The sequence below is a fragment of the Maylandia zebra genome, linkage group LG10 (genome assembly GCF_041146795.1).
Source record: "Maylandia zebra isolate NMK-2024a linkage group LG10, Mzebra_GT3a, whole genome shotgun sequence".
Classification (NCBI taxonomy): domain Eukaryota; kingdom Metazoa; phylum Chordata; class Actinopteri; order Cichliformes; family Cichlidae; genus Maylandia; species Maylandia zebra.
The window spans coordinates 32165744-32285249 of record NC_135176.1 but is presented as its reverse complement, the minus strand read 5'-3'; the positions used below and the strand labels follow the sequence as shown (position 1 = coordinate 32285249).

At 42.5% G+C, this 119506-nt stretch overlaps 7 protein-coding genes and 2 long non-coding RNA genes across 22 annotated transcripts; 3 read left to right on the top strand and 6 right to left on the bottom strand.

The window, feature by feature from the left end:
- Positions 1-4926: 4926 nt before the first annotated feature.
- On the bottom strand, positions 4927-11037 carry LOC101469307 (complement C1q-like protein 4). Its single transcript, XM_014413618.4, has 4 exons — positions 10719-11037; positions 7353-7415; positions 5952-6083; positions 4927-5848 (listed from the first exon to the last, which is right to left on the bottom strand). The coding sequence occupies exons 1-4, from the start codon at positions 10927-10929 to the stop codon at positions 5571-5573; spliced, it is 684 nt and encodes a 227-aa protein (XP_014269104.3). The 5' UTR covers positions 10930-11037; the 3' UTR covers positions 4927-5570.
- Positions 11038-25396: 14359 nt separating this feature from the next.
- Positions 25397-60166, bottom strand: LOC101466642 (uncharacterized). Of its 2 annotated transcripts, none has more exons than XM_076889446.1 (11): positions 59934-60166; positions 54910-55591; positions 53531-53736; positions 51750-51867; positions 45735-45915; positions 44358-45643; positions 34834-34918; positions 29097-29159; positions 27784-27837; positions 26482-26613; positions 25397-26380 (listed from the first exon to the last, which is right to left on the bottom strand). In XM_076889446.1, the coding sequence occupies exons 2-5, from the start codon at positions 55399-55401 to the stop codon at positions 45736-45738; spliced, it is 996 nt and encodes a 331-aa protein (XP_076745561.1). In that variant the 5' UTR covers positions 55402-55591; positions 59934-60166; the 3' UTR covers positions 25397-26380; positions 26482-26613; positions 27784-27837; positions 29097-29159; positions 34834-34918; positions 44358-45643; position 45735. The 2 variants fall into 2 exon arrangements, with proteins under 2 accessions (XP_076745561.1, XP_004556911.3); XM_004556854.4 differs by having other exon boundaries at positions 44382-45643.
- LOC112435398 (uncharacterized) lies at positions 37011-40338 on the top strand. Its single transcript, XM_076889447.1, has 5 exons — positions 37011-37420; positions 38310-38560; positions 38728-38895; positions 39016-39111; positions 39562-40338. Exons 2-5 carry the CDS (start codon positions 38417-38419, stop codon positions 39877-39879), a joined length of 726 nt encoding a protein of 241 aa, XP_076745562.1. The 5' UTR covers positions 37011-37420; positions 38310-38416; the 3' UTR covers positions 39880-40338.
- A 1531-nt stretch (positions 60167-61697) lies between the features above and the next one.
- Positions 61698-72776, top strand: LOC112435368 (uncharacterized). Its single transcript, XR_003024578.2, has 3 exons — positions 61698-61943; positions 70837-70972; positions 72252-72776. It is a non-coding gene; the product is annotated as an uncharacterized LOC112435368 (long non-coding RNA).
- LOC112430693 (uncharacterized) lies at positions 62494-70109 on the bottom strand. Its single transcript, XR_003022136.2, has 2 exons — positions 69712-70109; positions 62494-69584 (listed from the first exon to the last, which is right to left on the bottom strand). It is a non-coding gene; the product is annotated as an uncharacterized LOC112430693 (long non-coding RNA).
- A 1350-nt stretch (positions 72777-74126) lies between the features above and the next one.
- Positions 74127-78583, bottom strand: LOC112435381 (GTPase IMAP family member 9-like). 2 transcript variants are annotated; one of them, XM_076888806.1, is made up of 2 exons: positions 78311-78583; positions 74127-75702 (listed from the first exon to the last, which is right to left on the bottom strand). In XM_076888806.1, exons 1-2 carry the CDS (start codon positions 78333-78335, stop codon positions 74873-74875), a joined length of 855 nt encoding a protein of 284 aa, XP_076744921.1. In that variant the 5' UTR covers positions 78336-78583; the 3' UTR covers positions 74127-74872. The 2 variants fall into 2 exon arrangements, with proteins under 2 accessions (XP_076744921.1, XP_024659625.2); XM_024803857.2 differs by having other exon boundaries at positions 74127-75699.
- A 2253-nt stretch (positions 78584-80836) lies between these two features.
- On the bottom strand, positions 80837-98665 carry LOC101468413 (uncharacterized). 5 transcript variants are annotated; one of them, XM_014413636.4, is made up of 7 exons: positions 98513-98665; positions 83208-83304; positions 82461-83070; positions 81987-82192; positions 81752-81869; positions 81311-81479; positions 80837-81203 (listed from the first exon to the last, which is right to left on the bottom strand). In XM_014413636.4, the coding sequence occupies exons 3-7, from the start codon at positions 82950-82952 to the stop codon at positions 81190-81192; spliced, it is 999 nt and encodes a 332-aa protein (XP_014269122.1). In that variant the 5' UTR covers positions 82953-83070; positions 83208-83304; positions 98513-98665; the 3' UTR covers positions 80837-81189. The 5 variants fall into 5 exon arrangements, with proteins under 5 accessions (XP_014269122.1, XP_014269121.1, XP_076745560.1 ...); XM_014413635.4 differs by having other exon boundaries at positions 83212-83304; XM_076889445.1 differs by lacking the exon at positions 98513-98665 and adding an exon at positions 84005-84108.
- Positions 98666-100241: 1576 nt separating this feature from the next.
- On the bottom strand, positions 100242-104368 carry LOC101465870 (uncharacterized). 2 transcript variants are annotated; one of them, XM_004556852.4, is made up of 5 exons: positions 103829-104368; positions 102678-102892; positions 101852-101969; positions 101608-101767; positions 100242-101365 (listed from the first exon to the last, which is right to left on the bottom strand). In XM_004556852.4, exons 1-5 carry the CDS (start codon positions 104357-104359, stop codon positions 101352-101354), a joined length of 1038 nt encoding a protein of 345 aa, XP_004556909.2. In that variant the 5' UTR covers positions 104360-104368; the 3' UTR covers positions 100242-101351. The 2 variants fall into 2 exon arrangements, with proteins under 2 accessions (XP_004556909.2, XP_076745557.1); XM_076889442.1 differs by having other exon boundaries at positions 100242-100790.
- Positions 104106-119267, top strand: uimc1 (ubiquitin interaction motif containing 1). 7 transcript variants are annotated; one of them, XR_001342382.3, is made up of 25 exons: positions 104106-104233; positions 104596-104733; positions 105009-105096; positions 106479-106588; positions 106722-106800; positions 106920-107041; positions 107375-107531; positions 107607-107761; positions 107841-108446; positions 108658-108700; positions 108790-108887; positions 109025-109143; positions 109631-109829; positions 110481-110585; positions 110659-110714; positions 110826-110995; positions 111219-111280; positions 112003-112093; positions 112170-112463; positions 113398-113473; positions 113560-113662; positions 116854-116897; positions 117030-117078; positions 118750-118783; positions 118909-118962. XR_001342382.3 is itself a non-coding variant. In XM_012920705.3 (24 exons), exons 4-24 carry the CDS (start codon positions 106499-106501, stop codon positions 119075-119077), a joined length of 2877 nt encoding a protein of 958 aa, XP_012776159.3. In that variant the 5' UTR covers positions 104106-104233; positions 104596-104716; positions 105009-105087; positions 106479-106498; the 3' UTR covers positions 119078-119267. The 7 variants fall into 7 exon arrangements, 5 of the variants coding, with proteins under 5 accessions (XP_012776159.3, XP_004556907.3, XP_023011028.3 ...); XR_001342381.3 differs by having other exon boundaries at positions 116851-116897; XM_012920705.3 differs by lacking the exon at positions 116854-116897 and having other exon boundaries at positions 104596-104716; positions 105009-105087; positions 118909-119267.
- The last annotated feature ends 239 nt before the right edge of the window (positions 119268-119506 follow it).

Genomic DNA, 119506 nt, shown 5'->3' with positions numbered 1-119506 from the left:
TTTGTGTATTCAGTAACAGTGCACGCTTTGAGCTACAAACGCTTGATGCAGAAGCAGAGTTCTGATTGGTCTGATCAGCTGATTTGAATCGTAAAAATTGAGCATGGCTCGAAAAAATTAATCCACTGAAATCATTGGCTCTGTGTTTTCGAAGAGCAGGTGAGTCTGGCAGTTTCCACCAAAACAGTTAGTTAGTGTGGCTGAGCCTAAACGTACACCGCTGCTTACACTGGTGTAAAACTGTGTTTCACATAAAGTACACGTATTGTTGCTGTTTGCAGACAAACACCCTCCAATTAAACAACCAGCAAACTGGCAACAAACTGAAAAACTGACATTTATGTCTTCCATAAAAAACGGTTCTTGCTGATGGTACTACCGCAAATCAGAATTGATTCAGAATTATGTGAGGCTTTAGGTTTTTTAGCTAATCTTGAAAATATAAAGTGCAGGTATAGCTAAGGTAGAAGATTACAAATATTACTTTCATATAGTTTACACACAAGCAGTTTCTACCTTATTAACAAGCAGCTAACACTACTAGCATAAAAGACAAGGGGTTGGTAGCGCTGTGTCTTTCTAGAATTATCAAAAATGTTAATTAGTTTATATATAAGGTGAGCATTCTCACTTCAGGACATTTAAGGGCATTTCATTTAATTTGCAGTTCAATATAACATTTTAAAAAGTCACTAAATGTCCAAAACGTCTTCGAGTCTTTAAGCTAATTTAAGCAATTTTAATGCAATATTGAGTATTTTATTTAACAAATTGCATTATAAGAGTTTTATGATCCATATAATGCTCCTTGTGTCATTTGCACTAATTATTGCCTGCTGGTTTGTATTTATGCTGGATTTTGTGCAGAAAATGTTTGGCTTAAATGATTTTAACTTAAGTATGTAAACCGAGTTTTTCTCACTAGCTTTAAGGCTACTGGAGAGTCTGCTGAGTGGTCATTTAGCTTAGTTATCTTACCTATGAACTGATGGCAATTTCTTCTTTACTTTTCTTTACTGTAACATCTGTATGAATGCTCCATTCTCAGTGTTATCACAGTAAAGATCAGCCTCAGATTTTGACTTAATCTCTTAATACAGATGAATGTTTAAAACCAGTTTTCCCTAAACTAGTGTTGTAACAACGAGAAAATATCAACAAAATAAATCTCTGAAAAAATAGAGAAAATATCCGCATGGCACTAACGCAGCTCCTTATTTTCAATGCTAACTACAGTTCACTGTACAACGTGTTATTCGCTAGCTTCATATTTTCGTTCTTTGATTCTCGCTACAGTAGCTATGCATGGTTCACAATCTTTATGCAGACCCCCTCCCCCCAACAGCCTACTCTTGTCTGATTGGTCAGGTGGGGTGCAGGTATTCAAACAAATAAATATATATCACATAAAATACAGAAAAGCTAATAGATCCCCTTGAAATATACGACTAGCTGGGCTAGTTAGCATTTATCAGGATGAGGTTAACCGATGGTGATTTTTCCTCTGTTATAATCAGATGTAGCTCAAATTTTATGTAGTATTTCATATACTACGATGTTATATTGTATATGTGAATACATGAAACATGCAAAAGTGGGGAAATCAGCTGTAGCAAACTTAATCGCACCAGCTAGCTTTAATTAGCCACGATGCAGACACATTTTTAGATGCTGTTATTTTATTTTTCACATAAAACACACTTCTCTGCTGTAACAAGTACAAGTTTAGTAACGTGTAATAAGTGCTTTTTAACTATGATACATGCTAACACAGCTAATTTAATCCTGAAGCAGAACGACTCGGAGCTCGAGCAAAGTCGTCAAGAACAAAAATGACTCTGCTGTTGTGTTCTGGTCACTTCCGTTTCATGCTTACCAAGACTTCATTGTTTAGTCATGAGTCACACACTTGAATAATTGATGTCATTGCATTTCAGAGCAAAGCTATGAGAACATTTCCTCCCTATGCAGTCTTGTCTCTGTGTACATTCATGTGAAGCCTTTTGATATTCTGTTATTTCAGCTTACAGATGCACTTTTTCCTCTGCTTTGCCTTCATCCTCTTCTGTTTCTGGGAGGATTGGTTAAATGTTGTGAACTTAGATTTAATTTCTTTATTTTTTTCTTTGCCGTCTTGTAACTTAATATCAGACTAAAAATGTGCAGAGTTCTAGAAGCATGCAGCTGATCTGTCTTTGAGATGATTTGATTTGTTTGATCCTTTTCTGTGATATTTTCTAATGCTCAGCTCTACCTTCTGTTCCTGTTTGAAATATTTTTTTTAATTAATTGTAAAAAAATAAATATGATAAACTGTAAATTCCAAATGTATTTATTAATTGTTCCTAAAAGATGCACAAGTCTAATTGTTGGCTGACATTTTGTCGACTTGTGAGTGAAATCTGGCTTTGACTCCAGTTCCACAGAGATTTGTACTCGAGCTGCTTTCCACAGTCCAAAGAAGTGCAGGTGAGTGTGATGGGTCAACTGTCTCTCTGTTAGCTCTGCATGTTCAGGTTTACCCCACCTTGAGAGCACATTCTCACTGGTAGAGTTCAGTACGTAATCTACGTTCAGTATAATAATTAATAAGTGCAGTTATTTTCATATCAAAGAAAAAAGTGAACATGTAGATGTTGGGTGCCAGCTCACAAAAGTATATCAAATTTAACCTCGGGTCAGTGGCCCCAGGGCAGCTGTGGCTACAATGTAGCTGCCATCACCAGTGTGTGTGAATGTGTGAATGACTGAATGTAGTGTAAAGTGCTTTGGGGTCCATAGGGACTAAGTAAAGCGCTATACAAATGCAGGCCATTCACCATTTTAACACTTACAGCGGCCTTTTTTTATGTTTGTTTTGCTTTGGTTAATTATAATGTTATAACAACACCGATGTGCTTCAAGTCTTTCAATGTAATACCCCCTCTAGCCACAGTGTGTCGCTGTCTGGTGGCAAATGTGGTTTGTTTATGAAGTGCAATGAATCCAAATGATCAAACAGTGACAGTGTTGCATATGGTCTGGTGTTGTGGTTAATCTCAGTATTGCAGTAGTATGTCATTTTAATGCCTTAGAAATTCAGTAAGAATTTACTTTTCTAATATAAGCCTCTTTCATAAAAGATAATTGTTTTACTGACAAATGAACAGGAGCAGCATGTCAGACAGGAGTTGGGCTTTTTTTAAAAGTTCAATTGGGTTTTAATGAAAAGAACCAGTTATGAAAAAGCAGAAAATATATGATTCTGTTTTTCTAACACTTTCCCAGCTTAGAGTGGATACCTGAAACTATCACATAGGATTCAGGTACACACAGGGTGACACAGACACACCAATTAAATTTAACATGCATGGAAGAAGCCGGAGCAAAACACATTTTGAACTAGGGCTCTTGTATGGGCAGAACTTTGTGCCATCCGAAACTGAATTTGAATAAGTTAAATTTGAATTTGAATTGCTCAGATTGAATCTGAATTGTAACTTGAATAAATGCTTTTTAAAACTGAATTTGAATTAGCCTAATTTGAAATTCAATGTATCGGTTTGTAAATGTTCGTCACTAAATTGAAATTGAATTTTATATTTTGAAAATGAATTCATTTGCTTTGAAACTGTATTTTATCCTTTAAAAATGTAGCTCTCAAATAATTTGTTTCACTTTTCACCATTCAGTTTCAGTCTACTCTGCGCGCCTTAGCATATGTTACCCCGGTGGAGTCAACCAAATGGATGAATCAAGCGGCGATTTACATTTCTCAAGATGTCTTAGGCATTTACCGAATATACAGTGGGATGCAAAAGTTTGGGCAACCTTGTTAATAGTCATAATTTTCCTGTATAAATCGTTGGTTGTGACAATAAAAAATGTCAGTTAAATATATCATGTAGGAGACACACAGTGATGTTTGAGGAGTGAAATGAAGTTTATTGGATTCACAGAAAGTGAAATAATTGTTTAAACAAAATCAGGCAGGTGCATAAATTTGGGCTCCACAAAAAAAGAAATGAAATCAATATTTAGCAGATCCAACTTTTGCAGAAATTCCAGCCTCTAAACGCTTCCAGTAGGTTCCAATGGGAACCTACTGGTTGAAGGTATTTTGGACCATTCCTCTTTACAAAACATCTCTAGGTCATTCAGGTTTGATGGCTTCCGAGCACGGACAGCTCTCTCACACCACAGATCTTCAGTAATATTCAGGTCTGGACTGAGATGAATGTTGCAGAACGTTGTACTTGTTCCTCTGCATGAAAGCCTTAGTGGATTTTGAGCAGTGTTTCGGGTTGTTGTCTTGTTGAAAGATCCAGCCCTGACGCAGCTTCCGCTTTGTCACTGATTCCTGGACATTGGTCTCCAGAATCTGCAGATACTGAGTGGAATCCATGTGTCCCTCAACTTTGATAAGATTCCCAGTCCCTGCACTGGCCACACAGCCCACAGCATGATGGAACCACCACCACATTTTACTGTAGGTAGCAGGTGTGTTTCTTGGAATGCTGTGTTCTTTTTCCTCCATGCACAGTAACACACGCCGTTCACACAAGCAGTATATTTCTTTGGTTTTGATGTTAGCGTACTGTCTCTGTCCTGCTGAGAATCTGTATTTCTCATGCAGACCAGGAAATCCCAATCGATCACGTCAGCCTCTGAATGTTCTCTCCATCCAATATTTCCAAAGAAACACTAGAAGCTTCCACAAGATTTTAAGCCAAAGCTCAGAACATAATCAGCTCATGACCAGTTATGTGTTCAGCAGACATTACCGTAGTAATTTAGCCAGTTTCAGCTCGGCGTAGCTCGCTAAACCACTAATCTCACTTCATAGGTCACCCCTCAGGTGTCACTTTACCTGTGATAGTAACTCCCAGCATGTGTAGGTTTGATCTCTGCTCCATGTATGAAACACACATAAAGAAATCCACAGCGTGAGTTCAAAGATGCTTTTATTTTGAAAGTAAAGAATTGAAAGAAATGAACCCGAGTAAGTTTACAGTCAGTTATCTGTCTGCATTTGGATTAACTAAATCAGCTGTTTACATTTTTATCATGATAGTCAGATTAGGTTTAACATCTGTTAAGAGTTTAAGAAAAACACCTGCATGATTATCAAAGAAGAGAAAAAGAGGAACTGTTGGATTTTGCTCAACTTAACAGGAAAGACTCCAGTTAAAAGCAAACATGTGGGCCAGCAGTCACCAAAATAACAGACTGACCAACACAGGACAGTGGAGCCAATAAAAAACGATGCCGTTTACCAACTTATAGAAAATAGTCAGGACCTAATGGAGGAGCAGCACTTTATGAAGAGCTGACTCAAAGAAAGGACAAAGAGAAGAGAATCACTGAGCATTTAACTGGATGTATTTGAATCAAAGATAACAAGAAGAAGTAAATTATCTGAGTCAGTAGAAACAAATAAACACAAAACTAGAACCCAACCAGAAAGAGAGAGAGAGAGAGCAAGAAACTGATTCCAGCAGGTGATTTACTTCCTGTTTTACTTCTAAAAATGGCTAAGCTCCGCCCACACAGGACAGGCCAAACAGGAAGTGTTGGAGCTGTCACACCTCTCACATGGTGAAGATCAGATGACCACTGAACGTGTTATGATGACTTTGACTGTCAAATATCCTTGCACTAGCCAATAGACGTACAAACACCTGATCTCCAACCTCTAGAAGCAGTGAGACTCCATTAGAGGCGCTCACTGTACCAGATGTTGGATTTTCATATGTAATAGAAATTTGCTCCCCATTCCTCAACAAGAAAGCACCTGCAACAATGTTTCCATGACCAACTATGGTCAAGTCAAAGTGGTAGGCTCCTCTCACTGGTGCAGTGAAAATACCTGTGGGACATTTGTTTTTGTTAAATGGAAAATCAGCTGTTAGAACATCTGGAACATCAGCCTGACATCAACATAGCTGAGAAGTGACATTCAGTGTTATTACCTGTGTTTTTGTTGTAGGCATTTCCAATGTTCGTGATAACATGTTTGAAGATCAGAGTAGTGTGGTCATCAAAGGGTCCAGTATCTCCTTCACCTTGATCCAGCAGAGAGGCTGAGAAAGCCACCTGTTTGACTGAGAGAGAGAGAAAATTCATTTTACACTTCCTGTTTTAGAGTTAGACTCTTCCCATAAAAGTGACCATGACAAAAACTTTAATCTCCAATGAAAGAAATGTTTGACAGCTGAAAGCGTTTCACTGCCACAGAAGAAATCAAACTCTGGATAATCCACATACTGTGTCAGCAGGTGATTAGTTTGAAGCTTTGCCCTCAGATATCATGTGGAAGAAATAAAAAATATTGTTGGTACTAAAGATTTTCAAACACAGTAGCACCACCTTGTGAACAGATTTATAGCACTGATATATGTTGATCCTCCAGAGTTTGTTGGCTTCTGTCTGAAGGTGGCGCTACAGCACAAATACAGCTTCAGATGTTCACAGAAATTGATTTGAGCAGCAGAGATGGATTACATCCTGTAAGCACGCTGTGTTACTGCGTTACTAAAACCGTGACTTTTTGCGAGAATGTCTCATGGCAGTGACGTAAGCGAGTGCGACGTTCGTGACAACAGCTGTCTGCAGATCAACAATGGATCACATATCGAGTGCGGGAGAGAGTATGAGCGTGCAGCGTTTAAAGCGTGGAAGTACTGACCTTACTTTAAGTTTGATTCCATAAAAAGTGACAAAAACATTAGTGTCCATCGTGCGTGGGAAGAAAACTTCTTTTTACAGCGAAAAAATCCCCTAAACTTCCGAGCAAGCACCTATTTGAAAGACTGAGTGTAAACACACAAAACGTTTTATTTTATGTGCTGGAATGTGCAGAAAATATGTTTAAATGGTAAACAGATTTCTTCCAGTCAGAGAATGTTGCATATACTTTAACGTTTGCTTGATGCATAAAGTTAAAAGATTAAAACTAATAAAACAAGTTTTAAAAAGATCTATCGCTTTATCACCTATTCAGGTTGTAAATCGTGTTTTTAAAAAGTAACTAAGTAATTAATTACTCTTGAAAATAAGTAATCAGTAAAGTAACGGGATTACTTTTTGGGGAAGTAATCAGTAATTAGTTACTGATTACTTTTTTCAAGTAACTTGACCAACACTGTTGAGCAGCGTTGTGTCTTTAACTGTAACACATTCCAGTCACCTTGTGATGTTGAGCTGATCAGAGCAGGTTTTAGTTTCAGTGTCTAACATTACAACATTCAAACATAAATACTAATCTGGTCAATTTAATATCAGATTTAAGATATAACATTAATTCTAAAATGTAAGAATGTATCAATTATAGAAATCTTGCAACATTTCTCTTTCAGATTCCCACACAGTACCTTGTAACTGCTGCTTCAGCTGGTCGATCTCAGTCTTCTGACTCTCCACCTTTGTTGCTAGTTCTGATAAAATATAATAGAAATAAAAAGAAAAATCTTACTGACAGCACACAGTTATTCACAGGTTTTTATTTGTAAGTAAGAAAGTAACTAAGTAAGAAAGTTGTGGTGATCCTTGGGTGGAGAATGGTTGAAGAAGCAGACTTGTTTGACTGGATCTCTGAACAAACTGATTCTCAACTCTGTGCTGTTAAACTCTGTCATCTTTATCCACACTAGGAGAGTTTCTAGGTTCTACCTTGCAAGGGATCAATAACAATTTAAAATTTATAATTTACAGTTTTTTTACACACAACCTGTCAAAAGGGGAGGGGCCGGCTGCTTCCATAGAGCACATTTCATTCATAACGTTGTAAATCCAAGACCATCATGTATTCATGATTTGTGCGAAATCCCAGAAATAAACCTTAGACAAAGCGAATCTGTGAACTAAGGTGTAGGTCTGTTAGGTTTTGTTGTGGTGATCCTCGGGTTGGGGGATGGGTGTTCATACTGGAGTGCAAAATGAAAACCAGTGGAAGATGGACAAGAAAAGGTCAAAGCCGTCAGGTGCTCAGTTTAGAAAAAAGAGAAAAGAGGAGGAGAAACGAGCAAAAGACACAGTGAAGCAGATGTGTCATTGGATAATGGCAGGCAGTGATGGGAATAACGGCGTTACTTTTTTCAGTAACGAGTAATCTAATTACTATTCCTATCGTTACAAAGCCGTTACTGTTACCAACAAGAAATTGCGCTCCGTTACTATTTTTCAACAAACAGACGGTTGAAGCTGTGTTCAGCTTACAGCATCTTATATCAGTTGCACGGAAGTAGCTGTAAGTAATCTGGACGCTACGGCTTTAAGCAGCTGCGCTCCCGCGGTAATCATGATCACTGTCTGGCACAACACCTGGATCTCAGGGGGCAAAACAATCACATGAGTGCTGCTGTTTGACTGAGGAAGAATAAAGTAGTCGTGGTAAGACAATCACATGACCACTTAAAGACAAAGCAACAAGGTGACATATACCAGTTTATAAACTGTGTTGATCGGCCACGTAAAACCAGAGTCATGATAAACAAGATATACGCAGCATTTTTTCCTCAATAGTTTCATGTTTACTGTCTAAGGACAGCGCAGCGAGCACGCTCTGCTTATGAGCAAGAAATAAAAAAACAAAACATAAAACAGCCCGTTTGTGTTGGTGGAAAAATGCACCATGTCGACCAATCAAAAAATGATTTGGCAACATGACGTTTGGTTGTTTAGGAAGAGAGAGAGCGAGACAGCAGAAAGAGAGAGAGCGAGTTTTGAGATGTGAGAGATTTGTGACGTTTAGCGTGTTTGCAGTGTGTAGTTAGTGTGTTGTGGATAGTTTTGTGTTGTGTGTCAGAACAATGATGCGACTGCTGTCTCCAGGTAGAAACAGGAGTGACACACCTGCTGCTGTCAGACCTGCAGGTATCAGGCTGTGATGTTTCCTTTATAGTGGACAGAAATGTTTGGAGTGGCACAAATAATTTGTGGCATCTTATTGAAGAACAGCTGATTGTTCTGTAAATGGTTATTTAAAAAATCAAGGTAAAAGATAAATGATACAAATAACTTTGCTGTTTGCAAAACTTGTGCATATGATTTTAAAATTGACAATTTATATTTGCATTTAAAGTTATGAAATATGATCATTAAACATGTTTGTGGTTGTTACAGTAAAACATAACTTTTTCTACTCGGATTTTGTGTTTTTTGTCTGATTTTAGATCAATTGTGTTTATACAGTAGTCAAAATGAAAACATAACTGTAAATTCAGACACGTGAGGCTGTGCTGAAAAGAACGAGACCAAACAAGGCAAATAAATCTTTTTAAAGGTGAAATGTGGAGGGAAAATCAAAAGTAGTTAAAAATGGCCAATTATACCCTGGACCCCAGAGGGTTAAACGTTTTTTTTAAACACAATTAATTACTTTTAGAATCTTGTAACTCAGTTACTAACTCAGTTACTTTTTTGAAGAAGTAACTAGTAACTATAATTTATTACTTTTTCAAAGTAACTTGCCCAACACTGATGGCAGGTCATGTATTATGAAACACTCAGAATCAGAATACTTTATTAATGCCTAAGGAAATGATTTGGGTTACATATTCTCCAAGAAGAAATTCTAAAATAGTAACAGTAACAGACTAAACTCCAGACAATACATAATGTTAGCATAAAAGTAGCACTAATATATACAGATCACTCAATTATAAATATCAAGGATTAACAGACGTGATTATAAATAAATACCAAGAAAACTGACAAGGATATCACAGCGTAGAAAGAAGCACGTGTAAAACGGGAGTAACTATTGCAAAGACCCCACACACACCCGACATGTTCACTCTTCTGCCCTCGGAGGCTCAGAAGTATGAAATCCAGAACATCCCGACTCAACAACTCCTCCTTCACTGCTATCCGACTCTTGAACAGCTGAAATATTTTGAACAGTAATAGTAATTTTTGCACATCAGGTCATCTCACATATCAAACCAGCATATTAAGCTCATAGCTCTTTTGCACATAAATCTATTTAACGCATCAATTTTTTTTGGTCTCCACTTATTTATTCCTGCTATTTGTATTTTATCTATTTGTACATATTAACCGGCATCTGTGTGTGGACAGCAGAGAAAAAATTTCATTGCGCAAAGAAATGATTTGCTTTGTACACATGACAATAAACACTTTCAATCCTTAAATCTTTGAATCAGTTAGTGAGCTTCCACTTCCAGGGGGCGCTACATCACAAACACGGACTTTAAATGATGATTAGAACGTTTGCATCAACACAGAAACTGGTGTTTAAGTAAATGTTGAAGTATTTGGTTTGAAGAGTTTGCCATGAAGAGGAGCCGTGAGCTGTTTCATTATAAACACATTCCAGTCAGTTCCTGATGCTGAGATGAAAAGAGATGTTTTTGGTTCTGTTATAAAATCTTAAGATGTTTTAAAGTTTTATACTTTTACAATCAAACATGTAAAAAAAACATTTTAATATCACACATCATTCAGAGGATATATTTACAGCTCCATGATGGTTTCACTACAATCTCTTTGGACTGCAGCTTCAGCTGATCAGTCTCAGTTTTCTGTCTCTTTAAGCTTCTTTACCGGCTCTTTAAAGCATTTTGTTTCATTGCATCATTAATCTCTGAAGACTGCTCCAATATTCCTGTGATAAAAATATTGAGTCTCATAAGAAAACACATAACCATGAATGTTGGTCATTCCTGTTTCTGATGTTCTGGATATTTCTGAAGTCACATTGATGTATGAAACTGTACCTTGATTCTCTCTCTGTAGGACAGTGATCCGCTCATTCTGCACAGCCAATGAGGCGGTCAGCTCTCTCAGCACAGCGTGGATGTCCTGTGGACAGGACTGTTGGACTGCAGTCTCAGTCTGATCTGCTGAAACAGAGCAGACCAGAAGCAAAAGTGGGAGAAACATGATGATCTTCATTCTGTCAACAGAAACCTGCTGTATAACTGTCATCTGTTAATCTGAGAGTTTTATAACGAGGGGAAAAGAGGCGTGAATGAGGAGGTTTCTGCCCCACATGTCCCCTCATCCTCCACCTCACACACTGCAGAGCTGCAGGACCAGAATCAGACTTTGACTGCAGGACTGAACATGTAAACAGAGCAGGGATGTAGAGATGTTCTCCTTTGAACTCTCTGCAGTTAACTGTGTACACAGAGTTCATGCATATATACATGCGGAGCTGGGACTTATCAGCTAACACCAGCGTTAGCGTCCATGACCCACTCTGATGTTTAACAGCATTCTGAGTTTCCTGGTGCAAAAACCAGGCTTAAAAATATTTACTGGAAGGCTGAAAGGTTGATGCCGTAGATCTTTTAGAAGAACTCACTGACTCAAGGCCTTTTCACACAGGAAGCATAAATTTATTTTAAAACAGTCATAAAAAGATGGAACTATTTTTGAATGCTGGTTTGATCGTGTCAGCTCCACAAACAGAGCAAACGTTTGTTTGTCGAGCTTGTTGAAAGAACCAAAGTACAATTAAACAATACGAAGAACTGCAACACACTGACCTCAGCACCTCTGTGGTTACAGGAAATCAGCTGCATGACTTTCTGACACAAACACACACAGAGAGGGGGGGGGTTTGTGACTCGCAGCTTCACTGTTGCAGCTATTTAAGAATATCTGGAAAGCTCAGTTACTAATGACATCTCCTGATCCTTTGGCCTTCACTATGACTCAAATGTTATTCTCTGTCACAAACACAAATCACTCAATAAAAAAAATCAGAAAAACTGAAATCTTTTTTTTTATGTTGGCTTGAACATTTTAGCTGTGAATTCATAAAGAGAGCAAACATTTGTTTGTCAAGCTCATTAATGTGATAAAAGTCGAGTTTGAAAACACTTCAAGAATAAAAGCCAGAGTACGAGCTAACTTCCTCCCCTCACCCCCAACCAGTTAGAATCAGAATCAGAATGGGTTTTATTGCCAAATGTTGAGCAGGTTTACAACATTAGGAAATTGCTGCGGTGCTTCAGTGCAAACATACTGTCATAAATTACGTTTAAATAGACATGAAAATAAAAATAAGAATAAGAATTAAAAGTGCTAAGTAGATAGATATATACATGATATATACATAAGTGCAGGTGGTGATCAGTGCCAAACATGGAATGATGCAGTGACACAGCGTAGGGTCATGTGTTAGTGGTGGGAACAGTCATACGGTTATTGTTCATGTGTCCGACAGCAGAGGGGAAGAAACTGTTCTTATGGCGAGAGGTTCTGGTGCGAATGGACCGGAGCCTCCTGCCTGAGGGGAGCAGGTCAAACAGACTGTGTCCAGGGTGAGAAGGGTCAGCTGAGATCCGAGCTGCACGCCGCAATGTCCTGGAGGTGTACAGGTCCTGCAGAGATGGGAGTCTGCAGCCAATCACCTTCTCAGCAGAGCGCACAACACGCTGCAGTCTCTGTTTGTCCCTGATAGTGGCTCCAGCGTACCACACGGTGATGGAGGAGGTGAGGATGGACTCGATGATTGCGGTGTAGAACTGCATCATCGTCCGTGTTGGCAGGTTGAATTTCTTCAGCTGCCTCAGGAAGTACATCCTCTGCTGGGCTTTCTTAATGACGGAGGTGATGGTGGGCTCCCACTTCAGGTCCTGGGTGATGGTGGTACCCAGGAAGCGGAATGAGTCCACAGAGGTGATGGGGGTGTCAGTCAGGATGATGGGGGGGAGTGGGGCTGTGTGCTTCCTGAAGTCCACAATAATCTCCACTGTCTTCTGGGCATTCAGCACCAGGTTGTTGTGGCTGCACCAGGACACCAGACGTTCAACCTCCCTCCTGTAGGCAGACTCATCCCCGTCCGCGATGAGTCCAATAACGGTGGTGTCACCTGCAAACTTGATTAGCTTGACAGACTGGTGGGTGGAGGTGCAGCAGTTGGTGTACAGGGAGAAGAGCAGGGGAGAAAGAACACAGCCCTGAGGGGAGCCGGTGCTGATGGTCCGGGAGTCTGAGACATTCAGATACTGCAGATAGATGCTCCTCACCAGTGTTGGGTAAGTTACTTTAAAAAAGTAATTAATTACTAATTACTTAATCAATATTGTATTTAAAATACTTATCTAATTACTGTGTCAGAAAAGTAACTTAATTACTAAATAAGTAATTTAACTAAATACTTCTTAAAATCCCAATAAAACCTTGAGTGGGCAAACAATAGAAATTAAACTCTTTAAATAATAAATCTTTTTTTTTAAAGACAGGGACTCTACAGCAGCGGTAGCATCTCTTCCACAGTGTCGCCTGCAGTTATTTTTAAGCTCACCTTTTTAAGCACCTTCTGTGCTGCTGAAGTAAAATCAGGTTTTGCTGCTCAGCAGGAGTTGCCGCTGTGTTATCCATGGATGATGGACAAGGATCACTCAGAAGTGTTCGTCTGTGCTCTGTGTCAGGCGCTTCAGCAGATTACTCCTGCTATTAACAGCCGCTGATAGTTTTTACATATTACTGTAATGTTCTTGTCTGCTTGTTTCAGAAAAGTGAAGAGACGGGAATATGTCCATGTCATAAAACTCGCTTCAGCGAGTCCAGCAGCTTCTGCTTTAGAATACGACTGTGCAGCAAACTGGCGCGAAATGACGAGCATCTGCACTACAGCGATGTTAAAGCGGCAGAGTTTACCTCTACGTTTAGAAGACAAATTATTGAAATTTAATAATGATATGCACATTGTAAGTCACTGTAATTAAAATACCTAAAAATGAACAGTAATCAGTTACTTTACTTTTTCAGTGGAAAAGTAATTTAATTACAGTAACGCGTTACACCCAACACTGCTCCTCACAGAGGTCTCTTATTATTAGAAGGAGTTTTTCCTTTGTCATATGACCTGGGATAGAAAGAGATTAATGACATTATCTGTTACAATGAATGTTCATGTGAAAATGTGCAAAAACAAATCTAACTGAAGTAGAATTATATAAAACTGAATGAAACATGAAGTTAATTATTTCCATATGTGATGTGAAAGTGATTTTTTTATGTTAGAATAACAAAGATAACGTGATAAAGATTTTAAAGTTTAAACTTTGTATTAAATCGAGTAAAGCAGACAGAGAAAGATAAGCGTGGGTGGACATCAGATGATGGGATGTCCAGTAGGATGGGGGAGGAAAGGGTGAGCAGGTATAAAAGTGAGGTGAAGAGGAGATGGAAAGAGTCCAGCCTGTGAACTGGTTTTGTCATTTTGGCTTTTCGCCTGTTGCCGTGTTAGATGGTTCATTCAGAAGGATTTTGACTGACATCATACATCCACTGGATGCTGCTGTCTTGTTGGGTGATGATCATCAACACAGGACTCGGGCATAACAGCATCTTTACACCTGGCTGTGCTCATCCTTCCTCCAACCTCTCCTCACCAAAGATAAGAGCAAACTCAGCTCACAGTAGGTTAGTTAGAAAGTAGAGTTCAGGTGATTTGATTATTGTTCTTTGATTTTTACTATTTAATTTTGCTTTGCTCTGCTAAATTGCTTTAAACAAATTTCCTGCAATTCCTGCAAAGTCTTTATTTATTCATCTTTATTAGTGCAAATAGCTCTCACAGCTTACCCTATCCGCAGTAATAAAATAATGTTTAATTGGAGCCTGCTGTCCAGGCTACTAAAACCATCCCAGAAATAACAAATGCCACAGTCAACAGGAAAGCTACTGTTAACATGTTGGACTGATAGGATTCGACCTGCAGGGTTACTCAGGTTTCTTCTTATCGGGGTTTGCAGGGAAGACACCTGGATGATTTCAAAGCACTGGACTGGGCGAGTCCAGAAATCTACATTATCTACTGCGTAAAACTCATAGAACAAAGTCAACTTCCTGTACAGGAGTTTCTGTCGCCCTTGATAGAGCTCAACGCCTTCCCACAGAGACCAAGTGTTTGCTTATTGGGTGGTTATATGTAGGACTGGGCGATATATCGAGTTTTTAAATATATCGATATATTTTTATATGAGATATGACAATATTGTTTATATCGATATAGTCTATGTTACATCATAATTTTACTTGTGGAGACGCTAGTTTGCCTCTCTCTTGTCCACTTTTGTCTTTTGTCAAAAAATGTTTTAGTACGACTTTGGTAAGCTACGAAGCCGCACCGCTTGATGGATTCTTGGAGCATTACGGCTACCGCAGTCTGGAGCCTCACGGAGTGATACGTACTGTGCTTCAACGTAATATTACCGTATTGTGTGTGTATAAGGACCATAAATGGCACCTGTAAGAGTCGTGGTTACGAAGAGGATTTCAAACTCCAGGCTGTCAGTCACACAGTAGAAGTTGGGAACAGAGCAGCTGTGAAACCTTTGTTATTATGCTCAGCGTCTGTTAGCTTACAGTTTGACTGCACAGTTGTGAGCTCTTTGTTATGCACAAAAACAACATTGTTTTCTTTTATTTAGGGATCATTATTATTTAATAAATGCTGATAATTTATTTTTGAGTAATTTTTCATGTGCATCTGCGCTGTATGTGAATAAAAGTGCCTGTGTGACATCTGGGACACCGCTGTGACTAAACTCTCTGTTTGTTCTTACTTTATGGCTTTAGAAAAATATCGAGATATATATCGTATATCGCCATCCAGCTAAAGAATATCGAGATATGAATTTTGGGTCATATCAACCAGTCCTAGTTATATGTTTGTTAAGGGTTTCTCTGTATTGTTGTAGGATCTTTACCTTACAGTATAAAGCACATTGAGACCCCTTAATTAAGCACAAGTTTGTTTGAAGTCTTGAACAAATGAAACAGGAATCCAGAAAAGGGGACAGAAGGTGACCCCGAGGAGGGCGGGACCGACAGGAAGTAAAGACAAGACTCATTAATAAACAAAGTAAAACAGGAAGTAACCAACAAACAACGAAGTAAAACCTGAGGAAATGAAAACATGTAACTAAGAAGATAATGAGGGAAGAGATAAGGGAGGGGAAATAAACTGAAAACATAATGTGGAGGAAATAAAACCAACAGAATGCCAAGACTATCATATTTCAGAGTTTATGAAACAACGTAATTCGCCATTAAAAGCGATTAATATAAATGAGTCATGATCTTTGTATTGCAGACATTCTGCTTTGTTGTGTTGAGAGTTGTGTCAGTCACAATTTTAAGTGAGTTTAAATGAAACCTGACAGATTAAATCTGGTGTCTTTCATAAACATGCACACAAACAATATCACAGACATTAATAACTATGTCAAAGAAACCAGCAAAGCTCTCCTCTGCAGCGCTCTGTGCTTCATACTCTATACTGTAGCATAGCAACTTTGCATTTAGGTCTTCTAACGAAAATAAGAAAATGGGAACATAAATAGTGCATCATTGCCAGACCTGCAGACACTCAGCCATGACACCAGTCAGTGAGAAGTGCCAGCTTGATGCCGGATTTCTATGAGCCTGGGCTACATAAACCAAACCATAATCGGGCATGTCATCACATAAACAGTGCCATCTACGCCAGGCCTGGCCCATATCTGGATGACATACCACCTACCATGGCAGAAGGCAGCCAGCAGTTCTGGCTTGACACCAGATCCAGGCCAGACCTTTCTTCTATGTGGGACAGGGATGGAAACTAACATCGCAGCAGAGGACTGGATACCAGCTTGTGCTGTACCTTAGATGGTGAATACAGATACTAATAACCCAGAATATTGACACAATTCTACATTCTTGCCAAGAGTGTTTACAAACAAACACAAGGTGGCACTAAGTATGTGTCAAGTTTTTATAAACTTTGGAATAAGTGTCTGTATATTTTGTGAGTTTTGTCTTTGTTGTTTATTTTTAATGATATAATGACTCATTTTGTCTGAAATCAAATCAAATATGATATAACCACACCTGGACTGGCCACCGGGCCATTTTTTGTTTTTATGGGCCCATGGTTGTTTCTTTTTGTTTTTGTTTTTTGTTTCTTTGTAACGGTATAAACAATGAAAGGTGGTGGAGTGGCCATTCGGCCACGATCGATTCTGGGCTGGACCAATTGCAGCAGAGGAGGTTGAACTTCAGTATAAAGTTTGGTATTGAGGTGAAAAGGAAAGCGATTTGTCCCCTACTTCATCTAGATTGAGAAAAAGACTCATCCTCCCCCTCCCTCTCCTGTTGCTACTTCAATCATGAAACTGATCAATGATCAGCTGATCGGCTTTTCTCTCTTGTTTATTTATCGCCCACTTTGCGCCAGAAAGAGGAAACCAGCGGATATCGCACTAAACAACAGCAGCACGTTTAAGCTTGATCAGCTGTTGTTAGAATTTATTTAATATTAATTTCTAGTATCAGCTGATGTTTGCTGGAGCCACAGCTGTAAAGCTGCTGGTCATGATATGGTTTGGTTATGTGGTGAGAGGGAAACATGAAGATGAAACCAGGAGATGTCCTTACTGGATCATCAGAGCTGTGATGGAGAAACAGGTTTACCTTTTGGGTGACATGAATGAGTTGAGGGGAAGTTATGAACTGTTTCTGAGAGACAAATAACACCAGGATCCTTTTTTAGGTAGCTGACAGCTGGTAACTGTGCAGGGGCGGGTCTAGCAAAGTGTTGCCAGGGGTCCATGTAGGGCATTAACAGGGAGAGGGGGACACAAAGAAATACTTTTCTTTCTTATTCTCATTTAAAATGTCTAGCTTTTAAAAAATAATTATCTGAGTCTTACAACAAATGATTGATAGATTGGTGCATATATACCATCAGAACAGTGAACATCACTGTCACAACAGTGTTTATTTTCATTCAAAGGCTTTATGATTTTTCCTATAATGGCGGCCGGTCTCTAGTCAAAATGCCCGGGACGATTTTCTGTCCCAGTCCAGCCCTGTATGCAGCTCATCTGCAGTCTGGTGTTACCTACATCTTCCTATTCAGAAGGCAGAATTTCAGAGTTCTGAGTACAATCGAAAGCACCACGACTGCAGTTTTTGTGTTGGATGTAAAAGGCGCACATGACACTGTGACGTAGGCTAGAATCATGGCAGCAGTCAATGACGGTCCAGGCGTGGGATTTCTCTCGTGGAAATATGCACATTATTTTTTCCTTTCTATTGGTAGGTGGCACAGTGCACTTGTGGCAAGTAAGCAAAGAAGACTGGCAAAGTTATGGAAGCAACACATTAACAAGAGAATTCTGAGTAAAACCAAAGTTACTTTCCCTAGTAACTAGTTACTCTGAAAGTAACGAGTAACTTCAAGTAACTCAGTTACTTTTGATAGAAGTAACTAGTAATGTAACTAAGTTACTAATTTAAAGTAACTTACCCAACACTGGTATTTAAGTCCTCGGACTTCCTGTGTTCAGCGTCGCGTCGTCTGTTATCGCTCAGTCATAGGTTTTTGTTTTCACTGTGTTTCATAGTCTTTTAGTTACACAGTGCTCACAGTCTTCTTTGTTTCCTTAGTTTCATGTTTTGCCACCTGCAATCAGCCAAATAAAGGCTCGCCTTTTGTTGGAATTCAAGCTCTCTTCTCCTGTGTCTGCGTTTGGGTTCACATCTGAAACGCACCGGCTGCTCAGCCGTGACACCAGCAAAACCTTTAGCCAAATACACACACCTGTACATATACACACACACACTTGCAGGGAATAGAACTACAACTGAAGCTCAATTTGACGCCTGTGACCGGAAGTGATGCGTCCGAGTACGCCAAGTTTCCGTAGTGTAGTGGTTATTACGTCCCCGGTTTGAAAACCGGGCGGAAACGTTAATTTCAATCTTTTTTTCTTTTAAGTGAATTCTGAAACAACAACGACAGCACACACCTACACCTGTAGGAGTTTCATGTTTCCTGAAACAACATTGTTTCCCTTGTTTCTGGCGTTGCTCAGTGTTCACTATCTTGATCAAAAACGACAGAACTCAGCTTTCTTCTGCAGCTCAGCTGACCACGGCTTTCCGTGTTAGTATAGTGGTTAGTATCCACGCCTGCACGCTCAATAAGTTTCAACAACTCTGTGTGATGTTTACTGATTAAACTATTCACGGCACGTCACACGAAGGTTTCCAGGGGGATTTGTCTCCTCCCAGTAAGAACTTTCTGCTTTAACAGTCTAACACACATCCCGAGTCTGTGCTGCTCACTGAAGTCCAAACACTTACTTTTATTATACTTTCTTCCCAACAGGCCTTTTATTCCTTGTGATCTTGTTGCTCGTCGTCAAAGTAATGGATGTAATTTAATTACTCGCCAGAAAGTCATTTGTTTCTCTATCATTAGGTGAAACTCGCTGTTACATAATTACCGGTTAACAGTACAAACCTGAGGCCACACACACCAAGACGAATCCTGAGGACACAAACAAAGTTTTCCTTTATTATCATCAGTGTTTGCTCACCTACGAACACAACAGCTGAACGCAGCTCTGCTCCTTCCATGCGGTAAAAACCAAAGTAACGTCCGTGTCTCCTCTCCTCAACATCTGTAAACAGCTCCACCATTTTCCTCCGCCTCCTCCAAACTGAAATCAGCTGACTGTCGCCCACAGCCAGAGAGAAACACGAGTGTCTGTTTTTCTTTCCGTCCGCAGATTATTATCTATCTATTATCTATAATTCATGAGTTTACTTTTCTTTTATTTACTCCAAAGTCTGTGAAAAAAAGATTCTTATTTAAACTAAATTTTAAGGATGAAAAAACCTCTACTACAGTTAAATGAACATTTCAGTAAAAGTGAAAAAGTAATGAATCTGAAATGTACTCAGAGTAAGAAAGTAGAAAGTAGAAAGTAGTTCCTTGAAAAACGATTCTACCACCTATTTCTATGCACAGGTAACTTCTGCTGTGTAAAAAAATAATATTAGCACACCAGAATACAAAAGTTATTCACTTCTAAGTTCTGATGAACGCTCTCAGCTTGAATCTGTTATTTAGGACACTGAGCACCAGCCCAACACAAGCTGACCTGTTTATCCTGAGCTTAACTATCAGCGTTTTCATGGGACTGAATCACACAAAGTTAGTTTGCTTAGTTTGTTTTGCAGATTTCACTAAATGAAAATACCTAATTTATCCAAACACATCATATACAGATCTAAGCTTTAAACTTTAAGTTTGCCAAGCGTCACCGAGCAGTCATTAAATCTAAGCTCTCTTCTTCCTCTCCTGTCCCCTCTTTCTTATCTTTCTCCAGTTTAAGTTTTAAGTTAGCTCTTTCTTTTCTCTCCCTGTGAAACACAGCAGCTGGACCTTTAGCTGCAACACACTGTGAGACAAACTGCACACAAACAGTTTGTGTGTTTGCTGATGTTTGTTGAGCTGATAGAAACGTTTCTCTCTTTATGTTCGATCCTCTTCTGCAGCACTTGCTAGAAGCAGATACCTCATACAGACACTGGCACTGCTCCCAGTGCCAATAAAATGGGATTTCCTTTGTTATCGGCAATGGAGGCTTTCTTCACACTGACAGCTTTACTTTGTCTCCTTGACAGGATGTGATGAGTAGCAATGAATCCCTCAGAAACTGGACCTGATATGTGTAGATGTGTCTCACAGAGAGAAAGAGGAAAAGATAACTTAGAATAGTTTAGCTTCATTATGTTTCCATTATTTTGAACCGTTAAAGCAAACATACTCAGAACATTTGTCTTCACGCATGCTCGATCAGCCTGGTAAGAAAATCCTAAAAAATGGATTTGTTAAAAATGTCACTTTGAAGATGAAAGGTTTCTCACACTGATAACACTACGTTCAAATAAACAGAATGTATTTTGGGGGATATTCAGAAAATCTGTGATCATTTTATTTTAAAGAACACAACACAACCTCAACAGTCTGTAATATATATGACTGTAGCATGTTCAGACACAAGACAAGTGGAACTTTTTGTACTGAAGGTTTTGGTGGCATTTCCTGTTTTCATTGTTCGACTTGTGCTTGAGTTTGTTCTTCAGCAGCTCGTTGTGCCCAAAAGATGTGAAAGGATTTCCTCGCCTGTTGTGGCTTTGGATGAACATATGTAGAAAACAGCAGCGGTCCTCAACCCCTGGACCACGGACCAGTACTGGTCTATGAGTGGTTTGATACCGGGCCGCGAGAGTTGAGGCTCAGCTGTGAAATTTATGGTTTTCAGGGTTTTTATCAGTTTTTAATGTTATTTTTTAACCATTTTTATCGTTAACTCAGTTTCCCTGGGTCTTTTCACGTGTCATGAATAAATCTTTTTGATACCTGTACTGGTTTTATTTTTACTTTAAGGCTGGTCCGTGAAAATATTATCAGACATAAACCAGTCTGTTGCACAAAAAAGGTTGGGGACCGCTGACCTACAGCACACACCAACTTCTACACCACACGAATTACAATTACAGGACTTTAAGTGGCTTATTGGTTGTAAGTGTGGGTGTGTTTGAAGGTGAACTTGTAGTTTATGGTAATCAGTCAGTGGGTGAGAGCTGTATAAATATCCAGGCTGTCACTCCGCTCCTCTGACACTCCAGAGTGAAGCTTTCATTTGCCAGTCTACACTCTCCTTGGTCTCATCATGGAGATTCATATAAACAGAAGAGGAAAAGAAGAACATTATAAAAATATATAAATTTAAAGCTTGATGGTTTGAAAGAGGAAGCTCGAGCTTCTGGGTTGGGGAACAGGTACCTTTACAAATATTCCTGAATACCCCAAACCAGAATTTCATGTGTGTCGTCTGAAACACGATACAGGCCGAGAAGCTTTGTATCAAATAAGCAAGGATGGAGGCTTCAAGGATCCTTTAAGTGGCTCAGAGGATCCAGACAGACTGTCCCTGGTGTGGTGGAGTCTGGCTGTGGCACCAGAGGAGATCCAATCAGCTGAGAGGAGGCTCCTGGAGGAGGCCTTCCCAAACCGGACCGAGGAGCAGGCCCGGAGGCAGCAGAGCTTCCTGGTGGACTTTGCCTCGTCTCCAGCCTTCAGTGAGAAGTCCAGGTATGGATCGTACCGCTTCACCTTCCCAGTGCAGGAGGTGCTGGAACTCACTGACTGATTAGAAAATACAAAAAACAACTGAATAGAAAACCAGTAAATTTTGTTCAAATAAGAAACTAAAACAGAAAAAGACGGTCAAGAAGCAGAGAGGACACCGAATACAATAACTAGGTGTGTTTGTTTATGTCAGCTCCTCAGGTTACTGATTTATAGATTTCTTCTAACAACACTTCTCTTTTTCTGCGCGTCATGCAGGTCTTCAAGACTTCCCTGTACAAACAGGAAGTGATGTATGCTGTGCTGATCCACAGCCAGGATGATGACGAGAACTTCAAACATTATCCCAGACTGCCCGATGATCCGAACAACGTCTGTGCTTACAGAGATGGACGCTTCATCTGGAGACCAGAGGCCATGTGTGAGACACACCGGTAGGAAAAATGATTTCCACCTGTGAGCTTTACCTGCAGCTTCAGTCTCACGTTTCTCTCTCTGAGCTGTGTCAGTGAGGTGTTTTGAAACAGTTTGAAAATCACTGAACTCAATTCTAAATTTTTGCTCTCCTCTCAGGTATGATTGAAGACGAGGAGAACGACCTGGCAGTCGTTGTTCCTGTCACGTTCGTGTCCCTGTTCATGTCGCCCTCACCCTCCATGTGAAGAGCGGAGAGGTACCTTCACTGCTCCTCCTGCAGGAACGTTATTTCATATTTAATCATCTTAAAGCTGCAGCTGTTAGTGGCCCTCAGATAACGGCTGGTTTAACTGGTGAAGAGTCCTCAGGTGCTCAGGATCAGTACAAATTCCACACATTTGAACTGGATGTAAAAGGAATCATTAAACACATTTTATTGTAAATAAACATTTTAACTCACTTTTATACTCTAAATTGTAACAAAACACATTTTCTGACCTCTTTGCAGGTTCCTGTGTTAAACTGTCGTTCACCTTTTTCTCTCTGTTCACTTTCTTGTTCAGGTGCTGAAGTTTGATCCTGATGATCTGATAAAGAACCTCTCGTTCTGTGAGCGTGATCAAAGTGTACCCCATCTGCACCTGGCTTTGATAGTTATGAGGACACTCAAAAACTGGTTACTTCTTTGAGCCACTGAAGAGGTTCCCTTTGCTCGAGCAGAGTTTTAGAAGTTCTGAATCATTTTATTGAGATTAGCTGAGAAAAAGATAGAAAAAATATCAGCAAATTTAAAATTAGCACAAATGCTAATTATTAATTAGTTTCACACTTTAAGACCATTTAAACAGGTGAGTTGTAAAAAACAAATCAACCCCTCCACACTTTTTATTCAGGAGAAAATGATCAGCAGCCAGGTGGGAAACACGTTTTTTCTCATATAAAGTCAGACATGGGACTAGGGCTGGGTTTTTATAATCGATTCATCGATTAAAATCGATTCTGGCTTGGATAAAATCGATTCATTAAAATCCTGAATCGATTTTTTAATATAAATTTATTTTGCCCGAAATGCCAGAATCTCTGGTGACATCTCACAAAATTTCAAGAACCACCAAACAGTAAATGAGAGCAGGTACAGGGATTCTGCACATAGACTTAAACACACAGTGCGACCCGCGGATCAGAATCAGTGAGATGTCGCCTTTCTCACGGTCGGGGCTGAAAGCCGACAGCTCGCTGATTCTGATCTGTCGGCGGGTCCGCGCTTTGTGTTCACGCCCTTTATGAGCCGATTCTAAAGCTGTTACTTTGATGTCTCTCCAAACAATATTGACCGAACCAGCAGCAAAAGAAGATCCAAACTACGCTTCACATAAACATCGTCATGAATTCACTCTGACTTTTGCTGTTTTGCTTCCACTGCCATGCACAGCTCTCTCTCTCTCTCTCTCTCTGTACTTCAAGAACAGTTTCCCTTTCTTCATTATTCGCTTGCTTGTTACGCACCAGTCTACCGTTGCTTACAGGCTGTCGGCCGCTGTTTTTTTCCCTTTTACATTCTTCCGAAAAGAAAACCTCATTTCTGCTGTTCAATACTGAACAAATTTAAACTTTTTAAAATTATTCAAAATGCAAAACGCTGTCTGTAATAAAACCGCTGTAACTTCAGAGGTGATGTTCATATGTTGATTAATGGTTTTCTTTCGTTTTTGATGTACTGCAGAATATTTTTATAAATCCCAGAACAGGAAAACCTTCATGTTTTTCTGTGTTTTATCTTCAGCTACTTTGACACAAAGGCATCTGCTGTGATGCTCACACCTGTGATAAAGTCTTGCGTGTGTCAGCTTCCTTTTTATAGATACAAAAATATGTAAATGTGCTGATCTGAAGTATAATATTTCTGACTGTCAAAATTTCCCAGATTCAAATCGAACCGAATCGAATTAAATCGAATCGTGGATCGAATCGATTCGGGACCTTGTGAATCGGAATTGAATCGATTCTAGAAATCAGTGACGATACCCAGCCCTACATGGGACTCACTGCTGGAGCCTCTAGTGGACATTAGAGGAACTGCAGCTTTGGTGCTTGAGCTTCATCTTTCAGTTCCTGCTCGCTGTAAACATGCCCTCATTTTTTGAAGCCAGGACAGGTGAAGCTAACAGTTTCTCCTCTGTCTTTTCCTCCTCTTCAGAACTCTAAAGTGGAGGAAAAAAGACCCTGACATGATTAAATGGAGTCTGAAGCGAGACAGCAGCTTCAGTTTGAACTCTCTGGGTTCTGCAAACTTTTCTTGTTCCTTATTTTTAAGAGACCAAACATAAAACTTCATGTTGGTGTGTTGAAAGCACTGAAAGCGTGTGAATTTCATGTTTTATATTGTAATCTTTAGTCATGCTGAGGCTGTCTGTGGGGCGATCGTACTTTTATTCTCCTTTTTCTGAGTGAGAGGAGCATCAACATGCTGCCAACAGGTGGAGGTTGTAAACAAGGATCAGTCAGGAGGAAGGAACTCAAACTGTTTGACATGATTTTAATAGTTGATTAAAGGTTAATTTAATAAACTTAATAAAGAGAGAATGACTGTCCTCCAATGCAGAGGTCAAACTTTTACCAAAATTTCCTCTGTGTGTCTGTGAGCTCGAACTCCTCCCAAACCCATCAATAGAGAGGCAGAGGCAGACTCTCGCTTCGGCCACTGAGACACAGGAGGATGGTTTTGATCCGCCCAATGAGACGAATTTACAGCCTTCTGATGAGTGAAAAGTTTGAAATCGACCAAGACAGCTTTGCAGACTTTCCAGAAATACACAAGTACTTACCAGCTGCCCTGCAACTCAGTGTTTCTGGTGCCCTCACCACATTCAGGTGTTTTCCCACTTAAAACATCACTCTTTCAGATATTTTTGATGAGCCCAAAAGCCATTCATTCCCCCCCAAAACTCAACGTAGCTCGCTAAACCACTAATCTCACTTCATAGGTCACCCCTCAGGTGTCACTTTACCTGTGATAGTAACTCCCAGCATGTGTAGGTTTGATCTCTGCTCCATGTATGAAACACACATAAAGAAATCCACAGCGTGAGTTCAATGATGCTTTTATTGTGAAACTAAAGAATAGAAAGAAATGAACCCGAGTAAGTTTACAGTCAGTTATCTGTGTCTGAATCTGGATTCAGATTCAGATGAAAAATAAGGAAACATTCCTCCACAGCACTGACACACATTTTATATCAAACTAAATCAGCTGTTTACATTTTTATCATGATAGTCAGATTAGGTTTAACATCTGTTAAGAGTTTAAGAAAAACACCTGCATGATTATCAAAGAAGAGAAAAAAAACTGTTGGATTTTGCTCAACTTAACAGGAAAGACTCCAGTTAAAAGCAAACATGTGGGCCAGCAGTCACCAAAATAACAGACTGACCAACACAGGACAGTGGAGCCAATAAAAAACGATGCCGTTTACCAACTTATAGAAAATAGTCAGGACCTAATGGAGGAGCAGCACTTTATGAAGAGCTGACTCGAAGAAAGGACAAAGAGAAGAGAATCACTGAGCATTTAACTGGATGTATTTGAATCAAAGATAACAAGAAGAAGTAAATTATCTGAGTCAGTAGAAACAAATAAACACAAAACTAGAACCCAACCAGAAAGAGAGAGAGAGAGAGAGCAAGAAACTGATTCCAGCAGGTGATTTACTTCCTGTTTTACTTCTAAAAATGGCTAAGCTCCGCCCACAGTGGACAGTCTAAACAGGAAGCGTTGGAGCTGTCACACCTCTCACATGGTGAAGATCAGATGACCACTGAAGGTGGTGTGATGATTTTGATTGTCATGTACCCTTGAATTAGCCCAGAGACGCACAAACACCTGATCTCCAACCTCTAGAAGCAGTGAGGCTCCATTAGAGGCGCTCACAGAACCAGATGTTGGTCTTTCATATGCTATAAATATGTGTTCTCCATTCCTGAATAACACACCACTTGTCTCAACGTTTCCAGATCCATATACTTTCCAGTCAAAGTGGTAGACTCCTCTCACTGGTGCAGTGAAAATACCTGTGGGACATTTGTTTTTGTTCTGTTAAATCATCTGTTAGAACATCTGGAACATCAGCCTGACATCAACATAGCTGAGAAGTGACATTCAGTGTTATTACCTGTGTGTGGGTTGTAGGCATTTCCAATGTTCGTGACAACATGTTTGAAGATCAGAGTACTCTGAGTGTTAAAGGGTCCAGTATCTGCAGCACCTTGATCCAGCAGAGAGGCTGAGAAAGCCACCTGTTTGACTGAGAGAGAGAGAAATGTCATTATTTTTAACTTTCTGTTAAAAAGTGACCATGACAAAAACTTTAATCTACAATGAAATAAATTTTTGACAGCTGAAAGCGTTTCATTGTCACAGAAGAAATCAAACTCTTTATGTTAGAATAAAATTGTTAAATGTTGCCAGGCTGTATGATCAAAGACGTTCTCCTGTTTTTAACACTCTCCCCAGCCTGTTGAATGGGTAATTAGCTATAATGTTTAACTACAGGCACATCCTATGTGAAGGTTCTGTTTCTGTCCTTATTTAGTGAGGATGTTTACTTCCTGCCATTTATGACCTCTCCTGTGTCTGTGTGTGGTGAGACCATTACAGGAATTAAGCCATATACTGGGTGAGGGAAGATGACCCTTTTGTGATCAGCAGGAAGTCACACAGAAACACCCACATTCACACATACTCACTCACGTGCACATACATACACAAACACATGCTCACACATACATACACATCCACTCAATGCCTTAAGTTTATGACGCACCATAGGGGGGTTTACAGTGGGTGCTTGTGTAAACTGTGTGTCACAGAATAAAAGGCTGCAGGGGAAGCTGGGAGGGCAGAGATCCTGTCGTCCGGCTCCCCTCGCTAGCATGTGAAAATCGATCGATCGCTGCTCTGTCTTGCATTCTTCACGGGAATAAGTCTGAACCAGTAGGCCTGCTGAAGTGCAGACCCAACACTTTATAATCCACATACTGTGTCACCAGGTGGTCAGTTAGTTTGAACTTTTACCCTCAGATGTCATGTGGAAGAAATAAAAACATTGTTGGTACTAAAGTTGCCCCTGTGAATGAACTAAAGACATTCAAACACAGTAGCGCCACCTTGTGGACAGATTTATAGCACTAACGTATGTTAAGCCACCAGAGTTGCTGACTTCTGTCTGCAGGTGGCGCTACAGCACAAAAGCAGCTTCAATTGTTCACAGAAATGAGAGTTTGAGCAGTGTTGTGTCTTCAAACACTTTGTCTTTAACTGTATCAGAGCAGGTTTTAGTTTCAGTGTCTAACATTAAGACATTCAAACATAAATACTAATCTAGTAAATGTACAATTTAAGATCAAACATTATTAATAAAAATATGTCATATATTTCAAAGTATTATTGAAATGATCAGATTCCCACACAGTACCTTGTAGTTCCTGCTTTACTTTGTTGATCTCGGTCTCCAGCTTTGCTACTTGTTCTGATAAAAATGCAAAAAATAAAGGAAATCTCACTGACAGCACACAGTGATTCACATGTTCTATCCATAAGTAAGAAAGTAACAGTGATTCTCATGCTGTTCATGCTATACTGAGCGATTGTCTCCTCCTCGTCCCCTCATCCTCCACCTCACACACTGCAGAGCTGCAGGACCACACCTCCTACAGGTGCTGTGTGCCCATAGACTGTATGTAAATGATGGATGTAACCACGCCACTGTCTGTTCACTTCCTTAAGGTGATAAACTGTATGGACTCGTACTCATGTAGCACCTTTTTACTGAGTTAAGCAACCAAAGGATGGCTGATGGCTATAACTATGCAGCTGTAGCTCTGTTGGTTGATCTGGTGACCCCTGAGCCAAATGGCTACAGGGGCGTGTGTTTGATTCCTGATTATGTAGCATAGTTCATACACACATAATTACCCAGCAGTTGAGTAGAGGTTGCTGGCTTCTGTCTTCAAATACAGATTCAAATGTTCACAGAAATCAGGCCCAGATTTGCTAAAACAGCCTGTGAGTGTAATGGTGAGACAGTTCTAATAGGTTTGGTTAGTTTTAGCTGTGTTTTCTGAACACTGGTGCAGTCAGTTCATTACCTCCACAAAGGAGGTTATATTGTTGGATGTGCTTGTGTGCATGTCATTCTTTGTGTCTGTAAACACGACAGCTCGAGAAGTTTAGATTCTGATAAAACTTTGTACTGGTGTAGAGTGGAGTCATTCACTTTAACTCAGTGTTATTTGTGTAGCGCCAAATCATTAAAAAAAGTTTCCTCAAGGTGTTTTTTTCTTGTAAATTAAAGTCACTACACTAAATGTTAAGTTTACATTAAAAGATGGTTTTAGATTTGGATATGTGTATAAGTACAGATCATCCACTCTTAGCTGGAGGTCCTAGTTGACCGATGAATACGTTTAATGGTGATCTCCAAAATCTGAACATTGAGTCTGGCTGTCAGAGAGCTGTTTGGGAGTCTGTTTTAGAAAGGGTGAATGCAGACAGTGTGAAAGAGTGCTCCACTGAAGAAATTTTAAAAAGGTGACATGATCTCAGACACACAAAGTTAATGAGACTGTTTGAGGTCCTGTGGATTAAAGACCTGTAACTGAGCAGTCGTTTGTACCTGAACAGGTAACTGTGGTCGAGGTTATTGATTCCCTGGATAAATTTGAACATGTGCCAAAAATATACACATTTTAACATTTCTATAGAGATGATCAGATTTGCACACAATACCTTCTGACTGCAGCTTCAGCTGGTCGATCTCAGTCTTCTGTCTCTCCAGCTTTGCTTCTTGTTCTGAGAAAAACACAAAACAAAGAAAATCTCACTGACAGCACACAGTGATTCACATGTTTTTATCTCTAGTGCTGCTTTGTGATTATTTGACTCTGCTAAAGGTGACTGTGTTCATCCTTCCTCCCATGGATCATGACACTGACCACACCACCAATTAAATCCTGATCATCTGGAACACCAGCAAGACACTCTGGACTTACCTAAAAGTATTTTATTCCAGAAAACATGAACTGACCCTGGGTGGTTCCCCGTAACCTTGGTTATAAAGTTTGTGGATTTGCAGATTACTGAGTTTCTGAGCTTCCTGTTACAGAAAACATGCTCCGTTTCACATGGAGGGTTTAAAAATACAGGGCTTCATCAGTTGCTTCATCAGTTGCTTCATCAGTTGCTCCCAGGATGTTTATGAATCCTGGTGTAATTCTTTATTAAAGATGCTGCTTTACTTAAACAGCACCCTTCAGCAAACAGAGACTGTTAAAAGTCCGCTTGTTTACTGTACCTGTTTAGACTACGTTACCCATGATGCACCTCGGTATTGTACTTACTTGCATTCCTGTGTGTGTGCTTACCACGTGGTTATTGTAAGATAAGAGTGATGCTTGTTTAGCTTTATCTGTGTTATTTGCTAAGTAAGAAGCTAGTCCAGTTGCTATCGCTAAGATGCGGGTTTTGGGCTACTACAGGCAGCCTTGGTTTCAGCCCATATTTCCTTTAATATATGACTTCCTGTTATATATTAAAGGAAAGCTAGTTGTAGGTGGCTTTAAGTACTTGCTATGGTTATTATCTGAACTTGAAGAGTTAACAGCAGGCAAAAGACTGTGCAAATGACCTATAACACTGAAGGGTCAAGCAGCAGCATGTATGAATACCACTGATGGAACATGAGCTTTGAATTACAAGCTGGGAACTTAACCAGTGACATGATTGTTTGAAGGCACTGGATGTGATATTTGCCATGCTGGGAGTTAACCTAAAAGAAAAGACTGAAAAGATCAACAGAGAAGAAACAGAGAAGAAGAAACAGCTGAGTGGGGCCTGTGTTTGCTGGAGATTTGAAGGCCAAACAGGAAACTGTGAGAGGAGGGACAGGGACCAGTGAGAGGTCAAGCCGGACGAGGTCGAGTGAGAGCATACAGGATATAATTGGATTGAAAATGGAGGCTGAACTGGTGGAGGGTTAGAAATGTCCAGAGCATCATAACAGAAAGGTAAAAAAAAGAGAGAGAGAGAGATAATAACTACATGAATGAATAGAAAACACACATACACAAATTGTTACATGTGAAATTATTTTTGGAGAGAATCAGAAGTGAGATAGTTTGAATCCACAGCTCCACTGCACAGACATTGATTAAACCTGGCTAATAACACACACACATGCAATGAAAATCAGCTTGCCATCTTTTATTAGTGTTAAAATAGGGTGAATTTAACACACTCAAACCCAGAAGTTGAGGAATAACTCAGGGAAGTTCCACGACAATAGAGTGATTTTTGTGAAAAGGAAAAAGTGATTAAAGCTTAAAGTAGTTTTTAGAATAGTGAATTAGAAGTGCTCTTGGACAGATTGATCAAAACAAGTGATTACTGTAGAAAGAAATAAAAATAATTCAATAATGTGGTAATGTTTAAATATGCATTTCTCTTGTCAGGGTAACTTCCTGAGATATGACTCAGTATGCAAAGTAGCTGAAATGAGTGGTGACGAAGAAGCTTGCTGTCTGGCTGTGTGTCTGAGGCTTCTTATCCGAAGTTTAGAATTTAGTGATGATAGATTGTCATAACATATTTAGAAAGGGCTTAATGAGAATACCAATGGTGTGCAAAACTCTGTGGCTTTTAAGAAGATTTTCTGTGTATTTAGAAGGTGAAATGATGTCAGTTGACTTTAGAGTGTAAGGACGCTGAAGAACCTGAGGCAAAACTTTTCTGTGTTTAAGATTTTGAGGTTGTTGTTTTAGTGATGGGTTGATTCGGTTGGTTAGGTTTGGGTAGTTTTCTTATTTTAATAGAGGGAGTTTTATTAATCATGGACATGGTTAGAACTGGGCCCTTTAAAATTGTAACAGTGCACTTAGAGAAAACCTGTCAGGTGATTATGTTTTGTGTTTTGATGAGCTACTAATCAGCTCTCTTTTTCTCATTTTTGTCCTAAGCAGGCCTGCAAGATTGAATTAACGGCGCTAAAAAATTTCCGGCAGAACAAATAGAAGGTGACCTTTTCCAGATTACAATGGGCTGAGGAGAAGGCTACCTGTGGGGACCTGATCAGGTTGTAAGTCTCTGTCTAAAAGGATTGCAGTCAATCAGTCCAAGAGCATAAAGAACCCTTTTCCTAAAAAACAAAAAACAAAATAAAACAAATGAATGAGCTCATGTTGCTGAGGGTGGAGAATCTGATTATTTGCACGGGAGTCTCCACTATCAGCAATATCTGGTGTGAATGTGTGTGAGTGAATGTGTGTGACTGGACTGTGACTGGACTGACGATGTGGACTAAAGGTTTGACTGACTTGACACTGAGACAAAGACTGGACCAAGGTTAGGATGAATAAATGTGAACAAACAATTTACCATGCCGGCAAGAGAAAGGGGATGCTTTGCTGTGCTTTGCTTTGCTTTGCTTTGCTTTTGGCCGGAGCAGGAGGAGGAGAGAGAACGGAGGGGAGACTGAAGGTTCACATAAGAGTGTGGCGCTGAAAACGTAATCTTTTGGCTGCTAATTTCGGGTTGCTGATGTTTGCTTTAAAGAAAAAAAAGAAAGAAAAAATTCTGTTTTATTGACTGGGTTTAGATTATGGTATCATATTATATTGTTGGGGAAATGCCAAATGCTAAAGGGGAGGAAATGTTTGATATAACTCAGGTTACTATTAACAAAAGCAGGCCACTGTAGAAGTCAATTAAATTTTATAGAAGGAAAACAGGTAGAACCAAAGCAAAATTTAGGAATTATATAGGGGATTGGTAGACTTGTTACATTAAAATGTAAGTTATGGAATAACAAAGACTGGTACCAGTGACCGAGGTTTTTCCATTTAAAATAGTAAATTATTAAATGAATTAAAAGGAAAACAACTGGTAAGGGTCTGTGATACTAGCTGCCACTGGACAGAAACAGGAGCAAAGTAAGGAAAGCAAACTCATTTTGGTCAGCTCTGATAAATTCAAATTAAAAGTACCATGACACTCAGAGGATCAATGTGAAGTTGAAATACGGGAAATTTTCCATGAAGCACATGACTGATAACTGTTCTGATTTAAGTTTTCTTTCTTATAACACAGATTGGATCATAAGGGGGGGAAACTGAGTATGAAATGTGAAATTCAGGTTAACACACAGGTTTTGTTTCTTGGAAGTTCCAAGGATGCAGGCTCTTGATGGAGCCAGGAGTTCAAAAGATTTGACATGGTGATTAAATTGATTTTATTCCTTAACACAGGTTTGCAGGCCCAGAGCAGATATACCTGAGAGGAGGATCGCTGAGGTGTTTTGAGAAATAATATGACTAACCTTTTTCTTTTAATTTCCTAAGCTCTGGTGAAGCATTTTCAGTTTGTGACACACAAGAGGTGTCAAAAGGGGGAATTTTAGGTTTAATTTGAGATAAGGGGCTTCATGACCATTTTATGACATTTTGGGTGTTTGATACTTTGGGTATGGTAAAACTCACGCATAAGTAATTGCTCATATGCTTAAGCTTAACTGATTGAAAATCTCTGACTTGGGTTGGATGTATTTTAGTAGAATAAGCGTTTGTAACCATTTTCTTATACATATTGCATGTTGTGCTCATTAAAAGAGTTGATGCTCAGTCTATTCAAGGTCTTAAGCTTCGTTTGGCGCGATGTCCCGACGATCTATTGTGTAAGTGACTTGGAGCAATAGAAGGTTAAACCGCACACACGCTTACAAACACAAATGATTTAAACATAGGCCAGGCCGAGGGCCTGGAATTCATTTAGCTTCTAACTGCATTTGAGCTTGCCTAGTAACAAGTGACAGAAGAAGAGTCAAGAAATTGTAAGTCCCCAGGAATCATAAGGAAGGTGAAACAAATTGCCATGTATGGAAGAATGTGATAGAAAGAGGAACGTCGCTGTCTGTTTTTATGCTGATATGCTGATGGTGTGTATCTTACCCTGGGTGTGTTTAATAAAATTAAAAGTGTTGCTCACACACATAAAGAACATTAAGATTAAGTAAAGGTTAAGTAAAGCTAATATAAAGGAGTCTTGGTCGTTGTGTCCTTGGGCAAGACACTTCACCTACTGGTGTTGGCCAGAGGGGCCGATGGCGCGATATGGCAGCCTCGCTTCTGTCAGTCTGCCCCAGGGCAGCTGTGGCTACACCTGTAGCTGCCTCCACGAGTGAATGAATAGTGGTATTGTAAAGCGCTTTGGGTGCCTTGAAAAGCGCTATATAAATCCATTATTATTATTATTATTATTATTATTATTATGGCAGCCTCGCTTCTGCCCCAGGGCTGCTGTGGCTGTGGCTGTAGCTTGCCTCCACCAGTGTGTGAATGAATAGTGGAGTTGTAAAGCGCTTTCAGGGTCTTGAAAAGCATTACATAAATGCATTCAAGTACACACCTACACAGCATGTAAACAAACCGTGAACAAAATCCACAGGATATAAAAAATAAATGATTGCTGGTAAGGGTCTCTATATATTAGTATTTACCAAGGGTATGTTGTGACGTACCTTCAAAATTACAGTGATCCGTCGCTATAACGCGGTTCACCTTTTGCGGCCGCATTGTTTCGCAGATTTTTTTTAGAGCAATTTTGCTATTTTGCTTTTTTACAGTGCATTGTGTTGTGCATCCTGATCGGCTGTAGACCGTTGTCGATCCTCCGTGCAATGTTTTGCACCGTCAAAGGCACCCAAAAGGCAGAGGAAGATAACCATCACACAACAAGTGGATTGCTGATTCACTGATGTCGAATTCTCTGGCATCTGCTGTATTCCCATGTTCTGGATCTAAAAACAGGGTTTGATCTTTGGTTTCTTTCTGTAATACTGGACCTATTTTTCTACAAAGGTTTGAACTTTGAGAGTTTAAACAAGAGAGAAAAGTGTAAAAAGTGTGTAGTGAGGGGTTTAGAGCCTTAAAACATCTATAATAATTGTAAAAAATAAAGTTGACTACTTCGCGGATTTCATCTATCGCGGGTTATTTTTAGAACGTAACGCCCGCGATAAACGAGAGACCGCTGTATACAAATACTGGGAAATATAAAATTTGAATCCTTTCTCTCTTTTGCTCTGAGGCGCGGGTGAAAAAATATCGACAAGTCGATGAAGATCATCTACAGATATATTCGGTAAATGCCCAAGACAGTTTGAGAAATGTAAATCACCGCTTGATTCATTCATTTGGTTGACTTGTTTTGGAAAACTGGACCGTAAACAATATCACACCGGAAACGAGCGCTCTACAGGAGTTTCCCCACCGGACATAACGCGCACATAGTCTATTATCCTCAAATAGTAATTATAATAATAATAATAACTTTCTAAAGCACATTTCAAGAAAACCAAGTACACTTTACAAAAGAGTTTAAATGAATGTTTGTCATTCTGAATATCGATGAAGTGACATTGATGTGTCTGTACCACAACAGTGGATCTTATTCACTACCTGACATGATACTGTACCTTGAGTCTGTTTTTCCAGGAATGCCGTCCTCACTTTCTGTTCAGCCAGTGAGGCGGTCAGCTCTCTCAGCACAGCGTGGATGTCCTGTGGACAGGGTTGTTGGTTTGAAATCTGCTGGTCAACAATTTCATTATCTGCCTCTGTCTGATTTGTGGAAACAGAGCAGACCAGAAGCAACAGCGAGAAAAACACCATGATCTCCATTCTGTCAGTGAAAACTCACCCGTATCTGTGTCATCTGCAAACCTGACTGACTTTTATATTACACAGTACAAAGGGGAGGTCACGGTATCATTCGATTCAGTAACCCTATGATAACTGAGGGCATAAAATAATTCTAGTAAATCAGCAACTAATGTAATCTTTATGACTTCAAGACAGACTACAAGGAAAATGTAACTGTCAATGATTGTTAACACTAGATTTACTGAACCTGCGCAAATATGCATAATTTCCCTGAACCTAACACCTCCTAGCACCCCGATGAGATTTTCACAGGCCTTCAGCTCCATTGATCTCCTGCTTTTGTTGTGCAAATACACCCTCCACCAACCCCAAACCAGGAGAGATTCAGAAGGTCTTTCCTTCCAATCGTTGTCACACTCTACAACCAATGTTCCCTCTAAGCTGCGCGCGTGCGCAATTGCGCACTGCTGGCACGGTCTCTGCGCACACAAAAAAGATCTAACCTGAATTGAAATTAAAATAAATACGTTAACAATTCTGTTTTGCAGTGTTAGTCAGTGACTGGCTGCTCCCATATGGGATTAGAACGATGCCACCTTATCCCACAGTCCAGCCAATGATGCGATTCACATTCGTATATACGCAGCTAATCAACGTCGCTGACAGGCTACACAGCGTCCTTATGTGCCGACGCCGGTGTTTTAGCCAGCAAAGCGGCTGATGTGGAGTGAAGCCACGTTAATGACAACGTGTACAACCATCGGAGATGTGAGCAGGACAGACGGAACAACTGACGTAAAAAGTGTGGACTTTATACCAGTTTTTAAATTGTGTTGATCGGCCACGTAAAACCAGAGTTATGATAAAAATATCTGCAATGTTTGTTTCTTCTTGAATACTGTCGTTGTTTATATTTACGTTTCTTATATTTAAGAAACGGTAAAAATGGTGTTTTATAGGGAAAACGCTCGAAAGCCTGTGAGCGAAAACAGCACCCCCCCCCCCCCCCCCCCCCCCCCCCCCCACACACACACACACACACACGCACACTTACCCCACCCTTTAAAATGTACCATGTGGACCAATCAAAACATGATATGGCAACATGGCATTTAGTTGTTTAGGAAGGGGGAAGTTTTAGGAGTGACGGCGTGTTTGAGATGTGAGAGATTTGTGACGTTTAGCGCAAATCTTGTGTAGTTAGTGTGTAGTTAGTGTGTAGTTAGTGTGTAGTTAGTGTGTAGTGTAGTCAATAGTTTTGTTGTGTGTCAGAACAATGAGGCGCCTGCTGAGTGTTACAGGTGTTATAGCAGTGACACATCTGCTGTTGTCAGGCCTGCAGGTATCAGGCTGTTGTTCTCCTTCATCTCATAGTGGACAGAAATTGTTTTTTGGAGTGTGTTACGGATTCAAATATTGGGGATGGAGACAAGAGGAAAAACCACAATAACAACACTGGTCCGGCCGGGTTGAGTCAAACGATGATTTTAATGGTCACACGCGTGGGAGATGGACACTGTACACAGACAGCATCAGATCTCAAAATGGTGGAGCATTGATCAAACTCTAATAGCCTCTAGTGGCCCCCACCTAATCATAAAAGCCTAAACATTCACATGCTTTCTCTCACACGGCGCCTAAGCTACGACCTTGGCTCCCTGTTTATCTGCTCCTGCTGAGATGGGGCAGAAAACTCCAGCATGTTCTGTTCTCTTCTAATCAGACAAATAAGGCGATGACTTTCTGCGAACAGTATTTCTTATAACTCAGCAGTATAATGCATCATAAAACAATATCATTCATTCACAATAAATCAGCAGTCTAATATAATGCAAATCAGTTTAACTAATGCAATAGTTATCACCTTCTTCTAATTCAGGAGAATACTGCAAACTAAAACTACACTGTAAGACCGAATAGTAATAGTTTGATAAATGAAATGAGTTCCAACTACTTAAAAACCTGTTATAAGTTCATACACCTTTATTTTTTTGAGTAGTTTGAACAATTTTGTTTTTTCAAGTTATCAGTACTTGAATATATTGATTAGTTTCTAGCATTGCGCTCAAATAATTTGAGTTTTAACACTGACGTCACTTACGTGCCTACGTACGTACCTACGTGCGCCACCTGTTTCTTTATGAAGTGCTGGCAACCATCTTGGATTCCTCGCTTCGAGTGCGAATGCCCGCTCATTACCCCGAAAGAAACTTGTGGAACGTTAATATCCGAACAGAAATAAAAACATTTGTCAACGGGTTTTTTGCGGCATTGCCTTTGACGCTGGATAAAGGAGGGCATGCTATGGTATGTTACGGACTTTTGAACTGGAACAGCTAACCCTCTGCACTTGGCTAGCTGCATTTACCGCCTTCGCGGCATCTTCAGGAGCGCTTTGTGGTAAGTTTTATTTTTTCTGAAACTATAGTTCTCCGTTGTAATATGGGTTTTTATCGTCATAAATGTACAACTCTAGCAGGCATTTAAGAATTACATGCATGCGTCGTTTTATCCATGTCGGCTTGGCCCCAAAGTGTTTGCATGAATTATGCTAATACGCTCATATTTAGTATAACACATTATTAGTCCCTGGGACTAATAATGTGTTAATAACTTTTCTAATCTCTTACTATTTTAAAAGAAGTCTTTAGAAGGCATTTCTGGATTTGCAGATTATAAACTGCCTTGTGGTTAAATTGTTGAATCAATATGCACTGCTGCGCTGCTTCACACTTAGCGCATACGTGGATATTGATATTGGCTAGCCCATTTGCTAACTAGTGGAACTTAAAACTTACGTTTAGTTCTCTGGAGTTGTACATATTAAAACTGGGGCAGCAAAATTGTAGGCACAGGACATACTTACAAAAGCAGTGAATAATCATTACATAATTACGCGGTAGAACTTGGTTTACATTGCAAATAGTTATGTATACCAAGTTGAAATGTAGAATCTTCTGAACTGTAAAATTGTTGTGCCTGGTCTATTTTAGGTTAGTTTAAGGGTGAATCCATCAATAATATATTTACCAAACAGTTATTTTTTCGTTTTATTTTATTCTGATGCCCAGTGTTCATTAGTGAAAGACTTAGTTTTTTATCTGTCAGGGGCTGGGTCTGTGAACCAGCATTTTGAGTTTATTTTGTAGTTTTGCTTTCTTATGTTATATTGAAATGAGGTGAAGTTCTTGTATTGTTGTTATTATTAGTTAAGGTTTAGTTGAGTTCTGGGTTGGTTATGTTTCATCTGTGTCTCCTTGGTTGTGTGTCTTTTCTGTTCTCTGTGTAGTCTGTCTTGTCTTCTGTGTTTTACTGTTATGTCCATGCCAGGGCAGAAGTAAATTTTCAGGGGTGAAGATGCTGTTTACCTTGACCAGCTAAGACTACAGATTGTAGATGAAGTCGAGAAAAGTGAAAAGAATCCTGATTACAAAGCTGATGCTCACAACTTTGGCCTTGCAATGCAAAGAGATCATCAATGATGACCTACCAGTAGGTCAGATCCTGGATTGCTGGCCTACTCTGAAATCCCAGTCCCAGGTAAGAATGTATATAGATGTATCTAACAAGATGTATTTTATATCAACCCCTGTTATCTGGCCTGTCTGAACAAATTATGCCTTTGGAGTGTAAGGATTTTGATGTATTTTGCAAAGATTTATAGACTAATTGAAACTTGTAAACACAAATGTATCCTGTGTGTTCAGATCTGTGCAGAATTCCACAGGATTACAAACCTCCACCTGAAGAACCACTTTTATGCTGTGCTGGACCAACATGCTCCCCGGCTCCAGAGCTTATTCAGAAAGAAAGCTGTTTGCACAGGGAACGTGTCTGATGTCCTGTCTCAGCTCTTCAGAAGCTATAATCTCCAGGTTAGTGAGTTTTTGTCTTGTTTTTTGAGCTTCATTTGATTTGATCAATTTTTCAATTTTAATTACCATTCTTGACTAGGTTAGCCAATAATTTAAAATAAAAATTTTCTTGTGATGTAGGAACAAGCTGATATCCATGCCCAAAGTGCTGGTGTGCTTCATGCCCTCTCTGCCTATTTGTACGAAGACACCTCTACCTTCATCAAAACATGGGATGTAAGTTTTGGACAAAGTTGTGAACAATATCTTAGTAGCATCCTTGTTTAGATTTCTCAAAACATTATGACACTTTGAGAGTTTGAGAAGCATCTCCATGCTTGGATCTGTCTACAACAGTGTCCATGTCACATAATGGAAACACTACATGTTTTTAATGTGCGTAGACCTTCTATAATGTTCCTAGCCCAACCATACATCACTGTACAAATGAAAAAAATATATAACTCCTATTGACTTTCTGTTGTTATTGCTACGAAGAGGTATGACTTTGCTTTACTAAAAGTACTATTTTTGTCAGTTTGTTTTCTCAAATCTTGGTGTGTTGTGGCTTTTTTGTTGTTCAAACAATTGATTTCTGAGCTAGTAATAATCCAGAAATGTGACTTGTATAGATGAAACTAAGAGAAATAGGAATGCACTAACATGTAGTAATTTTGTTTTCTGTAGATGATGCATTCTGATAGACCAGATATTAGTGAAGTGCCACTTGGACTCCTCCTGATCAGAGCCAATTCCAGCGATGCAACATTCTTCTGCCCTGAGAAGACTGCAGTTTTGGTCGAGGGTAACATGATCATTGTTTTCACCACCCTGGCTGATGCATTTCTAGTAATATTTGGACTGACTGACGTCCTGCACCTAAGCTACCCAAAATGTTTGGCCAACATTTTTGACTTTATTCAGAAAGTTTTGATGGGTCTGAAGGGTGGGAAGTTGAAGCCCAAAGTGCTGAGTCTTAAAAATGATCTTTTGGCAGCAGAATAATGTCCAGGATTCCTACACAGCCCTCAAGTGCCTGTTAAAGCAAGTAATTCAGTTTATCATGTTTCCAAGTCTGGATAAGTTTTTTATAAAAAGAGAGAATAGAATAAAGAAATCTTTGCAGACTCTGTTTCATACTTCATTATCTAAAAGCCACATCCAAAGTAAAAGGGGTGATTTTATTATTTTTATTTATTTTTTTCCCCCCATCATCACTTGTGTTTTAGTTGATTTTGATTGTGTTTTTAGTCAGATAACTGTAAATCTATAGAGAAAATGAAGGACAATCTCATTTCTGGCTTCTAGGTGGGATCTTGAATGTCACTTAAGGAACGTTCCTCCTGAACTACTCATAACTGACATAAGGCGCTAAGGAGGTTTATAACACTTTGTTTATGTCTCTAAAGAAGTATTTTTCTATTTAAAATTTTATTGCTTTGTTGTTGAGACTGTGATTGCACTCTACAAATGTGCATTTTTCATAACCACAGTACTGGCATATTAAAAAGGTTACCAATTATATTTCAGTGTATTAGCTGCACTATACTATTACTTTCATTCGGTTTTCCCACCTAATAATGCAGGATTTTCTTTTCCTTTTGTTTGTTTTTTTAATAAAAAGGCCATACTCATGTGTTAATCAAATTTGAATACTCTTAAAACATGTTGTGAAATTCTTTATTTCTAATATTGTAACCTTGTGCCAAAATTTCTGACATTATTCCCTATAAAATGTGGTGGATTTATGTCTTTGGGCTTTTTGTGTCAAAGTAACTCAATAAATCTGTAACTTGAATTTATATTTTCTGTCTTATGTTTTTACAAGTGTAATTATTTTGGGCACTTTTTTTTTTAAATCAAATTCAAAACACAGTAGATTTGGATATTACAAGCATTTGTATTTAAAATTTTTGAGTTGTATTAGCTTAAAATGGTTAACATTTTGAAACTAAAAATTAATTCCTTAAAGTTACTTGAGGTAGATTTGTACTTGAAACTCAAAATATCAAGTAGAGAGTACTAAACCAAAAATGTGGATATAACATAAAAACATTTATCAATGGTACTTAAAAATATTTATCTAAAGCTAATAAATAAAGTGTGTTTATTTAACTTTTATTTTTAAGTTTTAGTTACTTAAAATATTTTATGTAATCAGTTTCACCAAAAGTTTTGAGTAAAATTAACTTATTGGGTTTTACAGTGTACATAATAATTCACAATCTTTAATTAGGGGTATACCATGGCATAAAATAATATTATAATCCCACAAGTGGCACAAATAATCTGTGTGGCATCAGATTTGATGCAGAACAGCTGATTGTTCTGTAAATAGTTTGAAATGTTTATTTATAAAAACGCCTTGGCTGCATTTTTAGGTAAACAGCTGCAAAAAACTTTGTTACTTTTTTGGAGAAGTAACTATATAATTAATTGCCTAACATTGGTCATTATTTACTGTATGTTGCAGACAGAGTTACAGACTCTCTCCCAGACCACAGACTCCTAATACAAGTCAGAGCTTTATAGAAAAAAAAAAAAGAAAGTTGTGTTTTCAAAATTGGAGTTCAAGTTATTTTTTCTTCCAATAGTGTTAACATGCTACACAGGTCATGAACAAGATTTTTTTTTTTCATTTTCATTGTAAGTGGGCTAAAGCAGTTAATTAAAAGTAGTCTAACATAAATGCTGTAATTTGATTATTTTAATAAACATGTGACTTGGATGGATTCAATGCTGGCGTGACCACAGCGCACACGTCTGCTGTTGCTCACAGTGGTCCAAGGGTGTGTTTGCTCAGACTCATGAAAGAGGGAACATTGTCTACAACAAAGTACCTGCAGTCTACAATACACCGTAGTAGTTTCTATGTGCAATATTTCTCATATGCAATATTAGTTCTTGTCAATCCCTGTCACTACATTCCGTGCCTGTCCATAAAGATATATATACTAGGGGTGCAACGATATTCGTATCGATATTGAACCGTTCGATACAGTGCTTTCGGTTCGGTACGCATATGTACCGAACAATACAACATTTGTAATTTATTTTATCAACTTTCCTTCTGACGATGCTGTCTGTGTGGAGCGCTCAGTGAATCTGCGTTCGACTACTCCGCCTAGGCTGCACTGTCGAGCGCAGATCCACTGAGCGCTCCACACAGACAGCATAGTCAGAAGGAAGAGCGCAGTGCGGAGCAGAATGTTGGACCTTTTTCCTGTGACCTGTAAATCCCTCATCAGCTCATCTGTACAAAAGGTTCCAGTGCTTCCTGGGTCTAAGAACGCGTATGATTCAACTGTTGTGTTGCTCCTTGAACATCTGACCTTCACAGGCACAATTGAAAGTGCACAGACTGCTTCGCCAGCCCCAGTACAACCGCATGTTTCACTGCCTGCTGCTGGAGAAAAACTTGCTGCTGGTTCTCTGATACTTTTACTGTCACTATCAGGAGAAGAGTACTGCTCCTTATGCAGAATCGTGGGATGTTTCTGAGAACAAGTCTCACACGTGTGTCTTTGCTGGCAGCCTTTGCTCAGATGTCCCTGTGACAGGCAACCAAAACACAAGCTCTTTGATTTGAGGAAATCAAGCCTTTGTCTGTGAGGCTTTTGCTTGAGGAGTCTGCAGGTACTGAGGTTATGTCCTCCCTTATGACAGAAAAGACACTGTCTTCCACCTGTAGAGCCTACATTTTCCCTTTCCCTCTTTGTCTGCTCTGGACTGTTTGACACAGGTGCCGTATTAGTAGCAAAGATGCTTTCCCTCTCCTTGAATTTCAGAGCATTCTCTTTGCACACCTTTGCTTTGCCCTTGTCTCTAGACAAAGTGGTGTCCTGAATGTTACCAAACAATGGGTGAGAAGCGATCTTTGCCTGCTTCTCTACAAAACTGACCAGATCAGCGAATCTAGCTCTCATTGCTGTACGTTCTTGAATGTCACAGGCGAAACCCCTCCACCTTTCCCTTAATTTAAAAGGAAGCTTGGAGATGACTGTTCTCATATTAGTAGGGCTATCCATCTCCTCAATGTACTCCATGCTGTCTACTGTGTTACAGCAACTAGTGAGGAACATAGCAAACTCCGTCAGTGCATCACCATCCTCTGGCTTGATTACAGGCCATTTTAGAGCTCTTTCAATGTAGGCTGAGGCAATAGTATATTCATCCCCGAAATGCTTGCGCAGAAGCCTCTTAGCTTCAGCGTAGCCCCTGTCAGGATACATGTGCGAACAGCTACGAACAAGAACCTTGGGTCTCCCTTGGGTGAACTGCTCCAGGAAGCGCAACCTATCTCTATTGCTGTCTGTCCTTTCCTCAATCCCATGCTCGAACGCTTTCATAAAAAACCCAAACTCCAGTGGATCCCCACTGAATACTGGAACATCCAAAGGAGGGAGAGTGGATGCTTTCTGTTGTTTTACTAGGAGCTCTGTAATCTCGTTTTGTCGCTTCATGACATTCAACAAGTCTTTAACATCAGCCATCCTGCCTTGACTAGTAATAGACTGGCTATTATCCTTCTTATTCAATGGACGAGGAAGTCTGCTACTCCTTTCTGAGCCCTGCATTACCTCTGACTCACATCCTCGACCGACATCTTCATGTTTTGGCTGAACCAAACCAAAACTGGCCCCAATACTTTGGCCCGGAGATCTTTGGCAGGTAGCCATTTTGTTGACCAAGTCAGCAGAAGTGTTATGGGCTGGCTCCTTCACAGTCAGCACCTCAAGCTTTGCGTTAGCTGCAGCAATAGCTGTTTGCAACTCCCATTCCTCCCTTTTTGCCTTAAGAACAGCTTCTTGTCTGTCAATCTCCATCTTTTGCTTTAATGCCTCAGCACGCGCTACCAGAGCAGCCCTCTCTGCCTCAATCTTTAGCCTGACAGAATATGTGGTCGAAGACACAACAGAAGAGGTTCGACTGCTTCGATGTGCTTTACTGCGTCTGGACGATATTGCTGAAGCACAGTCTGCAGGCTCAACTTCAGCATCAACCATTCTTGCTTCAACTGCTTGCATTTCCACTCCTTTTAACCATCTCTCGACTTTCTCCACAAAACTTCTCAAATAGCTAGCCTTTGGCTCATACCACTGTGTCTGATCATGAAGAAGTTCCGACTCAGTCAAGTGATTTTTAACTGCATCGTTGTTTTCACAAAACTCAATATACATTTTTGAGAAGTCAGTGGCTAATTTAACAGACACTTCCTCAAAATTGCCATCATCTTCCATAAGCTCCTCAATCTCTTTTATCTTTCTAGTAAGATAACCCAACTTGGTTTTCCTTGTCACTTTAAGATGCTGAAGCTTTTCCTCTTGTGCTTTAAAAGTTGGCTTGGAAACTCTTTTTTCCTGCTGCTCCATATTAATTGCGCTGCCATAAACCTTTCAATGCAATTAATCCTTTACACAGGCCATGTACCACTTTACCATACAGGAATTTTCACAAACCGTAAAGCAGGCACAGCCTCATACTTTTCAGATGCGGGGTTTTCTTACTGCCGAAAGGATCCGGAAGCACGGGAAGACTGAAGCGCATCCTCTTTCACGTCCCGTTTTCCAGTTTACCCTTGCCGCGCCGCGGGCCGATTAACTCTGTGCGCCGGTGACGCGTGCGTAATCCTCTCACTTTCGGAGCAGTTTTCTGACTATTATAGCGGCAACCTTCGGTCCTTCTTTGCCGCTTCTGCAGAACGTAAAGTTTCTGACTCGTGCTCTTGTTAAGTCTCTTGGATGCCTTCCGGTAGCAAAAAACGAGGCGAAGGAAAAAAGGGGCAAAACATTTATTTTCCTTACAAATCGAAAGGTACAAAACAAATGCCTCTGGTGGGAGCTCCGTTTATATTCCCTTTGTGTTACAACAAAAAATGACATTAAAACGGCGACGGTCAGAAAACTGTTGCTCCACGTCCTGCTTGCTTACCTAACCTTTTACCCACACCCCTCCGCATGCGGGTCAAATACACACCCCCTTTACGACATCCCCCAACACTTTACAACAACAACAGACTAACAAAGCAGGATTAATTTATGGAGCACAGCATATTACATTATAACCTAAAATGATCAAGATTATAATAAAAACTTAAAAATCATGACAAATACTTAAATATGGCATGATGTAACTGAGTAAAATATTGGCCTGGACTTGGCTCCAACATAGCTTTTATTTTGAAAGAGCCATTTCTCTGTAATAAACTCTCTTTTTCCAAAGATGAGTGATTTCTCGATCAGATAGATTTATTTTTTTATTACTTTGTTGTTTCAGCAACATTAAATTTAAAAACTGTACTTTTGAGTTAAAATATATATTCATAATTTTAATAAATGACAAATTAAAAAAGCATGAACATTTTTTTGTATCGAAAAAATATCGAATCGTGACACCAAAGTATCGAACCGAACCGAACCGTGAATTTTGTGTATCGTTGCACCCCTAGTAAGCCAGTACTCCAGCCAAGAGCAGGGGTAAGGAATCATGTCTTTCTTCTTGGCAATGCAGAAGATTTTTTGCAGCAGACCGACGAAGCTCCAAGAGGTTTTTGTGATCATATATCAGTAATGAGTTGACATCACGAAAAACAGGAACAACAGCAAAAACACAATTACAATTGAGAGCAGTAGATGACTCGCCACACACAATGGCACCATGTTAGCCGATGTTACACAAGTAAACAAAAGACCAAAGTGTGAAGACCCTGCAGAGCTCAGACTGAGGCAATCGTCTCACCATGGGGACTCTTCAGCCTCCATTTCAGCATCTATTGATCAAGAAGTTTAATCAGGAGACATTTACAGCTCACGTGTCAGGAGGTAAAGCAGCAGCTTTACCTGTTGTTATTTATTTATTACCTCAGAATCTCTGCTGAAATGAAACTTCCTTCTCCAGTGGGGAGGGCCAGTTGGGCCACAAACGAGTGACCAGGTTTTGAGCATCCTCGTAAGTATAAAAGTCAGATTTAGGGACTGTCACAGCGTCACGCTCACAGAATGTGAGGTTCTTCCTCAGATCATCAGAATCAAATTTCAGCACCTGGAAAAAAATGAACAAAGAGAAAGAAGACGAGCAACATTTTTACACATGAAACCTACAAAATGAAACTATAGTACAAACACAATTGAGACACTTGTTTTATTTACAGAAAACATGTTCATTTATTCATTTTCACTGATGTCCCTGTCATGCCCGTGGGTGAGGTGTTGTTGCAAAGAGAGACACTGAGGGCCTGTATAGAGTATCATGGATTAAATGAAATCAATGTTAAAAATAAGTACACCCTGCCTTTGATTATCTCTGTCTTCAAATCACTTCATGGAGCCAGCTTACTAAGGTGGAGCTTTGAAATGCTTACCACCTCATTTGCACCCGGGAGGGTGACAAATGAAAGACAGCTTTTAACACCCTGCTTGGACACTGAGTATTTAATTATACCTTTCAGCCTCACCAACACTCCAGCTGTCTTCCAGGTCCTAGTTAATGATGTGCTTAAAGAATTTATGCATGTATTCATTTTTGTCAATCTTGACAATGTTTTGGTCTTCTCTAAGACACAGGTAGGGCATCAGGTCCACGTCTGTTGCCTTTTAAAATGACTCCTGGAGAATTGTCTCTATGTGAAGGCAGAGAAGTGTGACTTTCATACTGCTACAGTCTCTTTTCTTAGTTTTGGTTTGTCTGGAGGGCAGGTGAAGATCAATCCCACTAAGGTGTGTGCAGTCACTGAATGGCCCATCCCAGATTCACGGAAATAGCTACAACACATCTCCGCAAACTTCTACCATCAGTTATGCGGAACTACTAACAGTGGAGTCACTGGCTTGAGCAGCCGTCCATCATCTGGATGGACCCCAAGAATCTGGTTTATCTCCATTCAGCTAAGAGACTGAACACTGACTAAGCCCGCTGGTTTCTGCTTTTTGGTCGGTTCCATTTCATTCTCTCTTATCGCTCCAGGTCCAGGAATCCAAAACCTGAAGCTCTCTCCCGCCAGTATTCCCAGGATACAGACCAGTTGGAGTCAGAGCGTTCCTGTCTGCCACCTGCGCTGTTGGAAGTCTTACCTGGGATATCGAGTCTGTGATCCAGCAACACCTACAAAGGAGATCCTGATCCAAGCTCGGGATCCCCCAACCCTTGCTACATACATACAGCTGCCTTTTCTGTTTTCATCCATTGGAGAAAACCTGCATGGTTTGCCTGCCACCTGGGGGTAAGCTGAACTATTTCTCTCCTTAATTCAACTCAATTCAATTCAATTTTATTTACACAGCGCCAAATCACAACAACAGTCGCCTCAAGGCGCTTTATATTGTAAGGTAGACCCTACAATAATACATACAGAGAAAAACCCAACAATCATTTGACCCCCTATGAGCAAGCACTTTGGCGACAGTGGGAAGGAAAAACTCCCTTTTAACAGGAAGAAACCTCCGACAGAACCAGGCTCAGGGAGGGGCGGGGCCATCTGCTGCGACCGGTTGGGGTGAGAGAAGGAAGATAGGATAAAGACGTGCTGTGGAAGAGAGACAGAGGTTAATAACAGATATGATTCAATGCAGAGAGGTCTGTTAACACATAGTGAGTGAGAAAGGTGACTGGAAAGGAAAAACTCAATGCATCATGGGAATCCCCCGGCAGCCTGCGTCTATTGCAGCATAACTAAGGGAGGATTCAGGATCACCTGGTCCAGCCCTAACTATATGCTTTAGCCTGAAAACTGAAGGCTCTGCCTCCCATTCTACTTTTAAATACTCTAGGAACAACAAGTAGGCCTGCAGAGCGAGAGCGAAGTGCTCTAATAGGGTGATATGGTACTACAAGGTCATTAAGATAAGATGGGGCCTGATTATTTAAGACCTTGTATGTGAGGAGCAGGATTTTGAATTCGATTTGATTTGATTAATATGTGCATTGAAGGACATGTCCTGGTCAAAAATGACTCCAAGGTTCCTCACAGTGTTACTGGAGGCCAAGGTGATGCCATCCAGAGTAAGAATCTGGTTAGATACCATATTTTTAACATTTCCAGGGCCGAATACAATAACCTCAGTTTTATCTGAATTTAGAAGCAGAAAATTAGAGGCCATCCAGGTCTTTATGTCTTAAGACATTCCTGCAGACCCCTGGAGAGGTTGTTACATCCTTGCAGAAGTTCTCTGCTCTCTAGGAGTTCACTCTGCAGGTGGAGGGAGAGATATAAGAGAGGTGGAGAATGAATTCAGCCTGGGTGTCTATTGTCTTGTGTAGTCTGGGAGATGATTGGATGATGGGGTGGGTGAAGTTTTCTCTGCGCTGGGGCCGGGTGGGCTGCCCTGGCTTGTGTGGGGCGGGGCGGTGCTGCTGCTGTGGGCCCCGGTCCGCATGGGCTTGGGCCCCCTGACGTTGGTGGATTCCAGAGAGCGGGGGTGCCTACTGGGGTCAATGGGGGAGCTGGCCCCAGTGAGGGGCAAGTAGCCCCTCCCTTCCGCCCCTCCCCATCCTCAGCTCCCTCCCTCTTCCCGCTCCACCACAACCACCCACACATGCAGGGCCTTAGGTTGCAGGTGTGTCACTAGGGTGCAGGGGAGGGCCTTGGGGGTGGGCATGTTATACAGCGTCCAGAGTATGGACTGTGTATTCAACCTCACCTCTGGCGCCGGTGCCCACTTTTCAATTTTAAATGCATGTAGACATTGAGGATTCTCGGGAGGCGCCGTGCTAAACCTGCTGCTCTCTGGCAGCAGCACCATGCCCTTACGTGTTTTAAATGCACTTTAGAACAGCATACAGCAACACTCCATATGAGAAGGCGGAGGGAGGTTTGGGGTCTTCACACACACCCGTTCTCTGTTAGCCATTGGGGCGGGAGGAGTTGGCCGTCCAATTGGGATCTGGGATCTGGGGCCTCCGTGCTACTGCAGGGCCAGGGGCGGTCTGCTTGTCTCCACCCCAGGGAAAAGGATAACATCTCCTGGGTCTAGGTGTGGTTTCCCCTTCTGGGGGTGGTGGTGCGTGAACTTGGGGTATAACGTATGTTTGGGGAGTGTGATTGCGTGTACAGTGTCTGTTTATGTCTGTCTCCACGTTGGGTGAGTGCCAAGTATTTGTATATGTGTGCATGAGGGTGGAAATGCACGTTTGTGTCTGTGTGTGTCTTTATGTGTGTGTCTATGTGTGAGGTCGGGTCTGAGATGCCACCCCTCTGGGAACATCTCAGGCCCTCCAAGGTATGGAGGCCTATCTCCCCCCACAACCCTCCCTGTCGGTGGATGATGCCCTCAGGTGTCAGTGCGTTGGTGGTTCTTGGTGCCCGGGGCTGGGCGCTTGGGTATGTATGGGTATCCCGGTGGGGCCTGGGGGGCCCTTGGGCCTCTGGCCTCTGGGCCTGGGGTTTGGTCCACTCTGGCACAGCTGGCTGCCAGCAGAGCCTGTGGGCATGTCACTGCAGCCCCCTCTGGCTTCTGCTCCGTGACTGCTGGGTGACTCCTAGCCTGGGGCTCTACTCAGCTCTTCCCAGGAGGGTGGCATGGATACCCCTTTGTTGGTACTCCTTGGGTTCTAACACTCTAGGGCCTGTGGATGTCTGGGGCCTGGATCTCCTCCATGCCTGCTTCATGCCTTGTGGACGGGGCTATAGCTCTCCATACCCTCTAGCAAATCATTACATGGAGAAACCTTTTGAATACAAACGCGCTCACGCATACAAGTGTACACACAGGTGTACTCAAGAGTGTTCACAGACACAAACTACACCTTTCTTGGCTGCTACCTCAAAGCACATTGTGTGCTCTCGATCTTGCGTGCTGCACAATAACATGTAATATTTAGTATCTACTGTTATTTACTGTTAGCTGGTTTATTGCGATGGTGTTGTGTTTATTATATTGCTCTCTTTTTCGCTTGTTTGCTCTTCTGTTTTTTCTTCTCTCAACAGGTGATCCAGGTAGGGCTGTGCGATATGACCAAAATCTCATATCCCGATATAAGACAACTATCGTCCCGATAACGATATAAAACTTTTTTGTAAATTCTGTGAATCTCGGGCAGCTCGACTTGCGGGAAGTGTTTCCAGCTGGGCGTCGTGTAGCTGGAGTCCAGTGTTTTAACCGATGCATGAAACGATACATTTTTAGACATAAGTTGTAACGGCCGCCGTTTTCTTTGTGAGTATTTATTACACGGCGTGCTGCGGGGAAAAGCCTGTTCTAATGTTTGAGTCTAAGGTTTATTTTTTAGCACCTGACGGCTCTTTTTTTACTTCTCATCCTAAATAATCTGCTCTTTCATGTGATTCAGTTTATTTTGAAAAGTCTCAACAGGATCTTGAGCTTTATTGTGAAAGGTTTATGTGGAACATAAACAAGCGGACACGCGATGGTGTTACCGTCGTTGTTGCTAACGACAACGCATAAAAACAGTCACTTGTCCGTCTGTAGTGTGGTTAATTAAATATAAGAGAACTTTGAGAAATTAATATAACCACTACAGTGACCATCAAAACCATGAAAAAAATATTGCCGTAAACAGCTTATTTTGCGACACCACGAAACAAACGATAGCATAAAATGAAACGATAGACGTTTTTATATCGTCATCCGATATATATCGTTATATCGAACAGCCCTAGATCCAGGTGATTTTTTTAAGTGGTTTTTCTCACTGTCCCTCGTCCCCTCTGTTTTTCTTTTCCTCCCTCTCTTTCTTTCTCCCTTTTCTATCCCCCATTCATGTCTGTCCCGTCTGTAACAACTGAAAATAAAATAACAACATAATAATAATAAAGGTCAATCAAATGGACCAATATGGCAAGGCCATGATGATCCACTTAGTAACGTAAATCCATTGGGCATCTTTCTTGGCCTTCAGACAGTAATTCTGATGGCTAAAGAACCAAATGGGACAGGTGCAAAAAAAAAAGACATTCCTGCAGTTTAACTAATTGGTGTGTGTGATCTGGCTTCATGGACAGATAGAGCTGGGTGTCATCTGCATAGCAGTGAAAATGTATGCTATGTCTTCTGATGATGCTGCCTAAGGGAAGCATGTATAATGTAAATAGAACCGGTCCTAGCACTGAACCCTGTGGAACTCCATAATTAATCTTAGTGTGTGAAGAGGACTCTCCATTTACATGAACAAATTGGAGTTTATTAGATAGACATGATACAAACCACTGCACATGAGATGAGTCCACTGTCAGACGCCATAAGATATTTTTTTCCAATCCCCTTGTAGTACCATGCCTAATATATTGTCATTTGTATCATTTATAACCTTCACTAAAGCTGTTTCTGTGATGAGCTCTGAAACCTGACTAATGCTCTTCAAGTAAGCCATTCCTCTGCAGATGATCAGTTAGCTGTTTTACAACGACTCCAGATTTTTTTTAGATAATTACCTAGAAAGAAATGGAACTTACCTGCCTGCCCTCCAGTTCTCCACCATCAATCACCTCACCCCTGGAGGCCCGCAATTCTCTGACTCCCACAGAGCGCTTCCTCCCCTCTGTTGCTGCTCAAGTTCATGAACCAATATAAACTTTCCTATCATTTTACAGACTCCCTGCCTCAGTTTCCACTCCATAGCTAATTCTCCTTCTTTTAGAAGGCCCTGCCCTGTGTGACTCCCGCTGTGTTACATCCATCCTCGCACTGTTCGTGACAGTATTTACACCTCCAAACACACCCTAACACTGGCATAAACACACAAAGACAAGAAACTGAGTTTCAATTATTAATTTGTTGCCTGCGAAACTCAGAAAGAGAAAAATTCTCCTCCAGTGGAGAGAAAAGCTTCTTCCAGCTTTAAGATGATTAAACAAACAAAATATCCCTGATGTGGAAATCTTCAGGTGTGTGAGGAGTGAGGAGGACGAGCACTGAAGATACCTGTCCGCCCTCCACATGCAGGGCAATGGCGACGTAGTCCCAAACATAAAACTGAACGTTCCCAGTGACCTCCTCAGCATCCATCAGGTTCTCCTCACGTCTTTGGATCAGCTCATACCTGAGAGGAAGCAGCATCTGAATAAGTTCACAGTGTTAAAGGTCATGTGGTGGGGTCATTAGGGTCATTCCACATACACACCAATCAAGTCTGAGCTCCCAGCAGACGCCCTCAGAATCCTCAAAGTTTAACTTCAGTATTTTTAAAAGTGTCACCTTTATAGAGATGGACCGATCCGATATTACGTATCGGTATCAGTCTGATACTGACCTAAATTACTGGATCGGATATCGGAGAGAAATAAAAAATGTAATCCGATCCATTAAATATCAAAAAACCACCTCACAAAACTTGCGACATGGCGTAACTCGGCTCATAACCGTAGCACGTCGGAGCAGTGTGGTCACGTGATAGAGCGGCTGTGTGTATTTGTAGCGTCGCTACCAAACCGCATTTTATCTACGAGAAAGTTATACCAGAGAGATGTAAAACAAGTGTGTAAGTTCATCTCTGAATGTTTGTAAAGCATTCCAGCATTAAGCTTAACAACCGATATATGGAGCGACTGCCTCTCCCTCCCTCTCCTGCTGCTACTTCAATCATGAAACTGATCAATGATCAGCTGATCGGCTTTTCTCTCTTCTTTGTTTTTGGTCCACTTTGCACCCGAAAGAGGAAACCAGCGGCTGAACATCAGCAGCACGTTTAAGCTTGATAAGCTGTTGTTAGAATTTATTTACTTTCTACACCAGGATCTTTTTCTACGTAGCTGACGGCTGGTAACTGTGCAGGGGCGGATCTAGCAAAGTTTAGCCAGGGGGGCCGATAGGGCATGAAGAGGGAAAAGGGGCACAAAGACATACTTTTCTTTCTTATTCTCCTTTAAAATATCTAGCGTTTAATAAATAATTATCTGAATCTTACACCCAAAGTTTTAATCTGATGTAAAAGTCCATTACTGTATATAGTAACTATTAAGTCTAATATACCCTAGTAAGCTATACTACTTTTTCCTTTGGGAAGGTACCATCTGTGCAGTCTGCAGTTCTGTTGAAGAAATATGTTGAATCTATTTAATTATTCTTGAAAAATAATTGATTTCTGTGCATTTTTTTTCACACTGCATCAAATTAAAGTTGATTACGTCGATTAAGCATCATGAGGTGGAGGGTGGGGGTGGTTCCCTATTTTTTTTTTTTCTGGGAGTTTGCAACCCTATTAGTTAGGTTGCTTACTCTTTTTGGGTGCAGTGTATTTTTTGCATACAGGTATAACAGAATAGCTTTAGTGGGGGGGTTTTAAACGTGAGTATGAACTTATACAAAATGCAGCAAGATATTAAAAAAACAGTTTTATTGATTAAAAAACACACTATATCGGATTCATATCAGTATCAGCCGATATCCAAATTTATGATATCGGTATCGGACATAAAAAAGTGGTATCGTGCCATCTCTACACCTTTATGCTGTCAGAGTTACACGACACCAGCATACATGGGGGGATTGACCTTGGTTTTTTCCCTTGTGTCTTCATAAGATCAGGTAACATACACCAAATGTTGCCTGACTTTTGGTACATACAAAGAAACTCAGCTGATTCTGAGAGTCTGAGGAGATTTTCAGATTTTACTGGTTTTTAATAGAATGATTAGTGTGTGTGTGTGTGTGTGTGTGTGTGTGTGTGTGTGTGTGTGTGTGTGTGTGGTAACATCTGTTTTTACCAGTGTTTCTCACACATGGCTTCGGGGTTCCAGATGAAGCATCCGTCCCTATAAGCACAGATGGTGTTTGGAGCATTGGACAGGATGGGATACTCAGTGAAGAGCTTGTCATTGGCTGAGCTGTGGACCAGCACAGTATACATCACTTCCTGTCTGTACAGGGAAGTCCTGAGAACACGCACGACAGGCAGGGTGCCGGAGCAAAACTGGAAGAGGAAAAAATTGTGCTTTTCTCCGTTCTTTTGCATATTTATTTGTCACACTTAAATGTTTTGGATCATCAGTCAAATTGGTCTTTGTAGGTTCTCAGTCATCCAGGTCATGGTAGTCTAAGGAGCTTGGAAAGGCATCTGAACTTCTTTACGTTTCTTGAAGACGTTTCACCTCTCATCCGAGAAGCTTTTTCAGTTCTATGAGCAAATGATGTAGAGTCCCAGATTTTAAGACCTAGTGGGAGTGTCCCTAAGAGGGTCATGGACCCCCTATTGATCCTCTGCCTAATCACACGAGTCAAAGTGTGAAAACAGGTGTATGTCACAATCAGCCAGGGTTTCAGGTGAACCCATTGTGAGACCTTGTCACACCCTATCATGTGACTTACTGGGAACAAAGGACCCAAGATGTGAGTGGGTGTGGAAGCATCTGGGAAGGATCTCAAAAACGTAGAACTCTGAGCATTGCTCGCCGCAATGTACAGCATACACTACATTGTTGAGTTTGTGTTTGGGAGTTTTGTCCTTGGAATGAACCAGGTTTTGTCTGAGTGTGAAACATCTTCAAGAAACTCAGTGGAGTCCATTCGCTTTTCTTTCCAAGTTCTTTAGATCATCAGACAAAGAGAACCCAAAAGGCTTGAGTGACATCGATTAAGCCATTTCGAGGTTGAAGTATGAGTACCTCTTTGGTGACTCGCTCTAAAACAAACCAATAAACGATCCAGTTTCCAAACATTTTCTTGAGCATTTATTGCACAAATACACTCTCCCTATTCACCCATTCTTCATGTAACCAGCTGAATATATTTCCTACTCATTCATTAAACAGCTGACACATGACAGGAGTGCCAACCACAATCCCAGGAATAGACATGCAACACCATACACACACTACCTTTTCACCACACTCTATATGGCTCCTATAGCAAATAAATACAAAATGCAGTTTTAAATGATCATTTCATTTATTGCTATTTCATTTAAATCATTTTCTGCAGTTTTTTAATGTGATTTTCTGGTTGTTTAGTGTCTCAATCAAACACATAATACACAAAATGTTCCACTGAGGTGGTGCTGACAAACTACTGACAAAATCAAGTTTAAAAAGTTGAAACTTTATTGAACTCTTCTGTAAGTGTTAATTTACAGTGAAGGAGTCCGTACCTGCTTGCTGTAGGCCTCCAGCACCTCCTGCACCGTGAAGGTGAAGCGGTACGATCCATACCTGGACTTCTCACTGAAGGCTGGAGAGGAGGCGAACTTCCACAGGAAGCTCTGCTGCCTCCGGACCTGCTCCTCGGTCCGGTTTGGGAAGGCCTCCTCCAGGAGCCTCCTCTCAGCTGATTGGATCTCCTCTGGTGCCACAGCCAGACTCCACCACACCAGGGACAGTCTGTCTGGATCCTCTGAGCCGCTCTTTGGATCCTTGAAGCCTCCGTCATTCTTGATCTCTTCTAATCTGTATGTGTCGTGTTTCAGCCGAGACACATGAAACTCAAGTGAAACCTCTCCAGGTCCGGGGTACGGAGGGATGTCGTCTTTGTAGAGGTACTTCTTGTACAAATGAGTATCTTGAGCTTCCTGTTTCAAATCATTCAGCTTTAAATGCCTCGCTTTATAATGTTTTTGTTCTTTGATGTTTCCTTGTCTCTGCATGATCCGATTTGGATGATGTCGATCAAACAGACAGTCCAGACCGTCAGTGTCGCTCTGCTGATGTGGAGAGCAGCTCTGACAGCTCGGTATATGTCAGGCACTGGGTTTGTCTTCTGGACCCAACTGGGACAAAGCTTTCATGCTCCTATAAGTTTGATGATTAGGCTGAAGACTTTCCTCTTTGAAAAAGCTGGAAACACAGACAGTATGATCAGAAAACGAGAAGTGACCCTGTTACAGCAGCAAAAAGATGAACGACATCTCTCAATAAAACCAAATATCACAAACAAAAATAACTCGGAGAGGAGACGCAAAGGAAGGAGCTCAGTTATTAGCTGAGACCCACAGAGTCCACGCTGCTGTGCAAAGGCGAGGAGCTCTCAGTGTGTTTGATTTGATCTGAAAGGAGAAACAAGCTGTCACAGCCTGGGCCTCTGACCCAATGCTCTGAGTTCATTTTTGTATTCTTCTCATGTTAGCTTTGTGATCGTGTGTTATTCCTATTTAGTTTAGTTTAAAGGCAGCCATTATTTATTGTTTCCTTGGTTTCCATGTTTGGATTCTTGTCTAGTTTATTATGTGTTTTTAGGTCTGTAGGCTTAGTGTTGTCATGTCTAGTTTCCTGTTTTATTTTGAAATAGATTGTGAGTGTTCTGTGTTCATGTGGTTAGTTTTACTGTCCTCTGTGTTGTCATTATGTTTATTTCTAGTCAGCTGTGTCCTCATGTGTCTCCACTTCTCCTGATCACCTCATGTGTGTATTTAACAGTGTTGGGACTAACGCGTTATTAAGTAACGCGTTACAGTAACTACGTTATTATTGTGGTAACGAGCACGGTAACTAGTTATTATGCCAAAACCAGGAACGCGTTACTCGTTACTGGGATTTAGATAGGCTCGTTATTCGTTACTTCGTGTGGTGGCTATCGCGGAGCTTCCACAGATTCAATAACATTAGCAAGTGGTGGAAGCCAGCAGGTGGACGAAGGAAAAGGGAGGCAAGAGGAGAGACCCGAAGCGGCCGCTGGTCCGAGTGTCAGGTGAACTGAACTTCAGGTAAGAAGTTATAACCTGCAGTCTCTCTGGGTCAGATATGAACCAAGTTTAGGTGGAGTTTATTTTCGTTATGCTGACGTTTTCGTACTGCGTACTAGCTAGCATGACGGAGTTTCTATACAGCTGGGTGGTGCTATGAAGTTAATGATGTTGAACTTTATTTTGTTCATACGGTTAATTATTAGAGTTGCCAACCGTCCCGTAAAAAACGGAATCGTCTCGTATTCAGAGAAAATATTACGCGTTTCGTATTGAGGTGAAAAGGAACAGTTTGTCCCGAACTTCAGCTACAATGAAAAAGGCACAAAGCTGGAGTTATTCTGTGTTTACGCTGCAGCTGTCTCTTCTTCTCTCTTTCTCTTCCCTCCCTCTCCTGTTTCTACTTCAATCATGAAACTGATCAATGATCAGCTGATCGGCTTTTCTCTCTTGTCTCTCTTTGCCCCAGAAAGAGGAAACCACCTGTGATGGAGAAACAGGTTTACCTTTTAGGTGACATGAATGAGTTGAAGTTATGAACTGTTTCTGAGAGACAAATAACCCCAGGATCCTTTTCTAAGTAGCTCACAGCTCATAACTGTGCAGGTGCGGATCTAGCAAAGTGTTGCCAGAGGTCCATGTAGGGCATTAAAAGGGAGAGGGGGGCACAAAGAAATACTTTTCTTTCTTATTCTCATTTAAAATGTCTCGCTTTTAAAATAATAATTATCTGAGTCTTACAACAAACGATTGATAGATTGATACATATATACCATCAGAACAGTGAACATCACTGTCACAACAGTGTTTATTTTCATTCAAAAGCTTTATGATTTTTCCTATATTGGTGGGCCGGTCTCTAGTCAAAATGTCCGGGCCAATTTTCTGTCCCAGTCCAGCCCTGTATGCAGCTATTCTGCAGTCTGGTGTTACCTACATCTTCCTATTCAGAAGGCAGAATTTCTGAGTTCTGAGTACAATCGAAAGCACCACGACTGCAGTTTTTGTGTTGGATGTAAAAAGCTCACATGACTCTGTGACGTAGGCTAGAATCATGGCAGCAGTCAATGACGGTCCAGGCGTGGGATTTCTCTCGTGGAAATATGCACATTATTTTTTCCTTTCTATTGGTAGGTGGCACAGTGCACTGTGGCAAGTAAGCAAAGAAGACTGGCAAAGTTATGGAAGCAACACATTAACAAGAGAATTCTGAGTAAAACCAAAGTTACTTTCCCTAGTAACTAGTTACTCTGAAAGTAACGAGTAACTTCAAGTAACTCAGTTACTTTTGATAGAAGTAACTAGTAATGTAACTAAGTTACTAATTTAAAGTAACTTACCCAACACTGGTATTTAAGTCCTCGGACTTCCTGTGTTCAGCGTCGCGTCGTCTGTTATCGCTCAGTCATAGGTTTTTGTTTTCACTGTGTTTCATAGTCTTTTAGTTACACAGTGCTCAGTCTTCTTTGTTTCCTTAGTTTCATGTTTTGCCACCTGCAATCAGCCAAATAAAGGCTCGCCTTTTGTTGGAATTCAAGCTCTCTTCTCCTGTGTCTGCGTTTGGGTTCACATCTGAAACGCACCGGCTGCTCAGCCGTGACACCAGCAAAACCTTTAGCCAAATACACACACCTGTACATATACACACACACACTTGCAGGGAATAGAACTACAACTGAAGCTCAATTTGACGCCTGTGACCGGAAGTGATGCGTCCGAGTACGCCAAGTTTCCGTAGTGTAGTGGTTATTACGTCCCCGGTTTGAAAACCGGGCGGAAACGTTAATTTCAATCTTTTTTTCTTTTAAGTGAATTCTGAAACAACAACGACAGCACACACCTACACCTGTAGGAGTTTCATGTTTCCTGAAACAACATTGTTTCCCTTGTTTCTGACGCCTCAGTATCTTTATGTAACCTGTCCAATGAATATGATTTGGAAACGAGCGCAGGACGAATGAGGACAGATCACATATGAAGGCTCAGGTGTGAGTTTGTGTGAGTGTCACAGGTAAGTGGTCGTTTCATGGTAAATATCAAAGTAACAGTGAAACAGCGACAGCGTTGCTCAGTGTTCACTATCGTGATCAAAAACGACAGAACTCAGCTTTCTTCTGCAGCTCAGCTGACCACGGCTTTCCGTGTTAGTATAGTGGTTAGTATCCACGCCTGCACGTGTCACGGGGTGAAAAGGGACAAGTTATTTAGGGTTTTTTTTACTATGTATGTTTTGCTGTGTTTTACCTATTTTAATATTGTACACTGGTTTATTTGTATGAGTTTTACTGCATGTTTTTATGGTATTTATTGGTGACTTGTCCTGGAAAGACTCCACCCCTACCTGATTATAAATCTGATCACACCTGGGAGGTCCCAGAGAGGCCAATAAGAGGGCCTGGGAGACTTGAGCAGTAGGCTTGAGAGACGGCCAGGAGTGAGTGGTGCCAGGCGGCGGCGCCTGCAAGCCAAAGGGGCTGGTGGAGCTTGGCGTTCGGGGAGAACGATACAGCACCAGCGACTAGGGACGCGGAGCGAACAGTCGGACGACAGTAGCAACGAGAGCCCAGCTTGTGCACTGCGGGAGAGCAGAGGCGGCGAGACAGCTGGTGCCGATTTGCAGTTTTAAAGAAGCGGCGGGCGGAGTTGAGAGCTCTGCCCACCCGGGGTAAGTCTTCGACTTATCCCCTTTTTACGAATGAAAACTGCCTGAAAAAGAATAGTGACTGCCGCTCCCTCCCTTTCTTCAGCGTACCGGGACGCGAATGCGGGGAGGAAGGCGAGGACTCCGCTGGGTTTCCCTTTTACATCACTTCGCTGGATTTCTTAGTTATTTGTGACTTTTTTTTTTTTACCGTGGCGGATGCCACTGGACTTTTAATGTTGTGTTTTATTGATTTTTATTGTGTTACCCCTTGGCCAGGGTTGTTTTAATTGCTTTTGCATTTTTAACTGTTTGTATAATAAATTATATTTTAGTGATACAGTTTTTAATTCAGTGCATTCCCTTGGCTGCTCCACTGCTCGGTCCGTTTTTGAGGAGGGTTTCCCTTCTAGAATAACACCTGTGTTAAATCACAAATGCCTCCGTTACACACGCTCAATAAGTTTTAACAACTGTGTGATGTTTACTGAGTAAACTATTCACGGCACGTCACACGAAGGTTTCCAGGGGGATTTGTCTCCTCCCAGTAAGAACTTTCTGTTTTAACAGTCTAACACACATCCCGAGTCTGTGCTGCTCACTGAAGTCCAAACACTTACTTTTATTATACTTTCTTCCCAACAGGCCTTTTATTCCTTGTGATCTCGTTGCTCGTCGTCAAAGTAATGGATGTAATTTAATTACTCGCCAGAAAGTCATTTGTTTCTCTATCATTAGCTGAAACTCGCTGTTACATAATTACCAGTTAACAGTACAAACCTGAGGCCACACACACCAAGACGAATCCTGAGGACACAAACAAAGTTTTCCTTTATTATCATCAGTGTTTGCTCACCTACGAACACAACAGCTGAACGCAGCTCTGCTCCTTCCATGCGGTAAAAACCAAAGTAACGTCCGTGTCTCCTCTCCTTAACATCTGTAAACAGCTCCACCATTTTCCTCCGCCTCCTCCAAACTGAAATCAGCTGACTGTCGCCCACAGCCAGAGAGAAACACGAGTGTCTGTTTTTCTTTCCGTCCGCAGATTATTATCTATCTATTATCTATAATTCATGAGTTTGCTTTTCTTTTATTTACTCCAAGATCCTGAAAAAAAGATTCTTTTGTGTACTAAATTTTAAGGATGAAAAAACCTCAGTAACCGCAGACTGACCAGCAGAGGTGGCACAAGTGCACATTCTGTACGTAGAAGTACAGATACTACAGTTAAACCAACATTTCAGTAAAAGTGGAAAAAGTACTGAAATGTACTCAGAGTAAAAAAGTAGAAAGCAGCTCCTTGAAGAACTATTCTACCACCTATTTCTATGCACAGGTAACTTCTGCTGTGTAAAAAAAAAAACGAATACTAGTACATGAGAATACAAATGTTATTCACTTCTAAGTTCTGATGAACGCTCTCAGCTTGAATCTGTTATTTAGGACACTGAGCACCAGCCCAACACAAGCTGACCTGTTTATCCTGAGCTAAACTATCAGCATTTTCATGGGACTGAATCACACAAAGTTAGTTTGCTTAGTTTATTAAGATCAGTTTCTTGATTAGTAGCTTCCCCTTGTGTGTTTGTCCTCTGTGTGTCTGTTTATGTGTGTGTCCTTGTGTCTTCTTTCCCTTTTCTGTTCCTATGTTCTTCTCCTTATGTTTCCATGCCTCTCCTTCCCGTCATCTCTCTGCGTCTCGGTTCCCTTAACTGACTATTTATTTATTTCATTGAAGTCATTTCTAAGCTCTTTGTAGAAAGAGAAAGAGGAGGGAGACGAGGAACCATCATGGAAGGACAGGCCCCTGCACGGTATGTACCACCGGCAGATAGAGGAGGTGGCTGATATCCAGAAATCCTACCAGTGGCTGGACAAAGCTGGACTGAAAGACAGCACAGAGGCACTAATCATGGCAGCACAAGAACAAGCTCTGAGCACAAGATCCATAGAGGCTGGGGTCTATCACACCAGGCAAGACCCCAGGTGCAGGCTGTGTAAAGATGCCCCAGAGACAATCCAGCACATAACAGCAGGGTGCAAGATGCTAGCAGGCAAGGCATACATGGAACGCCATAACCAAGTGGCCGGCATAGTGTACAGGAACATCTGTGCCGAGTATAACCTGGAAGTCCCGAGGTCAAAATGGGAGATGCCCCCAAGGGTGGTGGAGAATGACCGAGCTAAGATCCTGTGGGACTTCCAGATACAGACGGACAAAATGGTGGTGGCTAACCAACCGGACATAGTGGTGGTAGACAAACAGAAGAAGACGGCCGTAGTGATCGATGTAGCGGTTCCGAATGACAGCAATATCAGGAAGAAGGAACACGAGAAGCTGGAGAAATACCAAGGGCTCAGAGAAGAGCTCGAGAGGATGTGGAGGGTGAAGGTAACGGTGGTCCCCGTGGTAATCGGAGCACTAGGTGCGGTGACTCCCAAACTAGGCGAGTGGCTCCAGCAGATCCCGGGAACAACATCGCAGATCTCTGTCCAGAAGAGCGCAGTCCTGGGAACAGCTAAGATACTGCGCAGGACCCTCAAGCTCCCAGGCCTCTGGTAGAGGACCCGAGCTTGAAGGATAAACCGCCCGCAGGGGCGTGCTGGGTGTTTTATATATATATATACACTGTAAAAAAAATCCGTAAAAATACAGTACAATCTACTGTATAAACGTGAAGGAATTTTCCGTATTAGTCATTTACAGGTATTTTTCTGTATTTCTCAACTACTGCAATGCATTGTGGGAAAAAGAACCTGAAAAGGAGGGAAAAGTAAGCGCAAGAGCAGCCATTAGGCTTCTTTCAGGCTTCATCTGGATTTTGGATTCTGAAGTTGGAGAAACTGCCTTCAAATTTCTGTGGTAAGTATTAAAACTCATGTTTCGTTTTATTAAAATAATGTTTTTCAAAAGACTCCGTGTTCTTATTTAGAAAGAATTGTTAATTTATTTGTTAACTGGTTTCGGCTGTCTCCAGACAAGTCAGGAATATTTTGCTGACTCATTTTTTAAAATAATTGTTATTTAGGTTTAACATGACTTAAGCTTTATTTTAGTTAATGTTAAAATAATTTTTACTGTGATACCACCAGTTTTGCCCTTCAGTGGCTGAACCAGTTTTCATAAATATTATAGTTAGCTGTCTGTGTCTCTCTGGGTATTACACAGCTGTGACTGCTAACTAGCTAATTAGCGAAAGTCAGCGATGTGGATAACTGGGAAAGTGAGAACTTCATGGTTCTAGAAATTATTCTAGGACTTGAAGGATATAAAAAAACAACAACAGCAATAGAATAATATTAAACACAAAGTGAACCGTCTTCCTTCATTAAATAGGTTCTTTTAGATGTTAAGGAGGAATTGACTTAACCAGGCTGGCGGAGAATGAAGACAACCGGACACCTGCAGCAGATGGGGAATCAGTGAACTTTTATTGAGACAGAGACAACTTCTCAACACAGCTCACATCAAGAGATTCCTAATATTTGCTGTGAGGATGGGTATATATTCTCTAAAACTTACAGGAGGGGGTTGTGAGGAAAGTGCTGCATTAGCAGAAAAACAACTCCATAAAAGGAAAGCGGCCTTGGGTGTTCTAGTCTCTTCGCTTGCAGATATCTTTCACCTGCAGGATGAGGCGATCGCTTCTTATCGCTCTCAAGGCCAAAGTCGTGAGCACATTTTTATTACACAGTTGCACAGTAACTTTAAAGCTGAACAATATTTAAAGCTGAATAATGTTTGATCAGATTATATTTTCTTCAAATCCCCCTTTTGACCCATCTTAAATGGGTCAACACACAAAAATAAGTAACATTCAAAGGAACACAGAGACGTGTCGAAGCCTGGCTCGAAAAACTCCTCGGGTCTTATCATTTGTCTTTATCTGTCATTGCAGATGAGGAGAAAAGAGTCCAGGCACCACCCTGCCCAGGGGTCGGCTGCAAGCAGTCTCGGTTCCCGACGAAAGCAGTAACAGCTGTCCTGCACACACGGATACAACGAGTTAGTGCAACCAGGGTAGTGACACAAAATTAACAGTTCCTGTAACCCAGCAACCAAAAAACATAAGTAATGATAAAAATGTGGAGAGTACAGAGTATACTATAATAATGAGAGATATAAACGTGAAAATGTGAAAGAATAAATCAACCGTAAAATAAACTCAGAACGGTAACTGCTAAGGACATTCAAAAGTGAATATGGTAAAACGTGAGGAAGGGGTGTGGAAAAAAACAATTTATATCCAGTGGTGGGAGTACACATTCGCTCAGGCTTAAGTCCGGAGACCCTGAGAACATCGCTTAACCCTCACAACCCGACCAGACACAGTTCAACCAGATATATCCTTCAAGAGGAAGTGGGTGAGGGAAACAATTAATAACAAGCCTAATACAAAACACCACAGAGAAACAACCATTCTAGAAGAATTTAAACAAGAGAAAGACGATAATGTTCGTCACCCTCACGATCAGAGTTTTCATCATCCGTTGGCGAGGAGGTAACCGTGTCTCGTTTCTTTCTAAATGGATCGGGCGTGGGCAAAACTGGAGAGGAAGTGGTGGGCAAGACCCTAGGGGCTACATTTGTCAGATTGGGACTGTCAGAAGGGGGCGAAGCTTTTGAACTTGAAGGTGTCAGAAGTGTCGGGGGCCCTTCACAGATCAGGATTATGCCAATGGGAATGAGACCCAGGGCCAGGAAGCAAACAAAGACGCAACATCTTTGCCTGCCTGTCATTTCAGGGGGAAAGGGCCAAGACATGTTTACTTAGCTTGGATGTCGTCTAATAGAGGATGATGAAGCACAGAAAGGTGGTCCAGTTCCCCCCACCTCGCCAAGGGCGTGTTCTAGGAGTTAAAGAGCAACAACCTGCAATCTGTACCAAAAAATCTTCATAGTCCCACCGGAAAATCATAAGAGTAATAAACGATTCAGCTCAACAGACAAGTATCATGTTCAGGTTTCTCCAATCATTAAATCACTATTATTGCCACAATTTGCTTTATTCACCCTTTGGGCAATGTTATTCCTAGAGAGAGAGAGAGAGAGAGAGAGAGAGAGAGAGCGAGAGAGAGAGAGAGCGAGAGCCCCTAATGGCCAGTTAGTGGGCTCTAGGTCAAACTGTCCCCAAATTTGTTATTTGTTATTATTACTTGTTTTCATGTCACTTGTCTGTTTTCTACTGCACCCCTCTCCCCAAAGCAAAGCAAACATTAGCAGCACATTGACCGTAGTCAGGCATCCTCATTCCATAGGTGCTATAAAACATTTCCTGTAAAAGAATCACAGTTTTCAAGACAGGGTGTGTCTCCCCCAACACTCTCACCAGAATACAGTGTAATAGCATCCCCAACTCCTAACCCATAAACACCGTTTCTTCACACATCCGCCCAGAAATCCTGTAATAGAAAAACATTAAAACTGTAACCCTGTAGGGAAGAAAATGTAAATGGTAACGCTGCGCAGTTACCTCTGTAAGCAACACAAGACACAAAAATGGCATTTACAGGTTCACTCATCCTCGAATATTTTGTCATCCTTCTACTCCTGTAAAAGAAACCCACATAAATTCATCCACCCTTTTATCCTATCTAGGTGGAGGTGGTTAACCTTGAGTCATGGTCAAGTCTTGTCATCTTTTACCAGTCAGTCCGTTTGTTTTTATTCCCAGTCTTTCATCCATTCATCCGTTCTTTGCTGATAGTGGAACCTGTCGTCGCATCTAGTTTCCACACTCAGCAAAATGACGTCATCTCAAAAAGAAACAAGAACTTGAGTTTGGATTACCTCGCTGAATCCGTTTTTAAACAGGGACTCTCGTTTCTAATTGTCCCCACAAGTGTTTCCTCCAGAACCCATTTCAATGCGGAGAAACTCACTTACAACAATTTTCTCGCCGACGTGTAATGCTTGTAATTTCCGATGTGCAGATCTGCTTAAAGAAAAGATTCACAAACAAAAATCAGTAAATATAAAACAAAATAAAATGAAAAATAACAAAAACAGAATGCAGACGCCCGGGTCTTAGGACTTGTCACTGAATATTCTTCCCATCAATAAAAATACCAACCTAAACCTACACAGAGTCAAATCAACACCACCTCAACCTTTTCATATTCATAAACCTATATGTTTTGCGTTCGTGAAACAAAATTGAACCATTAAGTAAGTTGAGCTCTTGAAATGTTTTAATTCTCTTAATTCTGCCAGTTTATTTCAACACTTATTCAATGACTTTTATTCAACTGCTACTTGGTCACTCGACTTTTACCTGTTCAAATTGCCTAGGGTTCAACAAAGTCTAGATCCCCGTTATCATGAAACTTGAACGGTGTACGATGATTTACTTACAGTAATTTAGAATCATCACTCAACCTAGCTCTACTACTGGCACTGCGTGACTTTTCTCACACTGGAAACCAGAATTTAGTACAGAACTTTAATGCCTCAGGCAATCGCGTTCAAGGGCTGCCCCCCCTTCTCTTCTTCTTTGTCCGTGTGTTCCTCCTTTATTAAATCTCCATCACAATGACGTGGCGCTCTGAAATAAAACTCACACTGTTAATTCCTCGTTTTCACTCTGCACCACTGCTCAGAGTGTTTTCTTTTCTTTTTAGTGTAGAGTAAACAATTAAGTCGAGGCCTTAAGCCCCAGATATCTCGCACGGGCATCATTTTCATAACCAAACCGCTCCGGACTCTGCTCCCCAGACCACACAAATGCCCTCTGGGCTTATTATTATAGCAAATTCTGTATTTGACTTTGTTGTGTGCAGCATTGAGCCTTTGTCAGTAAAGCATTCTTCATTGCAGCAGCTGGAGCATTGTGTGTCACTTCTTAGTAAATTAAATCAACATTTTGATTTTAGTGCATGGGTATGTATCAGTTTTTACTCCCTCAACAAGTGCATAAGTGTTCATGTGTGTGTTTCCCTTCATTCTAAGTAGGCGCATGCAGAAGTGTGTGTTCGTGTGTTGGTATATGTTTGTGTTCATCACCTTCCTGTTCTGTAGTTTAGGTAAACCAGCGGCCTGACGCATGGCCTAGGGTCCTCCCCTCCTCTTTGGGTCTGTTTATGTTGTCCTTACTTTGCTCCACGGCCCTCTGCAGCTCTGCTGTTCGGCTCTTCTCAGAGGTCAGCATCCTTCTGCTCACCGTCCCTTTTCCTCCGGGCTTAATGCGCGTCTCGTCACAGCTCTGTCAGCTGACGCAGCCTGGGAATTTCCCCCGTGTAGTGAAACGGGCTTTAGGTTTAGTGCTCTCCGTCTCTGCTGCATGAGATCACTCTTTTGCAGCACTGTTGACATCCTCAAGTTGTTGTTGTGAGTCCAGCTGCTGTGGCCTTCAGGGGTCAAAGGGTCAAAGATGGTCGCGGAGAGGGCAACGATGGTAGAGGGGAGGGTAGGAGTCCAGGTCAGCTTCGGCTCTCAGAAAAAACAAAAACAAAACAAAACAGGCGAACAGGAAAATGATGTTGTGTTGGCTGTGCTGTGTTGGCTGTGTTATCCCGAGAGGGGAGAAACAACGAGATCTCGTCTCCCCCCTTTTTTGTTTTTGTTTTTTTTTTTTTTTTCCATATAATCAACTCATAACCCCTCAAGTTGACAGGACAACACAGGTACGTGTTAAAATTCTTAAGATCCTGTTTAGAAACCTAAAAAGGAATTTCCTATCATTCAGTAGTCATTTGTCTTAAACAATCAACAAAAACATGTCCCAAGTCGACCCTTTTAACCACTAAATTTGTCGTGTCCTCACTTAATCCTCAGACCAGTGTCTTTGTCTTTTGACGTTACGTTGTTGTCCTGCAACCCAAAGCGTTTAATTGTCAGTAATGTATAAACTATATCATTTAAAAACAGGTGTATGTTAAGTGTCGCTACTTTAACCTTGCATGTACGTGCACATGTATGTAAGCTGTTTCTTCATTGCATGTATGGGTGCGTCTGTATATGGGTTACTTTAACTTTTTCTCAAACGAGGTATTTCTCTAACACGCACATGTGTCTGTTCCTCACCCTTCTCATATCTTTCTCTGGTTGTGTGTGGTTTTATTTGTTTCAGTGATTTACCAGGAACATCTTTTCCTTTTCTCCATGTCTTCCGCCAGAGGTTAACACTGGTGAGATTCAGGGACACAGCACCCAGAGCAGTTCAGCGAGAAAAACCCGCCTCAAACTACATTCTCTCTTTTTTGTTTTACCGGGAGGGGTGAGGACAACTCTGGTGTCCAGCCGTGAATTTTAGCCAAAGCTTGGCCTGTCTTCTGCTGCCGTACTCAGGCTTCCAGGTTAAGAAAAAACACCTGTATGAAGACACTAAACATACATTTAGTATTTGTATAAACATAACTGCCTAAATCATTGAACTCTTGAGGAGGGTGTATTTCAGAATCAGAATCAAAATCAAAAACTTTATTGTCATTGTCATGAGACCGACGACATTAAGAATGGTCCCCGATCATTGCATCATCCCTAGTAATATCAAATATAAAAAAAAACAATAAAATTCAATCAATAAAATAGATAGAATACTTAAAATACTAAGTATTCCCACCGTCATGCTTCAGACCGTGCATAGATTAACACAAGAGTGGCATGGTGGACATTTTTGTAGTATTCAGATGTGTTATTGCAGTTGGATAACAGCTGTGTTTGAGTCTATTAGTCTTTGCTCTGATTGCCCTGTACCGTCTGCCTTAGGGCAACAGTTCGAACAGGGAGTGGCCAGGATGTGAGGTGTCTTTTATGATGTTTTGGGCCTTTTTTAAAACAGTGGGCGTTGTTTGACTCTTTACTAACTTTAAAACCCCACCATAACAATTTCTCACTGACAAACTTCTATGCATCCATTTAAACATGCGAAGCCAGCACAAAATCACACACATACCCCTACAGCAAAGCTTTAACATAACCACAATGCAACTCCTCCCTTAAACGGGAGAAATCACCCTGAATCAACCAACTCTATATAAAACGTCAAACAAAGATAAACCACAAACATTTCTACACTTCTGTGTCTTCCACGCAGCACAATAGGCAGAAAAACACCGATTACTCACAGTCTACAACAAAAGAAAAACCTGCTCTTTTCACAACTCTCACAGCTAAAGTCAAAACTCTTACCCAGTGCCTCTGAAATAATAAAAAAAAATCACCAAATACTCGATTACTCTTTTCACTCGCTCCCTCTCACTCCCTTCTTCCTCATACAGCATACACGCTCGCTCCCGCGGACCCGCTCGGCCCCGCGGGCTCACTCGGCCCCCACCTTTTTCCTCTCACAGAGACAGAGAGAGAGACCCTTTTCCTTTTTTTTTATTTCTCCAGCACACATACACACACAGAATCCCAACTGAGAGAAAGAGGGAGAGAAGAGAAAAGAGTTGTAGAGAGGAAGTTTTTTAGCAGGAGTTTCAGATCTAACAGATTTATACAACTTATTTACACACACCGGTAATTTATGTTCTATTTATTGATTTTAAAGGAGAATTTGGGCCAGCTGGGTTTCTGCCTCTGTTAGGCACTAACAGCTGGGGCGCTGCTTTAAAGGTGAGTCAGCACTGAAATATCCCTTCAGGTGTTACCAGGCTTCTACCAAACCGGAGTCTGGCGGGTAACCTTGCCTAGAGCTTCCTGATAGGGGTGCTAGTTGGTTGTCACCTTGTTCACACGTCTCATTCACACTTCATACAATACCTGCAGTCACTCATTACCCTCCTTATGTATGTAATAAATGTGTAAAAAAATTCTATGTGTGGTGTATTATTTTAACCAAAAGAGGAACCTAGTTCCTTTAATTGTGTAATCTGTGAACAACGGAGAACCAAACTGTCCTGCCCAGTGTTCCACAGCAAGCATTCAGCGTGTATTTATGTGTGTCCAATATCAAACAGAACATCAAAACATTTAAAACACTAAAATCATCGGGGTTTTAAGAAGAGATCCGTTTTCTCCTATTGATCAAAGGGACCCCTCCTTTGGACTCCAACCAGTACTTCTCCTTTTTAAGTTTTAGAGGATCTTTTCTAATAAAGTCCTCTGGGCCTTCCTAACCCTTCTGTAGTTTAGAGAATATTACTAAAAAATATTCTCAAGGCCTTTAACCTTTTAATTTGTTTAGAAAGGCGTTACTAATAAACCCTTTCAAGGTCCCAGACCTGCACTGAGGTATTTATCCGACACCGGAGAGCAACCCGTCGGCTGCAACCGTGGTCAGACCTCAGTTCACTCTTATCTTTATTCACTTATTCACTTATTTCTTATTCACTTATCTCTTATTCACTTGTCTGATTCTCAACAAGCCTTAAGTAAGCCAGACAATTTTGGTTATGAATTACTAGGAGTTTGGACACTAAGTATTTTTATAATGTTCAATATAGCAGAAATAAAAGGTCTGCTTACCTTGTTTTTGTGTGCACACAGCTTTTGTCCAAACTCCGTTCACTCAGACCACGGCTGATGTCCTCCCCCCCGTTCCAGTTTGGCCTGGAGCGGATCCTGTTCGTGACGCCAATTGAAGGATATAAAAAAACAACAACAGCAATAGAATAATATTAAACACAAAGTGAACCGTCTTCCTTCATTAAATAGGTTCTTTTAGATGTTAAGGAGGAATTGACTTAACCAGGCTGGCGGAGAATGAAGACAACCGGACACCTGCAGCAGATGGGGAATCAGTGAACTTTTATTGAGACAGAGACAACTTCTCAACACAGCTCACATCAAGAGATTCCTAATATTTGCTGTGAGGATGGGTATATATTCTCTAAAACTTACAGGAGGGGGTTGTGAGGAAAGTGCTGCATTAGCAGAAAAACAACTCCATAAAAGGAAAGCGGCCTTGGGTGTTCTAGTCTCTTCGCTTGCAGATATCTTTCACCTGCAGGATGAGGCGATCGCTTCTTATCGCTCTCAAGGCCAAAGTCGTGAGCACATTTTTATTACACAGTTGCACAGTAACTTTAAAGCTGAACAATATTTAAAGCTGAATAATGTTTGATCAGATTATATTTTCTTCAGACTCTAATAAGTACTGTATCAATACCTGTGTTTTACAGTTGGCTCTACTGTACACTTTAAAGGGTTTCAGGCAAAGTTACACTAACCCTAGTTTAAGCCTCAGACCTTCCTGGCTGACGCTAGCAAATGCTAATGTTAGCCTCTGATTTGGGCTGCTAAAGTAAAGACTTTTAGCTAGCTGACCAGCATAGATTATTTCGGTGGTTAACAGACTGTAGTGGTAAAATTATTGAAAGTATAGTTTCACCTCAGCACATTTACAATTACAGTATGTCTATTTTGTAGCACATAGAAATGTTTAGTTAATATTTACAGACAGACACATTTTCCCTGTAACTGTGTTTTTACTCCAACATTTGTTGAAAATGTAATTTATGAAATGCTGAGCAGTATTTCTTGTATGTGGAATATTTTTGTCACCCCACTGTGCTAATGTGATTAAATACTAAAAATTATTACTAAAAAAATTCAATAATAAATCAATAATAACTATTTCTTGATTGAACTATAATGTAAGCGCAGTGCTGGTGTGCAGGGGCTCTATATGCCTTGTCTATATCAAGCTTTTAGCCAAATATAAGCAGAGATATTTGTATCTTTCTTAAAAATCCAGATCCTTACAGATTATTTGAGAAATGGATCAACAGCTATCACTACTTGAAGCACTTTAAGTCCTGCAGTGGAAAAATATCCCTTATTTCACCTTTGATCACACACTTTGGTTTTCCAGTGCAGAGCAATGGCCAAGAAAAGGAAAGACTTCCCCGAGTGGAAAAAAAAGATGAAGATACAAGCTGGTGATGATCCAGAGCAGCTGGTCTCAGGAAATGAAGAAAAACCCTGATCACCTTCTCTACAAACACAAGGTGAGTTTAATGTTGTGGTTGATTTAGTTTTTCAAGGTATGTATGTTACTTTAATTATAAACTGCTTTTGTTGCAACAGAATGGTGTTATGTGTATGCAACTCTACGTGAATTATAATCCTTTGTAGGGCTGCGTGATATGACCAAAATCTCATATCCCAATATAAGACGTATCTCTCCTGATAACGATATATATCACAAAATAGTGCATTTTCTGTCAATTCTGTGATTCTCGGGCAACTCGACTTATGTGAAATGTTTTCAGTTGGGCGTCGTGTACCTGGAGTCGAGTGTTTTGACCGTTGCATGAAACTATACATTTTTAGACATGAGTTTAAATGGCCGCCATTTTCTTTCTATTTATTACACGGCGTGCTGCAAGGAAAAGCCTGTTCTAACGTTTGAGTCTAAGGATTATTTTGAGCACCTGACGACTCTTTTTTGCTTTTCATTCGTAAACTCTCTCGAAACTCTTTCATGTGATTCTTGTGTAGGTGGTTAAAGAGGTTTGTCGTGTTCGAGTGGTGGTGGGGACCAGTTTGTGGCATAATTTGCATAGTACAGTTTTCTGGGGCGTGTCAGACTTTTCATAACCAAACCATGTCCATGCTACAGAGGTAGCCCCTCATTTAACAATAAGGTCCTCGATTTCTTTTGACTGGTCCTTCTGGTTCTGCCTCATCCTTGCTGGCCATGCTGGTATTCTCTGTGCCTTCATCTGCGTGGTGACTGTAAGCGCCATTTATAGTTACTTGATGTTTTTATTTGAGGTCATTTGTTTGATGCATATTCTGAAATTTTATGTTTGAGAATAATGTATATCATTTCAGTTTAGTTTGAAAAGTCTCAACAGAAACTTGAGCTTTATTGTGAAAGGTTTATGTGGAAAATAAACAAGCGGACGGCGGAGCCACACGATGGTTTTATCCTCATTGTTGGTAACGAAAGTACGCGTAAAAACAGTCACTTGTCCGTCCATAGTGTGGTTATTTTAAGTATAAGAGAAGGAGAGAACTTTAAGAAATAATATAGCAACTACAGTGACCATCAAAACCATGAAAAAAATATTGCCGTAAACAGTTTATTTTGCAACACCACAAAACAAAGAATAGTGTATAATATGAAACGATAGACATTTTTATATCGTAATCTGATATATATCGTCATATCGCACAGCCCTAATCCTTTTTTTGTTTATGTTGTTTATGCTCTAGGTAAAAAAAAATGATAAAAATACAAACTTTTTAAAAATGTCTTGTTGTTTCTCTTTTTTTCCTCAGAATAAATTGCAACTAGTCTCAATGGCTGACACGGAGGAGCAACACAGCGACACGTTAACTCCGACTGCTGCAGTTCCTGTATGAACTGAGCAACTCTTAAAATCCAAGGAAAAGCTGAGTGTATTTTACTTAAAGCTCAGATGGACCTTGATGTACTAACATGCAGGCTGCATTCAGGACTTTGTCACACTGTTATATGAAGAGCGGTAACAAGACTTTGTAGTAATTTGTCTTACTATTGTCTTATTTGTTGTGATTTAGGGTCTGTGCGCACTAGCAGAGGTTTTTGTTTGTAACTGTAACCTCGTTTTCAGAGCCTTGTCTAACATTTAATGGTCATGAAATATGTCAGACTTTTTCCTCTACTTAACCAGCTTAGAGAATTTGAACACCGTGGAGAAAAAGGTGTGCATTAAGGATTTTGAACTATGATGTTTAAGTGTTGTCACTGCTGAGGATTCGTGGACACAGATCCTTATTCACTATGCTGCTGTTTACAGTTTAACTTTTCATCAGAACAAGCACTTCTAATTATACTTTGCTCCTCACTGACAAAACAAGTCCCGTAAATACACTTTTATCTTTAAGTTTGGGACAGTAATCTGTCTTAATTTATTATGTGTTGTAGTTATCATATGGGGAAAAGTCCTGTGGTTATCCATCAGTCCTGTTCGAATAAACCCAAAGTTCAGGAACATCTTCTTTAGATCTGTTCAGTTGTATTCATGTGGCACCACTTAAACAGTCAACAAATTTTGACTCAAGTATGTTATATTGTACGGTAAAGAGCCCAAAGAGTTAATCTCAGACAAATGTTCACACAAATGTGAATTATGTGAGTAATGTGAGTAATTCAGTAATCAAAGGTGTTTGGCTATAACTGACTACATGTGTATACTGTATCATAAGTGGACAGACATGGATGTAAGCCACACCTTAACCATTTGGCTGAGGCAAAACTACCACAAGGCAGTGATTCTAACTAAAAGGTACTCTGGATATTATTAAATGTGAACATGTCGTTAAATATGACATTTTTTGTTTGTCAGGTGTCCTGTTTGAAGAAAACACTTGGTAGCCACTTGAATGAATGTAAATAAACACATTTTCATGAGGGCAACCTGATTTTAAGGAAATAAAAATGCTCAAATTTGAAAGCTTGTGAGTTATTTTGTTCATGTATCAGCTGTTTAGTAGTTTTATGACAAGATGGATGCTGTCATTATATTTAAGTATAGTGTTTGAGTTAAGGAGAATAAAAGAATATTTAACATTAATTGTACCAATGTTGTTGTGTACGAAGCACAAATTAATTTAAGTTTTAATTTATGAATTTTTGAGTACATGGTGTACTAGGTTGTAATTGCATAGAAATGTACGTTTAAGGATATAAAGAACTATATTTAATTAGTTACAGTGAAAAGAAGTGCTTGGAAATAGTAATATAAACAGAAATTTCAATTTTTCTATTAACGGAAAATATCAGTTAATGATACAGAAAATATACTGTGAATAAACGGAATTTTCTGTTTTATAGCTGAAGGAAATGTCCGTAAATAGTACAGAGAGTATACTGTAAATCTACAGAATTTTCCGTTTTATCATTTACAGAAAGGTCCGTCAAACCTCCGTAAAAAAACAGAAAATGTACTGGCAGAAAATTACCAGGACATTTTTTGTTTTTCTACGGAATATTTTTTTACAGTGTATATATATATGACTTAACATAGAAATTTCAAGCAGACTTTCTGTTACTACTGTGCCCACCTACAGTACCTCCATGTCCCACTCATTGGTCTGTCTAGCACAGACCCGCCGCTGGAACGAGATAAGCTATGACTTTAGTAATAAACACAGTGTTGAGAATTTTGCAAAGCTTTATTGTTCGTACACACTGTGTGGTCCAAACACAAGGAACACATTCAGCAGCAGCTGGTCAGAGTGACGGCTCGCCCACAGTGGGAATTTATGTCCCACCTCCAGCATGAAGAGACAGTAATGTCTGCTGTACCAGCAGGAGAGCCTCGCTCTCATGCAGCCATGAACAACGCAGCATGCAGTATTCAGTATGCAACAGGACTACATTAACATTACTATACTCATTTACATCACAAGTGTATTGATTTATGCATAAATGGAAACACACAGTAAACATGACCTTTATTAGTGAACATAGTTACATTTTGCTCGTGCAGCTCCAAGATTCTCATCCAATCAACAAGCTGTTTGCATTCTGTCGTGGAATTAAAACATAAATAAAGTCTGCAAAGAGCTGTGGTCAAAGTATTTGTTACTACGCACAGCAGAACAGACACACATCAAACACCACAGTTCACAGTCAACTCTGGGACATCTCAGCTCCTCTTTTATTCTCAGCCATCTAAACATGCATAGCTGTGCAAAACCATGCAGTGAAGTTCTGACCACCTAAATCTACATGTGAGGGTTAACTAGAATTATTCCATTATAGGTCTGATGTGGCCATATACTGCTGTGTATTTATAATAGTGGGATATATTTCTGTTCTATTCCACTGAGTTAATTTTGAGTATAGTGCTGAGTCGTCTGCATACCAACTCTGAGGTGGAAATACGTAGATTATGAACCTTCATTCTTCACCTTCACTGTGTGACACATTTATTTTTCAGTGCTACACCTGCAGCTGCCAGTCCTGCTCCCAGTGCTGCTCCCAGTGGGCCTAAGATGCTTCCAATGATCGCCCCTTCCAAACAAGCCCTAATGAACTCGTTTTCTCTTTCTGCCCGTCTTCTGGCTTCTTCTTCTGACATCTCTGGATTTTCTTCCAGGAGTCGATCCATTTCTGCTTTTATTGCTTTCTCAGCTTCTTCAAACATCTCTTTGCTGTAGCAGCTTCCTCCGTTTCTCTGGACCATTGTGTTGATCTTCTCCAGCAGCTCCTTGACCTGAGAGGAATCCTTTTGTCTGTTGTTAAAAACATGATATCCTCCCTCACACTGACTGATGAAGTCATTGAGTTCTTTATTTCCATCAATTAAATCTTCTACACTGACTTCATCTGCTTCCAGATCGTCTCCGTGGGTGAACAAGGCCATAGTGTAGCGTGACGCTTCATCTCCGAATATCTTCTGAATGACTTTCACTGTTTCTTGTTCTTCTTTGGTGAATCTGTTTGGTTGGATCACAACCAGGAACACGTGAGGACCAGGAGCAGCAAAGGAGATGCACTTACTGATCTCTTTCACCACCTGCTCTTGAGATAGTTTGGTATCAAACAGACCTGGAGTATCAACTACACCCAGTGCTTGACCCCCAAACTCTGATGTTTCCTTCTGACACTCTGCTGTTACTGAAGACGAAGCCGAAGTGGATTTAAAAACTCTTCTTTCTATGATGATGTTTCCTGCTGCACTCTTCCCAGCTCCAGTTTTCCCAACCATCACGATCCTGAGACGTTCGTCTGCTGCATCTGCTGAAGAAGATCAACATGTCATCGATGAGGTTTTCCAAAGAGAAGCATTCCACATCCACTTTATTAGTAATCACCAGAGATGGGCAGTAACGCATTACTTGTAACGCGTTGAAAAAAGTAATCAGATTACAGTAACGTGTTACAAGTAATGCGTTACTATAATCTGATTACTTTTTTCAATTTCAGATTACAGTAACGCGTTACAAGTAATGCGTTACTGTAATCTGATTACTTTTTTCTTTTTCTTTTTTTTTTCTTTTTTTTCTTTTTTTTTTGTCCCGTTTGGATCTTTAGCATCAGAATTGTTGTCTTGAGGCCAAGAAAGATGCCAAGCGGATTTATTTTACCAAGTGGATCATCATGGCCTTGCCATATTGGTCCATTTGATTGACCTCTATTATAATTATGAATTTATTTTATTTTCAGTTGCTACAAACGGGACAGACATGACTGGGGGATAGGACAGGGGGAAAGAATGAAAGAAAGAGAGGGAGAGAGAGAAAACCAAAGGGGAGAAGAGACGGTGAGAAGGGGGGAAGAAAGAAAAAAACAAACAAACAAACAAAAAAAAACTCCTGGGTCACCTGTATGGAGAAAAAAAACAGGAGAAAGCAAACAACAAAGAGCAACATAATAAGAAAAAACAGCACCATCACAATAAACTAGCTAGCAGTAGATATCAGTAGATACTAAATAATAAACGATATTGTGCAGCACGCAAGATAGACAGTGCACAGTGTGCTTTGAGGCAGCAGCCAAGAAAGCTTTAGTCCGCGTCTGTGAATACCCGTGTGTACACCTGTGTGCATACCTGTGTGGATCAGCATGCTTGCATTCCAAAGGTTTCTCCATGTAACGATCTGCTAGGGAGTGTGGGGGAGCCACAGCCCCGTCCTCCAGGGTATGAAGCAGGTATGGAGGAGATCAAAACTCCAGACATCCAGAGGCCCCCAGAACACAAGAGACCATGGAAGACCCACAGAGGGGCAGCTGCGCCACTGTCCCAGTAAGAGCTGAGGAGAGTCCCAGATGAGGGCTCACTCAGCAGCCGCGGAGCAGAAGCCAGGGGGAGTTGCAGTGACGCGCCCGTGAGCTCTGCCGGCAGCCAGCAGCGCCAGAGCGACCGAGCCCCAGGCCGAGAGGCATCTGATTACTTTTTTCAACGCGTAACTTTTAACGCGTTACTGTAATCTGATTACTTTTGGGGGGAAGTAATCAGTAATCAGTTACTGATTACTTTTTCCAAGTAACTTGACCAACACTGGTAATCACACCTCTGAGTGGCATTATTCATCAGCATGAAATGATATCACTGCTACACAGATGACGCAGCAGTTTTATAAGCCCAGCTGTTTCACGTCTCCTTCTACTCCATAGGTGTCAAACTCTGGCCCGCGGGCCAAATTTGGCCTGCAGCCTAATTACATTTGGCCCGCGAAGCCATACCAAATTACTATCAGAGCTGGCTTACTGGTATTATACAGCTAATATATATATTGTTTAGTATTAAGCTTTGCTTGTTCCATATTCAGTTTTTCAGCAAAACGTGTCCATAAGAAAAGATTCATTCTTATATCAGGAGGAATAAATATATTTCAATAAATATCAATGTTAGCCCGCGACTTTGTTCCAGTTTTGAATTTTGGCCCACTGTGTATTTGAGTTTGACACCCCTTTTCTACTCCTTTCACTGATATCAGGACTTTCCTGCATGAGTCGGTAGCTGATAACACGCAGACAGAACACTTTCTGTTCAGCAGTGAGCTCAGCCTCATGGAGGGGCCGCCCTCTGAGGGGAGGGACACAAATGTTTATGCACCTCTCTGCATTTAATCATTTCTTATTATTGATCTCTGGCTCTCTTCTACAGCGTGTCTTTGTCCTGTCTTCCTCCACTCAACTCCAACCGCTCACGGCACGTGGGCGCCCCTCCCTGAGCCTGGTTCTGATGGAGGTTTCTTCCTGTTAAGGACGAAGATTTTGTCAGCATCAATCCGCTGCAGCCTTCCGAGATGCAGCCAAGACAGTTTTTATTTTTTCTCTGGTCCGACCAACGAGTGCTGAGTAAAGCAGGGTTTTACACATACAGGTCCTCTGACACATTACAACACTGCACGTAACACACACCTTCACACAGCAACAAATAAATTGACTTTTAATGTTCAGGTCGTCTGTTTTTGTGAGATCTACTCACTGGTTGTAATGGTGGAGCAGCTTCAGTCTGAATAAAAACTCCCTGAAATTTTCACCAATACATGAAAGAGTTTTCATTTTAACGCTGTCTAAATACAGTTCATTTGGTTGTTAACTGTCGGATTTTATGCTTTGTTGTCACAAAAGCTTTTCAGTGTTGAATTCACTTGCATTTGTTTAAAATGTGTTACAGCACATTTGGCTGTAACAGGAAAGTGAAACAACCATAGAACAGAATGAGAGAGAGCAGTTTTAGCACCACACACACACATTCACACATTCACAAAGAGAAATCAGCTGCCTGAAAACAATGAATTCATCAATGTAATGAATACAAAACCTCATATTCTCCTTATAAAAACTTTATATGAACCTGAGATTTCTTATACAACAATAAAAGTTATAAATTACTCACAGGGTGAAGCAGGATTGCTGTCCATGTTCGCCTTTTACTTTGTCTCTGCTGATGTTCTGCTGCAGACCGCTTTCCTCTCAGCTGCGTGACTTCCTTCAGCCGCCTCGTTGGCAGTGCTCTGTGTTTCTGCAGCAAAGCTCTGTCACAGTTTTAAAAGCTTCCTTCACGTCACATCAATCAGGTCATCTGATATTGATCGTTTGCCTGGTCTTAAAAGCACATTCAAGCAGACGTAGGAGCCTGTGAGATGAACGAAATCTGCAGTCAGCAATATTAAACCTGTGCGGTCAGGAAACGCTGACCTAACAGATGATCATGATCCTGGACAGATCAGGAGTTTTGCACTTTCAGTTTCTGTTCCTTAACGTTTCTGTTTCAGTCTTATGTTGCTGTAGTTTTTTTGCAGTTTTGTGCCTTTTTAGAAGTATTTTGTGTTGGTTTCCTCATATTTACATTCAGTTATTTTTGGTTGTAGTTCAGTAGTAGCTTGGCTCCTTAGCTCCAGTGAAAAAGACGACCTGAAGGAGGAACGTTTTTTGTTTTATACAGTGGCTTGCTAAAGTATTCGGCCCCCTTGAACTTTCCCACATTTTGTCACATTACAGCCACAAACATGAATCAGTTTTATTGGAATTCCAGGTGAAAGACCAACACAAAGTGGTGCACACGTGAGAAGACGAACCAAAATCAGACATGATTCCAACATTTTTTAGAAATAAATAACTGCAAAGTGGGGTGTGTGTAATTATTCAGCCCCTGAGTTGATACTTTGTAGAACCAGCTTTTGCTGCAGGTCCAGCTGCCAGTCTTTTAGGGTCTGTCTCTACCAGCTTTGCACATCTACAGACTGAAATCTTTGCCCATTCTTCTTTGCACAACAGCTCCAGCTCAGTCAGATTAGATGGACAGCGTTTGTGAACAGCAGTTTTCAGATCTTGCCACAGATTCTGGATTGGATTTAGATCTGGACTTTGACTGGGCCGTTCTAACACATGGATATGTTTTGTTTTAAACCATCCCATTGGTGCCCTGGCTTTATGTTTAGGGTCGTTGTCCTGCTGGAAGGTGAACCTCCGCCCCAGTCTCAAGTCTTTTGCAGACTCCAAGAGGTTTTCTTCCAAGATTGCCCTGTATTTGGCTCCATCCATCTTCCCATCAACTCTGACCAGCTTCCCTGTCCCTGCTGAAGAGAAGCCCCCCCAGAGCATGATGCTGCCACCACCATATCTGACAGTGGGGATGGTGTGTTCAGAGTGATGAGCAGTGTTAGTTTTCACACACAGCGTTTTGCATGTTGGTCTCATCTGACCAGAGCAGCTTCCTCCACATGTTTGCTGTGTCCCCCACATGGCTTGTGGCAAACTGCAAACGGGACTTCTTATGGTTTCCTGTTAACAATGGCTTTCTTCTTGCCACTCTTCCATAAAGGCCAACTTTGTGCAGTGCACGACTAATAGTTGTCCTATGGACAGATTCCCCCACCTGAGCTGTAGATCTCTGCAGCTCGTCCAGAGTCACCATGGGCCTCTTGCCTCTGGCAGGGATAGCTCAGTAGGTAAAGTGGTCGCCCCATGATCGGAAGGTCGGCGGTTCGAATCCACTTAACGGCTACCCTGAGGTACCCCTGAGCAAGGTACCGTCCCTACACACTGCTCCCCGGGCGCCTGCTTAGTGGGCTGCCCACTGCTTCACTGGGTGAATGGGTCAAATGCAGAGAAAAACAAGTAATTTCCCCATGGGGATCAATAAAGTATCCATTATTATTATTATTATTTCTGATCAGCGCTCTCCTTGTTCGGCCTGAGTTTAGGTGGTTGTCTTGGTAGGTTTACAGTTGTGCCATACTCCTTCCATTTCTGAAGGATCGCTTGAACAGTGCTCCGTGGGATGTTCAAGGCTTGGGAAATCTTTTTGTAGCCTAAGCCTGCTTTAAATGTCTCAATAAGTTTATCCCTGACCTGTCTGCTGTGTTCTTTGGACTGCGATGTCTATGGGCAACTGCACTCAGACCAAAGGGGGCTGAATAATTACGCACACCCCACTTTGCAGTTATTTATTTGTAAAAAATGTTGGAATCATGTATGATTTTCGTTCCACTTCTCACGTGTGCACCACTTTGTGTTTCTTTCACGTGGAATTCCAATAAAACTGATTCATGTTTGTGGCTGTAATGTGACCAAATGTGGGAAAGTTCAAGGGGGCCGAATACTTTTACAAGCCACTGTATTTATTTTTGAAATAAATGATGGTTTAAATGAAAGATTGGGAACAGTTTCCTCTGGGTTCCTTTTCAGGTTACAGATTTATTTTCATTTTAGTTGAATGTCATCTGTCAGACACTCTGCTGATGTGCTTCACCTCTCTTCAGAATCAGGAGTAGATGGTCGTTCGAAGCACTTTTAGTGACACGTTGGACTGATTTAACAAAGACAGCAACAAATGATCTGATGTGAAAAGCTTCAGGTGTGTGAAGAGTGAGGAGGAGGAGCAGTGAAGACACCTGAACACCACGGAAAACACCCAAAATACAAAATATCCAAAACAACTTTATTGTCCACTTTTTGTGTGTACAAAGTAATTAGTCTTTGATTCAGTCACATGAACACATCACACACAGACAGGACCGAGTGCAGTGAAACACATGATCACATGTTTATGTTTTATCTGTCTTTGGTCTTTTGCTGTGCACTTTGGAAATTCATGTAATAAACCTTTAATAAACTAATGGAATAAAAAAGTCACATCAAAGAGTTTTTCTGTGTTCGTTCCTCTCGGCTGCTGCCTTCTGTGTAACCTCCACCGTGGTTCACTGTGCAGCCGGTGATGCTGCAGTCGCTCAGGAAAAGGAGAATAAAGGTGGAGAAACTCCACAGACAGCCTCACTCTGTAGAGCCTGTTGATGAAGAAGGTTAATCAGGAGACGTTTACAGCTCACAGCTCATCGGCTGTGTCAGGAGGTGAAGCAGGAAGTCAGCCTGTTATTGATTATTGATTTATTACCTCTGATTCTCTGCTGGAGTGAAACCTCCTTCTTCAGTGGCCACAAACGAGTGACGAGGCTTTGAGCATCCTGGTAATGTTGAAAGTCAGAATTAGGTGTGACTGTCACAGCGTCACACTCGCAGAACGTGAGGTTCTTTCTCAGATCATCAGAATCAAACTTCAGCACCTGGAAAAGAAAATGAACAGAGAGAAAAAGACGAGCAACAGTTTTACACAAAAAACCTACAAAAACACAACTGAAACGTTTAGTTTATTTACAGTAAACATGTTCATTTATTCATCAAACCTCCAAACACACCAGCTCTGGCAGAAACACACAAAGACCAAAAACTCAGAAAGACAAGAATCAAAAAGCTTCCTCCAGCTTTACGATGATTAAACACAATAATGTTGCTGATGTTTCTGCAGGTGTGTGAGGAGGAGGAGCAGTGAAGGTACCTGTCCTCCCTCCACATGCAGGGCGATGGCGACGTGGTCCCAAACATAAAACTGTGGATCCTGAATCAGCCCCCAAGCTTCCATCAGGTTTTTGTCACGTCTTTGTAAAAGCACATATCTGAGAGGAAGCAGCGTCTGAATCAGCTGACAGTGTTAAAGGATCAGGAACATCCACCAAATGTTGTCTGAGTGTGTGTGTGTGTGTGTGTGTGTGTGTGTAACATCTGTTTCTTACTTGTGTGTCTCACACATGGCCTCGGGCCTCCAGGTGAAGCGTCCGTCCCTGTAAGCACAGATGGTGTTCGGAGGGTCATTCAGCATGGGATACTCAGCGAAGAGCCCGTCATTGGCTGAGCTGTGGACCAGCACAGCATACATCACTTCCTGTCTGTACAGGGAAGTCCTGAGAACACGCATGACGGGCGGGCGGCCGGAGCAATACTGGAAAAAAAACCATGTTTTGATGACAGACTCACACCAGCTACACCGGGCTTCATCAGTGAGCCGGGACGTTGTACAGACGTCTCAGCCAAACACATAATACACAAAATGTTCCACTGAGGTGAAGCTGACCAGCTAAAACAGAAAATCATTGATTACATGAAGGAGTCAGGGAGCTTTTTCAGTCTGAGGGGCTACACTGACAAAATCAAGTTTAAAAATCTTCATTGAGCTAATTAATGTTAATTTACAGTGAAGGAGTCCGTACCTGCTTGCTGTAGGCCTCCAGCACCTCCTCCACTGTGAAGGTGAAGCGGTATGATCCATACCTGGACTTCTCACTGAAGGCTGGAGACGAGGCAAAGTCCACCAGGAAGCCCTGCTTCCGCCGGGCCTGCTCCTCAGTCCAGTTTGGGAAGGCCTCCTCCAGGAGCCTCCTCTCAGCTGATTGGATCTCCTCTGGTGCCACAGCCAGACTCCACCACACCAGGGACAGTCTGTCTGGATCCTCTGAGCCGCTCTTTGGATCCTTGAAGCCTCCGTCATTCTTGATCTCTTCTAATCTGTATGTGTCGTGTTTCAGCCGAGACACATGAAACTCAAGTGAAACCTCTCCAGGTCCGGGGTACGGAGGGATGTCGTCTTTGTAGAGGTACTTCTTGTACAAATGAGTATCTTGAGCTTCCTGTTTCAAATCATTCAGCTTTAAATGCCTCGCTTTATAATGTTTTTGTTTTTTGACGTTTCCTTGTCTCTGCATGATCCGATTTGGATGATGTCGATCAAACAGACCGTCCAGACCGTCAGTGTCACTCTGCTGATGTGGAGAGCAGCTCTGACAGCTCAGTATAAGTCAGGCAGTGTCATCGGCTGGTTATCTGGAAATAAAAGTTCATCTTTGAACACACACACACAATAACACACTGTTGTAATCAGCATGATCAGCACTGGGTGTGAGTCACGGGACAAGATTTCTTAAAGCACCCAGGGGTGATTACTAATTATAGGAACTCACATACAGGAGCCTGAGAGCTTTGTCGCAGCTGGATCCAGGAGGCAGACGTGCTTTCTAAGTTTGATGATTAGGCTGAAGACTTTCCTCTTTGATGAAGCTGGAAACACAGACAGTATGATAAGAAATGAAGTGTGTGTGTGTGTGTGTGTGTGTGTGTGTGTGTGTGTGTGTGTGTGTGTGTGTGTGTGTGTGTGTGTGTGTGTGTGTGTGTGTGTGTGTGTGCCTTCACCACCCTCTGTAGTGATTTGCGGCTGCTGGCAGAGCAGCTTCTGTATCAAACTGTAAAGCAGTTCGTCAGCAAACTCTCGATCGCACACCTGTAGAAATTTGAGGTGATGTTGGCGTTCATGACAAACTTCTTCAGCTTCCTCAGGAAGTAGAGTCGCTGATGAGCTTTCATGATTGCAGTGTCCGTGTGGAAGGTCCAGGAGAAGTCCTCGGTGACATTTACTCCAAGGAATTTGAAGTTGCTGACCCTTTGGACCTTGACACCGTTGGTGTGGATGGGCTGGTGTTCCCCGACTGGTCGTTTCCAGTAGTCCACTATCATTTCCTTTGTTTTGCTGACATTGAGAGACAGGTTATTATCCAGACACCACTTGTACAGCGCCATCACCTCCACTACAGGCCGTCTCTTCGTTGTCTGTGATGAGGCCTATGATGGTTTTGTCATCCACAAACTTGATGATGGTGTTGCACTTATGTTTAGCAACACAGTCGTGTGTGAACAGGGAACACAGGAGGGGGCTAAGCACACGACCCTGTGTTTAAAATAGGTGTTGAGGAGGTGTGCTTACCAACTCTCACCACCCACAGTTCAGGAGAGACGTTTCCAGCCCGAGGTCGACGAGCTTCGAGGCAACTTTTGGGTTGACCTTTTGGAAAGACCATCTCACATCTTCTATTTCGAGTATTGTTAAGATTCAAGAATTGAGAAAGGGTACAAGAGGTGATCGAAAAATAACCACACTGGTCCGGCCGGGTGAAGTCAAACGAAGATTTTAATTCACATGTGGGAAGATCACTGAACACAGCAATTGATCTTCGACTTACTAAAGCACAAACAATTATTTTATAACATCAGGGTTTATTTACCGACGCCCCTTCATACGTCACAGATACATTTTATACATAGATCAGATCAACATCCTCATGACTTTTCACCTAGAAAATCATCTATTTTCATGGCTTGGTACTTTCCGTTCTTATCTTAAAATGAATTGTTCCTCTTTCTTGCCGAGACAATTTTGCAGTTACAGCCAAACATAACTAACCTCTTCTTCTAAATAAATCTAATTTAAAGTGTGTGTGTGTGTGTTGACCTCACATGCTCTTTGTGTCACCTCTTCACCTACTGTCTGTGTCTCATCCTCAAATGCTCTTTCTCAATTCACCTGTTGCACTTCTGACCTTTTACCAGACCAGAAGCTCACTGAGACTATGTGTATGTCTTCTACTAAATAAATGTTTTAACCAAGAACCTCTACTAAAACCTTAATACAAGAATATAAACATATAAAAGATAATAAAATAAACTGATATAAGTGTTTTGTAAGCATGTATTGCAATTCCTTCTATGTTCTAGTTTTCCCTCAGCATGAATCACCTAGACACTCTCACTAGATGAAGCTCAAAACCATTAATGAACCTGAACATCAACTCAAATAAGCACAGATATGCAATATGTATAAAATAGTTATAACTGCCCCTGAAATACAAAGTTAACATCATCATAAACATCTTAAGGCCATCTTAAAGCTATCTGTTATATTGTTAAAGCAATGCTCATACTGCAGATTATATTATGCTGGTAAAATACTTTTTGTTTATCCCCACAATCCCCCTTTCGACCTCTGACACCCCAGAGGTCGATACATAGGTTGTTGTTCACTCCACAGTCCACTCGGCTACCTCCAGATCCATCATCGGCATCATGGACATAGGGGCCACTGCCCCAGGGTCCACTGCCTTTACAATCACTTTCTCTACCAACCTTCGGGCACAAGGAATGAGACAACAACCACAAGTCACCAAAATACCCACCAATACAGATAGAGACAACATAATGGACAGAACAAGCCCCTTCCACCTTCCGAACACTGAGGTCATCCAGCTCTCCAGCGGGTTGTCAATTCCCGAGTGGTCATGCATGGTCCTAGAGAGACTCTTTAGCCCCTCCAAGGCTCGCGTCACCGAGCCATCTGGAGCAGTGTTATTCGGGATAAAAGTACAACACTGATCTCCGAACATCGCACAGACCCCTCCTTTTTCCGCCAATAACATATCAAGGGCCATTCTATTTTGGACTCCCATTAATGAGGTCGGACCCATCTGCTCCGCTAACCCTTCCATCCCGTCTCTGGTAAGGTTAGAGAGCCTCAGCAAATTATAGTGAACATAATTAATTCTGTCTACATTTTTGTTCGGGGTCACTGGAAAAAGAGCAGAAATTATTGGAAGATTCTCAAAACCCGCAGCTATTTGATCTACGAGTTTATATTCATTCGGAACTCCTCTGGGGACCCCTATTGAGTCAATCCAGGTTGGCGAGTTCAGCCTAGGGTCATAAGCATGTGTTCCCTCAATCCCGCTTTTGGACAGGATATGTCTCTTCCGCCTAGCTGCCAATGTGCGTGTGTTGTGCTGTGGAATGTTTTTTACCTGATTTCCAATTAGCATAAGAGGTGCTCCTAGTCTGACCATCGCGCACGTCCCCACACTTCCCAGAGGAACACGAGCCAAAAGAGTCTTGTGCCCACAATAATAATAAAGTCCACTTCTAGCCCAAGTCCCAATTAAAGTGTTGGGATCACTTACATTGTTTGTGGTTCTTCCCGTCTGGGTAACAGCGCACCAACTTGGGTCGATTTCCCCCACGTTATATATTACTTTATCTGTGGAGAACTTAAAACAAGTATAATTACCTTTTTTCGGCAAAAATGGTCCTACCTTTGTCCGCTTATCAACTGGAGGAAACAAACTGGATAACACAGTACAGTCTCCAGTACTCACCGCTCCTCTAGTCATTCGCAACATGCAATCATAACCCCACTTGTCCTCCGGATGGAGTGGAGCGGGCTCTGTGAACAACCGTGGTCTAGCAGAGGCACAAGCAACACAATTGGATACCTCTTGTTCCCTAGCATTTAGAGCCATCCAGTCCAGCCAGAGATTACTGTCACTGAACCCAGTGGCGCGCTCAATTAAATCCTGAGGCTTCAGTCTGGTGTAGTCCACCGCCAGGACTCGTCTATCCTTTAGTTCCTGTTCCTCTGGTACCACATATGACGGCCCATTTCCCCTTTTTCCCGTAGAATTTACAACAGCGTTTATTTGGTTGTTAATCATGTGTATTTCCTTTTCTTCTCTAACTGGCTCTACGGGATTTACGGGATTGGCCTTTTCAAGAAAGTTAATTTTAATTAACCCCTTCGGGTCAGTTCCCACAGTCTCCACACCTAAGACTAAATACAAAGAGTTTTTACGCCGCCAGTTGCCCAGCGACATAGTCAAAGGATTCTTAGATGGACTATAATCTCTTTGGAGTTTTAACACGTTCTCTGACCCTTGTCCTGACGTTTCCCCATTTTCCCCAGTGTAACCCTTTACCTGATTCCAGTTCCGACACCAGTTTGCAAAGGGCCTACTCCCTCTTTCACAATGTGTACTTACTGCATAATCCCAACAAACCCACACATTATATCCTCTCCAACTAGTATCTGCTCCTTCACACTTTAAAACATCGCATAAGTCAAAGGTGAATGAAGTTGTGGACCCATTAACATAGTTCAACTCTAAACCGCCATATGTGCTCAGGCACTCATCTCTTTTACCCGAGACCTCGCGCTTTGATCTCCTTTTTAGCCCTGTTTCAATAAACGATTTCTCTTTTAGTGCTGGATTCAGCTGGCCCCAGTGTTCAGACAGTTCGCGGGGGCCTCCCTGCAAAATATAAACAAGCAAACATAGGGCCATTATCAATATCATCACAGTCATCAAACTAACAATCACAAGCAACATTTTAATCAGTCCTCTTTCCTCACGAATCTCCGGTTCGCGGGATGGCATTGTGTTATGTATATTTGTACTTAGCATAAATTTTAAAACTTTGTTTCTGTTTTCCTCCTTTTTATTTGAACCACCCCTTTTCAAACTCTCAATTTGTTACCACTCCTTTTTGTAGGCGCGGCGATCTCCTCCTAGGCTGCTCTTCTTTCTTCGGCCTTCCAGGTAGACTACTGGTCGGCCCGTTACACAGGTGAAGAGGTTTATTCTGCCTCTGTTCCTTGACACCTGCGTTCCTTGACGACGAATTTTCCTCCACCAAGCTCTCGTGTGCGGGTGCACACTGCGACCAATGGTACCAGGTGTCGCCTTTCCCTTTCAGCTGGACTGCTGTAGCCGTCCGGGCGATCACCTCATACGGACCAGTCCAGCGGGGCTCCTTCCACTTTCGCTTAATGACCTTCAGCCACACTGCCTTTGCGTCCGGGACCTCTCCGTTCCCCGTGGGTCTCTCACAAGTGACCTGTTTTGTAAAGCTGGACACAAGAGCTTTCAACTCATTAAAATATTCTGCATGAGACCTGTTGCTTGTCCTGGGCTGCTCCACCGGGACCACTGTCCAGGGTGCTGGAAACTGTCTCCCAGTCAGCAGCTCATAAGGGGTGAAACCTGTGGATTGGTTAACAGAACATCTTATGGTCATCAAAGCAATGGGCAGGGCTGCGACCCAATTTAGCCCTGTCTGCGCACAAATTTTAGCCAACTTGTTTTTCAAATTTAGGTTCATCCTCTCTACCTTTCCTTGAGATTGAGGATGATAGACCGTCCCGAACTTATGTTGCACTCCCAACATCCTCTCTACCTCTTGCAAATCTTTGTTCTTAAAGTGAGTACCATTGTCTGACCTAATTCTCTTGGGAAACCCATGCCTTGGAATGTAATGATTGATTAAGCACTTAATCACACTTTTCGCATCTTCACATTTGGTCGCCCATGCTTCGGGCCATCCAGTCAGAACATCCACACACACCAACAAATACCTCACCCCACCTGGGCCTGTATCAATCATGTCGGTATAATCAATCACAACCTCTTCTCCTGGCCTTTCTGGCATGAGAAACTTACCAGCTTCAGGTTTTACTGCTGGCTTTGGGTTGTGTGCCCCACAAATTAGGCACGTTCTGGCCTTTTCCAGTATCATCCTTCTCAAATCAGGATGCCACCATCGGCACAAATTTCTCTCCATCTGTTTCACTCCCACGTGACCGAGCCCGTGAGCCTCATTCACCTTTTGTTCCGCCATTTTGGCCGTTAAAGCGGGACGCCCATCTGGCCCCCTCCACAAACCGCCATCTTGCCAGGCTCCTTTGTTTTCCCACACCCCCTTTTCCTCTGGGGATGTCTCCTCCTGAGCCTTTCTAACTTCTTCCATGCTGTTAGTGCTAACCTCCTCTTCTGGGGTTACCTGCACCAGTTGTCTCTGTCCTTTGTAGCCCGCTGCTTCCTTTGCGGCTTCGTCAGCTTTCTGATTTCCTCTTGCCACCATACTGTCTGCTTGTGAGTGGCCTTTGCATTTTATAATACTTACCTCGTCTGGGTCCTCCAAGGCCTTTTCTAGTTCCTCCATTTCCTTTTTGTGACAGATGGGTGCATTAGTGGCCGTCCTGAACCCGGCTCTCTTCCACTGAGCCAGTTCCACATGAGCTGCTCCAAACGCATATGCTGAGTCAGTGTAGATGTTCACTCTCATGTTTTTAGCCAACCTCAGGGCTCGAGTTAGGGCTATCACTTCAGCTCTCTGGGCCGACTGTTGTCCCTCAATTTTTCCTGCTTCTTTCACCTGAAACTCAGTTCCTACTCTACAGACTACTGCATAGCCCGCTTTCAATCCTTCTTCATCTCTGTGGCAGCATCCATCTGTGAACCAATCCTCAGCTCCGTATATGGGCTCTGCCTTCAGGTCTTCCCTGATTTTTCCTTCAACCTGGGCTTTCTTAATACAGTCATGTGGTTCTCCTGACCCCATTAGGTCTGCCATATTTATTCCTTCATGTGTGAATATCAAATTTGGCGCCTCTAAAATTTTGCTCAACCTTTGTTGCGTCAGTGGAGTCATTGTGAATGCCTGTGAGTTCACATAGGCCACTACACTGTGTGTAGTAAGCACTTTCAGTGGGTGTTCCCTCACTATATGTGCTGTTTTCTGAATTATCTTTGCTACTCCTGCTGCGTGTTGTGTGCATGTGGGATGCCTTGCTTCTGTTGAATTTAATCTTATGCTGACATACATAAGTACATCCCTACCTCCCCCTTTTTTCTGAAACAACACACCATTCACAACTCCCTTTGTTTCTGAAACATCAAGGTAAAATGCCTCATCATAGTTAGGTGTGGCCAGATCTGTGGCTCTTGACAAATCCTGTTTTAGTGAAATGAACGCTGTCTCTGTGTCCGGCGTCCAAGGCAATTCAGCCTTCAGATTTCGAACACCAACTTTCTTGATCATGTCCCTTAAAGGGGCCGTTTTACCCGCATAATTCGGAATGAACTGCCTGCTGTAACCTGTCAAGCCAAGAAAGGAAAGCAACTCCTTCACAGTTCTTGGTTTTGGATGTGTCAGAATTTGGTCTCTGTGTGTGTTCATTAACCCCACTGATCTGTGTGCTATCACCCGGCCCAGAAATGTTACCTCTGGCCGGACCAACTGCAGTTTTTCTTTGCTCACTTTGAAGCCACACTCCGCCAATCTGTTCAACACCACGAGCGATGCTGCCGTACAGGCCGCTGCTGACGGGGCTGCAATAAGAAGATCATCAACATACTGTATCAATGTACAGCCCCCTGGCAGTTGACATGGGGACAATGCCTCTTTCAACACCTGATTAAAAATTCCTGGTGAGAGTGCAAAGCCTTGTGGTAGGCGTGTGTACCTAAATTTGCGGCCTCTGTATGTGAATGAGAAAATGTCTCTGAGTGACTCGTGCAGTGGGAGACAAAAGAATGCATTCGCCAGGTCAATACATGTGAACCACTTTTGGTCCCCAGTGATTTCGGTCAGAGCCGTGTAGGGATTTGGTACAGGCACAGTGTCAGTCCTCAGCATGGCATTTATTGCTCTCAAATCATGTGCCATACGGTACTTCCCTGTCCCATGTTTTTCCACTGGCAAAATAGGTGTGTTCCAAAATGACCATGAGGGCTCAAGCACTCCTGCCTTCCACAGTCCTTCAATGGTTTCAGCTATACCTTCTTCTGCTTCAGTTTTGTGCTTATATTGTGGTCTGTTAATTGGTATGTCAGACTTCAGCTGGAACAGGACAGGCGAACAGTTAGCTAGACCTACATCTGTGGGCCCTGCGGACCACAAAGTACCAGGCAATTTTGAGAGCTCAGCTACTGCATCAGGATGATCCATTCTTTCCCTGCCATGTATTCTGGAGATTTCTTTATGTTCTAAGATCACTGCATCGTTAGACAAACAAGTAATGCGATATATTTTACATTTTGGTGCATACCAGACATTTGGAATTTGGGTGCTTTGCCAGCATGCGTCGTCCAGCGCCCGCTTGACCATTGGTCCCAGATCTCTTGGCCCATGACCCTCGTGGACCGCCAATGTAATGTGAGGGGCTGAATCCTCTCCCACATTGTACCAAGGCAGTTGTTCATCAGTAAATTTCACAGCCGCGGCCACACCTTCTGGTCCAACATAAATGTTATGTGTTTGCACATTCCACGTCTGTCCCTCAAGATCAGACTGGAACTGTTCCCGATAGATATCGTTATCTTCCCTATCATAAAAGAGTGTAACGTGGAAAGGATCTCGCGGGGGGGAATAGACGGCCAGGCTCATTATCCAGGGTTTCCACAGCTGATAATGTCTCAGAATGCCTTCTTCCACTAGCCTCCCCCAGTAGATTTCGGCAGTGGGTTGTTCAGAGTTCTGGACTAAATATTGAGTCTTTGAAGGTGAACCCAGACACGGGAATTCTTTTCCTCCAGGCAGAGTAACAATCAGTCCATCTGGTGAGCACATGATTGTGGCTCCCAGTTTCACAAGCAGGTCCCTGCCCATGAGATTTGCAGGCACCTGTGAGGACACCACATATTGGTGTTTCAAAGTCTGTTTTCCCAGCTGTGTCAATGCTGGATCTGTCAATGGCAGTGTCATTGGAATCCCGGAAAAGCCTACCACATTAACTGTGTGACAGGAGAGTGTTGCACTGTCTGGTGTGTCTTTCAAAGTTGAGTATGTTGCTCCAGTGTCCACCAGGAAGGGCAATTCAGTGCCTTCCACGGTCATTGACAGCATGGGTTCTGCCGCCCCCACGCTGTTCAGTTTCTCCGGGCTCCGTCAGTATTGCTCCCTCTCCCAGCCCCAGTCAGCTACTGGGTACTGGGCGGCTGGTGCTGCATTCGGGTTTGGAGCTTGATATGCTCCCCTGTAAGCAGCTCTTTGTCTTGGGCCTCCTCGTGCCTGGGATTGATAGCCTCGCCTCTGATAATTTCGCTGCGATTCAGGGCATTCTCGGGACCAGTGTCCTTCTGCTCCACAGCTGTAACAGGCAGTCCAAGACACATTGTTAGGATTCCCTGGATTCCGAGCCCTTTGTCCTCCCCTCACGGATCCACCACGCCCTCTCTGCGGTCCACCGGTCCCCCAATTCCCTACTGGTTGACGCTGCCTTGGTGCATTGGCGGGCCAACGGTCATCAGGGTAGAGACCCGGATCCTGATCTGGCCAGTCAGGCACAGGATCGGGCTGAGACCTTGCCACCATTATTTTCCTTGCGCTCTCTTTATCCTCTTTCTTTCTGTCACCTGCCTTGTTTCTCGCCTCCGTCAGTTGTATCTTTACCAGCTGCGCCTGTGCCTCCTCCAACTCTTTCTTTTGTTTGTTTGCCAAATCCTGTTCCTGCTGAAGTCTGTGGGTCACATGTCTCTCCCACTGCACCGAGTCTGCAACGGCAAAATCTGGGTTCTTTTCCAAATCAACTGCAACCTGATTGGGCAGCCCTGCCAGCACCGCCGAACGAAACCACGCTCTACTTTCACCCTCCTTCCCCGGATGTATTCCTGTTTCTAACAACCATTGTTCCTTTGCTTTAGCTAAAAACTCTCTGGGTGTGTTTTTGGGATCCCAAATAATTTTTGGAATGGCTCCAGAATTAGGAGTTGGATACTTCTCCCGGACTGCATCTGCTAAGTCATTCTGCACCTCATGGTATTGTAGGTCATTTGCATATCTGGTTGTTTGAGCTATCTGCTCTACATCTGCTAACCCACCACCCAGCATACAACGTCCGGCCAAAGCGCGAAAATCGCCCAGCGCTAATTCTTCTCCTTCGGTCAGCGCGCCCAGCTTTCTCAACCAGCTAGCTCCTCCCTCAGTTATTGGTGGAAGTTGTTTAACCAATGCTTCCAAATCTCTCACCTTATAGGCGCGATAAACTGGTTCGTTCTTTGGACCTGCTATTAGAGGCAGATTTAAACCAGGGTCAGGAGCACCTTGTTCAAAACTCACTTTTCTACCCTTCCTCGACTTTCCTTTTCCCTTTGAGCTCCTAAATATGGGCTGTCTCTGTGCTTGGTCTCTCTTCACACTTCTTTTCCTCAAAATTAGGCTTGTACTTGGTTGGGGCTCAGGTCCTCCATCTTCGTCCTCCTTATCGTCCTCTTCTTCTGATGACGTCGCACGGTCTTCATTCTCCTCTTCTGGCCCTCCCTGCATTACTCTCTGCTTTATAACCTCCAATGCTGTTAATGCCTCTATTAACGCACGTGGGGGCTCATGCATTTGTCCATACACTTCTCCTTCCCAATGTTCTCCCTTGGTTATCACTCCTTGTGGTATTTTGTCCTTCATTCTAGGGGTCCTTTTGGCCTCCCCGTCCTGCTTTGGCTGTTCCACTGTAGACACTTCGGCCCGTATGATGTTTCCACTCTCCACCGAACTGGGAGGCAAGGTCGAGCCTTCATCTGCAGCTGAGGCTGTCATTCTCCCTCCCATATCTTGGGACTGACATTCCACTGCCCTTATCCCTTCTTCGGGGATATTCAGGGGAGTAGTAGTATATTCAACATCTGCTATTCCGCCAAGGACAACTCCAGTCTGTCCATCAGGACCACGAACTTGTCCCCCTCCAAGGGTCATTACAGGCATGACATATGGTGGTGGTGGTGCACAACGTGCCAATTCAGCCCAAGGATATAATTTCGGTGTGTAATACCTATTAGCCTCTTCTACCTTCGGAGTCAAGTCCTTCACTTGGTCCTCTAGCTTTTTATTTTCCTCCTTCAGATGTTTCAAAGACTCCATTATACTCACCATGTCTCCTGATTTTCCTGTGTCATCCTCCTCCTCAGTCATCCAGGAAGAGGCTGCCCTCCACAGGAGCAGCCACTTACAGCACCTGGCATGAGTTTCTTTTAGATCCTTAATTTCTCCTCTGGCTTTCCTGTTCACTGAATGTCCCTTGGACTCCTCTTCAAATTGTTTCAATTTCTGTTCACATCTCTCTCCCTCAGTTTTTAACACCAGGCTCAGAGCTATTTTATCACCCAGCCCTTTCTGTTGAGATGTAATAAGTTTGCTTACCTCAACCTCCATCGCTTGGCACTCTTTCTCTGCTGCTTTTAATGCTCCAGGTGAAGCCAAACGAATAGCTTTCTTAAGCTGTTCAAGCTGATCCTTCAAAGGTTTGCATCCCCTTTTCCCACTAGGTGTCGCACTCGAGCTGTCAGCCATTCTCTGAAACACAGACTTACCTCTTCCAATGACGTTGGTCGACTCCACCTTCTTGGTCTAGGTCACCCAGACACGCTTAACTTTCGGTTTCAGTCTTCGTCTCGCTGTTCTCGCAACCACTGGCTCGTCTTCCCCTGCTCGGTGATACACAAAGTTTAACCCAGCACTTTAGACGCTGTCCTCGCGTTCTCAAGCGTTGACACTCAATCAAAATTATTCGCCCTCAAAGTGTTAATATATGACACCAGCAACCCTTATGCGCAACGCGCTCACCTCCGTATACTTACCTCTCCAATAGTTCCTCGGATTAGTGTTTTTTCATTTATTTTAAACCCATTAACAGCGCTGCGCGTCCCTTATATACTTTACAGCAACACACCCTCAAGGGTCCCTCAACTTGTCCCGTACTAATAAGTCTAGAACCAAGAAATCACCTTTATGACATTATGTCAAAGCTTTCTCCATGTTGCACAGCCTGCCACAGGTCTAACAAAAAAATCGCTGCCCGAGAAGGCTCCCACATATCAAGGTGGTCGTTTTCACAAACTTCCAGCAAACCCTCAAATAAACGAAAACAACGACCCAGGCAGGCTTCCAGTTCAGCCTCCTCAATTTCTATGCACACTGAAAACTCATGGGGAGATTCTTCTGTCTCCCCGTGTCCTACACAATTCACCTCCAAACGATCCCCTACAATTGAAATTTCAGTGTGGAATGACGCAGAGATTAACATTTCCTTATTTATTCACTATATGTAACCTGAATTTTCTCTCTCTCTTCAAATAACAAAGGTTATCTTTACAATTTGTTATTAAACTACTAATTAAGTTGCTTTTTATGGTGTCAGTGATAAACTGCCCCTAAAAAGTCCACTTTATTGCGTGCTCATTGAGTTACTCCTATCAAAACTATTTAACAAGTTCAATTTACACATACTCATTAATTTGTCACGCTTATTAGTGGCTCATGGTTGCTTAAAGCCTATGTCTGACTTGACCACAGAGTTAGAGCATCATTCAATCCTCTCAGGATGACCACTCCACTTACTCTGCATCCAGTCAGCTCATGAATTAACAACCCTTGCAGACTGTAACCCTTTTATTTTTTGTTTATGCCTTCAAATCCACCTTAAATCTTCTTTACCTAAACGTTGGTTTTAAACACAAACAATTCTTATATTCTATTTTGAAACGCTGTCACCATTCATATATTTACAATGTTGTTATTTACTAAGCCAGCATTTTAATTGCAGACATTTATCCACATTTGCAAACAATAGTTATAGAGCTGAATGACACACAAAACCGAAAGCATAGTCCTCTCATGCGCTCTGCATCAGCTGCCTCATTTGCATGCACACACACTCTTCATCTAAGAATAGCAGCAGGCAGTCAGTGCATTGCTGGCTCGACCCACAGAGATCTTTTTTAATACAGAGACGTCTTATATTTACAACTGCACAGATTTTAAACCTTTTAACACCTATCGAATTTCGACAAATTTAACATAACCGTTTTTTGCGATCAATTAACCAGTATCAAGACTTTAACTGTTTCTGGCCTCATTTCTAAAATCCCTAACTCAATTTAAAAGCGTCAACCAACCCAAACTTTGCCTGAAGCTCTATTTTTGGCATTTCACAGCCAAGGCTTACCCCGAAGTGTTAAGTTAAAGTTACACGCCCGAAGACCACTTCTGCTGGCCAAAAAAGCGCAGATACCGTTGCAAACGGTAAGGAGACTCTAACTCCTAGCTTAATTCCGGGATGCCCTGTACCCCACAGCTAAACCACACTGAACTAACCCTCTTCGCCGAGAGGTCAATGTCGCGCGTCCACGACAAGGAGGGAGCGTAACCTCCGGGCTCTGCGCTTCCTAGCAGACTCGAACTGCCGTTCTAGAATAATTTATAATATTTTGAAACAACAATCAACACCCGAAACAAGTGTATAACTGAAGTAGGTGCAACCTAGTGGTCAAATGGAGACTCCAACTCACAAAATGACCGCTCAGGTCCACTCTTATGACCAAATTTGGACTCTAACCAACACAATAACCAATTCCCTACCAAACTACTTGAGACTCTAACTCAATTTCTTTGGGACTTCAACCCAATATTTAAACTTTTTCCTGGCAGACTCAAACTGCTTTAGCAGACTTTACTGCTTTCATTTCTTCTTAGCAGAACTCTAACTGCTTCAACTCATGAAATTTTCATCAAAATCAAAATCAAAACAGACATGCACCAGTAATTTCAGTGAGTAGACTTTTAATTTTCACAGCCCAATTTGACACACTTTGGAAATAATTCAACAGGTAGTGTCTTACCTTTTTTAAATATGATGCGCCGGCGTGCGTCCACTCACTTTTGACCACTGGCCAAGTCTGCCCGTCTGACCACCTCGGACCACCGCTCACACCTCCACTTTTTTCCCCTTACTCAACCACCGGACGAAGCCCCCAGATGTTAAGATTCAAGAATTGAGAAAGGGTACAAGAGGTGATCGAAAAATAACCACACTGGTCCGGCCGGGTGAAGTCAAACGAAGATTTTAATTCACATGTGGGAAGATCACTGAACACAGCAATTGATCTTCGACTTACTAAAGCACAAACAATTATTTTATAACATCAGGGTTTATTTACCGACGCCCCTTCATACGTCACAGATACATTTTATACATAGATCAGATCAACATCCTCATGACTTTTCACCTAGAAAATCATCTATTTTCATGGCTTGGTACTTTCCGTTCTTATCTTAAAATGAATTGTTCCTCTTTCTTGCCGAGACAATTTTGCAGTTACAGCCAAACATAACTAACCTCTTCTTCTAAATAAATCTAATTTAAAGTGTGTGTGTGTGTGTTGACCTCACATGCTCTTTGTGTCACCTCTTCACCTACTGTCTGTGTCTCATCCTCAAATGCTCTTTCTCAATTCACCTGTTGCACTTCTGACCTTTTACCAGACCAGAAGCTCACTGAGACTATGTGTATGTCTTCTACTAAATAAATGTTTTAACCAAGAACCTCTACTAAAACCTTAATACAAGAATATAAACATATAAAAGATAATAAAATAAACTGATATAAGTGTTTTGTAAGCATGTATTGCAATTCCTTCTATGTTCTAGTTTTCCCTCAGCATGAATCACCTAGACACTCTCACTAGATGAAGCTCAAAACCATTAATGAACCTGAACATCAACTCAAATAAGCACAGATATGCAATATGTATAAAATAGTTATAACTGCCCCTGAAATACAAAGTTAACATCATCATAAACATCTTAAGGCCATCTTAAAGCTATCTGTTATATTGTTAAAGCAATGCTCATACTGCAGATTATATTATGCTGGTAAAATACTTTTTGTTTATCCCCACAGTATTAAGGTTACAGCCTCACTGCCTGCCTGAGAGAAAAGGACCTGCTTTATGTTTTCTGCATCAAAACGAGTGCAGAATTTGTTGAGCTCATCTGCAAGAGACACGGTGGACTGAACGCTGCATGCTTGTTTCCAGTATAGCCTATAACAGAGTCTATGAATTTACTGATGTTGCGATCAGCAGCATTCTCAAATACCTGCCAGTCAGCTGTCTCAAAGCAGGCCTGTAAGATGCCCTCAGCCTCACTGTCCCATCTGTAAATGACCCTGGAAACTGTTTTGTCCTGTTTAAGCCTCTGTCTGTATGCAGGCAGCAGCAGTATGGGACAATGCTCTGCCAAAGCTGGACGGGGGAGGGGTTTGTAGCAGTGATCCAGTGTTTGATCACTGCTGTAGGGACGTTTCTTCATGTTGGCTCTGTTAAAGTCTCCCAACACAATAAAGGCAGCTTCAGGATTTTTGTAATCAAGTCCTCTGATGACGTCATACAGGTCGTCCATAGCCATAGCTTTATCACCACGTGGGGGGATGTAAACAGCTGAAGGAGAGTTTAACTGAAGGTCAGCAGCTGGAGGGTCTGAGTGCAGTGCGTTTTTAAGATACACACATGCATAGCCCACAAAGACTTAACCATGAAGCACACACTCCTCCCCTTTTCTTGCCTGAGTCCTTCGTTCTGTCTCCCCGGTACAGTCGGGGTTTGTTGTCCAGAGACTGACCGATTGCGAGCAGGACGCTGGGCAGAGGTGTCTTGTCTCCCTCGGCTTAAACAAAAGAGCCCAGGCAGTACAGTTCAGTACCGCGATGTCGAAACTGCTGTAAAGTCCGCACCGGCTGATGAACGTACCGAATACGTGATTGGGCCGTACGCACAGAAAGAGGAAGTAGCGAAAAGTAAATAATAAAGTTTTGCTGAGATGACTCGGAGCTCTCTGCTCACTCAAGTCCAAACATGTATTTTATTACAAGTTCATCCCAACAGGCCTTTCACTACATGTGATCTCGTAGCTCATCGTCAAAGTAATGAATGTTGTTTAATTACACATCAGAAAGTCACTGTTACAAACGCGCTGTTACATTATTACCAGTTAACCGTGTGAAGCTGAGGCCACACACCAACGACCCCACTAAAGCTTTCCTTTAGTATTATCAGTGTTCGCTTACCTGCGCTCTGCTCCTTTCACGCAGTAAAACCAAAAGTACCGGTACTGTCCGCGTCTCCTCAACATCTGTGAACAGCTTGACCTTTTTACTCCCTCCGCCTCCTCCAAACGGAAATCCTCTTTCCGTCCCCAGATCATAACCGACGAGACTTTCTAACGACACACAGATACCTGTGGTAAAAAATACTCCAGTAAAAGTTAAAGTACTGAAGCAACTTTTTTACTCATGTCAAAGTGAAAAAGTACCGAAATGTAAGTAAGAAAGTAAAAAAAAAGTTGAAGGGCGATTCTACCCAGCGGGGTCCCGGCCTGTCTGGTGCCCTGGGCGAACACTTTTCTGTGATTTCACATGTTTGTTGAGCTGATAGAAACGTTTCTCCCTTCATGCTTCTTCTGCAGCCCCGCTCGAAGCTGATACCACAGACAGACACCGGCGCTGCTCCCAGTGCCAATAAACGGCGTCGTTGTACCTAAAGATAAAGAACACATATAAGTCTGTTTGATTCCAGTTTCTCGTGATGTGAATGTCGTTTGTGTCTCAAGATGATTTTATATCATTCATGAGGGATACATGTGAGATGTGGTTCACATATTATAGGCCAACAAGTTACTTATAGCAGCTTACATAACAGAAATCACATAGAAATGATACTGCTGAGCCTAAAGAGACGAGTTTTGATAATGTAAGGAGTAGAAAGTAAAAAGTAGTCCAAAAAATAAATACTTAAGTACAGATACCAGAAAATTCTACTTAAGTACAGTAATAAAGTATTTGTACTTCATTACTTCCCACCTCTGCTGACCCCTACATGGCTCTTTGATACACACAACACAACATCTGAGCACAGAAGACGTCCTCATTCTTCTTCTCTCGTGTTAACGAGGCAGTGACAAGAAGAACCACACAGGTCCAGAGTCTCATGGAGTTCGTTTATCTCTCATTGCTGCTTTGGAGGCTGGTGGATGTTTGCATTGATCTCTTGGGTGGAGCATCATTCGACCACGCTGTCACCATCTCAAGGTTGTTATTTGTTAAACACTGCCTCTCCCACCAGCTGCATTTCTTGACAGTTTCTCGAGCTCGCCTCACCTGCAGCTGCAGATCCCCTGATAAGAGTTTTTCAGGCTCTTTTTCTACTTTTCTTTGTTCTTCTCACCAGGTTTAAACTGCAGTTCGGACTCAAATCAGCAACAAACCCACAAATTCTGACTCATTCACAAACTCAGCTTTTATAGTATTACACATATTACTGGCCCAACAGACACACAGTATGTGTGCTGAGGGCAGACAAACTTCAAACTACAACAATGACAATGTGACCTGACCTCACTGATGGAGCCCCACCTGCTGCTGGGATCCACGATTCTCTTTAAACCAACCTAATGACTGATGGTAGATTTTTGCTTCAGCTGCTGCTCGAGCTGCACTCTGCTCCTCCTGCCGTCGACCTCCAGCGCTCAGAGATCAGGTAGGTCGTTCCTCCCAGTCACAGCCCGGTCCCCACTATGAGCACCTTCCAGGAGCCAGAGAAGGGTGGTGCTCTTAACTATGTGTGGTAAACCCACAAGAGGCTCTGACAAGCCCCGCCCACAGGTCCAACTTCAAGGTGGGGTCAATCAAATTAGATTAATATGTCTCAGAGCTTTTCAATATTATTCTAGAAATATAAATAAACTAATCTTTGTGTTTATAATTAATTGTACGATTGTTCTCTTAATAAATACACAAATTCAGATTCAAAAGAACTTTATTGTCTTATTGTATAAAAAGGTAGAAATGTGTATGAAATTCAGGCACATGAACACACTGCATAAAAACACATAATCATACATGTTCATCCCCACAGGGACATAATTATGTATCTGTGGTATTACAGGAAGTCGTATATCTGAAATCAACTAATAAAATGCAAAAGCGAAGCATGTGAAGCAGTTTTTCTGTCTCCGCCCCTCCACTGTTACATGTATAACCTCCACCGTGATGGAGCATAGAAGTGGAGAAACCCCACCCACATGAACCAGTGTCGTTTTTACACGTAACAGACGACCAATCAAAGAAGCTGTTTAAATTGTATCTTCAGACACTTTGTTACCAGCAGTCTGGAAAGCATCTGATTGGCCAGAGTCTCAGTTTTCAGCACGACAACGATCCCAAACACACCGTCAGTCATGGATCGGCCTCCTCAGAGGAAACATCAGCATTTCCAAAGCAGTGTGAGATCATCGTTGTATTTCTTTAGCACCAAATCACAACAACAGTAACCTCGAGGTGTTTCACACTGCAAGGAAAAACCCCACAGTGATACTGAGAAACCCCAACAATCACATATCACATGACAAAAGGCAGAAACATACAAAGAAGAGCTCTGAATGAATTCAGGAAGCCTGGAGAAGGATTCCTGAGAATAAAGGTGGTCACCCTAAATTTCACACAGCACCCATAAGAATAACTACAGTAACAGTCGTAATAATAATAATACTGTATATAGCTTTACTTTCTGAAATGTCTTCTAATCTTAAATTTGCAGACTGGTCTCCTGCAGACAGGACAGAGTGACAACGTCCAGTGTTGCTGATGATTTGACAGTGACAGTGCGCTCACACAGAGGCGCTGATGCTTCAGCAGCGCGGCTTATCGTTGACAGCATCAATAAGACTTTAAGCAGCTCTCTCACTAGTTTGCTTCTTATCGAGGTGCCTCAAGCTTTTTGCACAGCAGTGTGTACGTTTGGTCTCTTTAAAAAAGGAAAAAGGAAAAGTTTGCAGAAGTTAAACCCGATCGTTGTCTCACAGCACCGAGTCTTGAGGCCTCTTTAACACTGCTGTGGGGTTTTCTTCCCCTAAAGAGAGAGACCTGTGAGAAGGAGAGAGGCAGAGGAGGAACTGAGATGGAGGAAAGATGAAGCCAACGCTCCAGGAGGGAAAACTGCAGTTCCTCTAGCGACCACTAGAGGCTGGTTCAGTCCCCATAGACTCCAATGGTAAAATGTTCCAGCAGAAATAAACAGGCTGCCTGACGTGATAAAAACTATGTGGAGTTGAGTTTCTGTCATATAACTTTAAGGTTTGTAACTGAGAGTTTTATTGATTTATTACCTGCAAAGTTCTTCTCCAGTGACGACTCGGGCCACAGACTTTCGATAACGCTCTGAGCTTCCTCACAATCATCAAAGTAGAATTTCGGTGCGATGGTCACGTCGTCTCGCTCACAGAACTTGAGGTTCTGTCTCAGTCGATCGGAGTCGAACTTCAGCACCTGAAAAAGAAACAGAGGATAATTAACACGTCTGTGCAGCTGGATTTGTAGCAATGCTCGACGTGAAGATCTGAGTGAACGTACCTGTCCGCTCTCCACATGCAGGGCGAGGGCGACGTGATCCCAAACATAATACTGTGGGCAATCATCCAGCTCCCAGGCTTCCATCAGGTTGTCCTCAGGTCTGTAGTCCAGCTCATACCTGAGAGGAAGCAGCATCTGAATCAGCCCACAGAGGTTAAACTGCATCACTGCGCCTCACTGACGCTGCTCAGGTCAGCGCTGAAGTGTAAAGACACTCTGAGTGTCCTGAAGTCACGGCCTGGTTTCTGTTCAGCATCAGTGTTTGTCTCTCACTAACTCTGAACTACATCACAGTAAAACTGGACCCGTGTACTGTCTGTGGCTCAGGAACTAGGTCCTCCTTTCACCACCATCTTCTCACCGTGAGTCTATGTGTTAGTAAGTTTCATTAACGATAATAAAGTTATTTTACAAATTACAGACAAATCAGCTGATTCTGAATCTAGCAGCTGTTTTTTAAATGTGTTTAAACTTGGAGTGGCATGACATCATATACAAACACTGGTGTTCAGTAAACCAGTTTGAGATGATCTGGCCTGTGTGACATGGCGTGTTACTCTGCTGGAAGCAGCCAATCAGAAGATGGCACAGTGTGGTCGTGTGAGGACGGCTGTCTGGGAAACTCCCAGCAGATGAGCAGCTCCTGAAACACTCTGGGTCAGACCTTCCCCCTCCCATCCTGATGCTCAGCTTCAGTCGTTTTGATCACGTCTACATGTCTACATGCACTGAGCTGCTGCTCAGATGTTTGAGAAGGTGTATCTAATAAACTGGCAGTGAGTGTGTGGTTCGGTGGACTCCATGGAAATCTTTATGTGTTTCTTACCAGTGTGTCCCACACATGGCCTCTGGTCTCCAGATGAAGATGTTTTCTTCTCGTCTGTAAGCACAGACGGCGTTCGGGTCGTCATCGGGAAGCTCGGGGTACTCGGAGAAGCGCCCGTCATCGTGCGGTCTGTGGACCAGCACAGTATACACCACTTCCTGTTTGTACAGGGAGGTCTTGAACACTCGCAAGACGGGTGGAGCACCGAAGCAAAACTGGAGACAAATAAACAGGTTTCAGTGGAGGGAACACCACGCAGAGATGTGACAAGTGCTCAACTTAGAGCTCTTTGTTGGTGTCAGACTGTTTCGTGAAAGGCTGGTGACAGACTTATCTTTGCAGCACTGGTTCCTCCCATGTGTTTGGTGCTTTGTGGTCAGGTACAAGGACCAGACTGAGAATGAGTGAAAAAGCAGCCAATGTCTAAATAAAAGCTCTGAAAAGGCTTCAGGAAATCTGTAGGACTCTTCAGATATCACAATCAAGTCTGGCTGTTGGAAGCAAAATGTAAGGAAGACGTTTACTCACCTCTACACCGAGGTTATTACACGGTAATAAAACTACACCAAAATTAGACCTTATATACAACAAACTGAAACGGAACGAAATGAAATTTAATGAACATGAAAAACTAAAGTAAAATTAATTTACAAAGGAAATGTTTTTGTTTCATGATTTAATATTCTGGTAAAATCACAAACTGCCTGATCAGGTCAGATGGAAGTTTTTATGAGGCTTCTCCTCATATTTGAATATCTATGCAGATAAATTACATCTTCTCTGGTCTTTTCAATAAATACAATAATGAGTCACAAAGACTAAAACTGAGACCGAAACTAATAAAACTAAATGAAAACGAAACATTTTCAAACTATAAAAACTAAACTGAGACCAGCAAACTGAACTGGAGACTTCCTGAAACTGAAATGATTTAAAAACAAAAAAGTCTAAACTAAATCAAATTTTTTTAAACTGCAATAACGTGGTCAGCAGAGTTTTGAGGGGCTGTGTGCTGGATGAACTGAACACTTGTGAATAAATAAAATTCAGTTTGTAATGAGTCAGCAGGCGTCTCATCAGTGTCTGCTGTAATAAAACAGCATTATCAAAGGTTAGTAAGTGTTTCAAATTTAAACTGAAGGAGTCCGTACCTGCTCGCTGTAGGCCTCCAGCACCTCCTCCACCCTGAAGGTGAAGCGGTACGATCCATACCTGGACTTCTCACTGAAGGCTGGAGAGGAGGCGAACTTCCACAGGAACCTCTGCTGCCTCCGGGCCTGCTCCTTGGTCCGGTATGGGAAGGTCTTCTTCAGGAGCCTCCTCTCAGCTGACCGGATCTCCTCTGGTCCAACAGCCAGACTCCACCACACCAGGGACGGCTCTTCAGGGTCCTTGACGCCTCCGTGTGGATCCTTGAAGCCTCCATCCTTCGAGATCCAGCACAGTGACCCTCTCTCTGTGTCGTGTTTCACATGAGACACGTGAAACTCCGGCCGGGGGTACGGAGGGATGTATTTTTTATTTTTGAACAGGTATTTTTTCCTTTTCGTATCCAGGTAGGAATGTCGAGCTTTCGATTTCAGCTCTTTCAGCTTTAAGTGTTCACCCCTTACAAAATATTCTCTATAGTCTCTGCGGTTTTTTCGCGTCTCCATGATTAGATGAAGGATGGTGGCGATCATAAAAACTGTAAGGACCACGCCCAGTAACTGAAGCTGGTTACCAAGAAATGAAAGTTAATTTTTACAGGTTTAAGGGGAAGTTCAAGAGTTTATCAAGCATTTCATCTTGCGAACAGACAAACAGACACTCATTTTAATTTTAATATACATTTTTCTTCTTTTTATGTTATATTTATTTATTTATTGTTAATTCGTTTATTGTCACAAATCAACTCTAATTAGAATTCTGACATCAGGAACACGAGGTGAGGAATCTGTGTTCACCGACAGTCCGTGAAGGCATCGTGGACAGCGGCGGCCCCGCCGACGTCGCAGTCACATGACGAGGTGGACAGAAACAAACATGGCGCCGCGAAAGTAAGGAAAAGTGCTGGGTGAGTGTTTGTGAGCGGAGCGCTGGCCTTCAACCGCCGCCTCAGCCGCTCGGAGTGCCGGGCAGGAGCGGCAGGCCGACCCGCTCTCTAGCGTCACGCTTTAGTTGCGGGAAAACCGAAAAGCGCCAACTTTTAACGGCCTCTTTTCGCTGACTCGTGTGGTCAGCTTGTTTCCATATCAACCGCTGCCCTCGCGCCGTGTGAGCTAACGTTACGTCCAGTGTGCGATGTTTCAGGCCGCTCACGCGCCTTTGTTTGTCTTTGTGTTAACGCAGAGGGCAGTTTGTTCAGGCCCCACCGCAGGACAGATGAGAGGAGGGAGGAGAAGAGGAGGAGGAGACCCACCATCATCAGGTGAAGCAGGTAGTAGGCGTGGCCTGAGGGCTGTCATTCATTCTGCTGTTTGTTATTAAAGACGGAAACAAGCGGTTCGAAGGATTAAAGCTTCGTGTTTTGGGGGTGAACTGACCCTTTAAATAATCCCGCTGAGCAATCACAAACTTAAATTATTTAATCGTGACCATCAAAGCAAACTTCAGACTCGTATCACACATTCATGCTTGTTTTCTCAGCTGCTGTGCAAAAGTCTTGAGCCACCACTCATAATTATTTGGGATTTTACTCCATTGGGGACTTTTCTTTACATTTAAAATCAAAAAATGTGGAAGGAAAAAACAAAGTTTGGGGTATGGAAAGTATGTTTGAACCAGGAAGGTGATTCCCAAAGATCTATTAGCTGAAACTAGGTATATCTCAGCATGGTGTGCTGTGTGTTTTTAACAAAGAGGAGGAAGCTAGACGAGTGGAGGACAGAAGAAGTGAGAGGTGTTAACAGCAGGTGACAGTCATGTCCTTCAGAGAGAAGACCTGAGAGTTCACTGAAGCCTCATCAGGAGTGGTCTCAGGGGAAGGATGGCTCTCAGGAAGCCATTCTTAAAGAAGGGAAACAGGTATGCCTCATCACACCTGAACTGGATTTAACATTAATGGACACAGGTCTGGTAGAGCAACCAATCAAAATCATGGTCCGAATGTGTGGAGGAGGTCAGGAGGGAGCTACAACAGCGAGTGTCTACAGCAAAACATGGTGGAGGCTGTGTCGTGGTCTCTGCTGTCCTTCAATCAGTGTGTTGATCTCATCGAAACTGAATTATCAACTCTATGAAAGTGCGGTCAGATTTCCACACGCCATCAGTACCGTCTGGAAACATCTGACTGGCAGCAGCTTCGTTTTTCAGCATGAGGCTGATGCCAAACACACTGCCAGTGCAGGAGAAGCCTGAGGAACACCATCAGTCACAGATTGGCCTCGACAGAGCCCGGACCTCAACATCCCTGAAGCAGAGTGAGATCATTCTGATGGAGAACAGGACAAAAAACAGAAACATCCAAAGAAGAGCTTTGAATGTCCCTCAGGACGCTTGGAGAATCATTTCTGAAGATTCCTCAGAGAGTTCGGACTGTGCTGGAGGATGAAGTGATCCGACCAATTATCGACTTCACCAATCCAATGATGATTGGAGCAGAAGACAATGGTTGGGTGGATCCTAATGTTACGGACTGTGGTGATATTTGAGATCAGAAACGACGTGTTAATAAAACCCTGTTTGGAGCTCGGCAGCCACATGTTTTATTACGTGTTTATGGAAGCAGTGGATCTAAAGATGATTACTAATAACTTTAACTCAATGATTTTACGGCTGGTTGGTTTATTATTTAGAGTTTTGTGTGTCTGCTGGCTGCAGTTACTCAGGAATAGAGCAAGATGGCGCTGAGGAAGCAAAAGCTCATCGACGTGGCCTCTGAGAACCAGAAGGAGGAGGACTCGCAGGAGGACGAAGCTGCAGACGAGCAGGTGAAGAAACGCGAGCGTCCTGAATGAACATGAGGTCGCTCTCGTGGAACCAGGATCAGTAAAATCTGACTGATAATCTGGCAGCCGCATGAAAAACAACATCAGAACTGTTTGTCCTTTTTTGTCTCTGCAGGACGAGCTCTCGGCGTCGCTGCTCGCCACGTCAATGGCGAGGGAGAAACGGCAGAGGGAGAGCAAATCCAAACCTAAAGGTGCAGAAGCATGGAGGTGGAATCAGGGCATTTCGGGAGGTTCAAGAACTGCTGAACCTGTTTCATTTTGAGGGTGTAAGCAGGACTTTGGTGATGAAGCTCTGTGTGTGTGTTTGCAGAGATGTCCGAGGAGGAGATGATGGACTTGGCTCTGCGCCTGAGCGAACAGGAAGCGAGCGCCACGGCACTCAGACGGCAGCAAGAGGAGGAGGAGGCCATGATGAGGGCCATCAAGGAGAGCGTGAGTACAGAGCTGGAGCAGGCGTGCACGCATCTGGGTTTTATTTCTGTCCTGTTTACCTGTCGATCAGCAGCTGATGGCAGTTTGCACCAATCAGGGCCTCTCTGCAGAGCGCCCGCTCTTCTTCTCTAAGACGATGTTACAGATCTGCGTGAATCCTGACATTAGCATGGTTTACTTTTATGCGCTTCTGAGAGTTTCATTCATGTTCTTTAAAGTTAGCTAAAAGCTACAGAACAGCACAGATTACAATGCTAATCTTAGTAAATAAACAAATCAGAGCAAACAGACAAATGAATGCAGAGAAAGATGTTCCTGCTTTTCCTCTCACAGATGGTCGGCCAGACGCAGGCATGCCGGACCCCCAAGAGTCCATCTCAGCCCGCCGACGTTTCCCTCAGGCTCTGCTCCCGCCGCAAACTAGCGTACTCGAACGGGAAGACAACGCTCGCCATCGATCGAGGAGCCTCAGAGGACGGCTGCCTTCAAGGTAACACCGGCGTCCATCTGAGGTCAGACTTCACACCAGGAAATAAATATGAAAGGCACTGTTTCTTTGTTCCAGCAGGATCTGGAGACGGTGACAACGGGAATTTAAAGAGGAAGAGGAAAGCGGGGAGTCCTCTGCCGGAGATGCCAGACTTGTCGCAGACTCAGGTCTACTCTCAGGCGTCTCCCTGCAGCTCCGAGTCTCTGCCGGCTCTCCCCGACTCGCCGCAGGTTCGTCATCGTCTGCGATCTGCAGGAAAACGTGCGTCAGAAAAGTCGTTTAAAGGTTCATCTCTTTGTTTCCTCCCAGAGCTCCGACTCCACGCAGATCCAGGACTCACAGCTGCATCAGTCTCCCGTCTTTCCACTGACGGGCTGCCGGGCGGAGGTCCGCATCGGCCGGCTGAGCCAGGACCTGCTGGACACCTGCAGGAGCTCCGGGTTCGTGCTGTGCTCTCAGAATGGTTCGAACGCCACCCAAAAGTCCCGTCGTCCCGAGAGCCCGACGTTCCCTAAAAGTGACGTCGCCTCATGTCCCAAAAGCCCCGCCCTGTCTGGCACAGATCCCGACAACAGCGACGAGATTGAGCCGAGCCCCGAGTGCGCTAAAAGCCCCGTGTTTGGCAGGAATGCTCAGCACGAGAGGTCGCCGAGCGCCCGCAGACCTCGAGACGCCATGCGCAGCCAAGACGGTGAAAACTCAGGATTCACGTTTTCTTCTCAGGACAGTTTAACCCCCTCCGTGAGACCCACGTCCCCCGTGTTCCCACGAAGCCCCGGCATTCCTCCATCAGAACGGTTAGCATTCCCAGAAAGTCCCAATAGAGGACAGGCCGAGCCGAGCCACGCCCACTCTGAGAGCCCCGTTTTCGGACTGCAGCAGCAGAGGTGCGAGAGTCCTCCAGCCAACAGGAAGGTGAGCTCAGAGGTCGCAGTGCTGCATGCAGGGTCAGAGCGCGCTTTCCCCCAGAAAGCCGAACGCTCGATACATTTACGTGGATTCTCTGAAAGCGTCACGATGAGACGCTCGATCGTGTGCCTCACTGGTCCACACTGGGCACTCAGTTATTTGATGTTTATGTGACTTTTCAGACTCTTTTCTCTATTTTCGTTGCTCTTTATTGCAGGACGGTCAGAGTCGATTGGACGGGCTGAAAGCGTCCGAGTCAGGTAGGAAGGTCGCTCGCTCTGCTTTCGGACTGTGTGGACTGTGTCTGTTTTTATTGACGGTGTTTTTATTCTGGATTTCCTCGATGCAGACGAGCTGAGCGGGCGGGCCAAAGCCCCGAACCCGGCCGAGAGTCAGCTGACCAGCGATATGACGCTAGTCTGGTCTGACGGGGACGAGGACGTCACGGTACACAGCTGATCATTTTACTACAAGAACACAGCTCAGCTTGTCCACACAGACTGCAGATGAAGACGGGGCGATGTCTTCATCTCTGTCACATCATCTTAAAAATGTCGTTTTTTGCTTTTTTGTTTTTCCTGCAGCCGACCGGCTCTCCCAGCCCCGTCTTCCCAGAGGAGACGTCAGTTCATCAGGCGGAGAGCCCGGCGGCCTCCCTGAACCACGTGGCTGCTGCTTCAGGGGCGACTGGATCAAACTGCAGGTACGAAACCTCACGTGTCAGCTGTCAGGCTCACGAGACTCTGGTGAGTAAAAGATGAGGGGAGCGGGATGTTCACCTGTTTCTCTTTTTCAACCCTGAAATAACATTCACCGGTCTCACAGCCTACGTTACACCCACCCTCAGTCACCTGAGGTGGTTCATGCTCGTCCCAGCGCCTCCTCCCTGTCGAGGTTATCCAGGCAGATCCAGCTGGGCGATGTTATAAGTCTTTCATGGCCTAGAAATACCCTGAGGTCCCCCGAGAGGGACTGGGAAGCTTTGCTTGAACGGACAGATAGATGGAAGTGTTTCCTTAGAAACAAAGAAGGCGTGGCCTGAATACAGTCAGTAAACACGTGTCTGTGGGTTTTGTGCACGTTACTTGAATCCAGCTGTAACGTTTGTGCACACACAGACAGGACAGTGAAGTCCTGCTGCCGAACGAATCATGCAAACCAGTTTCCGTCTTCTCTCTGTCTGTTTGCAGCCTGCGTCCTCAGAGCAGCTCCAACAGACAAACTTCGCCTGAAACTTCTTCCAAGTCCGGCACAGAGGAGCCGCGGCCTGATCGCAGCAGGACGCTCTCCTCTGTCGGCTCTGGAGAGTCCGCCGACTCCACCACGGTTCACTACTACTGGGGCGTTCCCTTCTGCCCGCGAGGCCTCGACCCAGACACGTACACGCAGGTGGTCACGCTACAGATTACGATAATTTATAACGGACTCGTTTACACGTTTACAGCACATCATGGTTCTGACATCAGGACGAGGCTTCGCTGCTTTCTTTTACTTCATGCATGAAATTCTGCAAAAATAATTAGTGACTCTTTCAGTAATTAAATGTAGTTTTGGTCTTAGATGTGACAGAAGTCAACATGGCCGACGTTTCAAATGTGAAGTCAGCGTGTCTACAAATAATCCCTGAAATGTTTACACAGTTTTTTTTCTACTTGTGGAACTTTATGATGTCACAGAGGGGGGGTATGGCTATTGTCAGTCAGAGAAGCCCCGCCACCTGCTGTTTACGAGGGACAGCCAATCAGAACAAAGTCATAAAAGGCGGAGACAGAGGATGAGCCGAGAGGCTGCAGAAGCCCCTGTTTAGGATAAAGAAGGATTATTTTCAGCTGTAAATCATGCAAAGCAGCTTTAATGAAGTCCAGGGATTGTTTCAAATTTATTTTATTGTGTAAAATAAATTTGTTTGTTTTTATTCTTAAAAATGTCAAAATCAAATCTGAGTCACTGTGAAATCAGTAACGTGATGCGTGTGTGACGGAGAATGTTGACCCGAGTATCATAAGCGTGTGTTCACTCGTCCTTCCTGTCGCCGCTCAGGTGATCGTGGCTCAGATGGAGGTTTACGAGAAGACTCTGAAACGGGCTCAGCGGCGTCTGCTGAGGAAGGCGGAGTGGGGCGAGGCCGTCCTGCCGCAAACGGAGGTACAAAAATGTCTCAGAAGATTACGTTTGTTTGCTTCTGTTCCAGATGTTTGAACACGTGTGATGTTTTTAGGAATCGCCGTTGCACGAGTTGCCCGCTGGATCGCCTCAGCGTCACGCCGCTCGCAGGTAAAACTCTGCTCTCGGCCGTGAAGCGGCGTCTGCTTCGTGTTTGGAGGTTAAAGGAGATTTCCGTCTGATCTGACGAGGAACGTTCGATTTGTTCAAACTGGCTTTCAGACGAGGTCTCAGGCTGAGGAGCAAAACTCAGGATGAAGCTGCTGATACTCCGACAACGGAGGAGAAGGAGGAGGAAGAGGAGCAAACGAAGACGGAAAACAAAGAGGAGGACGGGAAGAAGGATGGAGACGAAGAACCGATGGACGCTGAGGACTGTGAGGTTTGTCCAGGTAAGGATTTTGTCTCCGCTGTCCTCACGCCTGAGTTCAACGTTTTTCTTCAGACTAGAAGAAACTCATCAGATTGTCTCTAATCAGGAAGTTGAGACGCCGAGGCTGATGTGAGTGTAAAGGACCTGAATGCAGTGAGAGGAGTGAACAATGATGCTGTGATATGTTTGTGTGTTTTTATTATCTGTGTTTTCCAATAACGTTATTCTTCATGTGACCTCAGAGACGCAGCTGAGCGGCGACAGCAGTCAGGACGTGACGCTGGTGTGTGACGCAGAAGATCAGGTGAGTCTGCTCAGGTGTGCGGGAGAAACTCGCAGACAGGAAGTCAGGAGGTTAACTGCAGGTCCCAACTGACTCCTCCTCCACCCGGGAGCAGCTGGCGGTCCTCGCTCTGCTCAGCCTCCGGTTCGTCGCGTGCAGGACCTGCAGAGCAGACTGGGACCGCCGTCAGCGGCTCCTCTCCATCACGGTGGAGTTTGAGTCTGACAGGAAGGACTGCTTTCAACTGATTAGCAGCAACTAGACTTTCAAAATAAGAGTGTGGAGCTTGTCTGCTAGTAAATGGATGGTGTTAGAGAAGATACCTGCAGCACCGTCACAGTGACGATTTCATTGATGAACGTCGCCGTGTGTGTGTGTGTGTGTGTGTGTGTGTGTGTGTGTGTGTGTGTGTGTGTGTGTGTGTGTGTGTGTTCATCCTTTATATCTGAGCTCATGTGTTCTGATCTAACTGCGTTAAAGCTGATTGGCCGACTCTGACAGGAACTGGTCCTGAGTTTCCAGGGCAGCACGGTGCTGCAGTGGTTAGCACTGATGCATCACGTTGTGGATGTTCTAGGTTCAAGTCCACAGGTCAGCACCACCTCTGCATGTTCTCTTCCTCAGAGACACGAGACCCTGAACTGTACAAGCAGCAGGTGGAGGTGCTGGGTGGGTTTGTGTGTGGCAGCAGTCAGTAAATAATGTGTTAAAGTGCTGAAATAATGTGAAAAGTTTGTCCGCAGCCTGCAGCTAAAACTCCGGAGATTCAGATGATCCTTCACGCTGATCCTCCCTCCAGGAGCGAGCCACAGGTGGAGGAGGTGGAGGCCGACGGTAATCAGACAGAAAAGCTTCATTTTCACCCTCCATGCTGCGTGTTTAAGAAGCTGAAGCTGTCATTTATCCTCAGCTCCAACAGGTGAACAGATGGAGGCGGACGTCCCCGTCAGGAGCAGCGAGGGCGGCGCCGGTCAGCCTGCGAGCAGGGAGGAGGTGCAGGAGGACGGAGGGGATCCAGATGTGGAGGAGATAAAGGACCAAGCGCCGGAGCCGGCCGTCGTCCCCCGCAGCCCCGAGACCGCCGTCGACTGCCCGCTCTGCCAAGCGTCCTTCCCCGCGAGCAGGATCGAGATGCACGCCGCGTACTGCGACGGCGAGGTAGCAGTCGTGGAGGAGAGGAGGCCCAAGGTCGACTACATACAAGGTGAGTTGTTTTTTTTAAAAATCCGCAGAGTTCATCAGGAACTTTAATCGTTCAAACGCAGCGAGCGGCTCGAAAAAGGAGAAACAAGAACAGCTCAGAGAAATCTGCGATGAAAGAAAACACAGAAGAAGAAAAACAACAAAGACGTCAAAGAACAAAATGATAAAACACTGCTGAAGGTTCATAGATCGGAAAGATGCTTTAACTGTCACACATGCACTGTAGATGACAGAGGATGGTTTATTTTGTCTTACAGCAGCCACAGAGTAACTCAGTAACATAAGTTACATAATAGGAAAAAAGAAGGAATGAAGGAGTAATAGAAATGAAATAAATCATAGAATAAAGAAGCTTTTATATAATAGTGAAGTTCCACTGTTGTTCAGCAAGCTGCGATCATAAACCCGAGCTTCCATGATCGGGACGTTTGTTTTGGTTTGTCGTCATCGTGGAAATCTTTCGGACATGTTCTGAAGCAAAACCTTTCCTCTGTGCTGCGTCTCGTATATCCGAGCCGATCGCGGCTCTGCTGGAAGCTGCACTGTGCAGTCACACTCGTCCTGTGTGATGGTTTTAAATGATGATTCATTCTGCGTCAGCCAAATATATAAAGAACACAGTGCTTCACGTTTTGAATGAAATCGGAGTTCAGGCTGTGTCAAACTCGGGCGTGGCGAGCGTGGGCGTTAGATTATCGGAGTAATTCACAGGTAGAAAATCAGTTCTCTCAAGATTTTTTTATTCCAAACCTTCACATTGAAGCTAGTTGGATGCTTTTCTGTATCAGTGTGTCCAATTTTAAACCTAACAGTGACAAAACGCTGCCACCCTCAGGCCAAACTGGGAATTACAACATGAGTCACCGGTGAGAGTCAGATGTGGCATTTTGTGGTTTGATTTGTGGTTTCAGTCGGAGCTTTGTTCTCCTCTTTAGTGTCACGGAAGACTCAGAGGAAGAGAACACACAGAGCGAACGCCGAAGACACAAATGAGGGCGCTGACGTTGGCAGGTAGGTGTGTCTGCGGCGATGTCTACATTAGCTGCAAGAGCTCTTTGTTTCCTGACTCGCTGCTTTCTTCTAAATTAATCCAACAGGAACCAGGAGAAGTGCTACATCTGTCAGAGAGCCGTGCCTCTGAAGGACTACAGCCGACACACCGAGCTCTGCATCCAGCGCCACGGATCCAAGACTGCAGCTGTAAGCCGGCGACGCTCTGAAACCACACACCTGTCTGCTTGTAGCTTAGACAGTCCACCAGTTTAGTCTGCAACAAACCGCGATCAGCCTTTTTTTCACTGTGTAAACTCAAATCTGTTTACAAAGAAAGAGCAGGCACATTTGAGCCGCTCGTTTCAGTGAAACTTTAGCTCGTCATCTTGGTTTGGTTTCGTGTTTTTACTCTGGACCCACTTGTTTTTAAATTTCTATAGTAAGTCATGGAAAACCAAACACTGTGCAGAGCAGGGCGATATGGCCAAAAATATTTATCACGATGTACATTTGAAAATTTGCATTATAAATGACGATATAATTGATGCGAGACAAAATACAGCCCCACAACTTTACTAGCGCAAAAAACACCCATTTATTTTCACTTAAACAAGCAGCTGTTTTTTATGTACATTAAAGCTATATAAAAATTTAACAGTGCAAATGCAAATTCCTTGCTGAAAGTTTAACCAAAAGGCATTTCCAGTGGAAATGGGCTGACATATCCTGAGCATAACCATGTATAATATCCACTGAAGTTAAAAAGAGGTGCTTTGCAACATTAAACTGCAGTGTGCCAAATAAAAAGCCAAATATGTATTTTTCAGACCATAAGGTGCACGGGATTATAAGACAACAAACCAGTCAGATAAATCAAACTTTATTAAACTCATTCTTCTTGCTTCCTCCACTTCTGTACCATTGATTCATTAATGCTGTATTCTATCACAGCGGCTCTATTCCCATGTTGTTGCAGTATATTAATGACTAACCTCGTATTGTGGATGGATTATCTCAGTTGTTCTCCTGACTGACTTTTGGTCCGTTTACAGCATCCTGCCATGCGACTGTATTTGTCTCTAACCATCAGGAACCCTCACGTTAACTTTTATTGAGTGGAAAAAGGTTAGCGTTCATCCTCCAGCTTCACTGTGTTTATGCTAACATAGCTGTGTCGCTAGCGATCACGTAGCACATCATTATATACCAGCTAGCCCAACTTCAGTAACCCTACAAACGTCACTGCTGTTTAGTTTCCTGTCTTCATTTATGTTGGAAGTGATAGCAGAGCTGTACGTTTGAATTTTTTCAGAAATCTCTCAGTCAGAACATGCAATATCATGCTTAGGTAACTAGCGAAACTAGCGAGCTAACTTCTGTTAACTTCCTGCTAACTTCTAACTCGTTAAATGTAATAAACTCTGTTTTCATGGATGCCTGGATGTTAAACTTCATAGTTACACCTGGTAAAGCAGCAATGCTGATCGTTTTATTAAAGATGAAAGAATTTAGACAGTTTTTAACGCTCAGTGATGCTGCAGTGATCGTTTGACTTTGGGACCTGAAGGGGACGGAGTTTAGGACCCAGATTACTCCCAGATTTACGAGCACCTTAGTCCGACAAATACGGCAATAGACCCTGTGCACGAGAAAACGCTAACTTCCTGGTTTGAGACCGGATGTGGGGTTGTACATTTCTGGTAGCTTTACTTTGCGGTCAATCGCTACTGCGAAGATATCCTCCAAAATCATGTCCAAAACTGGAAAACGGAAAGATGGCGTTAAGTTACAAAGAGCAGAAGGTGGGAACACTCACCACTGTTGTGTCATAAAAATCTAATGATCAGTTTTGATGTTTAAAGCGTTTAGATCGATCAGTTGTTTACATCACTCAACACAAGCAGAACTGCATTACTGCAGCAGAAGACACATCGTCCACATGCAGAAGCACATCTCTGTATAGAGACTGGTCTCATGATTTAAACAGGCAAATGTTCAGCATTCAAACTACAGGTGAAGAATAGTCAAACCAGATGTTTCCCGTTATGTCGAGATCAGCTCGTCAAGTACACACCTACACAGCATGTTAACAAACCGTGAAAAAAGCCACACAAAAAATGAATGATTGCTGGTAACGGTTTCTATACATTAGTATTTACGAAGGGTATGTTGTGACTTACCTTCAAAATTATAGTCGTCCCTCACTATAACGCGGTTCACCTTTCACCTCGCTGTTTCGCAGATTTTTTTAGTGCAAGTTTGCGCTTTTTTTTTTTTTTACATCACATTGTGTCCTGCGTCCTGATCACTGCTGACGATCTCCTCCGCCTCTCCTGTACAGTACAGAATCGCTGCATCGATGCTAGCAGTGTGACTCTGAAGTGCAGTGCTGTATGTCCACGATGTCCACCAAACGTTTTGCACCGTCAAAAATAAAATCGGCTCCTTGATTTCACCTCTCGCTGGTTATTTGTAGAACATAACACCCGCGATAAACGAGGGACAGCTGAGAAATATAACATTTGAATCCTTTTTCTCTTTTGCTCTGAGGCGCGGGGGAAAAATATCGACAAGTCGATGAACATCATTTACAGATATATTGGGTAAATGCCCGAGACATCTATAGAAATGTAAATCGCCGCTTGATTCATTCATTTGCTTAACTTGTTTTGGACCGTAAACCAGGCGCGAATAGGACACCGGAAACACAGCTCCCCACAGGAGTTTCCACACCGGACGTAGCATATGCTAACGTGCACATAGTCAATAACAACGGCCGCTTGCATGTTCTACAAAAAAAAAAAAAAGTTCTTTGGTGGGTATGTGACAGACAAACACCACCACTGAAGTGGGACCATCTTTACAAACCAATTCTGGATCATCCGTTTCACTCAACGATCCACCTTCTCCCTTCTCATTCTCCGTTACCACCGTGCTTTTTCGGCCATGTGCGCATGCGCGTTTTACCCATATTCTATCGTGATATTTCATTTTCTTATCGTTGCCTAACATTGTACCGATATTACCGTGAACGGTATAATATGGCCCAGCCCTACTACTGTGTTGTAGTGTGAGCGGTGAGGTCTTTATCAGCACTAAAACATGTAAAACATGAAAATACAGGACCAATTGGACCCTCTGGCAGCCCTGCTCTGGACCCCGGGCCTTATGTTTGACACCCCCCTTTGCCAGATGGCTTTGGCGGTGTAGATCCACAGGTGACAGTCTGACAGGAAGCAGGATGTTCGTAGCATTTTTCCAGGAGAAACATCAAGGAAAATGTGTAACAGCAGCAAGCTTTTATTTTGAAATCAGACACCTGTTGATCCTAAATTACAGCAGGCTTTTGTTTTGTTATTCCTAAACTTAGTTTTTATTGTTTTTTTGGTTAAAAGCAGAGCAGACGGAACAGGAGACAACAGACAGGGACATCATAGCTCAGGTGACGAAGAAGAGAAGCTGCTTGAAAAGCTGAAGAGTTTCATTCAAAGTGCCGACTGTTGGTGTTAAAAGAGTAAAAGTTCAGTAAAGAAACTTAAAGATGTTTAAAAGTTGTTGTTTTCTGATCTTGCAGAGGGGAAATCTGCTGCTGGCTCTGGATCAGACGGAGAGCAGAGACTCGGGTACGTCATCGTTGTTGCTCTTTGTTTTTCTTCCTCTGAAACACAAAAATCTGAATGATAAAAAAAAGCAAAGGCTGTATATAAAAGATGGATGTAGCCCCATTACGGTGGTTTGTCATTTGATGTCATTGTTTTTTAGGGGGTTTTCCTGAAGGCAGAATTTGCCAGGTTCAGATGAGAGCGCGGAGTGCTAAGCTATCGGCTAATGCTAGCTAGCTTTGTTAGCATGTATAATTGACTGCATGGTTGTATCACAGATACCTGCTAATAGTTGCTGAATAACAAATTTGAAATCACCATGTTTGTAGCACAGTCATTGGACGGTCTGAGGCAGCCATGTTTTTACAGCCACGCCCCCGATAAAGCAGCCTGCAGGAACGTTGCTGAATTTACTGTTCAATACGTAAAGTAAAGGTTTTTTTTATTCTGAGCAGTGATGAAGAAATCTTCTCATTTATCGATTTATCGTGTGATGCTGCTGATGTGATGTCAGAGAGCCCGAGGCTCCGCATGAGCGTTTGATTCAGTGGAAACGAGCTGACAAAGAAAAGACTGTCGGATCATTAGCTGTATGTATTATTGTTATTATTATGAGTTTATTTAGGTGATTTTCTTTAACTTACACAGAATAAAACAATGATGATAAAAAACAAAGAAAAAGTAAAATAGAGTAAACACTGATGAGACGTTCCTGTGAGCTCAAAGCTTCCAGCAGAGAGGTCTGTTTGAGACGGCTGCAGTTCCTCACGCTGACCACCAGAGGGCGTCTGACGCTCATATCTGTTTTTGCTTCCTCGTTTTTCTTTATGACAGCACTGTCAGCAGGTCAAAGGTCACACAAGTGACATGTGAAGGAGCATGCTCAAAAATAAAAGCCTCCGCCTGTGGACCTGATGGGAGAAAAATGCCAGAGTCCCGACTGCTCTCTGCAGATCACAGGAGCTAAATGAAAACCCAAAAGTCTGAGTCACAGTTAAACATCTTCAGCGACAACTCGCCGTGACCTTCGTGCAGAGCGGAGCGTCTCGCTGTCAGACTTTGTCTTTTGTTTCCGTTCTCACTGGAATTTGTTTTTCCGAGGCGAGGCCCGCGCCGGCCTTGGCCTTGTTGCAGTGTAGTCTAACGAGCTTAAAGGGAGGAAAACACGAGGAATGAGTCTCAGATGTCCACGATAAACGTGTCCAAAGCTCAGCGCTCAGGCTTCAGACTGGGATGGAGTCAAATTATAATCTCTTTATTTAACTTATTCACCAAACTGAGCCGCGCTTCACTGAGCAGTGATGAGCTGCTCGTCACGTTTCAGCAGCAGGACTCAGTTACAGCCCTCGTGTTTCACAGGCGTCCTAAATCAAACAGTCTGGCCTCCCGAAGGTTCACCGTGAAGAACTTTCTCACACATTTGAACCCTGAGATGAAGTTACTGAGTGGAGACTTTGATAGTTCTGGTATAAAGTCTTTTGTTATGATGATTATTGAGACTCTGATGTGACTGATTATAGATGAAGCTCCAGGTTTTGTTCTTCTGTTATCAACGTTCCCGTTTCTAAAAGTCAGGGACACGGGGTCGGGATGTTTCTAGAAACGGGGAAAGCTGTTGTCCTGCTGATGTGATGTCACCGCTGAATCAGGGTTCATAAAGTCACGTTTTCCTGCCTCGCTGTGTTTCTGCAGATGCTGGCCCGTCTGGATCCAAAGTCCTGCCCGGGTAAGGCGCCTTTAAAACAGCTCTGGGTTTGAAGTCCAGCTGTAAAGACACCTGAAATCTTCCTGCTACACCCTGTTTGCTCAAGTTTTAGACGCCTGAAATCTTCTCTGTCTTCATTCTTTCAGTGATGTCATCGATCTGCGGGATGATGATGATGACGAGGAGGAAGTGTCAGCATTCAGGGTCAGTAACTCTCCCATCAGGTCCTTCACACCCATCTCAGAAGCCGCCGACTGCCTTATCGACTTCAAGAAACAGCAGCGAGCCAAGAAGCCGTACCAAAGACGCCGATGAGGGCGGAGCCTTAACTGGAGCCCACAGCGGGCTGAAGGACATTTCTGCAGATCGAACTTTTGAGTGCTGAAAGTGCGTCGGGCTGACGCTGAAGATGTCTCAGTCTACCTCCTCATGAACATTTCCTTTATGTTACTGTAGCTTCGCTCAAACATGAAATGAAATTAAATGTTGGATTTTCTGCCTTTGATTTTCTGTCCCGTCGTCATGGATACTCGTGTGGAAACAGCGGGTTAGATGCGCTGAGGCGCTGCTCACTGCATTTACAGGTGAGGCCAAACCAAAGTACCTGCAGTTCCTCTAGTGGCCACATGAGGCGGCAGTGAGTCAGTCCCCATAAACTCTCACAGTACAGTCGAGTTTTCAGCTGATCGTTTCACTCGGTGTGCTTGTGTGCGCTGGCCTTCGGTGAACATTCTGCTCGCCGTG

What these genes read in the sequence shown, in the direction of transcription:
- uimc1 (XM_012920705.3), top strand. Translation starts at nt 106,499, where the DNA reads ATGGCGCTGAGGAAGCAAAAGCTCATCGACGTGGCCTCTGAGAACCAG. An exon ending in AGAGGACGGCTGCCTTCAAG is followed by an intron (nt 107,532 to 107,606) that starts GTAACACCGGCG and finishes TCTTTGTTCCAG; the next exon opens with CAGGATCTGGAGACGGTGAC. An exon ending in GCGACTGGATCAAACTGCAG is followed by an intron (nt 109,144 to 109,630) that starts GTACGAAACCTC and finishes GTCTGTTTGCAG; the next exon opens with CCTGCGTCCTCAGAGCAGCT.
- LOC112435381 (XM_076888806.1), bottom strand. Translation starts at nt 78,335, where the DNA reads ATGGACAGCAATCCTGCTTCACCCT. An exon ending in CAGCAATCCTGCTTCACCCT is followed by an intron (nt 75,703 to 78,310) that starts GTGAGTAATTTA and finishes GATCTTCTTCAG; the next exon opens with CAGATGCAGCAGACGAACGT.
- LOC101469307 (XM_014413618.4), bottom strand. Translation starts at nt 10,929, where the DNA reads ATGACAGTTATACAGCAGGTTTCTGTTGACAGAATGAAGATCATCATG. An exon ending in GCTGAAGCAGCAGTTACAAG is followed by an intron (nt 6,084 to 7,352) that starts GTACTGTGTGGG and finishes TCTCTCTCTCAG; the next exon opens with TCAAACAGGTGGCTTTCTCA. An exon ending in TGCCTACAACAAAAACACAG is followed by an intron (nt 5,849 to 5,951) that starts GTAATAACACTG and finishes AATGTCCCACAG; the next exon opens with GTATTTTCACTGCACCAGTG.
- LOC112435398 (XM_076889447.1), top strand. Translation starts at nt 38,417, where the DNA reads ATGAAGTCGAGAAAAGTGAAAAGAATCCTGATTACAAAGCTGATGCTC. An exon ending in CTCTGAAATCCCAGTCCCAG is followed by an intron (nt 38,561 to 38,727) that starts GTAAGAATGTAT and finishes CTGTGTGTTCAG; the next exon opens with ATCTGTGCAGAATTCCACAG. An exon ending in CCTTCATCAAAACATGGGAT is followed by an intron (nt 39,112 to 39,561) that starts GTAAGTTTTGGA and finishes TGTTTTCTGTAG; the next exon opens with ATGATGCATTCTGATAGACC.
- LOC101468413 (XM_014413636.4), bottom strand. Translation starts at nt 82,952, where the DNA reads ATGCAGAGACAAGGAAACGTCAAAAAACAAAAACATTATAAAGCGAGG. An exon ending in TGGAGGCCTACAGCAAGCAG is followed by an intron (nt 82,193 to 82,460) that starts GTACGGACTCCT and finishes TTTTTTTTCCAG; the next exon opens with TATTGCTCCGGCCGCCCGCC. An exon ending in TGCATGTGGAGGGAGGACAG is followed by an intron (nt 81,480 to 81,751) that starts GTACCTTCACTG and finishes TTTCTTTTCCAG; the next exon opens with GTGCTGAAGTTTGATTCTGA.
- LOC101465870 (XM_004556852.4), bottom strand. Translation starts at nt 104,359, where the DNA reads ATGATCGCCACCATCCTTCATCTAATCATGGAGACGCGAAAAAACCGC. An exon ending in TGGAGGCCTACAGCGAGCAG is followed by an intron (nt 102,893 to 103,828) that starts GTACGGACTCCT and finishes ATTTGTCTCCAG; the next exon opens with TTTTGCTTCGGTGCTCCACC. An exon ending in GCCATGTGTGGGACACACTG is followed by an intron (nt 101,970 to 102,677) that starts GTAAGAAACACA and finishes GCTTCCTCTCAG; the next exon opens with GTATGAGCTGGACTACAGAC.
- LOC101466642 (XM_076889446.1), bottom strand. Translation starts at nt 55,401, where the DNA reads ATGCAGAGACAAGGAAACATCAAAGAACAAAAACATTATAAAGCGAGG. An exon ending in TGGAGGCCTACAGCAAGCAG is followed by an intron (nt 53,737 to 54,909) that starts GTACGGACTCCT and finishes TTCCTCTTCCAG; the next exon opens with TTTTGCTCCGGCACCCTGCC. An exon ending in TGCATGTGGAGGGCGGACAG is followed by an intron (nt 45,916 to 51,749) that starts GTATCTTCAGTG and finishes ATTTTTTTCCAG; the next exon opens with GTGCTGAAATTTGATTCTGA.